General features: G+C 40.2%; 4 protein-coding genes across 20 annotated transcripts; 2 read left to right on the plus strand and 2 right to left on the minus strand.

Moving 5' to 3' along the window:
- Positions 1 to 7,374: 7,374 nt before the first annotated feature.
- ABCB7 (ATP binding cassette subfamily B member 7) lies at positions 7,375 to 50,422 on the minus strand. Of its 5 annotated transcripts, none has more exons than XM_074883075.1 (16): positions 50,255 to 50,422; positions 42,639 to 42,716; positions 40,947 to 41,033; positions 34,337 to 34,456; positions 26,538 to 26,670; positions 25,843 to 26,111; positions 24,685 to 24,773; positions 24,514 to 24,601; positions 23,368 to 23,542; positions 21,736 to 21,893; positions 21,031 to 21,194; positions 20,733 to 20,862; positions 20,064 to 20,235; positions 14,250 to 14,353; positions 12,520 to 12,627; positions 7,375 to 9,755 (listed from the first exon to the last, which is right to left on the minus strand). In XM_074883075.1, the coding sequence occupies exons 1-16, from the start codon at positions 50,420 to 50,422 to the stop codon at positions 9,537 to 9,539; spliced, it is 2,262 nt and encodes a 753-aa protein (XP_074739176.1). In that variant the 3' UTR covers positions 7,375 to 9,536. The 5 variants fall into 5 exon arrangements, with proteins under 5 accessions (XP_074739176.1, XP_074739178.1, XP_074739179.1 ...); XM_074883077.1 differs by lacking the exon at positions 50,255 to 50,422 and adding an exon at positions 48,484 to 48,593; XM_074883078.1 differs by lacking the exon at positions 50,255 to 50,422 and adding an exon at positions 46,607 to 46,626.
- A 6,383-nt stretch (positions 50,423 to 56,805) lies between these two features.
- On the plus strand, positions 56,806 to 63,008 carry LOC141949375 (palmitoyltransferase ZDHHC15-like). 9 transcript variants are annotated; one of them, XM_074882887.1, is made up of 8 exons: positions 56,806 to 57,188; positions 57,619 to 57,722; positions 57,987 to 58,056; positions 58,301 to 58,336; positions 59,014 to 59,083; positions 59,709 to 59,741; positions 60,715 to 60,835; positions 62,703 to 63,008. In XM_074882887.1, exons 1-5 carry the CDS (start codon positions 57,132 to 57,134, stop codon positions 59,041 to 59,043), a joined length of 297 nt encoding a protein of 98 aa, XP_074738988.1. In that variant the 5' UTR covers positions 56,806 to 57,131; the 3' UTR covers positions 59,044 to 59,083; positions 59,709 to 59,741; positions 60,715 to 60,835; positions 62,703 to 63,008. The 9 variants fall into 9 exon arrangements, 8 of the variants coding, with proteins under 8 accessions (XP_074738988.1, XP_074738983.1, XP_074738985.1 ...); XM_074882882.1 differs by having other exon boundaries at positions 57,946 to 58,336; XM_074882884.1 differs by having other exon boundaries at positions 57,987 to 58,336.
- A 4,907-nt stretch (positions 63,009 to 67,915) lies between these two features.
- UPRT (uracil phosphoribosyltransferase homolog) lies at positions 67,916 to 83,642 on the plus strand. 2 transcript variants are annotated; one of them, XM_074882742.1, is made up of 7 exons: positions 67,916 to 68,219; positions 75,116 to 75,158; positions 78,223 to 78,292; positions 80,520 to 80,582; positions 81,279 to 81,440; positions 82,242 to 82,340; positions 83,219 to 83,642. In XM_074882742.1, the coding sequence occupies exons 1-7, from the start codon at positions 67,933 to 67,935 to the stop codon at positions 83,323 to 83,325; spliced, it is 831 nt and encodes a 276-aa protein (XP_074738843.1). In that variant the 5' UTR covers positions 67,916 to 67,932; the 3' UTR covers positions 83,326 to 83,642. The 2 variants fall into 2 exon arrangements, with proteins under 2 accessions (XP_074738843.1, XP_074738844.1); XM_074882743.1 differs by lacking the exon at positions 80,520 to 80,582.
- Positions 83,643 to 84,536: 894 nt separating this feature from the next.
- Positions 84,537 to 114,611, minus strand: ZDHHC15 (zDHHC palmitoyltransferase 15). Of its 4 annotated transcripts, XR_012630669.1 has the most exons (13): positions 114,426 to 114,611; positions 110,678 to 110,704; positions 108,172 to 108,266; positions 106,495 to 106,615; positions 105,592 to 105,661; positions 104,932 to 104,964; positions 103,839 to 103,959; positions 102,386 to 102,518; positions 101,137 to 101,263; positions 99,538 to 99,647; positions 93,299 to 93,387; positions 86,573 to 92,082; positions 84,537 to 85,236 (listed from the first exon to the last, which is right to left on the minus strand). XR_012630669.1 is itself a non-coding variant. In XM_074882391.1 (12 exons), the coding sequence occupies exons 1-11, from the start codon at positions 114,541 to 114,543 to the stop codon at positions 93,344 to 93,346; spliced, it is 999 nt and encodes a 332-aa protein (XP_074738492.1). In that variant the 5' UTR covers positions 114,544 to 114,611; the 3' UTR covers positions 84,537 to 92,082; positions 93,299 to 93,343. The 4 variants fall into 4 exon arrangements, 1 of the variants encoding a protein (XP_074738492.1); XM_074882391.1 differs by having other exon boundaries at positions 84,537 to 92,082; XR_012630668.1 differs by lacking the exons at positions 84,537 to 85,236; positions 86,573 to 92,082 and adding an exon at positions 94,521 to 94,658 and having other exon boundaries at positions 93,329 to 93,387.
- Positions 114,612 to 144,179: the final 29,568 nt, after the last annotated feature.

Genomic DNA, 144,179 nt, shown 5'->3' on the forward strand with positions numbered 1-144,179 from the left:
GCTGTTGTTATCAGTTTCCTCATATTTCAGGCCACTTGCCTGCCCAAACTGGAAAAAGCAGATGCTGTGGCAGAGCTCCCCAAGCAGCATTTCATAAGCCAAACCTCTTCCTGCAAGACAGCCGCTACGTGAGAAGTCCAAAGGTAGAACAAGGGCCTTCATTGTGCAGCATCCCATCCCACAGAGCTCACCTGAGAGGGTCCTTTGAAAGGCAGCACTCCTCCATAGCACCCAAGGGAAAAAAGGCCAACCCTAAGACAGAAGCTGTTAATGTTTCCTCAAGTTTATAGACGGGAAGTATTTTAGGGAGAATTACAGCCCAGTTATGGGGAGAGGGAAGGAAGAAGGGGCAACAGAGCAAAGTAAGGTAATGTTTAAGGAGAAGTGATCAGCTTGCGTGCAAAGCTGCAGGGAAACACCGGCTGTTTGCAGGAGTTTATGTGAGGCCAAGATTAGCATTCAAAGTTTGCAGTTAAGGGACTGAATTTAGAAGATCCTTCTTCCCCCACTAACCCAAGTTCACGTCTCTGAATTTCCCTTCCTCTGGCATTTATATTTAAATACTGTAAAATATTGTTTTAAAAAAAAGTCACTGCATTGTACAACCTAAGGTCATAAATTTATTTTTTACCCTAGAACCTTAGGAAACACTGTTTTCTCAGGCAAATGACACTTTCAGTCATTTGCCCGTTACAGCCACTCTATGGTCTATACACATCCCACACCACTGAACATTGATCAGTTCCCTCCATACCCTCAAAGATAAACTTCAGCTGTTCCATGACACATTTTTTCAGGTTACTATCCTTTTCAAATTCCTCCCAGTCTCCACTTTAAACAATTCTCAGATACATACATGTACTTCATACATGAACAGAAGTCTGGATTCAACCATTAAAAAGTCCGTAGTCTGCCAAAAATCTTTCTCTTGTTAATGCTACAGATATTTGTGATGCCTGCTACACAACCTGTGGGAGAGCTGGCCAAATACACTAGACATTCATCTACTTCATACATCAGCTTCCCCATGTTAATGGCAGTATGTTACTACTTAGCATTTCAGTCATTTTGCTTAACATGCTAACATTTAATAAGCTGTTCCTCAGTTTCCCTCCAGCAGGGACTATAGGACTGTCATAAGACCTGACCTGGTGCGTCTTTTTTTGGTAAGGTTTTATGATCCCAGGTGCAAACACACAAAACCCACTACCGGCACAATCCTTATATAAGCTTTGAAATAAGCCAATGTGAAGTTTGCACAAGGCAGAAGTAACAAATCCAGCCTAAAATACTTTTTCCTTGTGCTCTTCCCCCTCCCTTTTATGCTGCCAAGTAGCCTGGATTACTTGAATCACAGAACAAGTAACAGTGTCAACGAGCCATGTCACTCATTACCTTTTACAAATTCTGCAGACACTATTTTTCCCAGAAAACATTCCCTGGTTTTAATTGTAAATAAGCTCAATCTTTTATCTGTGTTCCTCAGAAGCCAGGAAGTTCTTCAAATCACTAAAGATTTTTACACCCCAGTGTGAAAATACATGAACGTGTATTTCCATTTTTTAAAAGCTGCATGGCCCATTTCATAATTCATACATCAACTGTACTTGAAATGTTCACTCCCAGTTACAGACTGACCTTCACATTCCATTTTCTCTAACTAGCAGAAGATGGAAACTTTTCATCTCTTCAACCTCCACTGTTCTAAATATTTGTTGGTGTACACACAAGGCCAGAAAAATCTTCAGATGACACTTGCAGAGCACTTTACAATGCATTCAAGGGACACAACACAAGCTGATGTATCATGTTTCAGTCTGTTTCTTCCTCTCCATGATGGAGGGGGAGAAACTCTCCTTTTCCCCTCTCTCCTCTCCAGGATAAGGTTGATAGTTTTATAAGACATGTTTTAAGTTGGTGTGACATAAATGCTGTTCTTGACAATTTTATAAAGGGCTACAAAGCACTGAAAACTGGAAATGAAATGTGGGGGAGCTGTCACGTTTCAACTTTGGGGATGCTATTTTAATTCTGCCCTAAGACACTAGTAAAAGCACATTTTTCCTCTTTCTTTTGAATTAATAAATCAACTGTGCACCTTGGTACAATTGACGCTCCTCATCTGAGAGTGATCCTGCACTGAAACACTAAGGTGACTACAGTCATGACTACAATGCAGCTGTAGGAAACCTGCACAGCAGCCCTGGGAATTCATAGCTTTAATTATGCACACAAACCATATTCCATCAACCCCACTTTCACAAGTGCCCAGTGACTCAAAAGAAAGTTAATCGTAATTCAGTCTCAGGGGACACACCTTAAGTCTATTTAGGAAGCTACCTTTAGCCTAGCACACAGTTTGCCAGTCTAACGAGCAATAATTCATGTGAAGAGAATCGTAACGGGGCTGACTAAATGTCCATCTAGACAAGCGCTTTGATGGATACCATACACCAGTTTTTTAGACTCTTAAGCATTCACAGGACAACACACAGCAATACTTCCCCTCATAGATCATAGACTCATAGAATGGTTTGGGTTGGAAGGGACCTTAAAGATCGCCTAGTTCCACCCCCCCTGCCACGGGCAGGGACACCTTCCACTAGACCAGGTTGCTCAAAGCCCCGTCCAACCTGGCCTTGAACACTGCCAGGGAGGGGGCAGCCACAGCTTCTCTGGGCAACCTGTGAGGGCGGTGAGACACTGGCACAGGAAAGAATTTCTTCTTTATATCTAATCTAAATCTACCCTCTGTCAGTGTAAAACCATTACCCTCATCCTACCCCTACACCCCCTGATCAAGAGTCCCTCCCCAGCTTTCCTGTAGCCCCTCTAAGTACTGGAAGCATATATAGCAACATACAGCAATGCTTTTAGGCATCCGGCCGGTGCTTTACAGGGCTAACCAAGGCCTGGCTATAGAAGAGTGTTTCTTACTGTAGGTGCCACTGATGGGCTCTGGCAGGATCCCGGTGGGAGACAAGAGGGAGCTGGGGACTGGATCAACCTTAGTCTGCAGACCTTCCTCTGGAGGACTGATCTCTCAAGGTTTCTGTTGGTTTTCCAGGCTGCATAAAGCTCATGTCTTTTACCTAAGTTTAGTCACAACATCTGCAGAAACCGATCAGAATTTAATAATAGGAATTTAAAAGATATTTTTCAGGGACTAATCATTCAAGGATTTTCTTAAAAAGAAATCAGATTTATACACTGAAGTCAAGGAGTAGCTGAATTCTAGAGTATCCATTCTACAGGACGCTCAGATATCTACAATTTACCTCCCTCACCATTTCATCAGTGACATCACCATTTCATTAACAAGACAACTATACATCACAGTACTGCCACATCTCTTCACAACACTTTTTAAAAAATATAATTATTTTAGAAAAATGCCCTGGCTCTTTCCAAGAAACAAACTCTTCAGCATGCAGTTAAGAAAGCATCCAGCTGCCATCAAATCTCCCATCCTGTGCGCAGCCCAAAACTGGAAGTTTCCAGCAGATGCCAGGACTAAAGGTAGGGAAGACTTGTTTAGATGCTCAGCTAACCAAAATAAACATAATTGGAAATTTTTCACTGGGAAGCAGCAGATAATCGATAGAATACTAAATTGCCACTTCTGCAACCATTGTTTGAACACAGACGGGATGTTAAATGAGCATGGTAACCTCAAAATTATTCCTAATTTATGTGAAGATTAAAAAACGCTGGATTTGTAATTACCGTTTTCCTTGATGCACACACGAAACTCAAATTAGCACTAATAGAAGTTATATGTATACATGAAGAAAAAAACCCCAACATACTCCCGTTATAGCTCTTTCCCCTCAAAAATTAATGACTTTTTTGTCGGTAAACATTTATGGAGTACTCCTGCACAGGATTTAAAGATATTGCAAATGAAGCTTTAGAAACAACAGCTGGAAGTTCATCCAGTCATACTTGAAAAAACCCAGCCTGCTCCAGGATCTCACATTCATTCATTCCAGACATACGGTGCACGTTGCAAGACCATGCAGAGCTCAGTGACAACTGCTTTGAGAGAGCGACAGCAGGACCGGTGGCTACTGTAGCTCAGATCAATATGGTACATGTGCATTAGAAAAACTATGAAAGTTACATGTAAATAAAAAAAAAAATTCCTTTCTCACTTGATAATAAGAAACTAGAGTTACAGCTGCACAAAAAAGAAATCCAGTCAGTAATTACACACAATGTCATGAAAAGAGCTCAAGCAAATCCTTAAAAACAGACCTACTTCTAGTGTTCACAGGTTAAGGGTTTACATTTATAAAAATACAGTATTTTAAAGTAAGGAACAGTCAAGCTTTTAACAAGAATTTTCATTCTCATCAGCATGATACATTTAATATGAGTTCTCTTCACATGTTTTTGCAGCTCCGTACACTGAAAATTAAGGGGATATCCCACTCAGCTTTTATCAGAATTCAGGTGCAGTATATTAACTTACCTTTCTGATCGACCATCTGGAATTTGGTTGCCTTATGCTAACCCACACCCCCATAATTTGTTACCAGCTTCACTGTCACTACCAATCACTGCAAACAATTGCTTTTACTAAAAAGGCCAATTGAAAGCTTCCCTTTCTGAGTGGAAGAGACATACTTCCATAGATGTTCTTAAAATCACTGCTACTCATATTCCATACCACTGACTGATTTGTTTCCTCTGGAAATTGCTGTAAAGCTGGAAGAGCCATTTTGACAGAACACCCATTTCTATTCACAAAGATAAATCCTTTATTTAGTAATAATTATCTATACACAGATGAACAACAGGAGTCAGGGTAAAAAGTCTTCCAGCAGAATGTTTACACAATACGATCTTAAACTAGCTTTTTTTTGTTGTTCTTGAAAATCTATCATCTTACCGCACAATGTAAATTTTACATTTCCATTCTGAAAAGAAACTTGAACATAATTTAAAATCTTAATGTTAAGAGATGTAGGTAACTGCTAATCCATGTAACAGAAATGCTGAGAGTAAACTGAGGGATCATCTGCAAGTAGCAAATTATGAATTTCCATTTGTAAAAAGCAAAACAGTCTCCCCACCAACGACCAATTAAATTTTCTAACTTGGAGGTTAGAATAGCCAAAATTTTGTGTGTTGTGTCTTCCTATCCTGTGCCTAGTAAGTTTTTACATGGGAATTAAAATTAAATTCCGTAAGTTCACAGTTAATACATGACTATACACTGCAAGAAGCAGTCCCTTTTTAATGTCCATTTTTCACAAACACATTTCCTTTAAAAACAGAGAATGAAATGGGAAAAAAAAATTAAATGGCTTTTTCCACTCTAAAATTGCAGACAAAGATTTTATAATGGTAGTAGATGACTTGAATTTTGAAAAACAACCAGCTAAAAGTCCAGAATACAAAAAGCTGCTGTTTAGAAAAGTGATGTTCCAGATTACAGAAGAGCAGAATTACCAAGATCCACAAAGGCTGTGAAAGAGTTCCAAAATAAATCTGTTTCATGTAAGAAACTGTAAGGCTTTTTAAAGAGATGCCATATATACTGTCTTAAGAGTCAGTGCACTACAGCAAGAGTGTCTCCAAAGCCATGACTCCCCCACGTTCTAAATGTCTGCTTCAAATGGTGATGCTCTGGAGTCACAGTATATGAATAAAAAATAAAAAAATAAAACCAAAGAGAGCACAAGTTTTACTTTCGAGCTGACAAGAGAATCGCCAAGTATTGCTACTGCTTCTCTGAGATGCCTGCTCACAAGCAAAACCTAACGCTCAGCATTTTGTCCTTGCATCTGTTTGACAGAATTGTGTGAGGCTGTGGCAGCAGAGGATCCTGCTCATTTACAGCTCTTCAGCTATGCAACAACTTTTTCTGCTTTTATAGGAAGTTTTTCCCACTTAATCTGGGAAAGTAGTGAGGGGAGAAAAAACTTTTTCCTCTCATTAGTAGATATCTTTTTTTTTCCTTCATTTCTTGTGTGTAGCTGCTAAATCTACAATTGTAAAGTATATTTTTGCAACCCATGTCCAAGAAGCAGATAGACAAGCGTAGAGAGCATTCATTCAAATAAAGCCACAAACAAGTCAGGAAGGCTTATCTAGCAACTCCATGACACAGGAATTTTTCAGTCATCTCCAGAAACTCACTGCAATTCTTTAAAACAAATATTCTACTGTATGACTGGCCTCCTTTTTTAGGAAATGCCTTTGTTAAGAGTTACCTCCCGTCATTCAGTTTGCCTAACGTTGGACAAAGCTGCATCAAAAATGATGGCAGAGATAGGTAATGGCCTTACAGCTATATCAAACCCTTTACAGACTGAAACAAACAATGATCATTCCTGGTCCTTACCACCTGAAAATGGCCCTCATTCTAAACCTGTGATGCCCAAGAGTACTTGTCAGGCCCATCCCCAGTGATAAAATGCATCAGCTTTGTATAATCACTTGTTCATCTGAAAACTTCCCTTCACAATCAAATTTGGCATTATAATGGCTTTTGGTTTCAGACACTTAAAAGATAATGCTAGCTTCTGTGCTCTCTGTAGACAGTTACTGGGATGTCTAAACCCTGCAATATGGAAAACTGCTCACTGAGAAAAACCCTTTTCCTTCACCTTTCAGACTGGTGACATTTCCAATACTTGTGCCAAAGGAAAAAAAAAACTCTTCAGGATTGAAATACTACTATTTACAGCCTTTGCACATTATCTGCTGCATGCAACAGTAGACAAATTATTTAATTCCAAAAACTAGCTGTTGAGGGGTGGGGAGGGACAACACATTTTTGGGGGTTTTTATTAGCCACAATACAGGAAAGGGAAATGCCCCATAAAAAGACTTTTTAATAAACCTTTGCTAACTGCTTCTGGCAGTTCAGAGATAACTGTACCTTTATAGTCAACCTTACTGCTGTCAGAAACTAAAAAAGGAGACAATTCGTGAAAATAAAAGGAAGACCGTAAGCTAGAATTCTGAACTGCCACTACATTAACAAGACTTCACTTTGCTTCTGTACTCCAAGGATGAAAATAAAAGTCCTCGCATTCAATATACTTTTAAAATAATTTTTAACTGGAGATTGATGCCAGGATGGGGTTTTTTATCCATCAGTTTAATAGAGAGAAAATGAGTAACTAGCAGAAAAGACAGCAAAGGTTTCACTCCCTTTAAGTTACTGTTCCTATATTTAGTTGCAGGGGAGGGTATAACACAAAAAAATAAACACTATTTGCAACTAAATTTCCAGAAGCACCAAATCCAGTGCTTTGCTAGTGCCCACACTGAGAAATCTTGCATCTGATTTACAAATGTAATTATATCAGTGTAATTATACTGGTATAATTCCCCAGGAAAAAAAGTTACTTTTCAACATCCAAGAGAACGATCTTTATTTTTAAATTCAACACGAAAAATTATACCAGAGTAACTAGTGATAAACAGATACGGTAAATTTCCCTGAAGAGATAAGGCCTAAAAATACAATCCTGTTACACTGGGTTGACCCTGGCTAGACACCAGGTGCTCACCAAGCCACCCTATCACTCCCCTCCTAAACTATACAGGGGGAGAGAATATAACAAACGGCTCCTGGGTTGAGATACGGACAGTGAGAGATCACTCAGCAATTACCACCACAGGCAAAATGGTCTCAACTTGGGGAAATTAATTTATTATCAATCAAATCACAGTAGGGTAACGAGAACTAAAACAAAATCTTCCCTCCACCCCTCCCTTCTTCCCCAGCTCAGCTTTGCTCCCAATTTCTCTACCTCCTCCACCCACAGCGGCACAGGGGGATGAGGAATGGGGGTTGCAGTCAGTTCATCACACGTTGTCTCTGCTGCTCCTTCCTCCTCACACTCTCCCCCCGCTCCACTGTGGGTCCCCTCCCACAGGAGAGAGTCCTCCATGAACTTCTCCCACATGAGTCCTTCCCATGGGCTGCAGCTCTTCACAAACTGATCCAGTGTGGGTCTCCCACGGGGTCACAAGTGCTGCCAGCAAACCTGCTCCAGCCTGGGCTCCTCTCTCCACGGGGCCACAGGTCCTGCCAGGAGCCTGCTCCAGTGTGGGGTCTCCACAGGGTCACAGCCCCCTTTGGGCACATCCCCCTGCTCCAGCGTGGGGTCCCCCCGGGCTGCAGGTGGGTGTCTGCTCCCCCGTGGAGCTCCCTGGGTGCAGGGCACAGCTGCCTCACCACGGGCTGCACCACGGGCTGCAGGGGAACCTCTGCTCTGGCGCCTGGAGCACCTCCTCCCGCCTCCTTCACTCACCTTGGGCTCTGCAGGGCTGTTTCTCTCACATATTGTCACTCCTCTCTCCCAGCTGCTGTTCCACAGCTGGTTTTCCCCCTTCTTAAATACGTTGTCCCAGAGTTGCTACCACTGTTGCTGATGGGCTCGGCCTTGGCCAGCGGCGGGTCCGTCTTGGAGCCGGCTGGCATTGGCTCTGTCCGACATGGGGGAAGCTTCTGGCAGCTTCTCACAGAGGCGACCCCTGTAGCCCCTGGCTACCAAAACCTTGCCATGCAAACCCGATACACCTGTAGTGTTTTGCAAATTGCAAAGACTGAGGTTTCTTGACACTGAAGAAGTTTCAACTATTGAAGTGAGGAGAGTATTACAGCAATGCTTTCAACATTATCCAGGTCATTTTCTCATGCATTAATGACATAATAGAAATTTATGGAAGTTTTTATTGAATCTTAATTGCTCCCTAAGACCATGACTGAAATAGAAAAAGTGACTGCATTCTGCTTTGACTACTACAGCAGATGTTGAGGATACAGAATCCTGAACTCTGATTTTTTCATTTAAGGAAAACTTCCCATTCTTCATATTTACATACAACATTTTGTATGTTTTCTGTAAAGTCACACAATATTTTGTCAATTCCAGATTTTTGCCAGCTCTTAAAAATACTTAGCTTTCTTTTAAAATACCACCAATACATTTCCTGATAGTCCAATATAAAAGGTGTTTTTGAAGGGTCAGATGGGTAATTCCAATATTTAGTTTGTTATGGAAGTCTCTTAATATTTTGTTGAGGTTTTTCTTATTCTTTACAAGGTAGAACATTTTAAACCAGAACACCACTGATGAATTTAAATTGCATCTTCCTCACTAGCAAATGAGTTCAAATTAGCCCAATTACAATTAAAACATGACGTATTTATCAACCATTAATGATGAGAAAAAATGCAAATCAAAGACAGATCTGTTTACAATTTAATAATCCACCTCAAGTGACTACCAGGAGAATTTACCAATGCCTAAAAATGGCCATAAATTACACTCTTAGTTAAGAGGTTTAAAGTTTTTGAAAAAGCTCAGCTCTCGCAGATGCCACTGAATATTACAGATTTCTAAATATGTAAAAATAGAACTCCTTTGGTTGAAATTACGTCCCTCTGAGAAACTGTAAAACCCCAAAGCCCAGGAAGTTTTTGAACACTGACTTAAAAACAAGAGCTGCACTTCACTGTAATCTTGTGCATTTTTAACCTGTTATAGAAGATTAATCCAGGATCATACTTAGCATGAACAGTTTCCACAGCCTTTCACACTATTGATAATTTCTTCTTCTAGTTTCTTCCTTTCCTCCTCTTTGGACATCTGATTATTTCTCTCTTCCCAATTTGGATTGTTATGACTATTTAGTACTTTGCTGCTCTGTGTATGCCACATTTCATAATAGAGGTTGCTAGGACTTGCAAGAAGGTCTGCGTGTCTACCACGTTCCACGACTTTACCCTGTGAAAGAAGGGGAGTAAGTCAGTAATCATTATTATCAGATCTATAGGAATATAAATGCTGCCAACATATGGGCCACAGTTTTATAGTATATGTTACACCAACTATTAATGAGAAGGAGCTTGGGACAGCAATGAAAGACTGAATGTGTGGTGCACTGAATTGTGTGCTACACAGCAAGCTGAAAACAAGGAGCTGTGTTGTTCTCAAACTTACATAAATAGGAACATAGATGCCTTTTGACCATCTGGACAAAATGGAAAGCCCACCAACATGCAAAGTTTTACTATCTAAACTGGAAGAGCTATTTAAAGGAAACTTGGATCTCTATATGAGCAGCAAGGTGTTAAAACTACTAGTGCAAAGTTATGTACCAAAACAAACATGCATTTGTCTTTGCATGGTAAGAGACACGCTTACACTAAGAAGCTAAAAGAAAAGAGCATACAGAGAGGGATTTGTACTAAATAAGCTAAACATTTAAAATCAAATCCTAAAAACAATTACTGTAAATTGTGCTTTTAGATGGGTGCTCAGTAACTTGTGTCATTGCAATTGCCACCATGAAAATCAAGTGAGCAGTTCAGTTCATCTGTGCTATTCTCAAGAGCAAAGATGATTTATTGACTATCATTGTGGAAACAGGAAGAGTTGGAGAGGAGAACTCAAATTCTATGGACAGTGAAACAACACTACTCTTCAAAAAAACAGACTCATCTTTTTACTTTGAGATACACGTTTACATTCACTGACTTCAAATTAAAATAATGTATTCATTCTCCAGCTAGTCTTTCTTTTGGGAAAAGGCAGCATTATACAGACAACTACATGGGTTTTATATTAGTTCTAAATTCTGATCTACAATTAAATCTACTTCCTCGTGACAACTGCTGATGAACATGCTGGGAAAAAAATTGGGTCTTGTCACTTCTATTACTAGTTGTGCTAGTGGAATCTGAACAAATATACACTTGACCAACATAACCGCAGAATTTATTTAAAAACTCTAAGTGGTTAATTTAGAGAGTTCATTGTAGTAGAGACTAGGCTTTTGAATTACGGCCTTCTTTTTAATAACTTTTGAACAATCATCAAAAATGTAACTTCTCTGTTCAGCTTCAGAGAATTAAGATCAGTATCATTAATACAATGTTTGTTCACTCACTCAAGAATTATTCTGACTTCACCTAGGCAAAGGTGCTGAAATTGTGATGCCATATTTCCATTGCTAAGCAAAACCAGTCACAATCATCTTGTCTCATCTCCACTACTGAGCCTTATTTATCTGGTTGCTAACACAGTGCTCATCAATCAAGCTGGGATGACAAGAGGCAACTTTTTGCTGAGCAAACGTCAATGATGCCTCATGAAGCAGTCAGGCACTAGAAGTGATGCACCACGCTGCCTTACTCATTCACAATCTTTATTACACTAACATCATTCATGAAAGTGAGCACCCTAGCTGTTTTACAGTTTTAGGTTGTGCTTTTATTTTTATTTTAACAGTTACACTATAACACAAAACACACTCTTAGTAAGCTGTGAAAACTTGCATTGACAACAAAAAGTCGCAGATTGCCTTATAACATGTTAAAAAGCATTTGCAAGATGTTTTAACATGCAGTTACATAAAGGATACACCTTAAGAAATTATTTTTCAGCAAAAGCTGAAAAAACAAGTAGATCAAAACCAAATAAAAACTCCACAGTGACTTATTCCACTACTTCATTTTGAGATTCATATGAAGCTGAGATCTGTATAGCAAAGATAGTCAGGAATGCCACTATTTCATAAGATTTTGTTCTGATTCCCTGTTAAATCATTTAATGTACTGTAGGAATAACTTATTTTTTTAGATATGCATATTTTAGTCACTAAATACACCTATGATCACAAGCATATAAACAGCAACTGAGAAAAATGAATGCAGAGATAAATTTAACATCTATTATCAACAGATTAGAGCACTATATTTTCAGCATTATCAGTTAAATGAGTAAGTACGAAGTTATAATAAGGACATTTGTTTGTTTTAAATCTGTAGCCAGATATGGGTAATAGAGAAGAAAATGGACTTAGGACAGACAATATGAGATAACAGCTGAATAGTGATATTAGTAAATCAAATGGTGAAACTTTGGGTTTGTTTTTTTCTTATAAGAGAAGCATACAGAAAGGGAATAATCACACTTTTCTACAGGTAGAGAGAATGGTGTTCAGATTTATAACATAATTAGACTGAACAATCCTATAACAGTTTTATCTGCATGGAAACAGAACATGCTGTCCTCTCTCTTTCCAATGAAAGAAAAAAACAATGCATGTGAAAAACAGACACTCACTGAGTAGTAAGAATGAAGCATAAATTGGGGGAATACATTAGAAAACCTAATCTGACAGAAGTATGTAATAAATTAGATTAAAAACATGCAACATTAAGCTGGCCCCAGAAAACAGAAGTTAAATTTGTCATAATACATATAAAGAACATGTAATTAAATGAATTATGCAAACTAAGTAAAAATACAACATACGAGAGAGTCACACATACAAGTTTCTGCAGATGATAAAACTGTTCATTACAAAGAAGATGAATATATAAAAAGCAAAGCCTGGGCTACAATTTTCTAACATGGTTCATTTCCAAAGGAAGAACTTTCAGTAGCTTGGTAGGAATATAGTATTTCAAAATGGACACACAGACTCTCTAAAACAAACACTGACATTATGTGAAAATTACACATCACGGGGTGATCACCTCACCTGATCCAGCACAATGATTTCATCTGCATCAACTACTGTTGACAACCTGTGAGCGATGAACACTGATGTTCGGTGTTTTACTATGTCCCTCATGGCATTGAGAATATTCTGCAAGATTAAAATAGAGACAAACTCTTAGACACTTCTAGGTGGTATGACAGGCCAATGTCGACTTGCTTCTTTCCCACATCAAAATGCTGTCTGGAAATATGCAAGTTACTGTAAATAAGTTTTGAAAAACATCTCCAGTACTGCTATAGCTTCAAAATAAGAAACAGATACAAGTATCTGCAGAAGAAACAGAAGTTTCCCAAGCATGAATATCTGTGGCTCTGATAAAGTCCTCAAACTGCAGAGAAAGCTTATATTCATACAAAAATGCAGATATCCCATGGGACAAAGGAAGAGAAGTGTTACTTGATTTCAGGAAAAACCTCCCCATGCAACCATGCTCCAAAAGCAACATGAACAGCAGTAAAGGCACATGAAAATAATAAATCATCATTATCATAATAATACTTTTCAATCAATGAAAGTTAAAGAAAAAATCCCTCTCAGTATCATGCCAATGTGGAATATAAAGTTAAAGCAATCCTAGGAATTATTTATCTATCCACTGCTTCCTTTGTGAGCAGTTTTCCACCTTCCCAAACTGCATTCAGATGCAAGCAGCACTAATAGGGAATTTGTGCCCTCACTACAATAAGTGAAGTGTCTGCTTTTTCTTCCTGAAAAACACTTGCCTTTGTCAGAAAACATTTCAATTATCAGACATATTTCTGTGGAAAGGACCTATTTTCATTTGCTATCTTTAAAATGCAGTTCTGCTGTGAACCTTTCAGCTTTGCTTATGATTCTTGCAATAAATACAACAAAACAAAAGAGAAAGAATCAAAATAGTGTGCTGTAGAATATTGTGTGTTATAAACATTTCTGGTCCAATGAGGAAGCTGTACTATACAGATGTACAGTTTGTACTCTGATTTCTTTGTATCTGGAAAGTGAAAGTAATTTAGTGATTACAGGTCAATAAATTTGCTCAATAATCTGCATAAGTGAACACAAACATAGCTCTAGTTTATGACATTAGTTTGTGAAATTACTGCTGGTGCTGAGTTTTGTGTTTAAGCAAAGATGTAGTTATGAAGCCTGATGCAGTTACTGTGGTAGTGTCATGACATCTATGTCACAACACTCTGATGTTTCACAGCCCTTCCTGTGAAATGAATACAAATTAATACCAGCACTGCAGGTTACACCTACCTGATTTGCATCTCAGAAAGATGCTGCACAACAAACAAGAGGTTTTCTGTTCTGCATTATGTCACAATTATTTATAAGACATTTTTAATGAATGCTAGATGTCATCTAAACATCTTTTAAAGTGGATTGGAAAGCTTTGCACTTCATGGCCACGTGAGGTTTTTACAACAGTTTCAAGAGATGAAATATTTTATGGCGAATGGGACCTCAAGAGTGTAAAACAGAAAATATACCCAGAGACAGAGTTGATATTCTTCGCTACATCTCAAGGTAGACAGACTCAGTATCTCTACTTTGGCCTTTAGGAAACAGGCTAAGACATAGAATCTCTTAATACTAGGAAAACACATGATAGCAATCCAGCAAAAAGAACAGAATTCTTTCTGAGAGGAAAAGAACAAGGAAAAAGCATCAGAATCAGACATCATTACACCACTTAAGTTTTATATTTTTTCATCCCAATTTACCTCTTCTGTAATTGAATCTAAAGATGATGTGGCTTCATCATAGAGAAAAATAAGTGGCTCCTTTAACATTGCTCTAGCAATTGCAACTCTTTGCTTTTCTCCTCCTGAGAGGGGGGAAGAGGAAAAAAAAAAAAGATGAAGTTATAATCGTGATATTCTAAATTCAACAGCAGAGATAACTGGTTCTGGGGTGGTTGGTTTTTTTTTAATATACGTCATAGTTGCTACTGATAGAGGCCTGTACATGTTACATAAGTTATCACACAAGTTCCTGCTCCCTGATAAGTGCAGAGGAATTCAAGATTGCTTATCCTTTTAGAAGAGGACAGAGAACTATGAGAACAATCGGCCATTGGAACAATCTCCCCAAGGAAGTGGTGGATTCCCCAACATTGGACACTAAGAGTCAGCTGGACAGGGTGCTGGGCCATCTTGTCTAGACTGTGCTTTGCCAAGACAAGGCTGGACCAGATGATCCTTGAGGTCCCTTCTAACCTGGTATCCTATGATTCTATGAACTATTTCATATATGCTACAAGGCAAGAGCTTTGTACAGGTAACTCACGTCAACGTACAGTAACTCACTCTATACATCAGGGAGGATGAGCTCGTTTACCTGGTCTAAGCTATGCCCTGGACAGTAACTTTGCATACATACATCCTGTTTTCACTTGCAAATAAACAATGCTCTGTCCACGCCTGCTGTATTTGATTTCATGCATCTTGCACACACCTTTTTTCTTTCAGGTATCTCCCTGAAATTCATCTAACTTTCCACTCCATAAAGGCCCAGATTTAAAGTGTCCATACCTAACAGCCTTAACCAGCAAATTTCATCAAAAACCACAATTAATATAGTATTGAAAATCATCTTCATTATGCAATCTACTGCCTGTTGGTTTCTGATGTAACCAAGTTTCAGACTAGTTTCCTTTGCAATTCTTACAGCCAACATCTACTCAAGAATAACTTAGGACAACTTTTACAGACAGGAAAACAGGTGCATTTGAGAACTTAAAATCTGCTAAACATTTGGTATGCAATGCAAACATTTCACATTTGTGCACTTGTCCTCCTTTGTTTTATTCAAGACTTCAGAACATTCCAGTGAATATCATTTATTATTGTTAATGTTCCATTCCTATCATGAGAGAACATGCCTTAATAAACCATAATATAATATGTTACGATAATAATGCTGCAGTTCAAATTTTAAACTGTCTTTGGCAGAACTCAGTAGCAATTAGAATTGTACAATTTACTCAGTCTATTTTAATATACTCTCCCTCTCTCTCCTTTAAAGCATGTTCAAAACTCACAGCTTGACAATATCCATGTTTGAAAGACATACTACAATGACAAAACCCAAGGTCTTTCCTTACATTTGTAGCATACCAACTCATTTCATGTTCTTCTCCATTCATATTCAGGACACAGCGTGTTAACTGTTTCATTCAGAAAGTCAGGGGTTTGGAGTGTTATAGCTCTGTTTATTACACTTTATTAGAAAACACTGAAATGGATTCTACTTGAAAAAGCGAAAACAACTTGTTTTTCATTATTTACTTTTGATGAATCAATCACTGAGACAGTAAGAACTGCACTAAATGCTTACTTCACCATTTAAATTGATAAAGTTCTCATTGCAACAAAGACTTCCTTACGCCTATTTTTGTACCGCACAAGCAAGGAAAACCACAGTAGGAGAGAGAAATTCAGATACTGAGGCTTGTTATCTACACTACTGTACTGTCATTAGGAATTTTTGTTTGTATTAAGGTTCTTGACAATTATAAAAAAAATCCACCAGGTTTAAAGTATTAAGACAGCACTTCTAACATACAGTTTTCCAATGCCAGTCCTCAAAGTAGTAAACCGTTCATCTGCTGGAAGAAAGGAATCCATAATATGCATACAGGGAGAATCCAATTTACTTACTATTTTTTAAACTAATCATTTGCTGCACTCAACAAATTAACTATTCATAGAACCAGGGCCCCAAATTAAGATCGCAGCCTTTACTGGTCCCACACCTTACCACCACTGTTCACACAACCAGGACCCACGTTAACTGCCCCTGTGTCTTTCACAGTGATGAAGGTCTGGAAAACCTTGTTTTTTCCAGCATGCATATAAAACACCTGGATATCAGAGGACCGCTTAAACTCACAGAACCCTTCACTCACTGTATTTCTCCCAGAAAATATTTTAAAAAGACAAAACAAGTCAGGACTTTGTGTTTTTCTTAGACTAGAAATATAAGAAGCCTCACCCAACTTAAAAATAAACTAAAAAGATTCAGAAATGAATCTAATATATACCTTTATAATAATTTAGGGAGTAATTCTACTATTCAGAAAACTGCAGAGATTCAAAGTAACAGCTGCCCCATTTTTACAGAGCTACTGAAGGAACTCAAAGATACGCATTTGATACCTCCAATACATGAAACAACTAAACTATTTCTGGCCATTATGACTCTCATTATCAATGAAAATATTGATCTTAACAAAAGCATATGGGATACAGTGGTCATGTTAGCTCCACATTTCAACCTAATACCACCAACTGGCACCTGCAAGCAAAAGCACACAGAACCGAATTCCCCAAGAGCTGAGCACACAACTGCATTTAAGATCACTTCAATGCACAATTTGAGGAAGCCCAAGATGAGCCGACATTTCTGAGACTCCTGTAGCCTAAGACTCCTGTACTCTGACTGTAAACATTACTGAAGCTTGTTTATTACTATTGTTTGACAATTAAATTGTTGAAAGTAGGAAACTGAATCTGCTACTTCAATGGCAGATGCACACTCTGAACTCTTTTTCTATCCCCTCAGAAATCCAGTGTTTCTCCTGAGAAAGAGAAAGATTTTGCATAGTTTTTTTTTTTTTCTTTAAATAGAAACAAAACGGGAAAAGAACACATTGCCTTTCACTTTCTAAACACCACTTTAGCTAAAGCACTGTTAGATGGGTACTTGTGACCATCATAGTGGTAGCACAAAATGAAGGATTAAAGGCACAACTCATTTTCAGAAAGACTCCGTTAAAGGAGCCTTGAGGTCAGAAGAAAACTCCAAGATGCCCATACACACTTCTCCAGATTTAGAATGGGACAGAATCATTTAGGTTGGAAAAGACCCTTAAGATCATTGAGCCAACCATAAACCCAACACTGCCAAGTTGGCCACTAAACCATGTCCCGAAGTGCCACACCTACGCATCTTTTAAATATCTCCAGGGATGTTGACTCCACCACTTCCCTGGGCAGCCTGTTCCACTGCCTGACAACCCTTCTGGTGAAAAAAGTATTTCCTAAAATCCAACCTAAACCTCAACATAAGGCTAAAGCCTTGAGCAACCTGATCTAGTGAAATATGCTAGGGCACGGGGTTCATCTAGATGATCTTTAGAATGCCCCCTTCCAACCCAAACCATTCTATGCTTCTATAAACACCAAGACATTTCAAATCTAGCATTAGTCAAATCTTCTTTCTAGAAATTACTAGTACGGGGAGACAGGCAGCACAAGAGAAATCTTTCATCACTATCATAGTTCTCTACAGTTCTGCCAGTACTTGTTTTGTATCTTCTACTCACTCACCCAGATTTGTGCCTCACATATTTTATTTCCCTTCCAACCTTCTTTGTATTCCCCTTTTGCGAATGTGCATGCTTTCTCCTGCACATATATTCTGGATACAGATATAACCTCTGATCCTCTATTTCAAAGAGACCACGACTCCTGACTTCAGCAGCTGCATAGTAAGAAATACCACATATAGCTTGCTGTCTTTGCAACAGGCAGTCTCTCTGCCCGAACCCGCTGCATTCCTGCGCTCCTGCCTCTGGATCCCCACCAGCCCCACATCCCCCAAGATATACATCCCAGTACCATTCTCAAGCAACCTCAGTACCTTGAAGTTTCCAAATAAGTTTCTCTCTCCTGTAGGGCATACCTCATTCCCAACAGAGTCACATAGCCTGCACTCTACCACTCCACCCTACACGCAAATGAAAAAAGATGACCTGTTCTTTACCAATAAATGGTGTCTTGTACAGAGAGTCAGAATAGAAGAAAATAAAGCTCTGTCACACATATTAGGAGTTTGCCAAACAGTAAGGTCTTGTATTCAGGAGAAGTTGTTTAGAAAGACACGTCCTACATGTTACCAGCGATATGGCCTCTCCTCAGGCAGAGCAGTAGTTGTGTATGTACTGCAGTTTCTCTACCACTACTCTTTGCACGTAGTTCAGCATTACACTACCCACCTTGTCAGAATCCTTCCAAATATTTTCAATAACCTCACACTTATCTAAACACCTTTAAGATGGTATTAGAAAAAGATAACAAACCAATAGGAAAAACTGTGCCCCATCACTGCTCGTACTGGCTAGCAATTTTAAGCAAAACTATACAATGTTTTGCTTTTTCAAAACAACACAACAGGAGATGGGTTTAAAGAACTTTGCAAATGCACCTTCTACTTCTTGTAATACCCACCAAGGAGGGGAACCAAACCCATCAGTGAATTAAATGGAGAGCCTCATGAAACGAGTATCCCATTTTATCTTGCATCAAATATCTCTTAAAAAACTAAGAGCCATAAGAAAAGACTTACTTAAAATATAATAAAATAACCTAATATTAATAGTATATCCTTCAACCAAAACAGTCATTTTGGTTTTGTTTCATTCAATGCACATTTAGTAAATGTTACATTTATGTGACTGACATTATTAGCTTTGTCTCAATGCAACTTCAACCTAATAGATTTGAGGTTGAAAGCATTCCAGTAGAATCTAGCTACTACCTAAGAAGTTCCACTTAAACACTGTATTTTTAAAATCCTACAATCCACCAACAAAAACCAGAAAAAGGACATGGGAAATGATTTAGACATTTCCCAGTTTCCATGTGATCCCTCATCTTACATTATAACTTTGCCACAGGAACAATGTTTGCTTTCAAGCATTATCTTCCCTACGAACACATGTATGTCACTTTAATATTACAGACAGCTGTAGAGAAGGAGTAAAGTGAATTTTTTGTAAGAGTGGCCCTGAAAGGTTAGCATGACTAGCAAAGCCTGGCTAATGCCATGATATGATCTTTCTAGTCTAGAACAGTTCTGCTATTTTGTAGACTGCATACTCAAATACAGAGAGACTTTGAGAGCCTAAACTCATGCTTGTTTTAGTACTAAAGTTGTGTAATATAAATCCTTAGCTTGCAGATATGCAGACACCTTTTTCATGTTGTTTCTTACACAATTCATGGGTAAGAAACACTTAAGACATGAAGGCCCTTTTATTATGAACAGGGTCCAAAATGACTACGCTGCAACAAAATATCCCATTCATTACTTACTACCAACAGCAAAAGCAAAACACCACCTAACTTTCAGCTGTTACAAATTTAGATTTAAGAACTCAAATTTGGAAGGTCTATGCATATATATGTATATATATAAGCCTATCACATCCTACATGCAAAGCACACAAAGTTCCCAATTCTATTCACATGCATTCCACTACCCAAATAGATTACGAGAAAGATAATTTTTACTTCGATGCATCTACATGCTTACGCATCAACTCTTTTAATGCTCTCCCCTGAAAATACACTCCTTTAAATATCTTGTCGAGTACAGTCACCTTGAATTACAGATCTTCATATTAATATTTAGCCTTACAATTACGTTATAACGTAAATAAGCTAAAAGCAAGTCTGACTGAGGAATAAACTATGCATTGAACTCCGAGGTAGCAAAAGGGATACAAAGAACTTGTGCGCTTAAAAACCTACCTGAGAGCTTGAGTCCTCGTTCACCAACCTGAGTGTTGTAACCATTTGGCATTCGAAGAATAGCATCATGGATTCCTGCCAACTTTGCTACTGCATACACCTCTTCTGGGGTTGCACCGATATTGCCGTAGAGCAGATTGTAATAGATTGTATTATGAAAGAGAACAGCATCCTACATTTATGGAAAGAATATTTTAAACAAGAAACCATGAACAATAGTTTAAAAACTATTCCCAATCCATGAAAGAAATCAATGCAGAATAAATAGCTTATATTTTTCTACAAAGTATGAAGGTAAAAGTATTTGGGGAAATTTATTTTCCTAAAAATGGGATTAATACACGTTGTGTCCTAAAGATATATATATATATCATGCGTACTTTTACCACTTTGCTAACTCATTATGGGTGGTAGTCAACTATAAAGCTGAAGCACTTAAAGCTGGAGGCAGTTTCTCATGAAGAGGCTTAAGCACATTTCAGAAATTGGATCTATATGATGATGCAGATAAAAACATAGTATTTCCGGGAGCACGGGTGAATCATGGTGACTTTCAAAGGAGCTAGACAATACCACTGCATTAGGATTGGCTTTCATTGAACCACAGTGTCAGAATGCTGGTAATTACTATTACGATGGACTATTTGGGAAGAATGAAACATGGTATACCTGAGGTACAACTCCTATTGCCTTTCTTAGACTTTCCAAACTGACATCTTGTATGTTCTGTCCAGCAACATAAATATTTCCTTTCTGAGGTTCATAGAAACGAAATAATAATCTCACAATGGTGCTTTTCCTGAAATTGAAAAGAATTCAGATTAATGTTACATTCCTGATTTGCCATTTACAATCTCCAAACAGAACTGATGTCACAAACAAAAATAATAAAGAGTGAAACACAACAAGCACATTTAAGAAACAAAATTCTGCATCACTGATTGGCGTATTTAGTCCATTTACCCACCCTGACCCACTACCTCCTACAATGGCCACTTTCTTTCCTGCAGGGACTTCAAAAGACACTCCAGCAAGGACTTTCTGCCCCTCAAGGTATTCAAAATGCACATTATCAAAGACGATGGCAGCAGTCTGTTGTGTGATCTGCAGGGGTGGAGCCAGCTCTTTGTCCTATTAAAAAGAAGAGTGCTACTTTATATGCTGCCCGGAAAGAACCTCAAGCAGTTCAACAAGCTGAACAGTCCATTTCCTAGCTCAGAAAAAGGCAAATAGACACTCCAGCTTGGATGTGTTGAAAATAATTATAATCTGCCACATAAGTGAAATTGGTTTGTTCCTCCTCTTCCCCAAAGAAGGTAAAAATATCTGCTGTAAACACTCTGCTTCACAACTTCTTTTGCGGTAATAAATTCTGCATCATTAATTACAAATAAAAACTCGAGCACAGGGCATGAATACTTAAATTAAAAAAAATCTCAATACAAGCACAGCTTCCGTGAAGTAACTTTTACTGTCACTAAAACGTTCTGCAAGAAAAAAGCAGCTGCTATTGCCCTAACTGCACTTAAAGGAGGCAGAAAGCATCCTTGCACAACATCTTTCTTGAACAAAAATTAAACCTGGAAGGTAACAAAAAGGTGAAATGATGGCATTGCCAGAAAACAGCCCTATTAAATACCCAGATACTTTAGGAAAATAAGCTACTACTTACTTTAATTTTGGTATCTACACTGAGAAGTGTAAACAAGGTATTCATATCTATAAGTGCTTGTCTTGTCTCTCTGTATACTGTTCCCAGGAAGTTTAGGGGAAGAGAAAGCTGGAACAGCAATCCATTCACCATTACTAGATCTCCAACAGAAAGGCTGCCTTAAGACAAAATGGATGTGAGAGAATAAGGAGACTTGAAGGGTTGTCTTGTTAGGAAGCACCAAAAGATTTAAAAATAATAATCAAGTCAATCAAGTCTAGTTTCTTTTATCCCATGTCTAAAACCAGATGTTTAAATAGTAAACAAAATGCATTCCCAGATCAGATTTTATATAGGAAGGTGCCTGAAACGAATGGCTGTGTTTTTTTCACTTAAAAAAAAAAAAGATATAATTTCACTTAAAAATAAAAAGATATAATAGCACCTGGAAAATAAGACAAGCAGCATATCAGGAAATTCACGGAAAACGGATTGTAAAGCTGTAAATTCCACAGAGAGAAACATAAAGCAGCTTAAATAAGGTAGAAGGGGAGGAACTAATATATGAAAGCAAGAATCAGGAAAGACAATCTTAAGTACAGTTACAGACAAATCCAAATGATAGAATTTGTCATGATCAAGAGAGAGGACTTTCATACTATATACAACAGAGCTGCTGAAACACACAGTGAGGACCTCTGGGCAGCTTAATATCAAATACACTGATCAAGGGAAAACTCAGGATGACACACTAGCTAAAGGTATGTGCCAGGTCAGTTTAGCTGAAACAGGTCCAGAAAGATGACTTAAAGCTGAACTTCTACCATCCTGCTTAAAGGCTATTCTAAATTTTCTTAAGGACAGCCATAAACTGCACCTGCTGACTTATCCATTCACAGTGTAACTCTTCCCTGTCCTGGTATCTCTTAAAAAGAGCAAAGCAGATGCAAGAAAGACAACATGATATAAAGGTCTATGTTTCAAACACACCTGGATGCTAAGTATTTAAAGCATCATTATTTTTACTCTAAAACCACCTTGCTTTAGCTGAGCCTCATCCCAATATAGCACTCATCTATTGTATTTGAAGCTTGCACTGTGTCCTCCTAAACAAGCAGGCTTTACTTTATGTAGTAAATAAGACAAATATAGATGAAAAACTCTAACATATGGAAACAATGGTTTTAATAACATGCCATTATTAATCTAAGGAATGCAAAGGACACTGGTAATAAAACTACTGTAGACAAAGCACATGGGTATACACACGATGGGGAAAAGCTCTGAATCTTACCAACATGGGAAGGAAGAAGGGTAAAAAGAAAGGATCTTTGTAGAAGGTTCACAGAAGTATTTGTATTTATATAAGTGTCTTCCAGGACTTTTCAACAGAAAATTCCCAAAGTTACATTTTCTTAGGATCTTCCTTTAACTGCTAAACTTTTAAAATGTTTCTAATAAAATCATATTAGTTATTGCTATACAGATCATGGATTAATAATTCTCCAAGAAGCAGAAATACTCAAAACTCTCCAACAAAAACTCTCAAAATGAACTATCACATCCACCCTACGTTAATTTTAATTAACAGCTCTATTATGGATGAATGAAGGTAAAGGAGAGTAATTTTTAGCTTATAGACAGATGAGTTACCTGCAACAATGCCCTGGCTAGCAAGCACCATGATGGACGTTAAGCCAATGCTAAATATAGCACTCTGTCCAAAGTTCAGGAGAGCTAAAGTAGAGGTAGTCTTCAGGGAGGCGTTTTCATATGTCTTCAAGAATTCATCATACCGTTGGGCTTCGTATTTTTCATTATTGAAGTACTATGATGTACACAAAAATAATAAATGTCACATTCTCAAATATACTAGACTATGTAACTAGTTATAAGATTCAGTATGAACAGACTACATGCACAGCTACACACACAATCCCTCTCCAACAACTAAAGAGAAAAGAAGACAAAAGATCAGTGTGTGAAGACAAAAACCATGAGCAAACATCAGCACGTTCTGCACTGCAATAAGAGACATTATGGAGATCCCTACCATAGTCATATTCCAGTAACACTGGGTGTCTGTCTGGCAGAACTTCTACCTGATTAGTGTCAAAACCAAACACCAGCTGCCATTACATATTAAAAAGACGACAAGTTACTATCCTCTACATACTAGAACATTCTTGTTACTGTGATGATGGCAAATTCTCTACAACAGTACTTTTCACACAATGTCTACTTCTGGGTCCTTCTTCACAGATAGGTTTACCTTTTCAGTTCTAGCTCTCCAATTAAAAGAAGCATAAAATAAGCCTGAGCCTGGACAATTTCAAAGTTGTCCACAGGATTTTCTAATAGTAGCAGTAGAGGAAACAATAGAGACCTGTTCTTTTGTGTGGACACTGCAATAGAGTGCTACAAACCACAACAGGTAATGAAAACAGTACGCGTAGTCATTTGAGAAGACAGAATGTTGCAGGCTGACATTCAGAAGACAATTTTGCAAACAAGTGAAGAGAAGCTTCTTAAAGACTAAGTTTACATTTTGCAGAAACTGATGGTCGAGGTGATTCAGTCATGAAAGAAACTTCTCACCCTATTCGCAAATAGTTTTTTCAAGTCTCACTAACAACTTTCATGCTATTCTGTCAATATCATGTAGTACTTTTGAAATTAATAATGTTTTAAAAATATGTTATTGCTCTAAATATGTAGCCTCATAAAAGATGAATCTTATGACTCACTTTCCGTAGGCCAACAGAAGACAAAGAGCCTAGTAGTAAAGACTGGTCTTACCTTCACAGTCTCGTAATTTAGTAGTGAGTCAATTGCAGCATTACCCGCATCATTATCTGCTTTGTTCATTTCTATTCGAAACTTAGTCCTGTAAAATGAAGGCTTAATACAGTCAAGAGTTCAGGCTGAGGCAACAGCAAGTGCCCTGATGAATCTGAGGGTATGCCTTACCTCCACTGTGTAATTCCTATCGTGAACGCTGCATAGGCTCCTAGTGTCCCCAGAGTTACTAACGCAAACTCTGCACCGCATTTGTAATACTAGAATATTTAAAAGAAAAAAAAAGGTCATAATAATTTTCAAAATTTCACTGTTGTCTCAAAATTATGATGGCTTAGCCCAAGGCAAGAAGTCTGAAGGTCCCTCCCAACACACTCCCTGCTCTGAAGAGCTTAAGACTAAATACAGGCATAAACTCAAAAGGAAAGCAGCGAGGAGAAGGGTATAGATAAAAATGTTGAAAGAGGTAACAAAGAGCTAGGGTATAACATAATACTGAAAAGTTATTTTTGCCATTATAAAACATAAATGTTGCTGATGTTTGTGCTGTTATCACAAATAAGCATTTGTTTACATGCTTTTTGGGTGGATTTGGAAAGAAAGCTGAAGACTGCAGAAGAATAAATAAATGGCCATGCATAACAACTTATGAAGCGTTTTCTCTACTTCAGGGTATGTCAGGAGAGAAAAGCCATAAGGAGAAAAATTAAAGCTACATAATCAAGATTTAGATTTTAGCATACAAATATCCAGAGATCCTGATTTCAAAGACAGTAGGTGTGATTTATAAAAGTTTAAAATTGAGCATATTAAGCTTAAAACCTGCAAGAAGGAGATGCCTATTTTCCAAAAGGTAATTTTCACTTTATATTCTGTGTAAGAAAAGACCAGTATTCAGAAGAGAGCCAATAGTCACTCACTCCTATCACTATCCTCAACACACTAAGACACAACATTCCTGGACATTTATGTTTTGCTTCCTCAGTATTTACCCAGATATATACAACAATTCTGTGCACAGTTTACTTTTCTGTTTTCATTGTTTCAACAATTCTGAAGAAAACTATTAACAACTATCCACATAAATACCACTGGCTGTAGACAGGCATTAAACGTGAAAATAGTTTCAAGTAAGTTGATTTAAAGCAACTAATATTTAAAAATTATGGATTACTCTCTTTTACAGTAGTTGCTTTCACAACCACCTTGTAAATTCAATTACTATTATTTTTCAATACTTAATATAGTATTATTAACACTTTGGTAAAAGAAAATCAATGTATTATTCTTAAATGAGACAACACCAACTCATGAATAAACAACACTTACCAGAATTCCACTGACTAGGGCCACTTCAAACATTGTAGGTCCCAGATTGAATACTAAAGCGCTAAGAACAAAACTGATGCCTCTTGTTCCTCTGTCGATGGTTTTTGACAGAGCTCCGGTTTGCCTACTTAGATGGAATGCCAAATCCAGGTTATGAAGGTGCAGAAAAACATTCTTTGCTATCCTTCTGATTGAATTTTGAGCTACTTTCCCAAATACTGCATTTCTAGCTTCATTAAATAACGCTGCCCCAGCTCTTGAGACACCATCTAAAAAAAGATTAAAAAGTTTACAAAATTAAAATAATTATATTTCCCATTTCCCTTCATGCATGAAATCACATTAGACTCATTCTTTACATATTTTCAACATTTTTAGTTCAAAGGTAATTTATACTTAATTGGTCCAAAACTTTATGCTACTTCTCATTATCAAACCATTGTGCACACATTTTGAATCAGTTTCATTTGCATCTGGTTATAAGAAAGAAAGGGTAGAATTTATAATGAAGAATTGCATTATTTCATTTTTTAATTGGAATACCAGAAGCAAGATCACAGAACATTAGAAACAAATATCAACACAGAAGTAACTATGAAATAGCCATCCAAGATGCTCAGGTCAGGAGCTCTGCTATCCTACTCCCTTACCAAAGAATGTTAACACTCGTCAACAGATTTAGGAAGAGCACTTACAGCCAATGAGAACAGCAGTTGCCACAGTTGCCACTGTATTTGGTGCAGCACCAAGGTTGAGTATGTTTCCAGATACCTGGTTGAGGTTATCTACTGCATATTTAAACATGAAGGGAACCAATATATTCATGGCCTAAAAGCATAAGAACACCAATTAGTCCATATGCATTAAAACATGTATCTATGTAGCATGACTATTTTTTTCTGAGGTTGCTCTACTGTTATATTTAGTTCTTAACCACTTAATGTGGGTGAGATGGCTCTCTTGATTGCAAGCACAATATTCTCCATACTATTAAGTCTTTACCCCTGGGACTGCAGGGTTAGTTTGTCTCTATCACAGGCTCGTTTTAAACATCAATTTCTATCCTAAACAAATTGTACACCGCAAAGGCACTTAAACTGAGGCTGAGCATTCAGTACAGCAATGGCAAGACCAGGAAATCAATCAAGTAGCAGACACTGCATGACGCATACTCACAATGTTACTAAATTATGTCGTCATTGCAGGTTGTTTGCTCTTTGTGATACTGGCAACATTCAGGATGAAGAACTACTACAAAAGAAAAACCCACCCACACATTGCTAACACTGGGTCAATTCAGATGTATTAAAGCTCTAGTGAAGTCAAAGAAAAGAAGTTAACCTATCCTTTGTCTCTTCTGACTGTTACTATCACCTTAACATTAAAATAATGTTTTCCATTTGCTACATCACTATAAACATTTACTGAATACCTACATTAACCCTAGCGTTTGGCACAGCAGCACAAAAGACCTTCCATACAATCTACAAGACACTACAAATTACTTTAAAATATCAGCTTCCAAACAAATTACCGAGGTCATATCCACAACCTAACATATATCACTGAATATTTTGTGTACAAGTACCAAAACCCAAATGCATCTCCTCTAACTATAGTGTCTCCTCTACATGCAAAAAGACAGCTAGATATGTAAATAAACAACTTTAGGATTTTTATTTGCACAATTGTAGCATGAGAAAATACTGAAAATCTTAAAGAAAACACAAAATTCTTAAGTCTTGTTAACGTTCCATTGTTACATCACTCATTCATACTAACAAGAAAAAATATTACTGTCAAACTTCATATAATTAATACAAATCAGTAATTCAAACTGCTTCTAACGGAAGATTTGAAAATAAGATATACATGGTTTTCAGCAGCTGAACAAGTATGCTGGCAGATAATCTTACAGTCATGGCAGATGTTAAAATACTTTGCAGTGAGCAGACTTTGCTTAAAGTTGTTTTTTTTTTTTTTTTTTTCCCAATATTTGGAAAAAAATTGTGGGTAGACAACAGATTATTTCACATGAGAAGAAACAAAAAAACCAAAACAGATTGACAAAGATATTTCTGCTCTCTCCACCAAATGTTTTGTATACCCACATAGATCTCAATTGTATTTAGGGATGTCTGTCAGAGCTGAAAGATCAGTGAAAAAAACTGTAAATTAACTGGATAAAACTAGGTTTCAAGCAAAAAGGGTGGCAAAATCTTTCATAACTTTAGTCCAAGTCCAAGCAGGAAGGCAGGCTTTTAGTAACTTGTAACAACTATCCCAGTATCAAATATTCCCAGTGCTACAAATTTCTGTAAGTAGTGGAAGACAGATACTTCCCTAACAGGGTAAAATGGAGTTTTGAAGATACTTCTTGTAACTATAGGATTAAAGAAAAAAAACCAACCTTAAACATTTTTATCTGTTCTGTTTACTTTTTTAAAACACTATTTTAGGCAAAAGTTTTACATGCAAATAAGGAAGGAATCCATTGTCTCCTCTTCCCTTCTGTGCCACCCCTACGAAATACACTATGCAAGGAAACAAACAAAAAAACCCCTACCAAATTCACAATACAGCATAATCTAGACAACTCCTGAGAGGAGACAGACGAGATCTGAGAGCATCTAGGTGAGATTATTACTGGTTAGTTTGTGACTGAAAAAAGAAAACCGCTGAAAGATCAGGTCCTACTTCAAACACATTTCTTCTGAAATTTATCCAGCGCAAGTTGTTCAGCACAGCTCCCCTTTTAATAGATTGGAATTGTGGAAATCTCCATTAAAAAAAGACCCGAGGTTAGCATTATCTGCAGAAAGCCAACAAATACCATCAAAGCAGCAGTATACAATAACGTCTGATAACTTCAATTATACATAGCAAACAGGTTACTGCCATTACAGGCTCAAACCCTAGGCATATAGCCCCACAAAGAACTGAGGATGCATTAACAGAGAATCTGAATCTTTACAATACTGAAATTCAAATCCCCCCTCCCTTCCCCAGTATAATCAAAAACCCCTACTTTCCCTTCAGAGTTACCGAAACTCAATTTTTGGATGGCATTTTGTACTTAATAAAGACAAATATATTACCATATGTGTTACAGTGCTGACCAACATGACAAAGTGCAGGTTTTTTCGGGAGAGACTACTCAGTAGAAAATATGAGTATTGTAATGCAGATTGTCTTGATTTGCTGCAGAGTCTCACAAATCCCTCTGCAGGGATTTTACTCTTCAGTAGACTATGCTACACTACAGGTAGTTTAGAAACAGAACTATAGATATATTTTAAAGACCATTTAAAGAAAAGAGATGTATTCTTTAAACTGCAGTTCTCCACTCACAATTAATTTAACCGGTAACAGCCTACAATTTTGCAGAAATGTCTTCTTTTACATCAATATAATTCTACCCAGTAGAGTTTTAAATGAAATTTAAAGCCTGGTCTCAGGTTACAGTTGTTCTGACTCTTGGAGGGTAAAGCTTGAATAAGAACAAGGCAGCATGGTATTGCATTTCATTAGCAATCAAGACAGTCTGCTTTCCAGTGATTTAAAAAAAAAGTTAATCTTACAAAGTTTATAGCAAGAGAGATGAGAGGCCATTATTAGAAACAGGCCTTTCCTACTCAATTTGGTAAGTCAATGAGATCACATTCACATTAACGGAAACAAAATTTCAGCCTTCTACATAAACTCACAGCTATCTCTTTAGTAGCCTAGATTTGCTGGCACAGAACAAAAAGCTTTAAGCACACCTAGATACACTACAAAAAGCTACCATGCAAAACAACTGTCTAACACAATACATCTATATAGTTTTCCTTCCTCTTCCTAAAGCCTGAAAGCTTGATAACAATTCCCATTAAAAAGACCCTTTTAATATAAATTTGTACCTTTTCTATTTATGATTTTGAATTAATAGCTTAACCTTGTCTGAATTTATTGGAAAGCAAATACAGCACCCATGAAGTCATCCCAACTCAATTGCCCACATTTAATGGCACGTTATACTGTAATTTATCATGCTTAAATGAGTTTAAACATTTTTTTAAATGACTGCACTGTTTTAAGATGACAATGCATCATCATCTCTACTCCCTTGTGGGACTATACTACTTCTAAGGCAAACAGTCTTATCTTTCATTTTGCTCTTCCCAGTATTTCTTGTTTAATAAAGATGATGAATTAGTGACAGGCTAAGCCCCAACAAGATAAAACTGGTCTACAGTGAACTCTTCTTTTGCCAATAATTCAATGAGAAACATTGACATGAAGATGACTGAATTTATCTCTGGACCAATATAAATGTACACATCCAACAACTTCATTTGTGGAAATATAAACAGAAAACACCATCCCTTGCAGAGGTAAGACAGCTAAAGAAGCTACAAAATGTGATCCAAAAGAAGGAAGAAGCATCTGGCTTCATGCCTCCTTAAAGTTTAATGATGACCTGAAACACACTTTTTCCAGTAAGAAGAAAAAAAAAAGTAAAAAAAAATAAAAATACTTTTCACCTGAAACTTCTCAAAAACCTAACAGTTTGTAAAGGCTTATTTTAATCACCTAACTCCATCTGAGCTCACAAAAAGGGATCAAACACCAAGATCATACCTACATACTTAACTGATCAGATAGATAGCACTATCTTTGCATGCAGACAAAATTTACACTGCAGCACTTGTGTCTTGCCTCCTTCGCCAAACAGTTTCTTCTCCTGAAACTTACAGAATTAGCAGTCAGTAGAAATGCAGATAGTCTGAAAGATTCCTCTGACTCATTAATAACACATGGTTGGTCTGTGACCAAGAGGCCAAAAACCATTACAGGCTGACAGAGGTGACAAGCGATTTTGTCATATTCATGTGTTTAATCCAGCTTCTCAGAAGCCCGAGCAGTTTTTCTTCTTGTGCCACAGAAGAAAAAGGGAAGAAACAGAAAAGTAAAGAAGCATCTACTACACATACTCCAGTAGAGAAGACAAAAAATGGGGTCTTCTCCCATTCTAAAAAAGAAAAACTGGGTATGTAGAGCCTGAGCAGGCTAATCTGTGTCTGAAAACATAAAATAATGCCTTGCGTACTCTTCTCACCTATCTTCCCGTTACATCTTTCAGATCACACACATCTAGATAGGCTATAAATATTTAAGGTAAAAATTTAAAGCGTGTCATAATACAACAAATCTTCCCAGGAAAAAAAGACCTTAGTAGCCCTAGAGCAGACTCCATCCTGTCAGCTCCCAGTCATAAAAGGCCATACAAACAGCTCACTTTGAAGGCTAACAATACTACTTGTGGTTATGTGTAGACCAGAAGGAACCAAAAATCACAATAATTTCTTCAATGACAGGCAACTGAGCCTCACAAAAGGCGTCAAGACAGATTGTAACTGCAGGCTCTTCAGTAGCTGCACACAAATTGGCTTTTGTTTTGAAACTGAATTTTACTGAACCAGAAGATTTAAGGAGACAAATTATTTCTCAACCAGCAGGACAAGGAGGTACGATCTCGAGCATTTTTGTGGGTAAGTAAGCCCAATCAAACTGGGTGTGAATTCCTAATTTTCTTCCTGTGGCTGAAGATTCCTCGCCAAATTCTATTGTCAAACTCAGAAGAAATTGGCCACAAAGCTTACAAAAGTATTTCTGATTGGGGAAGGTGACTAGTTTCAGGCATCATGATCATATAGTTCTCTAAGCAAAACCCTTAAGAATGAGCAGCCTTTACACAAAATCTGTAATAATGTAAATCCTTCGGATGCAGACAAGTTCATCATAAACAAAGAAACTGGGCCAGGAATGCAGCAAGGAGAAAGATATGCTGACATTCTTGTGCTGACATAACTATACAGCAGAGAAACTTTAGCAAACTGCTTGTGTGGTCTATCAAGTATGTGGTAATTAACCTCACAAGCAACCAGAACAAAGGGCTCCCAAATGGGATAAAGAGGAAACTGCACAGGATTATACATGGTCCAGGAAAGCTGCAGGTAAACTAATTTCTATTTAATTTTTTCTAGGACAAAGTGACCTTTAGTTTGCTCTGGAAGAAAAGCAGATGTTCAGTGCTCAAAGATATGACAGACTAACTATAGCTCTGTAACAAACTACTGCATGTCAGTTATGCCACAATAACTACATGCATGGTTAGCACCTGTAAAGTATGAAGCAATTTAAGAAAATTTACCCCATAAAGGAAGAGTGGGCATAGCTCAGGTGACAAGGGGTAACCTGTTAAATTGCAGTTATTCAAAACTGTTTGCGTTCTAACACAGCTCAGTTATGACAGAAACAGAACAAGCGAAGGATAGCTAGAAGACATCCATGAAATTTTTCACCCCAGCCAGTTATAATATATATTCTGTAGAAAGCTTGCTGTGTGTTTTCCCAATGAAATCCTTGTTTGACAAAACAAACGTTCTCACAAAACACTTCTGGTCTAACACACATCTCTTGAAACCCAGGCAAAGCTCAACAGGTTTTCTGCTCTGCTTCTGGGAATCTGCTCTGGACATTGGGGCTTCCAGGCTGCCTTGTACAGAATCTGAAGTAGGAAATTTAAAAGAACACTTAAGAGGGATCCAAACATACAGTTACTTCCCCAAAGTGTCTGATTTTCTGACAGAGGGAAACATCTCTCTCCCCCAGTAGAAATATAATAGCTCTATATTACACCAAATAAAGGGCCATTTGCAAGAGCCAGGCATCCCGGCCATCAATTTTGCTTCCATTATGCCCCAGAAAGCTGCTTGAAACATTAATAGATTTCCTAAAAGCAAGGTACAATGCTGCCACATGCAGGATTAGATTCTGGATTCACATTCTTCATCATATTCACATAACCCTACAAATTAGGAAAGTGGGTGGAAGAGCAAAAGAGAAAAAGAAAAGAATACTTCAAGCTTCTTTCAAAATTGTCTTCAGATTATTATTAACATTACTAATAAGAAGCTTTAAAAAGAAAGTGATTTAGAAGAATTTTCATATCCATCTGATAAATGGGATATTCTTAAATATACATCACAAAACCTCAACAAACCAAGCATATAATGAGTTAAATATTGTAAAGGTAACTGCACAGTTTACAAGGCAAAATGCTCCTAGCATCTGCATTTTGAGCAAATCGTTTTCAAGTGTAATTGAAAGCATTGCTGTATATTTCATACAGGCATACAAAAAGGGTGGAAGTTTACTTGTACAGACATGACATATTCTGCATGTCATCACCTGCATTATCAGCAACATCCTGAACAGCAGCACAAACCAAAATATCTACTGTCGACAGTACCAGCTAGCACCTGATAGAGTGCTCACCAGAAAGAGCTGTAGACCAAAAGATTGGCCTTTCCTCTTCAGCTCAAATGAGCACATTCCTCTTCCAAGTACTCTCTTCTAACACCCGCATAGCTGAAACTTGTTTCTTCTCTTTTCATAACATGGCAATGTTGCTGAATGCTAATAAGTTGCTAGTGCAACTAGCTTAAGTGCTAAAACTCATTGTTAAGTACTACCTACTTTAGCTTATCCCAGCAAGATACTAATATTAGCTTTATGTTTGGTAAAAATTCCATACTTAGAAGCAACCCAGTTCATGTCTCAAAGAAATTTACAAAATTTACTCCCAGTATTTTGCAATCAAATATTTTTTTTTTTCAAAAGCAAAAGATTTTTTGCACAAAGTTAACATTTGCTCTTCTGAACTATTCCTACAAGGTTTGCACAAAATTTGAATGATATCCTCCATTAATCTGCAGAAACCTTTTGCATGCCTATTTCTTTCTAAGAACAAATAAACACTAATTTTGTTGCAGGCAAGAGTATAAGAGATCCTTTCACACAACGAAATAAAGGTAAGAGCAACCCTCCATTTCATAATCAAAAAACTACAAGAAAAATCATTTGAATGAAAGAAAGCATAGTTCAATATAAAAAAAATAAGTTATACAGCTTCTTTCATATTAGGATGCCAGAGGAGGCCCTGAAACAATAGAAATTCTGGTGTCATCTCCCAGAGAAATACAAGAAAAGACTGGAGCTCAAATCCCCTTTTCCATAGCACAGTAAGAACTGTGAGTAGATACCACCACATGCTCAAGTTCAGAGTTGAGAATGGGCACAGAGCCTTGAAGAAATCCTGTTTGACAGATACAGCACCACACAAGAAGAGAAGATCTGTAAGCAACCTTTAACTCACATTTCCCATAATTTATGATGTAAATGATTAATCAGCAATGGAAAATCCTGGACTAAAGTAATGTGAGCAAGGGAAATAAAGATTCTGGTCACCATCATCATCTATGCATATCATATGCATACATACCCCATTAAAAACATCCAAGCTATTATTTCTAACACTACATGCTCCTCATATAGGAAATAGACATCTTAAGATTGTAAAAGCCCTTTAATAAAAAAGAAAATTATTCCTTTTATGAACTCTAGATGAATAGTAATTATCACAGTACAATGAAGCATCTATTCTTACCTTTGCACTTGCCAAAAACCCCAGAGATATGGCTACTCTGGCTCGCAGGTCTGGTCTGTCTTTGGGCCACACATAAGACAACATGGCTCTGATAATCTTTTTGGCATCTATCTCTTTCAGCTATCAGAAAGAACAAAGAAAGTTATCGTATTACAAAGAGACCCCAGGAAGCAAAATAACAGTATAAATAAGAGTGAATTTTATACATTTGGATCACTTCTGTATTTTATTTGATAGGCAACAGACACAACGTTTGAGACTAGGACTGCATATTAAAATTTCAAGTTGTAAGTTTTTAGATTTATATCCATGACATGCTGTTAAAACAGATGAATTGCTCTTAATTCACATGTCCTCAAGAGTGCAAGTATAGCTAGCTATAAACGGAATACAGAGAAAGCCACAATTCACCATAGTTGAAATACTTCACAGAACAAATAAACCAACCCTTCTTTTTTATCTTCTCAAGACTTCTGTACAAAATGCAAGGCTTGTTATTTCTTCTTTGGAAGCTGTTTTAACATAGCATATAAAGAATGGGAAGAAAAATGCAAAAAAAATAAAAAAACCTAATGAAATAACGAAAAACTAAGGCAAGAAGGAGGACTGAAAGGTCCACAATAAACATCAGTAGTTTGGACAACATTCAGTGAGTCACAATAGAATACAGTAACTAAAAAAGAAAAAAATCACTAGCATTATAGCAACTCATGAATCTCTGAAACTGAACACTTACACTGATATATAAATTGAACTGAATATAAATTTCTGGTCTGGTTGCACTACTACAAATTTAAGCATTTCCAACAATCACTTTCAAGGTTTTTTGGTCATCTTATAACCTTTGCAGAGAAGTGAGAAATACTCTTATCCTGCCCATGACTTTTAGGGCATGTTTTCAGGAATCCAAAGGGTAGTCCTTCAGTGGGTGCCCAGTGAATTTATGACTACCAGCAACAAAACTATTGCAGTGGCCTTAACTCAGCTTTCAATGTCACCACTTCCTTTAACAGAACGGCCCCTGAAGTTGGGTAATCAGGCTTCACGAGACAAAGATGTGCATGGCCACACATTAGCTTAACTAATTATGTCAAATTTTAATGAATTCTTCAAATAGGCTCTCCTTCTCCAAACCTCAAATTTTTTTTTGCCCTAAACAAGACCACAATTCAGTTAACAAGTCTTCCTCTGAAATATTACTTTCTTTGGTTTGGGGTTTTGGAGGGGTTTTGTTTTGGGATTGTTTTTGGTGGTGGTGGTTTTGGTTTTATTTTTTACAGAAATACAGGTTATTTTACAAATGGATAGATGTCTGTATCACCTACACTTGAGATATATTCCACTAAATTACAAACCTAAATACATTAACTAAAGCCTAACCCACACTATGCAATTGAGAGTAACAGCACATGCAGTAACATACAGCATAAGTATCAACGACCCATTTTTCTGTGTTAGCTACCCTGGGACTAACTTGAAAGACAGGAAGGTTATCTAAAGCTGAAGGAAGGGCAGCAAGTAGAAGCTAATCTCTCCATTTCAGGCAATATTTTGTAGTCATGAAGAGGGGGGAAACAAAAACTTAGTCCACACGTTTTAAAGATGACTTTTCATTACAGAAGTCAGTGGAAAGGGGGAGTTTTAAAATATGTTGTAGTGTTTCCTTCACTAGATTGTGTACTTTAAATGCTCCCCTTTGACTTTGAGAATAAAACAAATTACAATAGAAATTATCTGTTTAGGTCCAGTGTGAATGAGCAAGAAAGGAGAGTTCTTTTAAAAGATAAGATTGCTGAGGCAACCAGGGAAGCCAATCCCATAAATGTAAGCTTTTAAAAGCACCAGAAAATTCAACTCAGTGTTTCAAGTCATAGCTTCAAAGAAAACCAAAGGGTAAGAGATATTGCATTTTGTCAACAATTGCAAATGTATTGGAGCATTACATAGTATAAGCACATTTCAAACGACATTTAAAAAATGGATATATGGAAGATTTGTAAGTGAAGAGAGGAAGCAAAACTGTTTCCCTTGTGTCCTACCCATTCAGGAGATGGAGGTATCTGCTGCAGCATATACATGAATCTTTCCATTTGAGCCAAGTATATGCATAAATAGCAGTTCAAGCATTTGGCAAATATCTTTGATCACCACTTACAGGTTAAAAGGAAGTTAAAAAAAAAGGAGGTATCACATTAACACAAGATATAGTGCAACCAGAGCAGTTCTAATTATATGCTCCTATTGGCTAGTCAGACTTTGCACAGAAAAGCTATTAAAAAGAACAAAATATACACTTGGCTGCAAAAAAGGAATCTATTTACGTTTCTTCATGGCTCTGAACAGTGACAGAAGTAAATCCGTTCAGAAAAAAAAGTGAGAAGGCAGCCAGACATTTGCTAAAGGCCTTGCAAAGGAACAAGAAGAAATATCAAAGGAGATGAAAAATGCACATATATTACATCAAAGTTTACCATGAAATAAATGTTACTGTTGTATAGAAACACGAGTTGAAAATGGCTTAAATATGCAAGTGGCAACATTAAGAATTAAAATGAGCAATCTGTTTAATGGACTCAGGCCCTTTTTTGATTCTCTGTGGTATATAAAAAGGTTAAGAGATGCATTTATTTTACCTCCTTTTAAGTGGCAATAATGTTTTATATTTTCTTCCAAGACCTATTTCTACAGAAATGGAAGAAATGAAAAGTATTATAAATCTAATATAGCAGGGAGCAAAGAAGAAAAGCCTTTTCTTCTTTTTGAATGCAGCATATTTTTAAAACACACTACCAAATACTGAAGACTGTTCGCAAAGGAATGAGCATGGATCATCTTCCTGTCCCCCCTACCCATCCCATCCAGGTTCTAGACCTTTTGAAATACCTAAAGAGGGGAAAAAAAGGAAGTCATCATTCCTCTTCACAATCTCTAAGATTACTGAGTACTGCAAAGCATTCACTGGGCTGATCCTGAGACTTTATGGATAAAGCCTATGCCAGGATGATGAGCTATCAGAACCATCATGGAAGAAAATGGCAGTTTGACTCACATTTAAGCTGCCACTGCTGACGAAGAAAAGAAGACCCAGTTCTGGCTCCCTGTGTACTCACTCACGAAGCTGTATCATCCTCTTTACTGTACTTGAACATACTCTCTTACATCTGCACGAGGTTATTCTCCAAACCACTAACAGCTTGCTTCCCCTCCTCCTTTTTCCTCTCTGCAGCACTCAATTGTACAGTCCCAGCCCATTTCTCACACCACCTCTGGAGCTCATGAAACATCTTGATGAACTGATTCAGTTTATGAAATGAGCAGAAAACTCTTCAGTATTTGTTGCAGGGTCTCATCTCAGTAAAGAGAGTCAGATAAACCTACAAATTCAGTAGCAGGAGAAAAAGCATGGCTGAGAACAGAACTTATTTAATAGCATGAAGTATTTAGATTGCTTCAGCCCATGCTACGCAGCTTGCTGTGAATGAAGCAGCAGTAGTTGTTTGGGAAGGGATGGGGTGTTCCCACCATTTGGGCACATTATTTTTCAGGTAGATCATACCACACTAGCTCGCTATCTGACCATACAGTGACTTATGTAGCAAAACACCAAGGTGAGGAAGGAGGTAAGATTCTTTTTTCAGTTGTCTTATATTAAATAAATGTCAACTAGGGCCTGAATTTTCCTTCCAAACTTTGGGAAAAAAAGTACTTATGTGTTCTGGATTCATACTATCCATCCCTCCACAGAAGGCAAGCAATGACTAGCAAACTAAATAGCAAATGGTGGTAGGGGAAGGCTAATTAACAGGGCTCCATTGTGACTATCAGTCTTTCCATAAGAAAGAAATATATGTCTGCTTAGCAACAAGTCAGACACCAGTTTTTATTTGTCTGTTCTGTGTACAAAAGACTAACATAAAAAAAGAACAATACTGTTTTCAGTTTCAGTATTCAGCACATCAGCCACTGCTTCAAGTAAAAATTATTTTGTAAAAAATCAGCTATGTAAGCTTCTCTTCTAGTTACTGTGGGATGAAGGTAATGTGCCCTTCATACTCTGTGTTTATCCTTAGTACTCAGTTCTGTATCCCCTGAAGCTGCTATAAAAGGAGCAATTTAAAACATCAGTCCCAAAGTCGGTTTCCAGAGTGAACACACACCGGTTTATCAAAAAAAATTTTGGAAGAAAGAAAGGTGTCATGTAGCTGATGTGTATCACCTGCAGTTTTCCTAAAAGCATAATCCTAAGGTAGAAAAATTCTTATGTGGTAAATTGGGTGCCACTACTTTTACGCACTGAATGCAAGTGCGTGTATACAAGTGCAAGAATTCCACTTGTAACATCAGATTTTCTTCATTTTTTATGAGAACCTCTTGGCTTTTACACCCAGTGTTACCCTTTGTTATTTCCACTCTACATGCATTTCACCTCTTCTACAGCTAGTTCTTGCTGCTTCCTCCTGGACAATCCTTAACAGGTGGTATTTGTTTAGTTAGACAACAGCCTTAACTGACAATGTCCTATATTAACTACATTATAGCTCCATTTATTGGAATAAAAAAGTCAGGGGATTAGCTTATACAGGAACAGATGCAAGTAATGGGTGAACAGAGAATGTCACTGGAACATTTACACTGCCTAGCAGACTAAAAAAATATCAGCTGGCATCAAAATTTCTGGCTAACATATTCCTAGTGAAACATCCACTGTTCCTTAACATTACTAGTGTTTTGGTAAACAGAACCTTCCATTTCCTTTCTGACCAGAGAAAACGCTGAAATTTAAATTTCTGAGTGATGCCAAACTGTAGACCTTTGAAAAGCAGTAACTCCAAAGAAAATACATGATGATTAAATATGTAATACCTATAACAATTAAACAGATTTGTCCTGGAAGTTGCCCATCACATGCAAAGGAGTTCAGTTGAAAAATGTCTGCATTTCAGGAAATAGCTTTTTAAAGAAAGAATAAACATCCCTTTGTGGTGTTTTTGAAGATAGGTCAGTTGTGAAGCTGAGTCTGTGAAATGGATTTGCAACTGAACCATAGGAAGGTGAGTTTGTTCTATATATATATACAAAAAAAGTCTTTTCCATGGAGTTGTGAAAAATGAAATTATGACAGCAAGCAGGAAGCATTCAGCTGAACATACCCAGATGAACAGAAATTTTGGTAGGAAAACATCCCCAAGAACAAATACTTAGGCCCAACAGACGCACGATCACCAAAGTGACAACACAGGATAATATCCTCCTCCCATTTACAGGAGAAATAAAATCCATAATAATTATATTTCATAACATATAATTAAGGTAAATATGGAGAAGGATAGCCTGCTAACTTTAAAGTCTGTTTTGCCTAGGAAATCTTTGAAAGAGCCTGTATTGTTGCAAGAAGGGTCTTAAAAATAGTCTAAAATTAAAGTTACATGCAGAGCCAGTAGTACTACTGACTGAAGATGTCCGATTATTCTGTTTCGCCCTGTGCCTTATGCAGAAAAGATCACAGATGTTTGCTAACACAAGCTGGTTTTACTTTACGTTATGAAATTCCCTCTTACTACCAAAGCATAAATTTTGGTAGCATCTCCTGACTTCTGCCTGTAGCACAAACAGGTTTGGATTCAATGAAGGGACAATTCCCAGATCAAAATTTAAGAGGAAATCCTACGGTTAACTCTTCAGTTTCTTTACAAATGAGGCTGGAGGAAAGCTATCATCAGAACAGTTAAGCATAAGCAAACCAGCCCTGAAAGACCTGCACTGAAATTTCATTTTGTCGTCAACATGGTCTTCACCAGTTCTAGGAAGATCCCACCCAAGTTTGAAGAAGTTATAATCATCACACAGAATCATTCTGCAAACACACAAAGCATCAGAAGTAAGTTTGCACAGGAAGTGAGAAAATGAAAGTTATGTAAACCCAAGAGCTTTGATTTTGCAAATTTAATCATGCAAAGTTTATATTGTTTTAACCAAAAGCTTGCACCGTTTCCCAACTGTAATCATTTAGTCTAATAAAAGATACTGCTTCCCCTTACATACCTATCATAATTATTTTAACATGTGCTTCCTGAATATAAATACAGTCAAAATATATCAGATGCATTAACATTAAATCCAAGCAGAAATACATGCAGTTTAATTACTTCTTTCCCCCAACACTTCCAAGTGCAATTTTACCAACTGATGTACTAACTGGTATCCACAAGTTGACTTCTACTATCTTGAATGTCAAGTCACAAAGAGGTATCAGTTACGAGCGAGAATAATAAACCACAATAAATTACAATGGAACATACTTTCCATGAAAAAGATCTAACATAATGCAGGGCAATTTCAAAGGAGTGTGTAACACTAAGATTGCATTTTTAGTAGAACAACTGAAGCACTTGAACACAGTTATTACAAACATTTGGTGATTTAAGAGCTAGTAAGCCTACATCAACAATTAAATAGTACCTACTCTGCTACAGTATTCACATATCTACCAGTGCAGTTCTTCACAAATTGTTGCTTGGGGTCTTCAGCTTTTTTAATTTTGGACAGGTGGTAGGGGGAGGAAGCTGAACACATTTATTTAAAAAGCAATACTAATTAAGCAATTTTTTACCCCTTCCTTTGGATCTGTGTGAAGCCCTCCACCTGCATGACCATGCCAACACATTCTCTTTTCTATCAGTCGCCACCTTGGGAAGATCTGTGTGAAAATGAAAAGTCAATTTGCAAGAACCTCAGGAAATATGCATGTAAAAGCCAACAGAAAGAAGAACTACTGGTCTGTTTTCCCTCCCTCATCCTCCAACTGTATTGGCTTGCTTTAAATAAAAGATATTACCTCTCTCTAAAACCCTTGCCTGGCTTAAGGAAACAAAAGTAAGAAAGGGACTATAAATCTAGCAGTACAGTAAAGAGCATGTTCCAAAGAGCCAGGAGGTAAAGATAACAGAGCCTTAAATATTTCAGTTAAACGGACACCTAAAAACTGAAAAGTAGCCTAAAGAACACAGAAAAGAAATTGAAGTTTTGGAGGATAACCGTACTTGGCCACATTAAAATATAAAGTGAAACACACTCAAGCAATAATACTCTTTCCATGTACCTAAACAGTAACTTTACTTGGGGACAAAATAAACAGATAAATCTGCTTCACACTTCTCTTTCCTATCAGGATGAGAACGGCCTACTGGTACCATACGACAGGTAGAAGGTTAACCAGATCCTGAGCCCCTGCTGGAATCCATATACAGCATGTACAGGTGCAGTTAGGAAAAGAACCTGCTTTTTAAAAACAAATGCTCACTTCTCTTAGCATGTGGCCAAGATTCCCTGCTACATAAATATGGAGAAAATTTCTGAATCTATTAATGCTTGTACATGTACTAAAAAGTAGTAACTCACTACCCCATGACATTTCTCTAAGTTCAATTTCAAAGTGCCTGACACAAACAATGGATGTGTTAAAGATTTTCAAGAAGAGTCTACATGTTGACAGTTTCCAGGTTCAAGTTATATAAAAGCTCTTTAGGAATCTCATTTTATGTATATGGTACGATAGCAGACCACAGGGTTTCCCAAATCAAAATTTCACTTTTCATATTTTAAAGAAAAACATTATAAAAAGCAATCTAAGTAGATTTCATGCTTTGAAGTTGACCCTCAAAAGAGTTTAGCTGCTTAAGTCAGTTCTATGAGGGATTATTTTTTTATAATAAAAAATAAAAGACAAATAATTTTCTAGCTTCATTCAAGCAAAGTGAGTTACTTAGAAGTGTGTCATAATTATTCCACGAACAGAAAAAATTGCATCTTCCTTATTTTTACCTTGGTGTTAAGGTAAGCAGACCTCATAGGAATAGGAGCCTGACATCCTGGCACTCAGGATAAGAATAAATTTCGATGGTTTCTTGATATTCCACAATCTAAGCAGAATTTTGAAGTAGTAAAACCCTACATACTCAAGGAAAACTCACAACTTTCTATGCATTGCTATTTTCTATGCCTGACAACATGAATCTAAGTATCAATTCAAAACCTACATTTTTAAGAACTCTTCTGTATAAGTTACTGTATTATCATTCATTTCTAGAGATTCATAAAGACCTCTTGAGTGCAGTCTGAAGCTGCTAAGTAAAGTTATCTCCTTTTCTAGATGCAGAAACGTAACTTGCCATTTACCTTGCTACACTTCAAAACTGTAAATAGTGAAATTAAAAAAAAACCAAACCAGACTAAACTGAAGGATGCTCCAAGAGCTTGAGTTTCCTCTGACGTGCAAGTAGGAAGAAAAATAATTTATACCTACCTCTGAAGCCTCTAATAATGGCCTTGAATAGTCTCCCCCCAGACTGTGCCATGATCTTTGCCTGCAGATTGGTGGAATCTACAGAACAGAAAGGGGGGGGGGGGGAGTAAAAATGGAATCATTCAGAACATGCACTTCACATTCAGAGAATGTTAATCTAGCTTATGTAAACAAACATAACATGAAAACAAGGCAGATGGCTTTGTTTTTCAACAGCTGACCACAGAAAAAGAAAACTGGTTGGGAGCAGCTGTAAAATAAATTACATTCAACCATTAAAAATGCTAAGTGACAATGAACCTTTCTCTTCCCTGAATCCCCACTCCCATCAGACTTTGTTTCTTTTGTAGCATTAAAGCTCAAAGTTTTCCCTTTCCTCTCATTTTAATTTTCTCCCACATTGTCTTCTGACTTCTTCCAAATATTCTTTTATACTGTTTTTCATTATGAAATGTTATTCTTACCCTTACAGGTTCTGCCATTTCTAATTCCAGTTAGCGCAGCTCATGCCATGCTTGTCACATTGACCACAAGGCTAATCAAAGCTACAGCTCCTGACTGGGAAGCACTGGGACTATCAGAAATTAGAGCATGGCTGACTACAAGTTTTAGGCAGGCAGGACACAAGATACCCAGTATTCACATATCTGTCAATGGATCTTTAATAGATCTACAGCTAGGTACCAACTGTAGCATGCTTTACATCTTATGTTGAAAGCAATTAATTTTCCATAAGAGTTTCAAAGGACCATTTATCTTCCTTAGACTGACTAGCCGGCAGTGCTTCCCCTGGAGCAAAACAGGGACCCCTCTTTTGGTTAGCAATGATGGTGTCACATCATCTTTGACACATTCAATATTAAATCTTTTATTGCTCTGTTGCAATATTAGCCATACACCTCACACTATATAAAAACCACAGAGCAAAATAGCAGAACTACTGCTCATCAGCCCAAGGCAAAGGACACATGTCAAAGAAGAAAAAAAAGAACTTGATCATAAAAAAGGGTATTTTTAACCTTGACAAACAGCAGCACCATCATGTATTTTATACCTTGCCTTAAACATTCCTTTGCCCTTGTCCCAAGACACATACCATAAGTTGTAACTTAGTCATTTTTAAGAAAATGAAGATAATTCCCCCACAAGTCACCACACCGGACTTGTTTATTTCAGACATTTCCATTATATGACATTACATACAGAGAAAGAGTAAACATTACAATTATACATTTTGTACTTAGTAGAAGCTAACTGGCCTGGGTGAACTGCCCTGATGCTTCCAAGACCTGGGTTAAATGAAGGAGTTGCATTTATAAAGCACTTTGTTGTAGATACACTCATAACTTTACAGTTTCATGCCAGCACAGAGGATTCCATCTAAACTAATACACTCTCCATATGAACAGTGACAATTTCATAAACAAAAAATGTAATGGAAAAAGAGAAGAACTTCAAGATGCCTCAGCATATCCCAGGTTACTGCAAATTAATGTAATCATTACAAAGGCACGGTTACTTTGGATAAGAGTTCCCACCAACATGCAAGAGGAGGAGGAGGAAGCATTCCTAGCAGTGACCACTATAGTACCTAGAAGAGGAAGTACCTAAAATCCAACACCAAATTAAGTTGTACAACCAATACAAAATGCAGGTGTTCTCTAATTCAGCAAAGACAGTTACATCAATACAACTCCATCTGCTTCACCAGTCAGAGGCCATTCAGAAGCATGGATTAAACTATGACAATTTAGAATTTAGTGGAGACATGATCCAGGGTGAGAGGCTTAACACCAACAAGTCCTACATTCACACCAATGAGACTGAGCTCCTGTCTCCTACAGCCTAGAGTGCAGTCAGTATGTTGAAACCCTGAGCATCTTTATGCCAGCATTTATACTTCTTTAAAAACACATGATGCTGATAAGAGTCTGTTAAGACACCATGCCAAAGAAGTTCGGGGGCTGATGAACCACTACTCACAACTATGCTTTGGCTTCTCTGAACACAGCTGGAACCTCTCCTGAGCATTCTCTCCTGCTTGGCCTTGCAAGAAAAAACCTTGAGTACTGTAAGAACTAAAATTCAGGTATTTAACTCTGAATGCATTTTATGTTGTTGTATATTCCTAGGACATGGAAGTACACAACTGATGCTCCAAAAGCTATTAGAAAGAAGGTAATTACTGTTCTTCTAAAGTGTACTCATAGGACATCATAAAAATATTTTACTAATAATTCATACCCTTTGACCCCAAAGTTTGCAAAGTTATCTTCTGACTGATGTATGAGACAACATCACAGAAACAACTTCTACTGAAACACCAGCAGATCTGGTCTCAATTCCTGCATTAGATAGCCTACTTACTTGACTGAAGCTATAAACTGTCATGGGGTTAAAAGACAACTACAGCAAAAGCATGAAAAGATTTGCACTAGGTATGCACGAAAACTTGTTCTAATTTTCGGTCTTGACCCTGGAAGACTGTGGGTGTCAATCCTCTCTCAAGTTCCTGCTAAAAACAATTCTCAGCAAAGAATTAAACAAGATGAACAACTTCACTGGTAAGTCCTCCAGCCATCATAGTATTATTAGCAAAACTGCCCAAATGAGTGGGACTGAAGCTTACTCTGTCACTCTCTGCACATCCTGCAAGCAGACTTGGGACTCGCGTTCCCCTCACTACAACTCCTTCCTCATAGATTCAAGACTACAAAGGAAAGACATACTTGAACCTCACTGCAACAGTAAAAGTAGCAGGTTATTGCTTTAAAGGAGCAGAAGCATGTCCTGCTTATTTCTGAATTTAAGAAATTATGCAGGGAACTTTAATTCTGGCAGTTCCTAACTTTTGAATGCCTGACTCTGCACCATTATGTTCTTTTAATGTATATTTGGATATGATTCTATATACTCTGAAGGATGAAACAGATGTCTACTACTGATTGCACATAAAAGTCATATTGCTAAAGTGTCATGACTGTTGGTAGTTGTTTAAATACTATAAATGCAAACAAACAACAGGGATTAAACACATTTGCGCAAGGTCAAATCCACACTTAAAAGCTTCTCTCTGGAGTATGTTACGTACCATTCCAGATGCACTGCACTAATCTAATGGGGTGGGTTTTTTTAAACTAACTGTAATAGAAAACTGAAGGTAGGATTCAAGTACCTGCGCAGTATTCAGGTCCCACTGTTAATTTTGTTGAGTTTGCAAGAAAAAAAAAGAAAAGATCAATAGGAAAGAGCAGAGGAAGATGAGAGAAAAGGTGAAAATATTCCGGTAGAAATGTAGACTAAACTGTCACCAATATGAACAACATGAACTAAACTGGAGTTACGCTTAACAATGGCCAATGTGCAATTGCTCTGTGCACATACCCAGAGCAAATGAAACCAAGGTTAACAAAAAGATACCTCAAGGAGTTTCCCCTGTAACGTCTTACTAATACACCCTCACATCTGCCTCGTTATGGCAAAACACATCTCAATGGCAGAACAGAAAACCCTGTTGCTTACCCTGTGCCCCCTCTGTATTCCCCAAATGACTTTCAGATCAATTTCTCTATTTCCATCTGTTCTACTTCATTATCTACCCTTCATTGCAACAATTTTCAGTATTACTAGATGTCCATTTTTATAGACAGACATATGGGATTGCTGATCTGCTCAGCAGCAATACTTCCTCTATAAAGGGATTCTGAAAATTCAAGGAATTTCAAATACTCCGTTACAAAGCATATACCTGTCAGTAAGAACCGCTGACTAATGGACACTGTTAATTAATAGTTCCCATGCATCAAGTTGTTCAACTGCACCATCAAAGTCTAGAGAAGAGAATTCAGCAATGCACACGGACATGTGAAATGACATCTGAACAATAAACATCAGTATAATTTTACAGAACAGAGCAGGCTTCACGTAAAAAAAAAGGGGCAAAATATAAATAAATTTAACAAAAATACCTGAAACTTCTCTTACAACCACTTCCAGAGCAAGGGATATTACTAAATTATGCAGAAAAACACATTCTTACCACGTCATGTGGCAGCTGGAAGGGCAAGATAATGCAAGGAAAAAAAAAAAGCCTCTTCTGTTTTTTACCGTTACACTTACAATAACTTACAAAGCCCCACTCTATACAACTGCCAAAGTCTTCTCTGAAAGAAACCCCTCAGTGTATTTCTTGACTTATACAGATTCCTAGTAAAATAATCCTTAGTTAAAGGCTGTTGGACCTTTTCAGTCAAATGCTATTTTTCTTCCATTTAAGTTTTAGATCAAATAGAATTTGCCATTGGTTTTATTTTGGATGCAGGCAAACGGTTCTACAAAAAAAACCCCTAAGCTTCCTAGAAAAAAACCCCAAACAACAGTCTTTGGTTACTTTTCAAAGTTTACCAAGCAGGCCACATCCAACATCCCCATTCTCTCTTACTACTCAGCAGAGATACTAAATTCAAAATGCAAGTTTTGACACGATGAAGCCCTGCCTGCTCCAACCACAGAAGCATGAACTGAAGGAGCTACGTTTATGGAAATACAAATTGATCTCAGTATCAGGAAATGGAGTCTGATCACTGTTTCACTGCATTTAAGATACCTCTTTTCCCACCCTCCATAAATTTAGCTATTCCCTCTCCAGGATACAAATGTTACATGTCTTATTACTCAGAAAAGCAAGACTCCAATCAAAACTACTGAAAAATGTAAGTGTGAGGGAAGAAAGACATGGATCTGTAATGCAACAGCACCAAACAACTGTACTATATTTGAATCTCATTGTACTAAATGCCATAGAAAAATACATATATTGTATTATAAACCAAATAAGCTTACAATTAATTGTAATCTTAAAAAAAAGCTCACAACTGACATGAAACAATAAAGACTGGGGGATCAAGTACTGCACAGATGCAGAGTAGAGTAGAAGGATGACAAGCAAGTGTCTGAAATCATCTTTCTGAAAAAGAATGGTTAGTAACTTTGCTTTTGTGGTCTGTCTCACCAGAGCTTTTTCCTTCCTTCAGTGACATTTTTTCTCACGAGTTAAGCTATATATATATTTTTATATATATATATATACACTGTTTACCAGTCTGAGCTGTAAAAGGCACAACTCTTGACCGACACAGCTACGTTGTCACAAACCACTGTTATTTGTGGAGTTTTATCAATAAAAGCACTACTGTGGTTGCACAGCTGATTTTACTACAGCAGTGAGAAGCACTGTGTTACTGGTATACCCATGTCACATTAGGTGTCCCCTCCTGGGAAGGCCCTTACTACTTAGGAACACTTTGGGGAAGACAGGCCATTGAAGTCAACTATCTGCATTTCTCAAGTGGTTGGGTCCTGCCAGTCTTCCATCCCATGTGAGATTAAGAGGCTGGATCACAGGCATTTATTTCACATTTACTGCTCTTCATTATACTCAACAAGCTAGTGCAAAAATCTAACCCATATTTGATACCTAGAATATAGCAATAAAGGTAATAGAAGAGCTTTCCCACACACTAAAGTATATATACTAAGATGTCATCACACAGTAGCCTGAAGGCTTTCACAAGAACATATGCTATAAAACACTACTTTCATTAAACCTTACTCCCAGATGACTGTGAAGCATGCAGCTTAGGACCACAGCAAACAAATTTCAGTTGTTTTAAATGCAAAACCAGGTGTGTTTCTTCAATTTTTTCATATATAGAAAAGCTTTCAGAATAAGCCCATTTAAAATATTTACAGTCCTCATTAGTGTACAAACATAGCAAAATAATTAACTGAAACTAAAAAGGATGCACATACTTGCTCCCAGAAGATTTTTTAAATGCCAAATTACCTAATTTATAAAATCAATGGCTAATCATTCTGAAGTACAACCTGCTGAAGTGCCTAGCCAACTTCTGACAGTCACTTCTGTTGGTGCAGGCACAATATTTCTTGAACTAGCTGAAAAATGAGAAGAAGAAAACCAGGAAACTGAAATCACAGGACAGTGCATTTTCCTCTGTCAGCAAATTTAACTAAATGTTAAAAAAATCTATGTCAACTAGTCCCAAAATTTTGAAGGACATTATAATCAAAAACTCCAGAACATTAAGTTTGAGCCTCCTGCTAGATAATAATCAAATAAATTTTCACAACACACATAAAATGTGTTGCCTATTTGTCAGTGTGGCACAAAGTTTTTATTTAAAAAAATGTAAGATTTTGCTTGTGCATTTAATGAATTATAATCTTCATCCAAACAGAGCTTGATGTAGAAGTGAAGTAAAAATTAATCACCAGACTGTAAAAGAAGAAATGCATAATTGAGCATCTTCTAACACAGAAATGCCTAGAAACTAAAAGGCCAAAGAGATGAATACATATATATACTACAGCATAGCCTTAGCTTTCTAGTTCAGAAAATTTAGTGCAAATCAACATTTAGCAACATGCGGCAACTAAAACTTATCAGCAAGGACTGGTATTTCTCACATGAAAATAAAAACATTGAAAAGGAAAACAGGATTATAATTAATACTTTTATACATGACAACATCGTTGTTTATTCACTAACATCTGAAATAAGCTTCCAGGAACACTGGACAATATTGAGTACCCAGACATATTTTAATGTATCCAAATACATGGGAAAAATATTTGGTCTGCATTAACTTCAACTCTCAGCTTTTTGTCTCGCCCAAGTTTCAAAACTAAAACCCCCTAAAATTTACTACTTCAGTCCTGCTCATCTTACTACTAAGTAATACGAACTGGACTATAGTGCATGACAGAATTCTGCCTGTCAGAGGCAACTGATCAAGGCAGATGATAATGAAAAGCTAGTCAGAAACAGCGGTACTCTGGGATGGAAGAAATTTTAAAAAAAAAGGTTATTATCAAACAGAAATAACAGCTGAGAGTTTATGGGAAGTTCATTCACTCAATCTTTGAGATACACTTCCTTCACTCACTTTGAAAAAGGCACACGAATTACTGAAAGCTGGACTTAGTCAATTTGAGATACACACTAAATTCTTACAACAAAAAAAATAATTCACTGGAACACATTACAGCCTTCCACTGCTGACAGAAAGAATTCAATTTCCTTTCCCTAAATAACAGCAAAATTAGCTGTCAGCCTAAGTTATTCTCTATACAAATGTTTAGCATCCGTTCAAAGGCATTGCTTTTTAATGCTTGTCCACAAAAAGGTGATCAAATGCTCGAACGCACCGTAAATACACGGAAGGGTCACCTAAACACGACAGCAAGGGGGGGAGAGGTTCAGCATGAACTTGTCTGGGCCCAAACTTGCCCAAGAGTTTATCAGGCACGACCAAACCACCCTCCACGCGAGCTGCAAAGAAAGCGCCACGCCATGCCCCCCCCGCCGCGCTGCGAGGGGCTCCCCCGCCGGGGCTGACCGCAGGGGCGGCCTCCAGGAGCGAGGCGGCGGCACCGGCCCCCCTCCACAGCCCCACCGGGCCCCCAGCGCTGACAACCGGGCAAGGCAAGGCGGAAACAGGCCGTCCTCGCAGAGCTGGCGGCGGCAGCACCGCGGGGCCCGGCGCCCCTCCTCAGCCCCTCCCCGCCCTCCGCCCTCGGCCGGCGCCCCCACGCACCTGGCCGCTCCCCGGGGCCGCGCGGGCCCGCTGCCGCCCGCTCCCCGTAAACCAGCCGTGCGCGCAGGCGGCGGCGGCCGCCGGAGGCCGCAGCAGGGCGAGGGCGAGCAACCGCCGCTTGCAGGAGGCGCCTGCCGCCAGGCTCCGCGGAGCCCCCGGCAGCGCCATCTTGCGAGGGCAGGACAAGAGAGGATTGTGGGACGGCGGCGGACTCGCTGGGAGGAGCGGCGGGGAGGAGCGCCGCTCCCGGCCCGGCCGCCCTGAGGGGAGGGCGGGGCGCGTCACCATGGCAGCGCCCAGCTCCGCGCCCGGGGCCGCTGCGGCCGCGCTCCCGCCCTGCAGCGGCCTCGCCCTGCCGCCGCCCCTCGCCCTCTGCGGCCGCGGCAACGCGGCTTGCCCGCCCGCCTGGGCTGTGTGGTCTGGCCGGTGGGCAGCGGCGAGGCGGGAGCGCGCGGAGGCTGCCCTCAGCCCTGCCATGGCGCCCCGAGGGGTACGGACGCTTCCCTGCCGAGCTGGGGAGCAGCCAAGCCCTTCCCCAGCTGTCACCTCCTCAAGAGGATTTTTTGTTCTGACTGTACAAATAAAGGCATCCTTTTTGAGAAATTGGACTGTTGAAATACGGGGGTCCTCAAGCCCGAACCACGCAACTGCAAGCATCGCTCGTGTCAGCAGCCCCATTAATATGGCGGCACTTTATCACGTTTCTCTTGTTCTGTAGGGCACTTCTTCCAAACTGCCGGCTAGCACTCTCACACTTTCTCCAGACACAGCCAGACACCGGTATCGTTGCCAGACGAGAAGAGGGGCCCAAGCTGGCACAGGTCCCTCTCAGCAGATGTCGGGGAACCCCCAGAGCAGCTGCCCCGGGGGTTTCCTCAGCTGGGGCGCAGACAGGCCTTGGCCCGCAGTGCCATGAGGGGAGCGCCGGCCGGAGGGGAAGGTGTAATCCAGACAGTATGTGGCACGGCAGGTCTCTGCAGAGACTGATATCTGCATTCTACACCCTTCCGGGGGTTAAGATGTGAGCTACCTCGGAAAAGTCCTTCAGCTAACACAGCTCACAGCTCAGCCATAGTTCCTCTGCGACCAGAATAACGCAGCAATAGTATGGTTCCTAATTAAAAACCAATTTAGGAATATAGAGATATGCCATGGATTACATTTACAACGGCCTATACACTCCCATCTGATTGGCATGCAGAGCCATGAGGAAGCTGTAACTGTGTGGCATTTTTAATCACATAAAGATTTCTTCAAAGCTACCAGAGCTTGACTACTGACAGTCTTGCCTTGAGAGAGAGTTGTAAGCTCATTTGTGGGGCAGAAAGACAGACAGACAGAAAGGAAGGAAGAGGACAATTGGCTTAAAGCTGATTTTTAATGAGGTAGGCTTTCTCTAGCTTGCGCTTTGACACGCAACTTTGCTTCTGACCAGGATTCACTTTAAACGACAGGCGACATTTCTCTGTCACTAATCTAATTCTTCATCATAATTGCATCTGGCAGAGCTTGGTCTGAACAGTGCCGCCCAGTGGCATCATCCACGAAGAAAAACAGGAATTCTAGGCTTATATGGCTTCCATATATCCACTTCCTTTGGTATGCCCTTTTCAACATGGAACTTTGGCCAGGCAAAATATGATAATTGTGACTCCTTGTCTGGGATAGCCTGGACAGACAGACTGGCCAACACTGCAGTATCTTTCAAGGGATTTCAAACGTTTCTGCAATGCTTCCGCATGCATTGCTGAGATAGCCTTCATACGTACAGTCTATGAATCAAATCGAGCCAAGCTGCAGCACAGGCTCTCAGCCATACCATACATGTCCAAGATTTCCACCGTATCAGGATCTTGGGACATGTGCTACGTGGCACATCCCGCGTGTGGGTAAGGGAACCCTGAATTGTGGTATCACAGCATTGATGGAGCTCCAATGCCTCTCTGAGGGAGATCTACAAAATCACTTGATGAACATGTATCGCTAAACCTCACAATACCATCCTGAGACGACTGATTTACTACAGTCTTGTCTTCGTTAAATAGGGAGCAAAGAGCAGGTTCCATATGCCTGTACACTGCGTCAGCGATAGAACCTCTTACGTGCCGCCAATAAGGCCCTAAAATTGAAGATGGAAAACATGCATTTGGTCGTTCCGTTCATACTGCCTTTAGTACAGGCTAGCACTAATTCTTTGTCTAACACAGTTTTAAAGTTCTGAAGCAAGCCCCAGCTGCCTAAGAAATAAATCTATTCCCCTCATGAAACACAAAGAGGAATGTTTAGTGTCCTGACGGAATGTTGGAAATGACATTCTGTCCTTCATCTCACACTGAAAAACTCACCAGCAGACTGGTGGAGAGGAGGCAGTTAATTCTGAAAAAGGGATTAAAAGTGGGAAAGGCTAGCGGCTTAGTTTACAGATAACTAAGGGGTGACTATACCCTGTGCTGTGAACATGTAAGAAGGGAGAGGAATTATTAATGATGAAAGAAGGAAGGAGTACTGGAAGTAATGGGATCAAATTATATAGAGGAAAGCTGAAGATAAGTATCTGGCAAGTAATTGTCATCATGGAACTGTGATAGGATACTTGGTATCCCCTCGTTGAGGATGTTTAGACTGAAAATGGCTAAGGCATGAGAATATTATCTGCACTGAAAAATCTGGCATCACATAGCTGTGTACAGACGTACAACATCAAGTGGCTATGTGGTATTTGAGGGATAATTTTATAATTAATAATTTTAATATTCCATTATCATGAACTAAGACAAAAATCAGCCTTAGAATTTCTATTTTCTGTGCTAATGCGCAGCATTTTATTTTTTCCACACTTTTAAGGCTAATAAGGTACTTAATATATTTGACATTAAAATTTTCCCTGCAAATTTTGCCTTTACCTGCTGTTCCTTCTTCAGTAACTCTCCCATGCTGCTGCTTTCATTTCCTCCCCCTACTAGTTCAGCCTTTTTTCCAGTTCGATCTTCTCTTTCTCCTTTGATACCAGTTTATTTACAGGATACCAGATGTACCTGTACAAGGCACTGCACAAACCTCGAGTGAGACGCGGAAAGAAAAAGAGCCCATATACCTACCGTGGTCAGAAACACGGCAACCCCTTCTCTCACAGTGACCTAACCAGGAGAACAAAGCTCGTGCTGTAGACACAGAAAGCTAACAGATGAGTTTTATAAACTTACACAGTTTAAAGTAGCTTGCCAGAAAAACAAAAAAATCTGTTTCTCTGCAGATTTAGTGTAGAAGTGGAGGATCTCCTTGGAGACAGACAGAAATCAATGCATGCTCCAGAGCTGTCAGCGAGAAAAGTTTACAGAGGCAGCTCTGCAGAGGAAATATAAGCCCCGGCACATGGAGGCAAAATAACACCTTATTTAGAGTTTATTAAAGTTTTTAAGTTCTTTCTCATTAAAGATGTTCAATATGGTAACATTGTAATGAACTTCACTTATAGTGACAAGTACTTGTTTCTTCGAACTGTAAGAAAGCAGAATCCCATTTCATAAAGACTATTTATAGCACTAAGATCTATAACTGTTAAACATTCTTATAAAATGGGAAGAATCAACACTGAATGCCAGATAATCAGTATGCCAAGGGGAGACTGAAACCTGTATTTTGTATGGTAATGTTGACAATTCCAGTTATGGCAGGCATCAGACTAAATGAAACTGCTGCCAGAGCTGTGGAAATCAAAAGGAATTCAAGAGTCAGGCTAGAGGATAAAGAAAAGTGACAATGCTCAATCACCATTTAGAATCAACAGTACTGGAAGGGTATGACCACAAGGAGGTGAATGTTTCACCAAAGTATATGAAAAAAGAGGGAAAATTAACGGGAAGAAATTAATGGGAAGAAAATTAAAAATGGGAAAACGGGACGAGTTGGCGGGGGGTGTAGAATCTCTCACTCAGAGATATAAAATTAGTTTTGACAGGTGGAATATGTGCCGAAAGGCACAGTACTGATTTGGAGATAGGGACTCTTGTACTTATTTCTAGAAACATGTGAACTATTAATCCTCAGACCTTACATTTAAGAACAGAGCAGCTACATGTACATTTGAAGAGCAGTGTGAATTATGTTTTGTAGTCAATTAAATAGGTAGCATAAATGAGCTGTCTTTTAAAATATTTCATACATTACAAAAATGGCATTTTGATTTTCTTAAAAAAATTACTTTATTCACCTTAACACTAAGCAAGACTTGACCTATATTTTATTACAGCAAACAGGTTAAATGTTGTATAGCTATTAGCTGGTTTACAAATTATTTAAAATTTATGATGTCAGTTAGTTCCATTACAGATAACACAAGGCTACAAAACTATCTCAAATCCTAACCAGAATGCCAGCCACTGAAAAAGCCCGTTTAGCCTCTCACATTACAGCCACAAGACACCGTAATTACCAGTGACTAATGTGTTGGAGTGTTTCCATTTTTATTACTTCAAACACTTTAAAAGAGCTGGATTTTCACACTATGCTAAGCATACATCTTTTGAAAAATTACACCCATTACAAGGTCTGAAGACCACCAAGGACAAAGTCCCCTGTACCCAAGCAAAGACCCTGGTTTTCACTCTGACCATTGTTAGGCAGGGCTGGCACAGCACTGGGATCCTAGAAGATGCTTCCTCAGCCAGCCATGGTACAGGAACACGGCATGAAAAACTCAACTGAGAGTAGCCTTCATGCAGAATGTGTATGCGGTGTTTTCCCTGGAGCCCCACGAGCCCCCGTCAGCTGCAGGGCCCACTTGACAAGGGGCTGAATGCCACCCTGCTGGGCCCCTTGCCTGTCACAAAAGCTCTACTTCAATTTCAAGTGGTTTTTGTTTATTATTTGGGGGGGTGGGGGGTGGGCGGGGGGGGTGGTGTTTATGGGTTTTTTCTGTTATTTTTTCTTGTGTGATCTGTTGTACATTTTGGTTATTGCATCTCAGTCTGCTCTAGCACTTTGCATTTTTGTTCAATGTTGTATTGGTTGTAGAATACATGCTGTTACATTCTCGTTGAGTCTTTCTAAGATTGGCCTTGCATTATTTTTATTCTGAATATTAGCCATCTGGCACTGTGTGCTGCAGTATTTAGTGCTACAAATAATAATGAAAAATATGGTAATAGCTCATGATACTTTACCGTAAAAATATAAGACAGAGGGTATAAAGCTTTGGGCGTATAATCTTAAAACTGCCAAAGCATGTTGTTCCCTCTGCCCTTGCTTTCCATAAACGACTCTTTGATTGGAGACAGCAGTGGTAGTATAGGAAAGTCATTGGTTAATGCACATTAATGAATCTGCGTTTCTTGTAGTTAATGAACTACAGTCCTGAAGAAAAATGGGTAGGGGAAACTCCAAGATTTATACCTTTCTGTTCAGGTAGATGTGGGCACACCCAAGACACACACAAAAAAGGGATTTGACTTCAGAGGTTCTGGAGAGGGCTCTGGCTTTTCCATATCAGTCAATCCTCGTAGAAATGCGTGACCTTTAAACAACATTTCCTTCTGTCTCCCCACATCAAAATATGGTGACGAGACTGTTGCACATTCAGCAAAACTGCTGTTCTCGTTGCAGTTAAGTTGCATAATTAGATGGAGCTTAAAAGCTAAAATTAGATGGAGCTTAACTCACAGAACTCCCCAAGCTTTGAGGGCTTCAGGAAAATAGTTTCAGGATGTTTAGGTTGGAAGGAAGCAAGCATTTTAATGAACATTCACTTTAGAGAGCACTTTTGCTGGCAAGATGAATTTACCTTTACGTATTTCTCTAAGGTTGGATTTATTTTTGAAGATTGGGCGAGCAGCAATTGGGATGGCACGACCTGTGTGGCCGTGGCACATTGCTGCCCTGTCTGTGTTAAACCCAACCATTTGCATCAGCTCTGCTCTCGGTAACCTCTGTGCACTACTGGAGCATCCTCTGTACTTGAAGCAAGAGCGTAAGGCATAAGGTGCCTCCAGGCCCAAGGAGCTCAATGTTTCCTAAAGAAATGAAATGATTTATGAGGACACTACAAGCAACAACTCCCCCTGTTAACAAAGAGTGCTCACCAGCTCTTTTGACTCTGCCGTCTTCATCCAGGGGTTTTAGATCCAGCCAGCCTGGCCAAAGCAGCCACTGGGTTTGGCCTGTGGGATACCCAGGAACATCTACTGCATCTCTGCCGTTCACTAGCGTAGCGCACATAGCAGAGGCGTCCAACCTCATCCGGGTCACTGGAGTTACTGCCGTGAGCAGACTCTAACGAGCCCACAGCAGTGCTGATTTTTTCCATGCATGTGCTGGGCCAAGGATCAATGCCTGAGCAGTAAATTAGGTGTGCACCGGCTGCGTGGGGCTCACTGCACACACGCTGAAATTCTGTGCAGAAAAGCAGAAAAGCAGGAGCCTTCACCCAAGGGAGTGAACACCATCCACCCGCTCGATTTCACGTTCGTCTGTCTGACTGTGTCCCCTCCCTGGGCTGAAGGACACAGGAGCGCGGAAGGGGCTCGGGGACCCCGATGGTTGTTGGCATCGGGAGGTTCAGCTCGGGGGCTGGCGGGAGCCAAACGGCTCAACAGCTCCGCTGCTGCAGTTGGTCGTGCTGTCTCAGAAGCTGTTGTTCAGCGTATCGGTCCCTCCTTCCTTTGGCTCAGCTTTCTACCTTGACATATCCTGATCCTTTTGCCTTCTCCAGGTTTTGTTCTAACCTGTGCTCTGGCTTACTGCAAACACACCAGACCATTCTTGAGCCTTTTTTGTTGTTGCTGGTTGGTTTTTTTCTCCCTTCTTTTTTTTTTTTTTTTTCTCCCCTGCTAATCCAGTAGCCTCCCCTCAAGTGGCCAAGGCTGTTAGTCCTGCCAAGGAAATGAGAGAACACAGAGCCTTCTGTCCACAGAGCATTCGTCTTGGCCAAGGCACAAAGGTAAGCTTTTATTTCCTCCTGTTCAGAAGCCACCAATAATGAGGTGTTTGGCCACGGAAACACGGTAGGACAAATGCACAGTTTAGACAAAGATTTACAATTTGAACTGTTGGGAGGAAGGTGGGGGGAAACGGAGAAATAGATATGGACTAATTTGGGGGATCAGAGCCTATTAGCAGCACAGTTTTAATGTTGTATTGGGCCATGGGAGCCTCAGAGGCTGTTAACTGGCTGGAACTTTCTGACGTGAATAAGGAGTTTTTTAGCATTGTGAAGGAGTTGCAAAGGAGGGTAGGGGTTTTGGGGGGGGGGGGGGGGGGGAGAAGGGGGGCAGGTAGGGGGATTGACCGTTGGAGCAAGGAGCGTATCAAGGAGTGAAGAAGCCTGGAAAACTAATCTGGGACCCTCCTCACCTTCTGTCCTTCTACAGCTCGGCCAGGCAGATTGGAAATGTGTCTCGCCCGAAGAGGTCACCAACAGCCTTGAGTTTCTGCTGAGTGTTTCTGAAACATCACCCGTCAGGGCAAAGAGAAGGTACAGACTAAATAGCAGCACTGTTTCTCCAGCTCTTCTTAGTCAGCACACTGGAAAGGGGATGCAAAATGCCAGGAACCAGTGGGGTTCATAAGGAACAACTGTTTTGGGTAGAGTTTTGATGTTTTCTTGACAAAGCTCTTCTAAGGCTTGCCAGGTGTGACAGATAGGAAAGGAGAAATTCCGTATGTGGCAGTTCATGATTCCAGCTTTGTTTCTTCAGGAATTGCTTCAGCCTCAGTAAGAATGAATCCCTGTTTGCAGGCTCAGCATTATTTCCCTCAGAACACAGTCTGTTCTGAATTGTGTATCAGGACCTAGGAGGAAGAAGGAGGTACTGTGAGACCCCATCTTTCATTTCTCCTACATTTTTTGTCATTGTTGTGAAACATTGGAATGAGCATGAATGAAAATTTCACTTAAGAAGTCATTGTTCTGCTTCTGTTCTTTTTCTGGTTTTGTTTTTTTTGGTTTGTGGTTTGTTTGGGTTTTTTGGGGGGGTTTTTTGGTTTTTTTTAGTGGCCTACCTTATAATATTCCATATTCTCTTTGTGCTCTTTGTGTGGACATATTGGAAGTCTATTTTTACTCTCCCGGTGCAGCCAGGCAAAAAGGTAAGAGTCCAAGCACTTTCCATTCATTGCAGAATGAAAGCAGGGATGCTAAAGAGAACTCAAAAATCCTTCAATCTGGTTGATCTGGACAACTGATCGGATTTCCTAAAAGAATGGAAAGTGACCTAGAGTTGTCCACACACAGAGTCATTTACTGTTCTGAGAATCCTTTAACTCCCCACAGAGCATGGTTTAAATCAGAGACGGTGTTAACTTTTAAAGTTACCTTTTCAGATGGTCCAGGAGCCGACAGGATTTTCATGTTGAGAATAATAAGATTGATGATTATTAACGTGGAGGCTCTGACCTGTTTCTGCCAGAGAAGCCAGAGAATTCTGAAGTAAAGAGCTGCTATAGAGGCAATTATCAAAATGGAATGTATGTAAAGTCTGAGTAAATGTGGAAGCCAGAGGGAAATGTACAATTTTGTTTTATCACTTTTAAGCTGGTTGCATGCTTTGCAGTGAGGATTGCTCCCCACATCTGCAGGTCTCCAGAAGAATTATGAGCATTGCTTATCTGATTATGTCCTGGCAGCAAAAATCAGCAGCAAATGCACTCATCTTTTGAAGTGGTAGAGGAATGAACATGAATAGTTAGGAAATGAGCAGAATATTAACTAACATGTGAAAAGAACACTTTTCTATTCTTTGCTATTAATGTGCCTTTAATTTCAGGTATTCGATTCTGTGATAGGTGCCAGCTAATAAAACCTGATCGTTGTCACCATTGTTCCGTTTGTGCTATGTAAGTTCCTGGATTGTTTTTCACTGAAGTGAATATCGTCACCGCTGAGTTATGTGAACGGGCTGGTCCTTCACGTGTCTTTTTACACAGAAAGGTGCCCGAGTACCTCTGGTCCAGCTGCAGTCAGCAGTGCGTGTTGGTGTGTGACAGCGGTAGCATGGGCATCGCTGCTGTTTGTGGCCCTGAAGTGTTTGCAGTTCCCACACCTACAAGGGTATCAGCGTTAAGTCGCTAGAAAGCATGTGCCATCTGTGAAAATTAACTGATTAACCTAGGCAGGTTAAACTGAAGTATGATTTTGACCATTTTTAAATTATTATTTTTTTTTAAATATTCCAGGCCTTTACTCGTGGTGTTTTACAAAAGTTTTAAGCCCTCTAGGGCAGAAATTATTTTCATGTCTTTTTATCTGGCAGGATACCAAGAACACTGGTTGCTGTTGAAAGAGTAATAAATGTTCCATCGTAAAATGATACCTACCTTAAAAAATTGGAAGAGACATTATCATCTTGAGTTTGTGTTGTGTAGAAATCTCACAAAAAACAGAGGCTTTTGCTATTGATCTGCAGTTGGCAATTAAGAACCAAATATAAATCTTTGATTTTTCTTTTTTGTCCCTTTGCAGATGCGTGCTAAAAATGGATCATCACTGTCCGTGGTATGTTCTAGATATTGGTTTGTACTTTTCTGCAGAGAGAGGTTGTTTAAATACATTTCTGCCACAGAATAGTGTCTGTATGCCTCTCTCATTTTAGACCATTATGCTGGGAAATTTATAAAATAATTACACTTTGAAATTGCCCGAGATATTTGGTATTTTGAAAGGCAGATCACTCGTGTTCGTTCCATAAACTATGTGTAAAAGAGCTGCTATATCAATACAATTTAAACCCCAACTGCTAATTGACTCCCTGACCATTATTCAGATTTTAAAGGGACTTCAACTTAGCCTTTAATTTTGGGTATATAATCGTTTCAGCATGCAGTTGGTGGTTGTTTTCAATAAAAATATTTGCATGCAGAATGTTTCTGAAATGAAACCTGTGCAGGCTTCGGAAGTCGGAAGCAACACAAACATTTCCCCACCTGCACCTCCCTGCTAATCCTAAATTGTAGAGGACATTTCAAACAGGAGTTTTGAGGCAAACACCTACTATTTTTGTTGCACTCCCTTGTTCCTTTTTAGAGTTGTCCTGTTGTCCTGTGCATGGAGAATTATAATCAAATTTGGGTTTATTGGGTTTGTATGTCAACAAACAATCAGCGGTGAATCTGGCTGCTGAGTTTTGCAAATGAATCAAGTAACACAGAAATCCCAGATCTCATTACCTTTGCAGACAAGAAACGGACACGAGTCATTAGAGCCTGCCTCTGTGACAAGTTGTGGTACCAACTCTAAAGCAGATTCCAAAATTGTGAACTGTGCTTTTACTTGGCATAGCAAGAAGTGGTCAAGTGAAAAGCAGAGACTTCAGTTATTTTTCATTTTGACCACTAAGGGGAGCTATTTATTGAAGAAACCGCGTTGTAGAATCAAGAGGCTTAATAGAACCCCCCAAACTGTAGAATTCATTGTTGTTGCAACCGTGTGCTGTACATACCCTGATTTCAACTTTGCTTTTGTTCTCTAGGGTGAATAACTGCATTGGATTTTCTAACTACAAATTCTTTCTACTGTTCTTAGCCTATGCTTTGTTGTATTGCTTGTATATTGCTGCAACAGTCTTCAAGTATTTCATTAAGTATTGGACAGTAAGTTGTGAAACCTGGTTACTTTTTCATATCCTATGAGCCTGGTGGGATTTAGTCACTCTTGGTACTTTTTTTGCTTTCAGTCTCCACTGAGAGACGGGTCTGCATTTCTTCTGTAAGGTATTTCCTTGTGCCCTTTTTTGAGTATAACTCCCATTATATGTCTGAAATGCACAAAGCAAGAAGCACACAAGCTTCTGAAATTTCAGATTGTAGGGTTAGCTTCTGGCAGAGAAGTTATATTCTTTTCCTGGTCTTGTGTTTGCATGTATGCATCTCAGAATCTTTGGAAACTTACCACAAGTTTCTTTCTTTGGAAAACTCTAATATCATTCAAAAGAAGATACACTTCACTGAAAGAGAGCCCAGGATTGCTCTTTGGAAAAATGTTCTGGTGCTTTTTCAGTACACGTTAGGCTATATCATGACTCATACCACTGAAATCAGAGGTGTTACAGAGGGATAAACACCATATGAGTTACGTTAGACTCTTGGATATAAATGTGGTTAATCTTACCAACTCCAAATACAGCTGCTGTTGTCTGGCCATATCTCTGTGCTTAAAATGAACCCCCAAACTTCTACTGATTATGGAAATAATTGTCTTCTAAATAGAAATTTTTAGTTGTCAACATTTGATGTTTTTAAAGTGGTTGCAAGAATACCTCCTACATATTTGTCATATTACAGGAAACCATTAATTGTTGGTGGGTGGTTTTCATTTATGTTGCTTCCTGACCTGCAGATCCTGGGGTTGCTATCGTGCTGTTTACTGTAACTGATGGTTTCCAAAATCTTAATTTCTTGAACAGTATCTGCTCCCTTCTCGCGTCTGGCATCCACGTATAACACCTGGCACTGATCTGTACATATTTACTGAACAATATCAAAAAGCCTTGTTCACTTCCTAATCCCCACACGACACTTTTCTCAATTGAAAAGTTGACTGAAACAAAGTGCGCTTCTTATTCATTTACCGACTATCATTCATCTGCAAGCAATGCCACTGACAGCTCCTGTAAGAGTCTGGCCTTTTGTCTCTAGTTTTTTACATCCCCTCTGCTGCTAACTTTGTATGAGTGTTTAAGTAACTTAACTTTGCTGTGCATTAATTTATTGAATTTCTGTTGTTTTAATGGCTACTCAGTTACCTAAGATGCCTCGGGGGGATGCTGATGGGACAGTAGCAGGAATAGTTTCTTATGCTCATAAGAAAGGCACACAGACTTGAGCTCTGTGCCTGCACAGATGGCATGAGCAAAGGCTGAGAAGTAATTTTTAGCTTCGAGCTCCCCACAGCCTCTCTGTAGATGTATGCTTATGAGGACCTCTGGCACTTGACTCTTCCCCTGTAGAGGAAAGAAGTGTTTCCTCTGCTTGTAAGATCCCGCTTGGCTTTTAAACCTTTCCAAACCATCTCTGCTCAGTTCTAACACTACCTGATTGCTGTAGCTATGAAGGCCGGGTTTTCTTGGCGTGCCTTCTATTGCAAAAGGGGCAGAATTTTAATACGTGCACAGGAAACCCAGGAGAACACAAACAGGGCTTCAAGAGCTCGTGCCTGCTTCTTTCCCTGCAGGGCATGTTTCTTGTGCCCAGGTGGGAAGCTGTGATTGGGCTGGGCTCTGTTACATTGGACAAGTCAGTAGCAAAGCCCCACTCTTCCTGCTTTGGTTACAGGAGGGGAAACGAACCAGAGCACTTCTTTGTCTCTTTTGGCTTTTCATAGTAGGGTGTGACTTTTGTGTATACAAGTTTGGGAACTCCAAATATGTGTTTTGGAGGCTATCTTTCTTCTCTCTAGAAGCAAAGAATTTCCAGCTTTTATTTGTTCCTATCACTTGTTTTATGTTGCTTTTCTCTCCAGGGTGAACTGACTAATGGACGTTCGAAATTTCATGTTCTTTTCCTTCTCTTTGTGGCGGTCACGTTCTTTGTAACATGGTGGCAACGGGCAGCACGATGCCCTGCCAGAACCAGTGTCTTGGCCTGTGGCTGCAGGAAGAGCAACCGCCAGTGGTAGCTCCCAGATGAGCCGCTTCATGGAGCCCAGTGTTCTCTGAATGCTTATTTTCTATGAATTCTTACTTTTAACCAAGTACTGAAAAATCTACAATTTGAACTGTTAATTAGCTGACACTACATGCCTGGTAATAAACATCAATATATCAGACTTTAGCTGTCTGCTTCGTATTTAAAGTTAATACTTCTAGTCCTCTGTGGACAAGAAAATATATTAAAGAGAAGGGAAGCAGGATAACACAGAGATGGGGACAGTTAAGATGGGAAGAGAAATCCATTTGTGCAGATAAAACAACAAAAAAACTTCTAAACATTTTCTTCAGTATTGCCCTTCATCTCTGAAAGTAATTTCTTATTACAGTACCGAAAGACTAAGTGCATAGTGTCAACAAAGTCTACTCATTATTAGTGCGGTAATTCCTTATATACACGTACTAAAATAGTCTAGTTGTAAATAGAATTACACCCTCTGCAGTTTCACTAGTTGTCAGTTGTTCCAAACTTGCTGTGATCCCTCAGCGTGCAGGCACCTTCTCCACTGCCTTGCTGAATACTAATGAGCTTCTACCTAATTTAACCACAGGAAGACATCTTGTCCACATCAACACCTATTACCAGCTCCAAAATGGGGTTGTAAATCTTAGTAGAGATATGCCCATTGATTTTTTTCGCTGCTTGTAAAAACTGGAAGTCACACAAGACACTGTAAAATAGAGCAATAAGACAGTCTTAAGGACCATTATATCATGCATGTACCAGTGTTTACCAAATAACTCAAAACCATTCCTAATGCAAGATAGAGAAGGTAGAAGTGAAGGAAGAAACTATATATGGAAGTCCATATATTAACAACACAATTACTATATTTAGAGGCAGACATGAAGCATTATATTAAGGGCACACATATCTGGCTATGCTTTAGGCCAGCTCTGAGATTTTTCTCCCCTTCCTCCAGCTATCCAGCTGACAGATGGTGGTATAGTTTTGTGGCCAAGATCCAGAAGTCAAACTCTTGTCTAGGATTTAGCTTTCATCAAAGGGCATCCTGAATTAGGACATGTATATATATATATATATATATATATGTATATAATATGTGGCAACTGAGGCACGGACTCTCCACTGAAGTGCAGAAGGAAAGTCCTTTATTATTACAATGGTACATACTTATGCTCTCACTACCTTAGCTCTTATTTCATGATAAGCAAATCAACAGCTAGACAGTCATCAACCCTCTCTCCCAGAAACAGTTCTATACTTTTTCCAAGCTGACTTACTTTCTTCCAAGGCCTGTTTCTCCTCAAAACCTTGATGCTTCTCCAGGCCAGTGCAGAATAGAGCTGGCACTTCTCCAAGCCAGCGCAGGACAGAGCTCCTACCTGGCTCGCCAAGCAGAGTTCTTGTGGGCCAAGCTCCCCAAACAGAGCTCTCTAGCTGAGCCACCCAACCAATGTCCATTTGGCTCTTAAGTATTGAATCTCCCACAGCTGTGCAGGGCTGACAGGCCAATGCCGACTTGCCTCTTAATCATTGACCAGTAACACATGATTTGACTCTTAACATATTGAATCTCCCACAGCTGCGCAGAGCTGACACTCCCACAATAATATATATATTAGGACAAGCTGTCCCCAACTTCTTATTCAGACCTTTCTCTTCCAAGAATTTCCTGGGATTTGTAATTCATTTTAACATTCTCCTTGAAGGGTTTAATATGCCCCAACCCTATGTAAAAATTCTTTAACACCCTATCTTTAGAAATGCTTTTTTCCTTGGATGGAGTGAGTTGAAATCATCTACTGTCCATACAATGGGATTGCTTAATATTTCTTCTGGTACATCAACAGAAAGTGTTCACAAACCTATTAACAATATACCTATTAGCAATGCTCCCTCCACTTGGATACATTCCTTGAACAGTGAAGCCGGTTTCATATAAGCATGTAAGCTGCCAGCTCTGCTTCTTACCAGACTACAAATAAGCATGTGGCTTGTTACTGTTTCTTGATCAGAATTGAATGTGGTCATAATCAAACATATTCAGGATGGGAATGGGTTTATAAGGAACGATATCAACCCTGGCTTTGAGGATTCTGTGATAAAAACTGATGCTTCAAAAGGCCTGAATTAATATACCTATGGGAATAATCTGAACCAATTTTTACAGCTTTTTATAAAACCTCATATTTTATTGCAGTTCATTCTTTCATTCTGCCCTGTATTTCACACTTCACATCCATCCGCAAATGTAATTTTTTTTCTTCATTCTGACTACATTTTCCCCCATTGATCTATTTTGAAATAAATTGCATAAATTAATTCCAGTTTATTGTCTCTGAAATGCCTTGATTTTATGAGGTATGTAGTAACTACACAATGGAATTTCTGTGCTTCTGCATTACACCCTGATGTATAGTTTTTACAGGAAAAAACTATCTAAGTACCCACTTCCAGTAGTTTTTATTAGGCAGATGATGCTTTCAAAGTATTGAGAAAACATGAGTAAATTAGTCTTCATGCCAACACCCTGTATGTCAGGGGTGTCTTCATTTTTTGTCTTCATTTTGCTGTTGGGGATACTGAGACATCCCTGACATAGTGGTACAGCATGTCAAGGCATAACACGCCCTTGTTCAGCACCCTGACCTTGTTCTCAAGCCCTGGTTTGCTGTCTGCACAGCTCTTGGAAGGACTGCTGGCCGTACTCCAGAGTATACCCAAGTGCACCCCTCCAATTAGTACAATATTAGTTTGCCACAGTTTTTTTAGCATTTAATATTTTAGTATTTTAGTATGAGCAGCATAATATTTGGTGGTGCTTGGAGAGGTGGTGTGGAAAGGCCCCGATTAGATATAGTTTAGGATTCTATTCCCATATCTCCTCTGTGCTATTTCCATTCCCAGAGTTTCTATTCCTTCTACTGAGCTGCTTCCATTATCTTTTCTGAGGGTCAACTCTGGAGCATGCATTGATTTCTGTCTGTCTCCAAGGAGATCCTCCACTTCTACACTAAATCTGCAGAGAAACAGATTTTTTTGTTTTTCTGGCAAGCTACTTTAAACTGTGTAAGTTTATAAAACTCATCTGTTAGCTTTCTGTGTCTACAGCACGAGCTTTGTTCTCCTGGTTAGGTCACTGTGAGAGAAGGGGTTGCCGTGTTTCTGACCACGGTAGGTATATGGGCTCTTTTTCTTTCCGCGTCTCACTCGAGGTTTGTGCAGTGCCTTGTACAGGTACATCTGGTATCCTGTAAATAAACTGGTATCAAAGGAGAAAGAGAAGATCGAACTGGAAAAAAGGCTGAACTAGTAGGGGGAGGAAATGAAAGCAGCAGCATGGGAGAGTTACTGAAGAAGGAACAGCAGGTAAAGGCAAAATTTGCAGGGAAAATTTTAATGTCAAATATATTAAGTACCTTATTAGCCTTAAAAGTGTGGAAAAAATAAAATGCTGCGCATTAGCACAGAAAATAGAAATTCTAAGGCTGATTTTTGTCTTAGTTCATGATAATGGAATATTAAAATTATTAATTATAAAATTATCCCTCAAATACCACATAGCCACTTGATGTTGTACGTCTGTACACAGCTATGTGATGCCAGATTTTTCAGTGCAGATAATATTCTCATGCCTTAGCCATTTTCAGTCTAAACATCCTCAACGAGGGGATACCAAGTATCCTATCACAGTTCCATGATGACAATTACTTGCCAGATACTTATCTTCAGCTTTCCTCTATATAATTTGATCCCATTACTTCCAGTACTCCTTCCTTCTTTCATCATTAATAATTCCTCTCCCTTCTTACATGTTCACAGCACAGGGTATAGTCACCCCTTAGTTATCTGTAAACTAAGCCGCTAGCCTTTCCCACTTTTAATCCCTTTTTCAGAATTAACTGCCTCCTCTCCACCAGTCTGCTGGTGAGTTTTTCAGTGTGAGATGAAGGACAGAATGTCATTTCCAACATTCCGTCAGGACACTAAACATTCCTCTTTGTGTTTCATGAGGGGAATAGATTTATTTCTTAGGCAGCTGGGGCTTGCTTCAGAACTTTAAAACTGTGTTAGACAAAGAATTAGTGCTAGCCTGTACTAAAGGCAGTATGAACGGAACGACCAAATGCATGTTTTCCATCTTCAATTTTAGGGCCTTATTGGCGGCACGTAAGAGGTTCTATCGCTGACGCAGTGTACAGGCATATGGAACCTGCTCTTTGCTCCCTATTTAACGAAGACAAGACTGTAGTAAATCAGTCGTCTCAGGATGGTATTGTGAGGTTTAGCGATACATGTTCGTCAAGTGATTTTGTAGATCTCCCTCAGAGAGGCATTGGAGCTCCATCAATGCTGTGATACCACAATTCAGGGTTCCCTTACCCACACGCGGGATGTGCCACGTAGCACATGTCCCAAGATCCTGATACGGTGGAAATCCTGGACACGTATGGTATGGCTGAGAGCCTGTGCTGCAGCTCGGATCGATCAGAACACCTCTGCAGACATACACGTAAATCTGGCAATTGGGCATTTGTATTCAGGAGAAATTCACAATTACATATTCAGAACTTCCTGGAATCCTACCTGTTCTCCTCTGACCCTGCACTAATCTTACGTCTATTACAGTTTGCATTGTCTTGAAATTCCCCAAAAACCAACCAAAGAGAAAACCCTTGAGGCAGAACTTCCGTGCCATGCGGCGGGCCCACTGGCCCGGCGTTCGGCCCCTCGCCGAATGGGCCCTGCGGCTGAAACGGGATCTCCGGGAGAAAGCTGCCGGAAAGCCGGGGGACGCCGCAGAGAGCGCAGCTCCCGCCGGGCCCCGCTGGCTGGCGGCGGACCCCGACCGGCCCTCACCGCCCCCCGGCCCCGGCTGCCACGCAGCGCCCCGCCCCGCCTGCCGTGCCTCCGCTCCCGCCGCGGCCTTGAGTGGCGGCGCCGCCAGCCAATAGAGCGAGGGCGGGCCGGCGCGCTCCCCCCGCCCCCCCCGCGGCGGCGCAAGCGGGGCCGGCGCAGCGCGTGGCGGCAACGATCGGCGGGGGGGGGGGGGGGGGGGCGGGGGCGCGCCCCGGCGCATGGAGGCGATGCCCTGCCAGAACCAGCGGCTCGGCCCGCGGCCGCAGGACGAGCAGCCGCCACCGACGGCGACAGCGACAACGGGCGGCGGCTCCCGGCTGATCCGCTTCGCGGAGCCCGGCGAGGACAGCGGTTGCCCCAGCCCGGACAGCAGCAGCAGCAGCAACGGGGTGGCGGCGGCGGCGATCCCCGCCGGGGAGGGCGGCGCGACGCCGATCGGGCCGCAGCTGAAGCTGCTGCCCATGAACGACCAGCTCCGGGAGCTACAGACGATCATCAGGGACAAGTGAGCGGGCGGCGGCGGGGCGGGGGGGCAGCGCCCGGGGAGGCCGCGCGGTGCCGGGAAGCGTGGCCTGAGGAGGGGCCGGGCCGGGGCGGGGCGGGGCGGGGGGGGGAGGCCGAGGGGGCATGGCCGCCCGCCGGCCCCCCGCCCCGTTCCCTCGGGAGCCGCAGTCCCGCCGAGCCCGCTCTCGGCCGACCGCCTGTGCCGGCTCCCGTGCTGGGCGCAGCCTCCTGAGGGATGCGGCGGCGGCCGCCGCCCGTGGGCTCCCGGCGCGGCTGCCCCGTGAGCCAGGTGACCCCCGTCGGGGCCGGTGGCCGAGCCCGGGGGCGGCGGACGGGCCTCTGGGCGGGGCGTGCTCCCGCGCCGGGCTTGGCGCCAGCGCCTCCGCCGTGCGGCCATTGCTGCTGACGTGCGGCCCGAGGGGCGGGGCGGGGCGGGGCAGGTGGGCGCCGCCGGTGGGCGCCAGCGCTGCGCCCGGCCCCGCCCCGGCCCCGCCCCGCCGCCTCGCCTCGCCTCGCCTCAGCGGCCCTCGCGGGGGCTTCGGTAGCTCCGCCTGGGGGCCGTCGGTGACAAACACATTAATTCGGCGCCTTTTAAAACCTCGTACAGGTTTTTGCGTACCTCCACGCCGTGGGCGGCTCACAGCTTGCTTCCCGCATCACCATCGCCGTGCAAAAGGGCATAAAACCCTTGAGAAAGCGAGCTGTAGCTTACTGCCGCCGCGGCGTGGCCCGGCGGGAGCCGGCTCTCATTACCACTGTCTCGGTATCGTACGCTGACGGCGGGACGGGGTGGGGAGACTTGCCCGGTGGCGGTGGCTGCAGGTAGTTGTGAGCGCTGTGTCTCGCATCACATTGGCAGGAAAACTTGCCTCACGGGATGCCCCACCACCGCCTGCTCGCGGTGCCAGGCTGGCCTGTGCAGGTTTCTGAATTCTACATCAAATAAGCACATGCAGATTTCACACAATATTCAGTGCTGGCTAGATGGCCGTTGCACTGCCTTACCAGTCCTCAGAGTATGTTAATAACCCTGTGCCCCTCTCCCCTCACACATTCTGTGAGCTACTGACAGAATAGCAACTCCATCTGTAGTGTTCTTGTGAAGTGGGTTAAGACAACGCAGGTGTAGGAGCACAGACTGGATTGAAGGTTGGCAAAGGACAGGAGCTAGGTTTGGGAATAAGTGGCAAGAAAATCACACAAGTTTGCTGAAGATTGGGACTACCGTGTCAAAGAAAATGTAAGGGCCAAGTCTTTGCAGTCTGTATTTGGGGGGGGGGTGGGGGGGTGTATTAAGGATTTTGAAACAAGGATGGCCACAAGAAAACATCACAAGGGCAGCCTGCGAGAGCTAGAAATAAGAAAAAGATTGGAGAAAAGTGGGACTAGCTGAAATGAAAGTAAACTGGAATCAGATGTTTGAGGAGCACGGACTGGAACAAATTAGGCAAAAATAATGGTTTTGGAACAGTATGTTGTGGATAGCATAGAGACTAGACCATGGTGGGCTGGGAGGAATGTGAGAGAGACAGTATTGGAGGGAGGCAGACAAGGAGAGAACAGTTTGTTTGCTTAGGGCATATTACCTGCAAAAGAGACTGCCTTTTTTGAAGGCAGTGTTGTCAGTTTGTGTCAGCAAGAGTCCTTGCTGCCACCATACCTTGTGAGACATGAAGGTGTTTTACAAGTCTTAAGCTGAAGTGCAGAAGTCCATGCCCCACTGCTGAACATCCAATGTGAGATACTTATGACTGAATGTTTTATTATGCCTTACATAGCATCTCAGATGTTGAAAGGATACCTTCCACTGATCACATTTGTAGCTTTGATTGTTCAGCACCTGAAAGGTGATATTATAAGGTATTAAATTTAGCATGGAACGTATGACAAACATGAGTAGTGGCCATCTATTAAAAGCACGATTTGCCTGCTGTGATGCAAGAACCATCAGCAGGCACAGAGGTGTGAAATCAAGCTTATCCATAGAGTGCTCAGGCTCTGCATAAAACCTTCTCTTCCTGCAACGCACTGGCTTTCTAACATCTGCAGTAACAGACAGGGTTCTCCCCCTTGTTTCCTATCTGTCCATCTGCGTAGTCTATGTTTTGGTATTTCCTGGTTCTTGAGTGCTTAACTTTGTAGCTAATAACACTACTACATTTTAATGCAAAGCTAATAATCATCTCTCAAAGACAATATCTAATTTTATTAGCTTACATGAGCCTTGTTTCCTTAAACTAGTGGTTTTTTTAATCTTCAAAGCATTGTGGAAAAACATAATCTCATTGTAGGCAGGAGCACACAGAGGTAGCGCAGTCTGGATCTAAGGAGGGCGATTGTGGCAAGCCCGTACAAAAGATCTCTGCAGGTGAGAATGTCTGCCTGGCAGCTTCCCTGCAGAGCAGAAAGGGAAGTTGTGAGTGTGCTAAGCAGAGAGAGAGAGGGGAAATTCAAACTAGGCTTGGTGATGGCCTGTGAAAGGTTTTGAGCTTAGCAAAAAGAAAATAGCTTGTAGTTTTGATATCTAGGCAAATACTAGCACTGTGGTGACTGTACCCAGCTAGGCTTTTTATTTTGTTGTGTAAGTTTTGAACTCTTGCAAATATGTTTAATAAAGTTTCTGGTTATAGTGAGCTTATCCAGAAACTAGCAGCTGATATTTTAACTCTGAAGAGTTTTTTTTAGAGTTGCATCAGCTTCATTGCACAAGACTTTGGTAAGGGGAAGTATAGAATAAGACTTGTAAATAATGAATTAAATGTACTTTATTCTGAGTGTGGCACTTCCCTGGCAGTGGAGATGTTAACTGTCACTTCCAAGCTCCCTTCCCAGGCAGTGAGAAAAACTGGTCAACATCCTGCTCAGAAAGGCAGGTGTAGGCTTTGTATGTAAGGACAGTAGGGAAACTTTTATTTTCACATTCTGTCCAGAAAGTCAGCTGCATCTCAATAAATAAGAGACCTCGGACTGGCCTCTTTTAGTACCTGTCATTCAGAAAGATGCTAAAACATGCTCAGCTGCAAGGCTGAGAGGATTTCTTATGCACTGGTTAGAAACTGTTGCAGTAACCTTTTTCTGGGCAGGTGTAATCTGCCTTAAGATGACTCTATGACCACTGTAGCATTCAAACCAAGTGCTAAAAGAAACTCCTCAGAAGAAGTATTGTATTTGTGAATAAGCAGCTTTATAGCTAAGAGGAGCTACTGTTCAAAAAATCCCATTTAAACTGACAAAAGGGTATGTTCACATACACTGCTTGGGGAAGGGGGAAGAGCTGTGTCATCTACAGGGCAATTAGGTATCTATCACTTACTCTTTCTTTCTGGATTAAAAAAAGAGCAGGTAACACCAGAACTGCCTTAACTTGAGGAGGATATTTGGATTACTTAATTCTGCAGAAGATGCATGTTCCAGCTACAGCAATCACCTGAAAAGGACAGAAATTAAAAGGCAAACTACTGGGAGGAGAGAAACAGAACAAAAGTAGGGAAAAACCAGTCAGTTTAGGACTTAGTGTGAAGTAAAGAAGGGATAGATACTCCCAGTACAATGCAAGTTAGAATCAGGCATGCTTATGTGGAGCTAAGGATGGTCAGGCCAGAGGCAGAAGACCTCAGGGACTCTGTCCATAGTGTTAGCTGCTCAGAAAAGTGGAAAGCTCTTTCCTTGTTCCTGAGAGGATTAAAAGAAATCATGGCCTTTCAATGGAGTGACTGTCCAGTTTATAAAGAAAAGCCCACCTTCATGTGGCTGGTCATCATGTCCTGTGGTGGGTTCAGAACAGCTGGCTGAATCAGTAGTGGCTGTCTGATAGACTAAAATGTCCATGTATTTATTTTGCTTCATTAAAGTTAACAAGAACTAGGTCTGTGTGCCAGAATCGGGGAGATGGATAGATCACCTCAACTTGAGTGTGCATGGGTTTGCTCGTTTTTTCCTCAGGCTTGTTCACTTTTCCTTCTAGTGAATGCTTCATGGGTGGGCAGATGCCTTTTACACTGTGTGTTGGATATGAATTTTGAGATGTGAACTGATGCATTTAAGTATTGAACATTTGGGAACAAACAGTTACAGCCTCTTTCTAAGGGAGGGTATGATCTCAGAATCATTTCTGGCCTGCAGAGATTGGAACCAGGGATCTGGAAGCTGAAATGAGTAGTGAAGCAGTTTGTAATGTAGAGCTGTGGTTTCTGTAGAAGCAAATTCATTAGCTCAGATCGGTAGTGTCATTTTAACTCTGATTTAACAGTAGACATGATGTAAATGTAGGTATTTGAAGGTTATTGTGTCTGTTATGTGAGATCATTCTGTTGTGTTCTGCTAAGACTTCTTCTTCCCTAGGGAACTGAGTGAACAATATAGAAATGAAGACAGAAAAGCAGTAGGGCACGCAGTCCTAACTGCTGTACAGAGTAGGATGATTCAGGAGTGTGTAACTTGCCTGTGATGAGTAAAGATGACTACTGTAGGCAGGAAGGGTGAGATCCCTTTCACATACCACCCCCCCAGCCCACGCACTGAAGAAAATTAAGTACTGAAGTGCTGCAGGTAGAACATGGTCCTGTTTCCCAGTTACATCATCTCCACTTAATGGCAACAGTTCATCCAGTGTCTTAAGCTTTCTTGTAAAGGCCTTTTACAAATTCTGTTTAGGGAAGCGGCTTTTTTTCAGTCTTGCCTTCACAGTGCCCTGGGTGTCTCTCAAGAAGTTCTGTAAGGTAAGTAGAGAAACAGGAATTACTAAGGTGTCAGAGCATGACCTGCATAGCCTACAGCCATAGCAGTGGTTATAACTAGTACCAAGTGTTAAAGCAGGAAGAAACCCTGCAGTTTGTATTATTGTACATTCCCTAAAAATCTTCTCAACTCTTTAAGACACACAATGTGACTTAATTGTACATCAGCCATACTTCCATACCTTCAGAAACAAAATGAAACTAATTTCTATTGCTTAACACAATCTTCGTGTTGTTAGCCCTGTGCTACAAGTCAGGGTTTAATGCCTCATTTTTTTAAGCTGTTATCTTGTTACTTGATTAAGAAGCTGAAGAAGTTTCTAGTCTGCCATGGCTCATTACTTTCTACACTTCTATCTGGTATTTAAGGTGAACAGTACAGTGTTTTCACATAAGCCTTTTTTGTCTGGCTCCTAGCAGTTCTCATATGATGTGGGGCTTGAAATCTGGTCACAGCTTTCCAGCTGCTGGTGTGCAAGAGGTCTGTCATTTTTTCAGTATTACTGTTATTTTTCTCTCATTTTTGTGCACCAATGCTTTCTGTTCTCCCCCCCTCAAAAACCAGGCATAACTGCCTAAGGGTCTTCAGTGAACTGTGCATAAAAACATCTGTGTCTCTTTGCAAAAACAGATTAGTTAATTTAAAGCCTAGTAATCTGTATTAATAACTCATAGTATTCGCTCTAAACATGTATTGTTTTGCAGTCAAAACCACAGTCTTGACATTGTTGGGTTTGTCTTACCACCCATTCACAAAACATGGCCAAATTTTCTGAAATGCCACAGCCTGGAATAACCTGGATGCACCACCTACACATTTTGCTACTTCAATTTTTAAAAAATATTTATACACACCACAGGTGGAAATATGAATCCCTTCAAAAATCTTAATAAAATCAATTTGTATAATTGTAGCAGTTTGGGGATTGGGGTTTTTTTTGAGCATTGCCTTTCTGGTTAATGTTGAAGTAGCAAAAAGTTATGAATATCCTGTCATTACCAGAAAGAAGGAAAAAAAAATCCCAACAAAACACTGTTAATAGTGTATTAGCACAAGGAAAGAAATTGGCTTAGGCTGACACTCTTTTTAAAACTTTTTTTAGCGTGGCTGAGTTACCAGCTGCCTAGGAAATAAGCAGACAAACCTCTTGACTTTCACTCATGTAAACGTAAGATGTTGCAGAATCTTGGGGATTAAATGCAAGACTCTATGGTATTTAAGGAGATATCCAGAGTATCATGGTTTGAATGTAAGAGGGGTATGCCTGCTGTGATTAATAGAAAATTTCATTTAAAAGTACCTGCTTATGATGTTGATGCTTCGTCTGAGTGTTTTCAAGGCTAGCATAGTGTAAGTGTTGGCTCCTTAATTGGAAATTTGTCCTACTCTTGTGTAGTGAGAGTTGGTCTTGACGTGGGAAGCAAGGTGTTAAAAACTGCTTTTAAAATTCAAGCTTTTAACATGGCGTTCATAGGCACTATGTAGCAGGAGGAAGTGAGCTTGTTCTGTCTTCTGAATGGGCCCAAAGCTGCGCAGTCACACCAGCGAAAGGTTGCACCTAAGCTAATACAACAGCAGAGAGGTGTTCTCATGGGAATACTCGTTAATCCTTGCTCATTTTAGTCTCAGATTCAATAATCTAGTCACACTATGAATGAATTCCAGATAAGATGCGGTATATATCCTGCTTATCAGGTGTGTTGGTCTCAGGGCTAGGGATCTGTGTTATCATTGTCCCCTGGTTTCTGATTGACTTAAGAACAGGCGGAGCAAAGCTCTCTTGCTCAGAGCTGTAGGGAATGTACCAGGTTGGTGCACATCTGAGCTTGTGAGGTGTTTTGGAACTGAACTGGAACAGTAGTACAATGGAAAACCTACAGAATATAATCCTTATGTTTCCATGCTTTAATTGCTACTGGTACAGTGCAGCAATGTTGCCAGTAGTAAGAGGCAAACCCCTGCGTTAGCTCAGTGCATCTCAGTCTTTGCCACCAAGCACAAAGCCCGTGAGGCAGGATGTCTGTGGGATAAATTTTGTGTATGGTAGGAGACTCTTCTCTGAACTGCCTTTAGTATATATTGCCCTTGAATTAATATTATATTAAGCAATGTCCTTAAAATTATTCCCCAATTTAAAATATAAATTACTACCTTTTTCAGGAAATCCAGTAGAGGAGACTTCGTATTTTCTGCCGATCGTCTGGTAGGTGAAGAATTTCTTCTTCTTTGTATCATACTTTGTAACTCTTCTGTAAAATGGATCTTTCAGGACAGAATAATGGTGGTGCGAGAGCAACTTTTCTACACAAAGGAAATTGCTGCTTGACAGCAACTTTCTGTGTAGGGACTGCTGTTCTCTGTTATGGACTGCTTTCATCTCAAAGGGTTCCAGAAGCCATGTTATTATCAAACACAACTACTTCAGGACAGAGAGCAGTAGTAAGAAGAGAATACTGTTTAAAAACAGATGCACAGAGGCTAGAGATAATTCAGTTTTACTTTGAAACGCTACTTTTGATCTTGTGAACAAAGCTGTACAATTTCTTCCAGTCTAGATATTAACAATCGCTTGCATGCAGGAGTGCCTCCTGGCACATGTTGTGTATTAGATTAGTAGCTCTGGGTGCATCCACACGGGGAATTTGGTTTTGGCCATATGGTACTTGCTAGCAGGGACAAAGCAGTTTCAAGTTTTCACACATTTTAGTAAGTCAGAACAAAGACTGCTGGGAACGCAACCTTTACCTCATCTAAATTACATGCTTACAGAAAACCACAGCACGCCCACACATATACTTCCTTGTATTCATGAGGGTGTTTGCTGTTTGCAAGTCCATGTTTGTTAACAAGGAAAGTCTTTTCTTTCCCCCTCTAGCAAAGATGAGGCCAGAGACCATTCAATTAGACCATTTGCTGCAGCAGGCAGGTTTCCTGTGATGAGTCCAATCTTAATCCATGCCTGATCCAGGCTTGCTCAGGGCTTTAGATATGGCCACAACCTAAGATTGTGACTGCAGTGGGTTTTATTTTGCAGCTTTTTCACTTTCCCCCCTGCTTTTTCCTTCTTGAGGATGTTTCTTGCATTCACCAAGAACAGTAAAGGCCCAAGCCAACAAGTCCCATCACTCATAACGTGTGGATCAAGTGACTGACTGGAGTGCCTTCCTTGCCAGGAGTACTTCATAAGGGACAGGCAGAAAGTCGCAGCCCCAGCTTGGTTCTGTGCCAGCAGTTCTCAGCAGATACCATTTAAATAGACACGTGTCCTTTACAGTTCATTGGATGAGTGAGAACAGCCCAGGAAACATCCACCACCTGTGAAAGACTAGCTCAGCTACGTGTCATTCTTCCTGGGTTTTGTGGTTTCAGGTTCTTCATGAGATTCAGGAAGCCAGTGAAGGTCAACACCACCAATCCCACACATTTACAGGGTACAGGTCTCCAGTGCAGGGGTCAGGCCCCTTCCCCACTAGTACTCCTTTCACAGGAAGGGTTTCTGGTTAACATTCTTATTTTACGTTGTATTAGGTTCCCATCATGCTGCACCATTTAAGGAGCATTCATTCCTGCCAGCTGCTTTGAATTAAAGAGAAGCACTATATTGCTAATGTGTATTTTAAAAAAGAGATAAACAATGACTATTCTAATACTGACAGGAAAACCCTTAACAGTCTCGACTGTACCTTATTGTCATTAATTAGTGTGAAGGATCTGTCCCACCTACCTTCTCACTTGTTTATGTGAGAAGATGTGTCTTTCAGTAGAAGAACACTGGTGCCTTCAGTCTCAGGATTAAAGTGACTGAGTCAAAAGACTAGTCAAAAACTCTACTTGCAGAGAGACAGGAGGAAGAGGAGGAGGAGGAGGAGGGTAACAGAGCTGGCTTCTGTGCATATGCTTCTTAGAGCCACCAAATATGCAATGAGTCAAGCGGAAAGGGGGCTGACAATTCTGAAGGATGTGTTTCCCATATGCAGTTTTGCTACAGTGGAAATATTACTCCGTGGATTTCTTTTTCAGTCTTTTCTCCCGTTATATGTCCGTTGTACCCTTTGACCCCTTCACTGATTTAGTCTGACCACCACCCCTGAATATGGCTGCCACAAACCCAACTCTAGGAAAAAATTGTGGTACTGAAATGACTAAAAATATCTTCAAAGAGAGTTTGTAAATTTAAGGGACTGTTTCCATTTCCTAGCAGAGGCTGCCTGTGTGCTAGGAACTAGGGCAGAACGGAAGAACAGAAAAATCTTCCAGTCTGCTCTGCCCTGTTTCCGAAATAAGAAGTGTCTGAAGTGAGCAGTATACTTGCTCAGTCCCAGGAGCAATCACCTCATTTCTGCCATCATATGGTGACTTTTGCTTAACAGGTTTCATCTTTGGCTTGGCAGTAGCTTTCCTTGAGCAGTTCTGGTCTGTGAATCTTTATCTCACTAGCAGAGAGAATTTTGACATCTTTAATACTCAGAGCATCTTTGCTGGGCAATCATTCTGGGTTCAGATGAACGTGTTTCAATAACTTTGCCTGGGATACAGCTGCAGGGCCAGCACCAGGGGAGAGCTGGAGTTCTTCTGGCCACTCGAAGCTGGAGGGGTGCGTGGCTTACTCGCTGCACCTCCAGTAGAGATGTCCCTGCTGAACTGGGCCGTCTGTGCTGTGGGAAAGCGCAGGTGCTTGGCAGAGCGTCCTGTAGTAACCACAGCTGGCAGGTGCCAGAAGAAGAAGGTGATAAAGAGATTTCTAGATCTGCTGACTTGTCTTTGGGCACTCGCTGGTGCATATACATTGCTGCAGCTTCTGTGGCTGTTCTGGCAGCCTGACTGCAGTTTAGTCATAGAAATACGGATGTGACAATAAGCCTCAGAGCCTAGCTGATGGGAACTGAGAGACGGTGAATTTTCCCTTTTTCTCACTAGTAGTTTCTGTCAGCAAAATGAAGATGCATTGGTGCTTCACTCATTTGCTCAGAAAAATTTGCGATGCCTATGCCTGCCAGATACAAATAAAGTCAGTTTTATGATTGCAAATGAATCCCCCCATCCCCCCAATCTTGTTTTGTAATGCCTCCATTTGATCTGTGGACAAAACATAGGCATCACCCCCAAAAGGTCTCTAAATTCAGTCCCTAACTACTACTAAAGAGACCCTTTAGACCCTTCAGGCTGTTAGGTGTTCACCTAGTACTTGTAAAAACTACTAACATCTAGTATCTTATCTCCATAGATAACAAATCCCTTTAAGCTGACTGATCTCTTTGGTTCTGCAGATCAGACTTGTGGTTGAAGAGGGACTGAATCAACTGCCATACACAGAATGTACCGTGACCACTCCAACAGGTATATGGGAAATTACTCCTCCCCTAGATAGGACTGGAAGTGGAAGCTTAACTAACATAACTGTTACAAGAATCATAGAATGTCTCGAGTTGGAAGGGACCTATAAGGACTGTCAAGTCCAGGTCCCCACTTCTCGCAGGACTGCCTAAAACTGAACCACGTGATGAAGAGCATCATCCAGACGGTCCTTGAACTCCAGCAGGCTTGGTGCCAAGACCACTTCTCTGGGGAGCCTGATGCTGAAACAGTTAAACATTCAGGGTAGAGTACAGAGTTAAGGTCCCTTCTGGTATTGAAAAAATAGAAGGTGCATAATGACACAACTGAGCAAAACATACAGTCATATAGTTGTCATTTTACTGAGGTTTTAAATTGGCCTTGCAAAACCATGATGAAGATTTACAAGTGTATGTGCGAGATCAGTTTACTTGCCTATACTGCAACGTTGAGTTAAAACTGATGACATTTCACATGCCCATTAAAGAAAAAGTACTTGGCTCAAGCAGTTTTGCCGTGCCAGCCTAAATCCATCTCTGTTTGCAACTGGGGGCCAGCTGGGAATGATAATAAGCAGGAAATAAAAACTGGCTGTCTGACACTAGAGGAAACCCATTGCAGTAATTTTGGTTTGCTCCTGTTAACTGTAACTCAGAGGCAGCTGCTTAGTGCATCGGCAACTTGTTGCAAACCCACAGCACACCCGTAAGACATACACCAGGTAAATCCTCTTCACCCTGAGAATTCCATTTGCATTTCTGCAGGGTGAGAGTGGCTCTGTACATTCACACCCTCTTCCTCTCTGCCCTTTTCAGTAAATCATTTGTACAACTTTACTTTTAGTTAAAGATGTACTGAAAACACTCAATTCTGAAACTAGACAGGGTTTAGGAAGACACTCAGGAGGCACAATCACTTACCTTTGCTCCTCTTCAAATGAACAGCAGCTGCTTTACTTCTTGAGCATTGGCATCACATCTGTTCCAGGTCAGTCAGTGATGGATAGATTGATGACCATCTCCTCTCTGCATTACACAGTTTGATTGGCAGGTCCCCTGCAAGTAACATCACTTGGAAGCTCTACAGTGCTTCTTGAGTGGACTGCTGCCCTGGCCGTGGGCCAAGACTCTCGGACTTTGCCCTCTGGGCACACGTTGCCATGGTGAAAAAAGACTTGGATTCCTGCCCCTGCTCCCAGCCACACTGTGGGTAGAGTCTTACTGTCTGAACCCATCTTAGCTCTGCAGGCAGGGTGGTTGCCCATTCACGCCAACACCTATGCCCAGTGAAGGAGCTAAGATGGCCTTAGGTGAGCTCTTCAAGTAGGAAGTGTCCCTTGAGAACTCGGATGCCTCTGCATGAATTCCTGCTTACCTATACTCAGCTCTTCCCCTCCAAGCATTTGTAAGAATCCAAAGCAGAGCTGATTTCTGCTCTTCCGGGCTCAGAAACAGAACACCCCTCAAGGACATCAGTGAAGCACCCTATTTTTTCTCCTTTAAGGGCCTTGGGACTTTTTTCAGTCAGGCAGGGGAATATGCAACACCTGTAAGGAACCACATGTTCCTCCCAGCAGTGGTGCTGGGCAAGCTCACTACCAGCTTCTGGGGTTAGATCTGAAGAATGATGACTGTGACAATCTTGCTTTGCTGTCTTTATTTTTGAATTAATAAGAGACCTGAGCTCGCAGTACTGATGATGGTTATCTCTCTCATATGCATACCATTGCCCACTTTTTTCTTTCAGTGATTAAGAGCACAATGACTGTAGCATTGTAGCATCATATTTCAGTTCCAACTCTGTCACCTGCAGCACTGGACTGCATTTACCTGACTTCTTAGGGGACTTACTGTCTACCTTTATTTTGCATAACATCTTTCACTTAAAATAATCACAGAATACCTGAGTTATAAAACACATACTTGGAAAGAATCACTTCTGTGCCCATTTTCTGACATGACTTTTAAAGGTAAAAAAAGCACAAGTTCTTTACCAGTTACGTTGTGGCCCCGTTCCCGTGGCTTGTTGGAGGGCCACAGGGTACGGTGTGCAGATGGGTTCATGCCACCTGCTGAGAGATGGGGACCTGCTGTTGTCCCCTGGGTATTCAGGGGAATCTCGGCTCCATTCACACCAAGGTCATTTAAAACAGCATCCCCCAAAGGGGCATTAAGATGGGGCAGAAGGGAGCAACCGCTGCCACTGACATCTGGTTTCTTTCCTCTCACAGGACACAAGTATGAAGGAGTCAGATTTGAAAAGGGGAACTGCGGAGTCAGCATAATGAGAAGTGGTAGGCAGTTTCTAGTTGTTGGATGAGCACTGATTAATGATTTGGAAACCTGTAAGCAAGTTCCTTTCAAAAATGGGCAACAACACTTCTCTACAGCTAAGTTGTACCCAAACCTGCCAGTTTTTACTCTTTCTTAGGTTTCCTCAATCACAGAATGTCAAGTAATATGTTTATTAACTTCTTGGGAGACAACTGTCCTTCCTTGCTTGCCGCCAACTACTTCTGCTCAGAGACAGGTCTCCAAATAAACTGCTCAGTGGTGGCAGAGTCACTGTTATTTAGCCCAAAGCTGCAGAAACCTTTGTATCTATGATGTAAAGTCCAGTGGCTCCACAGCTTCCTGCACTACATTTTGCACCGTGGTGTCTCTGGGCAGAGCTCACAGATGTTCTTCAAACCCCACATGGTAGTTTTGATGTTTCCAGCTCTCGCCTTTGAGAGCTTACACTGCTGTGTGGGAACACTAATACCCAGGAGCTAAGTAACACCAAGTAGACTCATTTTTCTGTCTGAACAGAGAAAAAAAGGAAAATACCTTCAAGTGTTTTCAACACTTGGAACCAAGAAAAAAAATCTCCTTTTCAGAACTCTTCACCAATACAATATTTGGACTGTCTATTTAATTGTAGCATCTTGCAACTGTGCCATTTCTTAGCGTGTAACAACTTGTTGGGTTTTTTTGCTGCTCATTTTGAGGAGAGGCAATGGAACAAGGTTTACGAGACTGCTGCAGATCAATCCGCATAGGAAAAATCCTGATACAGAGCGACGAGGAGACGCAAAGAGCAAAAGTGTACTATGCTAAGTTTCCACCAGACATTTACAGGAGAAAAGTTCTACTCATGTACCCAATACTAAGTAAGTGTCTTCCATCATTATGTACAGTTTGACTCATCTGAACAGTCAGTGTGCTGAACTTAAAGGAAAATTTCCAAATTTCAGGGGCTTTGATTAGGTTTATTGCTTGGTTTAGGTGACTTAGTAGGGAATTTATCAGGCTGCGCCAGAATACGTATTAGTCAGCCTGCACCAGCATGAAAGCAGAGCAAATCATCTGGGCATGCCTGCGTTTGTGAGAGAAGTTGAAGCATTAAGACTTGATAGAAATTTAATTTTTTAAATTTTGCCAGGAGAAAAGTCTCCAACAGCCTTTTTCTCATGCTGTTAAAAGACATTTTTGGATTAATGTCATAATCCTAGGAGTAAATTATTTTAAAATTAAATACAGTTAATACTACAAAAAAAAAAAAAAAACCCAAAAAAACCAAACCAACTGGTAAGCATGGTAAGGAGTTTGTCAGGATGAAGTAACTTTTCCAGTCTAAGATTTCATTCTGGTTCTACACATGGAGCTCTTAATTGCCATTTTACTATTTTAGATGAGCTTTCTTGCCTGAGGGCTTTAATAAAATCCACCAGCTTCAGTGCTTAAAACCTGGCAGAGTTGGCTGTTTCAGAGTAGAGATTAAGTTCCTTCATCAGGAGACAGAAGTTTTCTACAATTAATACATGCAGAGGTGACAGTTTTCCAGTGGGAAAGGACAGTATCATCATTCAGTCACACACCAACATTAACACAGATAGTCTTGGATGGCCAGGGACAAGTTCTTCAACCAAGGTCGAGGGGAAAGAAAAAAATCTCACTTTTTCCCCTTTTAGGTACTGGTAACACTGTCATTGAGGCTGTCAAAGTTCTTGTAGAACATGGTGTACAACCCAGCGTCATTATCCTGCTAAGCCTGTTCTCCACACCTCATGGTAAGTTGGGGGGGCATGAGGGGGACAGAGAAGTGGCCCCAAGCACACTTAATGGGGAAGAGTTACGTTAGTCACGTGCTTTGGGTAGCGGTGAAGAGCTGTTCCTTTGCAAATAACGATAGCAGCATCACTGTGCTCAGAAGAGGGGGGGGTTTGGTTTTTGTTGTTTTTGGCTGAATTGTAAATGTTTGGTGTGAGCAGTGAAGTGGGCTAGCAGAAAGGAAAAGGCCTGTTATACCTAATGACAACACTGCAACTGGTAAAGTATTCCTAAAAGCAGGAATCTGCAGCACTGCCAGGTACAGAAGATGCTTCAGTGGCTCACAAAGCAATGCCCATCCTGCTGTTGCTCTGGGCCGTAGCAGCCCACGGATGGTGTTGTGGTGTTCTGCCACCAACAGAACACCAGTTCTGTAAGGGGCATGAGGTGAATGAAGCTATAGAACTGTTCCTGTCTGCATGTTAAAGGTCTTAACTTGTAAAAGGGGATCTAAAAAAGAAACATCAGTTTCTGCAAGGTAGGAAAATGGATCTTCTGCATTGTTCTAAAAATTAGCCATGGCAGAAATCATTATCAAAATAGTCAACTGAACTGCAGAGCATTATCCCTGGCAGTCTGTAACCACTCTGATGATTAGACTGGGACTACCATGTACAGTAAAGAAAAGAAAAATCCACAATAGAAAACCCAGAAAAGCAATCCACTAAATTCAGGAAGTTTTTCCTCACAGACAGTCAGCTAAGGCAGAAACATGAAGTGGAGATAGAAGAACAGAGACTGACTTACCTGTGGATTTTTGCTAATTGTGATTTAACACATAGTGCTGAAATTCAGCTGCAGCGTTGTAGTCATTATTGCCTTTGTCCTCTCTCAAAAGGTGCCAAATCTATCATCCAAGAATTCCCAGAAATCACCATTTTAACTACAGAAGTCCATCCTGTTGCACCAACACACTTCGGACAGAAGTATTTTGGAACAGACTGACACACTTGGAACAAATGGATATGACTGTATGATTTTACAAGAGGCTTTTTTCTACGTTTCATTATTGTTGAGTTGGTTGAGGGCATGCTTAAAAATCTTTTTGGCCAAAGGCGGAAATACTTGATTTAGATCAGTTCTGGTCAGTTGCTGCCTGAACTCTGAGTCGGGTGCAGCAACAAAGCCCTCTCTCATTACAAAGTCAAGCATCTCAATGTTGGGGTTGTATAAATTGCTAAAATCTCTGCTTTAACTTATTTATTCTTCTATAGCCGGTCTTGTGGCTGCTTGCAAAAGCAAAATAAAACAACTAAATCACAGAGATGTGCGCTTTATTTCTCATGGTAATGTTTACATCACTCCAGGTCAGCTGCTACAGCCACTCTGAGCCCTTCCAAAATGACGGGTGCACTTAGAACTCGACTGAGTTCTTAGCAATCACCTTGAATTTCTGGCAGAATTTTTAGTCTTTGGATGGTGGCCAAGAACTAAAGATACAATTCTGAATTTTGCTCTGTATAGATTATTTTCAAATAGGAAAACGTCCATGGTTGTTTTGCTCAAAGGTGCTGCATAAAGCAGCTTCCTGTTGCAGTGCACATGCCCTGGCCAACCGGGTGGGAGCAGCGCTGCCTGCAGAAATTCTACACACACACCGTACTTCAGTTTTGCCTCTTAAAACGTTTGTGGTTGACTGGGTATCACCAGCCCTTCTAAAGAAAGGAAAGGTGTGGCCAAAAGCTGGACTTAATTTCTCGCTCTGCAGAGCAACAGGGCTTAAAGTCAAAAGGCAAATATGGTCCCTGTGGCTTAGCGCCCTTTCAGAATACTCAGTGCAGTAGTTCTATTGATCAGATTAAACATAAATCTGCAGCCAAATACTTTCTTTGGCTTTAAATCCCCTGGCACCAAGTAGACAATAGCCAACACTTAAACTAGCTAGATCTTACCTTACTGTAACTTCATGAAAATTTATATATAAAGAAAATATACTCCATTATTACTCTTTAAATACATCAATATTCTAACAAGTGCAGGATTACAGAATGCCATCACAAGCAGCGTGCTTCACACCTCTCGTCAACAGAATGCAAAGGCCCTTCCCCACTCCCAGCGGTCATTTCAATTAACTGAAGTTGTGTAAGGCTTCCAGAGAGACAATGTTTTGCCTGAACATACGCTAACTCGTAGGAAATAACCATTCACAAGTATAGTTAGCCAAAAATGGTTTTAATGCAGTCCTTGCCTGCAGTACAGTATAAACCATAATATAAAATGACAAAGCAGACCATACAGGATATTCAGCTGTAGAAACCATACAAACACTTGGAAAATGCTAGTGAAACGTACACAAAGCATTCGGAATAAAGTCAGAATGTTTGTTGGACAGTAAAAACGAGTATTCAAAGCTTTTGTAAAAACCCATTTGATAGCAAAAGTCTCAATGCCGGCAGCAGCATTAAACTCCTAAACCCGACTAAACATCCCAAATGTTGTCAGCAGACCAGTTGTGACATCCACTGGAAAATATCTACTTCCTATTAAGTAAGGGGTGAGGAATTGGAATTGAACAACATAGCTCTGAGTGGCACGTCCTCGGCTGAGCAGAACAGTTGATTGTCCACAAGATACTTACAAATGCCACCACCAGCCCGTACTGGTTATCTAAAGAGCAGCTGAATGCAATAACCAGTCGATACAGTGAAATTCATGTTCCTTTTCCAGTGGTGCAGCAGTTCTTGGCACGGAGCGCACTGAGCCAGCCTTCCTTGCCATGAGAAGGGCGCTGCACTACGGCCGTTGCCAGTGCAGGGAGTCTGACCCAGCGGGCGAGGTAGTACACTGCTTCCCGAACGGAGCCTGCTCATCCCAAAACAGCTCCTGCAGCTGGTGCTTTACTCCACCCAGGTTTTCCTGCCAAAACACCAGGGAGCGAAACCGGCTCGCTTTACCTTGAAGCAAGGTAAAAATCAACTTCTGATGCTGAACTCTAACATACAGATAGGTCTGCGATGATCTGAGCCTGAGATTTAATTAATTTTTATCTTTGAGGGACCCATTTTCACAACAAACATAAATGAGTCACTTTCAGATGAAAACCAGCCGGACAGAATAATTTATAAAATAACATGACCTTTTCTATGTTATAAATTACTAGCAAAAGAGAAGCTGTTAGAATTCCCTGCTCGAAGAACGCAATTAGGAATTCCTCTGGAAGAGCTCCTGCTTAGAGAGCCGGCGAGCACAGCAGGAGGTCATACCTTAACCTAGTTACTGCAGAAGAGAACCCCCACACACGGAGTTAATTCCGAACAGCACAACAGGTTCCACCTACCTCCTCACACAAGCTCTTCGCCATGAAACCCGTACCTCCTCCTCGGGGAGGCCCCTCTGCACCAGCCCAGACAGTTCATTACATCATCCTGATACCAGATGCTGATACCGGGAATTTCTCTCCCCCACACATCCTAGAGGCTCCTGGATCCTCCAGAAAAAGGCAGGGGAAAAAAATACCCCACCACTTTCAAGAATCCACTGGATTTTCATTTCTCTTTACAAAAGGAAGTGCTGATCTGAGACCTTGCCCAGTTCAGAAAGGAGAGAGGACAATTTTTTTGCTGGTTTCCAGGCTTCCCATGGGATTTAGCCCAGGTTTAGCTCAAGAAAAATTCAAGTCTAATAAGTACTGGAAGAGCAGGAATGCCTCCAGGTAAAATACCTGCATGCCATACAAGCTGTTTGATACCAGCATTTGATGCAAGCAGGCATTTCTTTTTAAGCACAATTGGAGTAAGAAGCAAAGATGATCCCTTTGTCCTTTTTGTTGGATTTTTTTGGTTGGGGTTGTTTGTTTTTTTTCCTCCTTAACATAACTTTTCTACTTTTTTTTTTTTTTTAACAGTGGCTGTTACGCACTAAAGTTTTACAAATGCTGCTGTAAATCTTAAAACCTCATACAGAAAAAAAGAATTATTTTAAGCAGCATGAAAGCATAACCAACTAGCAGGCTCATAATTGAAATGTAAACTTACATTTTATTTCACAAGGTTTACATTCCAAACTGAAGCTAGAAAATGAAGAAACAAGATTTTTAGGAAAGAGAAAAGCAATGCAGGCAGTTGGATTCCACTGCTCTGAGCAAAGCAAGCTGAGCCTGAACAATGAGAATCACAAACCGATACCTGACAAACATTAAGATTAGTTACAAATAAAATACATGGCACAACTGCTTAAAATGACACCTACTCACCTTCTTCATAGTGTCCAAAAAACCAGCACAAACAGCTGAAAACTGATAATATTTTAACTACACAGTCAGGAGGAAGAGGAAAGACTCTCAAAGGGAGATGGAAAAAGGACAAGAAGAATAAAACTGCGTAACAGTGGGTATGACCTCAGCGTTAATTACCAGAAAAGGAAATAAAGCATTAGGCTGGAAGAGCACACGGTAATGCCACAGCCATGCAATGCTTGCTGCCAAGCTGTTTGACAGACCATTACTTTTAATGAAAAAAGCCACTCTACCATGCAAATGCTTTAACTGATGGTTTCAGAATGAGTTTAATTTTGCAAGTGTTCCGTAGCAAAACAGAAGCTGATAGAATTGGAAAAATATCAATAAAATTAAGGTATTTTCAAGTACTATGGATCAATTTCAAAAATTTGTACCACAGGAGTCACTGAAATGAAAACGTGACCCTTTGAGTTAATTAATTCTGGCTTAATAAACGAGGTCAGCAGTGCCTCCTTCACCTGCACATGCAACTCTTCCGTGAGTGAGCCAGCTATGCAAACAGAAATCTGTTCTGCTGGCGTAACAACTACGTGGGAGGCAGCCGGTCCCTGAATACATCTTAGCACATCCTTCTTTATATCAAACTTTGAGGAAGAAAAGGTAAATTATTCTTTTTTTCCCCTGACACTTTACATTCGTATTATTTACAGACTTTATGCATCAGGTTTGGTAACTAAGTTGTGCTTTCAGTCCACACCAGCATACAGAACTAAAAAACTACAGCTAGTATAGATTTTTCTGAATCACATTTCTGCTTTGTTCCAGGAAGTAAACATTCATTGCTAGAGTGCTATTGGGAGGCTTCCCGGTTCTTGTCAAGGACAGCACACAACATGCACTAGGTACAGCCTACTAAAACCATACAGTATTGCTTCCTGTTTAAAGCAATACAATCTTATTCTACTCCAAAAATTCAGCAAGAGGCAAAACAAAATTGCAGTGCAGTGAGGCTCACAGAAGTCCTAATTCCTTGGACAGGACTCACTGGCCAAGGAGAGGATTTACCACATTATCCATAGAAACATCAATATGATGTTTTCTCTCTTTTTTTTTGTTTTTGTTTTTGTTTTTAAGAGTACAGTGTACCTGAATGTAAATGGGAGAGAAGGGGGAGAGGGGAGGAGGTGGTTGTTAGAGGTCAGTTATTCCAGAGCATTAACCTAGAAGTGCAGGGATGAGACTGAGTGGCAGGTAGCCCAGTAAAACCCAGCAAGAGTGTTCTTTCTTTCACACAACAACATCCACTTGGAAGAGTTGCTTATAACACAGAAAGTCCTCACTCACATGAAGGACGTGAAACGCATTTGTAAAATGCTGAAACACAGACAACAAACAGGCCAAAGGCAAGGTAGAACATGCTGTACCTGGATTGAACTCTCACACTTCTGTGCCCTGACTAAAGCCAATCAAACCATGGTTGTGTCCAACACTTTCAGAGACACTCCTGGTGAGTCTCCGACACCTGCAACGCTGTCTGTCACTCAAGCCATAATTATTACTACCTGATGACTGTTGGTAGAATTACAGACACCATCTGGTGGTCCAATTCCAGTTTCCACGGTCTCACTGAAATAACCCTGACAGCAGCAGGCACCACAGCTGCCAGTTGGAGGCCTGGGCAGCCTTGTGGCTGTGTCAGGGGCACTCGCTCTCCCACCAAAGCCACCACCCTTGGCTACATTAAGCTAAGACAACATTCTTCTCTGAATACAGATGCTTCTCCACCTCAAGCTCTACTGGCAGTGAGATCCACTAAGGACAAAAGCCGTTCTGACCCTCAGCTGAAAACCCCTTCCTTATGCTTTATTCTGTAGCAGAGATCTGATGCTAAGCCAGAGAAAACAGCCCCCTGGATGGGGTTGAGACAGTTGTGCTGCTTCCACACTGCACCAGGCTGTGGTTCAACAGCTGAATGAGCACTACGGTCACACGACTTAAATCAGCATCAGAACCGAGATTCAAACCTTAGGAGTTTACCAAATTTTTTGGGTGCAACTGGATTTATAGCACCTAACTAGGTAGAGACTGACAGTAAACATCATGAGAGAAATCCTTTGGGCCTTTTCCACAATGCATCATACAGACCTGTCCTACAGACTGCACCAGAGACAGTGGAAATGGGTTTCACCACTTAAAGAGCTATTTGCATGTTCAAAAAACTACCATGCCCTCGGCTGAATACTTTCTCTCTTTTGTGACCTGCAGCAGTGACTACAGCCAGCCTGAGGAATTTCTGTTTTCCAGTGCATCTACCCAGTGTATTCAACAGAACTTTACACATTTTGCATTTATCACATTCTTTGTATGCAACTTTTTTTCAGAAGCTAAGGAAAAAAAGTCCATTTAAAAAGTAACTAGCAGCCCAGCTTTAAAACCACAGGTAGCAGGGGGTGCAGTCAAAATTACTGCTTTTACGCCGCCCAGATTTCTAGTTAACAGCCTTTTTAAAGGCCAAAAATACTAATTGGAAAAACTGTATGCTCCTTAGTAGGCCATCTGCAATTACGTTTGCAGCATCAGCTGCGATAATGCACCAAGGAAAAAGATCTCAACATCAGTACTTTGAGAAACACTAAGTTTCCCCACAGGGATCTGACTGTTCATTTACATGCTGCCTTGAAGATCACAGACACGTAATGTCTCCAGCAAACGCCACACTGACGCTGTATTCCAGGACACCCACCTTTCACTGCAGCTTTCTGCACTCAGCTTTAATCCCGGGACGCAGAGGAACCTGCCCGACTATTCTGTGGCACTGGAAAGCAGCATAAACAGTACAAATGCCGGGTGTAGTGTAAGGATATCTCCTCTAAGTAAGCAGAAGAGAACAAAATGGAGCTTGTTCAGCCACTCAGACACGCGTTTTTTTCCACGTTTTGCTCTGCCTCATTTTTACACAACTTTTGTATTTGCTTCACGTTTCATTCTGAAGCTTTCAAAAATACGATGTGTGAATATTGATTGGAAGTGGTTCAGAAGCTCTCAAACTATTTATTGTTTCTACCTGGACAAGAGCTTGTTATAACCAAGTGAGGCTGAGCTGCTTTTAAGGAAAGGATAAAATCAGCAGTAACTAATTCCCAGAAAAGTTACTGAGGAAGTTACTTGGAAACCTTTAAAGCTGTTTCTACATCTGAGCTGGATAGCTGCGTTATCATAAAGACATCTGTTTTAATTAGAAGACAAAATCTGATTTTCTATACTACCTAATGAACAGTGCTGCAGCTAGCCAGTAGCCAGGGATACTGCCTGCAGACCTTGTAGTGCTGCTGCTGCTTGGCAGGGAAAGGACACTGACAGAATGACACGGCTGTAAACAGAACCAAATCCAGAAGGGAGACAAGAACCTGCTCAGAAAGCCCCTGTAAATCCTCATGGCTTCAGACAAGCTCTGATACTCCTATCTTAAAAATACACTTCAGTCGACTGACACAGAAAGTCACCGAATCATCTTCCTGTTTATACAAGGAATTTAAGAGTTTTAAAAGGCACAAATAGCACCTCTGTTGGTGCTAGATTCCTATACATTTCCTCTTGTGTTTAGCTGCCATCTTCCTCTCAAGCTCCTGCTCCAGAACATATTTTGTCAGAAATGAGGCGATTAATTCTGCTGCCACCTTTCATCAAGCGCAGGTCAAGGTCCACCACGAGATTTACATTAGAAGTGCAGGTTTAGATTGATAGGAAAAATAGTTTCAGCACTCAACAGCTGCTTGATGACAGAACCACCCAACAGATCGTTAAAGTGTTAAAAGTGGCTGAAGCAGGAACATTCAGCATGTTCAGTACCACTTTGAGGAGAAGAGAGAGTAACCTATGCTGAGCCTGGGAGAGCCCACCCGGACTCCTAACCACTAAATTTCAGCAACGAGACATTCTGCAGAGGTTGCTGCTTGCTGTACACCCAGCTCTAGAGGTTGATGTATAAAATATCTGTCCACAGGGCACGGTTTATACCAGGTAGTTAGATGTCTGCTCTTACGGACAGAAAATCTCTGCAAGGCTCTTTGGTTTCACGAACACGTTTCCACTGGTAGCAGCGGCAGAATAAACACAGGAAAAAAGGATTTAGTATGTAGGCAAGGCCTTTGTCACCAAAGAGATACTTATCAGATAATTTCTCATGACATGCACAACTGCTTCCGTAGTCACTGTCAACACAAATGGGCTGATAAACAAACACAAGAATGGGAGAGAAAATGGTAACAAATGATCTTAAAAGGCAGTATACTAATACTTTAAGCATGCACCAAATTCAAACATGAGTGATGGAGTTGCCAGGTCAGAATCATGCAGATAAAAAAAGACTCAGGTCTAGAAAAATGCATATAATCCTGCCAGCAAATTCTCAGTTCCATTTCACAGAATAAAAACAGCGATGCATTCATTTGACTGCAAATAGCGGAAAATGAAGAAAAAAATCTGATCACCTCTTAGTGCTGAAAAACCTTTAAACCACCAGTCAATACATTTACTTAGGAAGAAGTTTGAAAAAATTCAATACATCAATTTTCTTGTCAGCATTATGGGACTAAAACCACCTTCGTGGAGCGTAAACTCCAAACACTGCTGTTGGAGCTAAACTTTCAGTGCACATTTCCAACTCATGTGTTTGGAATTTACGTCTTCCCTTCCGACTCCATAAACACTCAAATTTCCATCAAACACTGATCCAGGAATGAGCTGATATTTTAGCCCTAGGAATTTATGCAAACTGTACTGTCTCAAGTTCCCTTTTGCATTTTAGGTGCCTGCAAGTAGGATTGGGCTTAAAGGGCACTATAACTCAAACTCTAAGACAATTACACCCTCCTAAAAAATTAAAAAAAAAAAAAAATCTATGGCCACAATATTCTTGAATCTTAATACTGGCAATGTGAATATTTTGATTTCATACACAGCTGCACATGTATATATGCATGTTCAGCACTTTTTCAACACACATCCAGCTATCGGTTTAGTGCCAAATTTAAGTGGGTCTGTCTCTCACTGAGTCGAACTGACTCAGACAGAACTTTAAACGCATTAGAAAATGCCACTTGTCAGAGAAGGTTGGAGAATCAGTCTCAAAATAAATACCATCCCAAAGAATATTATGGCTTGGAAGAATTTCAAGAACTTGAGTCCCTGATGTTTGCAAAATGAAAAGGCCTTTGGAAATGCACTCACATCAATATTTTTACCTATTTTGAATAAAAAATATATATTATTTATAAAATAAAGAGAGCAGGCCAAAGAAGATTGGCCAGAATCACTCTATAAAACTGTTCTGTTCACTCCATAACTTAAACTTATAAAGCCTTGAAACATCTGGATAGCAGGATTTCTGGAGAAGCACTCTAGAATGCAGGTTCCAATCAGACGATACTTCATGATGTTTTCTCATCTTGAAGTTCCACTTGTTTTCTGCCCCTCAAAACTGAAGTCCATGCCAAGAGAAGGGATGTTGACTCCTGAGAGGGAAGCTGAAATTCAAATAAAGAAAAATGTGCAACTATAAGCACTGATCCAACAAGCAATAGATGACTGTCTAATCTTGACTTCAGCATCATTTTAAAGCCATGCGGAACAACAGGGAGAATGCTGTCTTTTCATGCGGAATGGCAGTATGTGGTCCTCACTGACCATCGACAGAAATAGTACTTTGTGGTTTTTCTTCTCAGTGGAAGAAAATGGAATCGCGTCTATAATATGCAAGGAGCCCATTTATAAAAATCTTGAGTTGCCCTATTTGTGTGCAGGACTCAGCAGTGGATTACAGTGCTTTGCCATACAATATAGTTATTCAATGCCCACAGAAAATAGAGGGGCAAATTCTATCTGATTGTTCCACCTTCTGCAAGCCAGACAGCAGAGGATACTTCTTGAATCTTGCTCACTTACACTCCACGGTGAAAATGTTTTGTGGAGACTGAAAAGGACACAGCCTGCAGCTTGCTGCAACAGTATGTGTGTGGGATATCTCCCCACTGTTATGTCACACAGATTACAGAGCAGTGAACATTCAGATTGCACCATCTTCCCCAAACTGTTGTTGTACCTAAGTTTCTCCAGGGTGAAAAAAAAACAGATAAGAGTAGCAGCTGATGCGGGCATTACAAGTTACTTCCATTTATTCCAAACTGCAACTTGGCTGTTCTCAACTTCAGTTCTTTTTAAGACTGTATCTGCACCTTCCTACACCTTTTATGAATCACTGAACAGACTTCCAATCCTGGAATTGTACAGGCTAGTGCAAGAGTCGTTCCTGCCACATTTACCAGGGGAGCTGCAGGGTTTACATCCTCCCCTACCAACAGGGCTTTCGGCTCTTGTGTTAACTCCATCAACATCCAGCCCGGGGCTATCGGATAGCCACTGCTTTCTTTCAGGTTCTCTTAAACAATATATTGCTGGGTAAGATGGAGAAATATTGGTGAAATACTACCACGCATAGATGCATCAACACAAGACTGTGGTGAGAGGTTCTGTGCTGTTCCGTGGGCTCAGAGGCCTGCTGCTGTCACAGCTGCACCGCTCCAATGCCAGCGTGCAGGTCTGCACTCCGCAGCCTCTGCACCTTAGGGGACTCTCCCCGAGCACTGAGGGGTGCCACTGTTAAAGTCAAAATCTGCCCAACGTTACCTACCAATGTCCCTGCAGAGTGGCTGTTTTGAAGATAATGAAGAAAGAAATACTGACCTTGACCATTCTGAACAAGCTTTATACTGCTGCATTTTCAAACTGCTATGTCTCCTTTTCTATGGCAAGGGATGAAGCTTCACCAGACTCTATACAATGAAAAACAAAGTAGTTAAAGGTAAGTAAATCTGTTTTTCCTCACTGAGAATATATTTTCCACTAAGTAAGGGAGGGTGTTTTTAAGAATTATTCCAAATAAAAATAGACAACCACTTGCCAGAGATAACTGAACAGCAGTTTTTAAACTGAGATTACTCTATTATTGGCTTTATCTATTTCATAAGTGTGTCACCAGCATTAAAGCCACAAAGACAAATAAAGATCTTTCCATTTTAATGGCACATTTCAGGTCTTTCTGCTTAGAAAATTATACTGGTTTACTTCTATTGTGTAAAAGGGAATCTGAAAACACTAAGCTTAGATCACTTCATTTGCTGATGCCTTACAAAAAAGAAAAGCAGTGGTGAGAAAACAAAGAAGAATAAAACATCATTTGTGTCTACAGCGCAGTCTCCTAAAACCCTTTGTCAGATGGGAGTGAGGGTACCAAAGCTTAATGAACCAGGAAATCATGTTCTCTGAATACTGTTGGGTTAATACAGCTGTGGTAGAAATACATGGTAATACATTTCATGCACTCATGGTAAGTTTATTATTAAACATTTTCACTTGCAAAATAAAAACGTCATTTTTCTATGAAGACACACAGTTTCAGCCCAAATCTTGGAAAACTGAAAGCTGTGGAGGTCAGACTTAAGCCATATATAAGCAGCACAGAAATTTCTAGTTTAAACCTATGTAGAGAGGTTTCGAGGTAGTTGAGCATGTTTCATCTGATGAAGAGGAAGCTCAAGGTCAACCTAACAGCAGTCACTAAGTGTGGAGACTGTTTAAAATGACAACTGGCCTGAAAGCAGGTCATACCTCATATTCAACGGAAACAGCATCCTGCAACATTTTTCTCTATCGTAGAACCGTATTATTACAGTAACTAATACCCAGAAACTCAAAGCAATTTATATGCCTGAGAAATAGGAAAGTTATCATGCTGCATTTCTCCCACCTGCAAAACATGGTTAAGTGAAACACACTGTCCTATTAAAAAATAAACCTGCAGCAGCTATAGGAATAAGATCCAGTTCCCAAATTCATACTTCCAGAGTTGTTCCCATGCCTGCCATAAACAGGATTTCAAAACTGTGTTGCTCTGTAGACTTCTTACACTGATCTTGTGCTGTTCAGTTTTAAGATCCAGAACTCATTGTAAGACATGATGGTCAAAATGCAAGAACGGCATCAAGCAGTGTCAAATATCAATTTGCCACAGAACTTTCTTTAATTTTCTCCAAATGAATTTTCTCTGTGAAGGTAAAGAAAGACAAACAAAAAGCAAACACTTCCCCCTTACTGCTCAATGATACATACACAATAAATAAATTTGCCTAGGCCTCTTGTTTCCTTACTATGTATAAAAAGAATCAGTGCTATTGTCATTATCAGGTTATTTTCCTATTTATTAGCATAGACATCTATTTTACCATGGAAAATCTAATATGTTTATTCAGATGGGAGGTTCCAGGGAGCAGCCCTTTGTTCTGCATACCTTTAGGAAAGCATCCGATCTGAACGTCAAAGGGAACTGATAAAAGGATATATAAGACCTGCTGGCTCTGGGACATTAGTCCCATTGAAATTTCACTATCAACTTTTTATGGAATATCTTTTTTTCATCTAATTGATTTAGCAGCTGCAGGTCTGACCCACATACAAAACCATACTGGTTTTACTAAATATGTTCACTAATTAATTTAGTTGAAGTGATGCAGATTCCTGTGCAGGTACCTCTCCATCATTTCAAAACTGATTACAAGGCAGTCATTGATGCAGGGTTTCACACTGCTTTGACTTAATCTTTTTCTGTCAGACACAATTTAACCATTTATATCACGCCTAAAATCCAGAGATGCAAACCTCATCTTTTGTCCCAGTTTACTCATTGGCCGATACACCATTGTACTGTCTGAGCAATCTCTGCTCACTTCTGATATCCAAGCAGCTTTTTAAATTTCTCGATGGATAGAAATTCAATCCCTACGGTCACAACAGGTGAGTTCTCTACTTAAAGGACTGCTATGCCAAATTAGCTGGTATCTCAGGACATGAAGCTCCTTTAATTAGACTCCTACCGATTTGAATTTAAATTCAAATCACATGCCTTCAGACACCTGAAGCTTCATCACATCAAGAGGTATCAACTTCCGCCTGTTACTCAGGATATGCTGGTTTCTGCTGGAAAGATGTTACTTAGTACAGATGACAAATTTTTGAAGGTGAGAACAATTTGGGAAAGATCTGATTCATACTGAAGCCTTTTGTACAAGTTTGAATAAAATTTATGATTAAATTAATAAATCAGTCCAAGAGACGAGATGTTGCTATAAATGTACAGAAGGGGCTGTCCTGTCCCAGGCTCCACAAGACAAAGTGTGCAAGCATTCACAGTACTGACACACCCACAACCAACATATCAAAGACATTCTAGATGAGTTCTTTGAAAAAAATTATAACCTTATAAGCTGCCAGCTTGTGAATTGGGGTAGCTCTCTGGCTAGACAGATTAAACAGATGCCTGTGAATAAGGGATGAACATTAATAAATCTGAAAAAAATTCAAATTACCATGAATTTTGAAGCAAGTGTTTTCACCTTTGGCTAAGAAATGAAACAAAAGGTTTTCCACAATAGTTTTCTCCCTACATGAAACAGTAAAAGTCTTAGCAAGGCCAGGATTAACTAAAAAAATAATCCAACCAGGAAGGGCACATTCAAACATCCATATCACAGAAAAAAGGACAACCCTGTGGATAAGATGATTGAGATGAACGCCTGTACACTCCTGGGACCTGGATGAAGCTACCTCATCTCCTTGCTTTCAGTTGGGCTTGTCCTCTCCTCATGAATCTCCCAGTCCCCTTAATGCTCATCTCCCCCACTATCCACATGTGAGCTGACTTTGCAATTGTGGGAGCTTAAAAATGCCTTGCTTTATGCAGACACAGAATAACCAGAGTGGAAGCGAAAGGCTGCAATAATGCAGTTAGACACAATACCATTACATGAAGAAATGTTTCATCAAGCTCCTCATTTTTTCATTATTTCTGTGGTGTTTCTCTCTCTTCTGCACAAGCCTGGAGTGAGGGACTCAACTGATGAGGAGACCCCTCACTACTCCTGCTACCTAACACAAGTACACGAGCAATTACAGATGAAACTCCAGGAGGTGAGAGACCCCACTTAAATACAAGAAGGCAGTTATTATTCTGATCTTGGTGCAGCTGGCAGTGCCATCTCCTAAGACTGCAGAACTTAAAAATCTGAACTCTCATGTCCTCAATTCCTGTTTTGCCTAATGTCCAGGTAATACAAAAAAACCCAAACCTGGTACCTTTTCTTATACAACTCCCTCTCCCCCAACAAATCTTAAGAGATACACAGACATTTCATATCTGTGCTAGCAGAATGGTATAGTCAAGAGCTTAGAGAAAATGCTCCATGAGATGGATTTATGCTGTATCACAAAAGTACTTACTCAAAAATATTCTACATACATTATACAGTTGGACTCAATGATCATCAAAGTCTTTTCCAATCTAAACGATTCTATGATTACTGAATCAATCATGACCCTACCTGGTGGTCATGGAGGGCCACAGAACTTGTCAAGTGCAAGATTCAGGCAACCCTGCCCGTTGTGGAGCTTTTTGATGACAGCTCTATGCATCACACTCTGCTCCTGAAACCGGATCAGCAGCAGGGCTGAAAGCTGCATTACCAGCGTCAGCTACTCCCAGTCCTACAGCACCGGCCACAGAAGTATCCAGGGAGGGGCGTCTGCTTCCTCCCCTCCCAACCACACACACTGCTCCCAGTCTCCATGCAGGATTTCTTCTTGCAAAATTCAGATGTGCAGACTGAGAGCTGAGAGGAGGATTTGCTTCTTTTTAAGAAAAATAAAGGGAAGTGGATTTCCCTCAATGTTTGGTCTAGGAGCTGAATTACAGTTCCACATCACCAATTTGTAGACACACAAAGGACAATCTCCTTATCTAGGGTATTATTTTATTTGTAACTCCCACATTTACCTCACGGCCACTGCAAAAAAATTAAAACTTCACCAATCACAGACCAAGATCCACATACTAACAGCTAGCCATCTACTCACAGTGTGTGTTCAGCCTGTTTTATCACTTTTGTCTGTAACTTTGTATAGGCTCAGTTTGGCATTTAAATTACAGTAAGAAGTTCCATTTTACCAATATTACAGTTCTACATCTTCTTGAAATAAGATTACAAACTATTTTTTCACTGAGAAAGACTAGTTAGAATAGGATAGAATATTTCAGTTGGAAGGGACCTACAACGATCATCTAGTCCAACTGCCTGCAAATGTAATTTATTTTATAAGCACTATAAATTGTGGGACTTCATATAAGCTCTAGATTCAGATTCTAGGGTCTGATGTGGCCAAAAATCATCTCAGTGTCAAATGTTTTCATACTTAAGAATTAATTTTTTATTCAGAGAATTTATACTTTGTAAAAGTTGGAAGAAGTTCTGACTCATTCCTAAAGGAGTTATTTTAAGCATCATAAACATTACACAGAGATGCCATATTTTGTTATCTTTAAAGCCAATTTGTGTTATCTTATAACTGCCAAAATGTATAGAACAAAACAGGAAGAACAGGTAGTTTGTAACACACAAATACAAACTAATTAAAGTAGTTAATCTGAAGAAAAGCTGAAATGAGCCTTTTAAGTCTTATTGACAAAATCCTGGAGAGCATATTTTCCCAGGAGTCTATGGAGTGTGCCTTGGAAAAAACACAGACTGATTATTTTGCAGTGGAACAACTTGAACAAACAGCTGCAGGTAAGACCTAACCAGAGCCTGAACAGCAAACACCATGCTGTTAGGATTAAAGGGCTCATTGCACAGTACATTGCACATGTATAAAAATGCTCATGTGAAAAGGCTGTGTTACCCCCTTAACCAAGACTAGAGTCTTCCTCACAGGTTCCCAAACATACATTGTGCACATGACTACAATGTATACCCTGAAAGGGAACATTATCAGCAAAGTTTCTGAAAACTTCTGAGGCAATAAAGAACGTGACTCTGGAAATCATGTTTCTGAACAATAAGCAGTGGTATTTGATTCTCCAAGTATACTTGCTTGATTCACTAATTACAGTAACCTGAGAATTAATTAACACTTTCACCATTCCTTAAAGGGAAAAGAAGAGTGAGATTAGTGTATTTCTTTTAAAGGGAACCTGTGGATGGCATCCTTGCTCCACAGGAAAAAATATGAGCCCTTGCTTACTTTACTGACAGAATTTCTGAACCCTCAAACATGGTAACTGGGGTCTCTTGACACGGACCCTGATACTCTGATACATAATGTATTCTCCAAAGACCAAAGCTTGGAGGTAAATATACAAGGAAAAAAAAAAAATCAAGTTCAAACAGAGAAATGTAACAGTAAAGAATCATTAAACTAATTTTGGATCCATCTAACAAAAATATTCAAAAAATGAATATACATATAAAGTGTTTTTTCTAATAGGACATCCACAGCACAAAAGGTATGCTTACATTTCAGAAACTGATCAAATCTATTGTTCAAACACACCAGTTCACCTAGAATTGCTCTCAGCACATATATTCCTTCTATGGAGATCAGCACATAGCTAGGCAAGCATCAAAACCAAACCAACTTCTTTACTCTTGTAATAAAGCTGAACAAACAAGTCTAAGTAGCTTCCTAAATGTATCACTGCATTCAGGTGTTTGCATGCATGTTTTCACAAGCTCTCAGAGGATACATGCACTTTAAAAAAAAAAAAAAAATCTTAGTATTTTCATTTTTACAGGCACAACTTTATGTCTCCAATATCTGTGCAGCATGCAGCAACATTTACATATAAATACACTCAGTTTGTGGAAATTTCAATTGCTCTCTGTAACTTGTAACAACCTCACAGTTCATTTACTTCCAAGTAGAAAGTTACTAAAAAAAGAGAAGAGTTGACTCCAAAGTAGGGCTTATTTTTAGTCTGTGTATATTAGTCAAGTCAGAGCTGATCAGTGAATTAGCCAACACAATTTTTTTTTTTGATTAGTTCTTATAATTCATCCATTAATCACTGTAGGCCAAGACACAACTAATTTCCTTACCATGAGGCTCTTCATCTATTCCATCATCTTCCCACTGCTCTTCATTTGCTAGGAGAGGATTCTGAGCTTCACACAAAGCTCTCATTGGGAAAAAATGTCCATCGCCCTGGCTGCATGGAAAAAGTCAGAGAAAGAGACCGTAAAAAGCAGTAAGTGACTCTGAAGGACGACAATTTCTACACGTTTTATCTGCAAACAAAGTTTTCTGTTGCCTGTATTTCCAATGTTTACTTAAAATTATCTTTAAGTTTTGGAAAATACTATGTTTATTTTTTGCGGCACCTCAGATACTAAGCTTTATTTGTGAGTAATTTTGGTCCTCAATTCCTTCAAACTCTTTGGAGAATAAAAGTTCAAACCTATAGCCTGGAATTAAGTAATTTTTAACAGAACTTAAATGTGCCTAACTTGATCAAGTCATTTGGATACAGAAAAAAAAAAAAAACAGGAAAAAAAAAAACCAACAACTTATGGACAGCTAGAAGTGAGGGGGAAACCAAGGAAAACATTTATGTAGAAGGAGCAATTTATACCACAGGTACAAATTTTCTCAATTTATACCATAGATTCTTCAGGGCAGAAATTACACTTCTGTGTTTGAATGACACCCAATAGAAAATTGCCCCAATTTTAGATGTTACCAAAAAACAAAAGACCCACTTTCCTGTGACCTAAACCTGGACACAAAATGAAAAAAAATAAAATTAAATAAATACTCTCTGCAAAGATCTAAATTTGCAAAAGCTGTTTTTTGCTTTACTACTAACCAAATAGAAATGCATATCTGGGTATCAAACAAGAGTTTGAGAGTATGTTCAAATTCATGTCATGGAAACTAACAAAGTTAAAACCTAGATGTTCTAGCTTGGTCTGCAGCACACTGCATTCCCTAACAGCCAGCAGCAGAGACAGAGGAACTGTAAACTACCTGGAGTGCCTTTTTCCTCTGATGATTTATCTTCATGCAAGGAAAATGACCTGAGCGTTCCCCCTGCGATGACTCTACGCACTGGTAACATGTCTCTGGCTGGCACTTCAGTGCTGCCTTTCATTGCATTTGCATTCTGGGCTGAGCTTTCCTCTTTCACTATACTTAGGAGTGGAAAACAGATGTGGTGGGGATGCAACTGGGCCTTAGACTTACACATTGTTACTTGAAAAAGTTGTGAACTGCTGTGCCAGGAAGTTATTTTAAATTGTGCCCAATTACTAAACGAATTAAATTCCAGTGTACTTTACTACTGGTCTACTAAGTGCCAGAACAACATTTTCCCCTACATTAAGAAACACGAACTCAGTTTCAGGCAGAGCCGTCTGACAGATGAAGAGAACAGCATCTTTGAAGTGAACACCCATCCTCACATGGGCTACAGGAGTCCAGGAAGAGTGCAGCACATTTAACCTTCAAAAACCTTTCCCTTCCAGACTTCTGGTGAATAGGATTAACACCGATGTTTGATGGTGCATTTATGATGCGCAACAGCAGTCGGCCAAGCCACACAATAACAGGTGTCACACATGAGGGTGTAGCAGGCATTTAGAAGTCAGTCCCTTCAGTTAATTGTATCAGCTTTTAGCACTGACTTGATTATTACTTACCTAGAGGCAATAGGTAGTAACCAGAGCTTTTTTTCTTCTCCAAACACTTGCTGAAGATTCTTTACAAAGCCAAGATTGAATCCATTTTTATCTGGGCCATTTTGAAACACTGGAGCTGAGAAAGCCTCTACATACAGATGCAATTTCAGTGAAAAAAATGAAAATCAATGCCATATACTCTGAAACAGGATTGTGCATGTTGTAGCCATCTAAAGACAACATGATTTAACAGATTATGAACTAGCATTACAAAGATACAAAGTCTGAAAATAATACATTTTTAATTTTGCAAGCCTGTAAAGACTTTCAAACTGAAGGTAGGAATTTGGTTTTGCAACTGAACCATATGGAACAGTCAAACCAAACTACAAGCGGTTGTTTAATCTACAGAATAGAGTTAAAAAATCTTCACGTGAGACTTGTTGAAATTCAGTGGGTAGAAATTTCTAAGTAAAAGCTCTGCAGAATTAAGTAGGTTGGTCTTTAATGCATATTCCAGAAGTGTCACTGGACATTTAAATTGCCTCATTCATTAATGATATAATGAACAAGCGTTAGGAACAAACATACGTCAATAGACCCCCTGTTGTGGTGAGACATAAAATTAAGAAAAGAGAGTGTAGAAGAACCTGGAATGCACTAGGAACAATTTTATCTATCTTCTAAGCTGCTTAGGGACAGATGAACTTTAGTGCCCCATGAAATGAATTTTAAAGTTAATAACTATACAAAATCTGAATACTTGCTCAAACTCTTGATAGTGTGTGTTTTATATAAAACTTTATCCAAAAACCTTTAAAAATTGAACATTTATCTGAGGAAAGACAAAGAAATCACTCGATAAAATGATACTGTTTCAGATTTTCATTTCATTGGTTTTACAGTCATAACTTCTTTGCCTTTGTCAGAGAAGATGGACACTCTTTTTGCCAACCCTACTAAACTGTTTTAGGATGCACTCCAGGATATGAGCATAAAGAACCATTATTCCCGAAAAGCTGCACTCATTTCACAGCAAATGTAGTTATACATATGCATAACATTTTTATAATTGGACTTTTACACTTTAAGGCTCTCATTTCCCTAACAAAGCTTTTGTCACACCAGCTAATAAATGCAGCTCATTTGAAGTGACAAATTTCTGCAGGATTGTGCCAAGATCTTAAAACTTCCTCCCCTCATAAGCCAGCAGGAATGTACAGAAGTAGAACAAAAATGCCATTTTTTTTTCTTCTTCTACAGCACTTACCTAAAGTAGATCTGTTTCTACTAACGAGCCAACAATGGTAGCCAAATAGAAACATAAGGCTTACAAAGAACATGACCGCCACAAAGAGAAGGAAAAGGACATGAAATTTTGAACGTCCATTAGTCAGCTCACCCTGGAGAGAAAAGCAACATAAAACAAGTGATAGGAACAAATAAAAGCTGGAAATTCTTTGCTTCTAGAGAGAAGAAAGATAGCCTCCAAAACGCATATTTGGAGTTCCCAAACTTGTATACACAAAAGTCACACCCTACTATGAAAAGCCAGAAGAGACAAAGAAATGCTCTGGTTCGTTTCCCCTCCTGTAACCAAAGCAGGAAGAGTGGGGCTTTGCTACTGACTTGTCCAATGTAACAGAGCCCAGCCCAATCACAGCTTCCCACCTGGGCACAAGAAACATGCCCTGCAGGGAAAGAAGCAGGCACGAGCTCTTGAAGCCCTGTTTGTGTTCTCCTGGGTTTCCTGTGCACGTATTAAAATTCTGCCCTTTTGCAATAGAAGGCACGCCAAGAAAACCCGGCCTTCATAGCTACAGCAATCAGGTAGTGTTAGAACTGAGCAGAGATGGTTTGGAAAGGTTTAAAAGCCAAGCGGGATCTTACAAGCAGAAGAAACACTTCTTTCCTTCTACAGGGGAAGAGTCAAGTGCCAGAGGTCCTCATAAGCATACATCTACAGAGAGGCTGTGGGGAGCTCGAAGCTAAAAATTACTTCTCAGCCTTTGCTCATGCCATCTGTGCAGGCACAGAGCTCAAGTCTGTGTGCCTTTCTTATGAGCATAAGAAACTATTCCTGCTACTGTCCCATCAGCATCCCCCCGAGGCATCTTAGGTAACTGAGTAGCCATTAAAACAACAGAAATTCAATAAATTAATGCACAGCAAAGTTAAGTTACTTAAACACTCATACAAAGTTAGCAGCAGAGGGGATGTAAAAAACTAGAGACAAAAGGCCAGACTCTTACAGGAGCTGTCAGTGGCATTGCTTGCAGATGAATGATAGTCGGTAAATGAATAAGAAGCGCACTTTGTTTCAGTCAACTTTTCAATTGAGAAAAGTGTCGTGTGGGGATTAGGAAATGAACAAGGCTTTTTGATATTGTTCAGTAAATATGTACAGATCAGTGCCAGGTGTTATACGTTGATACCAAAGATTCTGAGATGCATACATGCAAACACAAGACCAGGAAAAGAATATAACTTCTCTGCCAGAAGCTAACCCTACAATCTGAAATTTCAGAAGCTTGTGTGCTTCTTGCTTTGTGCATTTCAGACATATAATGGGAGTTATACTCAAAAAAGGGCACAAGGAAATACCTTACAGAAGAAATGCAGACCCGTCTCTCAGTGGAGACTGAAAGCAAAAAAGTACCAAGAGTGACTAAATCCCACCAGGCTCATAGGATATGAAAAAGTAACCAGGTTTCACAACTTACTGTCCAATACTTAATGAAATACTTGAAGACTGTTGCAGCAATATACAAGCAATACAACAAAGCATAGGCTAAGAACAGTAGAAAGAATTTGTAGTTAGAAAATCCAATGCAGTTATTCACCCTAGAGAACAAAAGCAAAGTTGAAATCAGGGTATGTACAGCACACGGTTGCAACACAATGAATTCTACAGTTTGGGGGGTTCTATTAAGCCTCTTGATTCTACAACGCGGTTTCTTCAATAAATAGCTCCCCTTAGTGGTCAAAATGAAAAATAACTGAAGTCTCTGCTTTTCACTTGACCACTTCTTGCTATGCCAAGTAAAAGCACAGTTCACAATTTTGGAATCTGCTTTAGAGTTGGTACCACAACTTGTCACAGAGGCAGGCTCTAATGACTCGTGTCCGTTTCTTGTCTGCAAAGGTAATGAGATCTGGGATTTCTGTGTTACTTGATTCATTTGCAAAACTCAGCAGCCAGATTCACCGCTGATTGTTTGTTGACATACAAACCCAATAAACCCAAATTTGATTATAATTCTCCATGCACAGGACAACAGGACAACTCTAAAAAGGAACAAGGGAGTGCAACAAAAATAGTAGGTGTTTGCCTCAAAACTCCTGTTTGAAATGTCCTCTACAATTTAGGATTAGCAGGGAGGTGCAGGTGGGGAAATGTTTGTGTTGCTTCCGACTTCCGAAGCCTGCACAGGTTTCATTTCAGAAACATTCTGCATGCAAATATTTTTATTGAAAACAACCACCAACTGCATGCTGAAACGATTATATACCCAAAATTAAAGGCTAAGTTGAAGTCCCTTTAAAATCTGAATAATGGTCAGGGAGTCAATTAGCAGTTGGGGTTTAAATTGTATTGATATAGCAGCTCTTTTACACATAGTTTATGGAACGAACACGAGTGATCTGCCTTTCAAAATACCAAATATCTCGGGCAATTTCAAAGTGTAATTATTTTATAAATTTCCCAGCATAATGGTCTAAAATGAGAGAGGCATACAGACACTATTCTGTGGCAGAAATGTATTTAAACAACCTCTCTTTGCAGAAAAGTACAAACCAATATCTAGAACATACCACGGACAGTGATGATCCATTTTTAGCACGCATCTGCAAAGGGACAAAAAAGAAAAATCAAAGATTTATATTTGGTTCTTAATTGCCAACTGCAGATCAATAGCAAAAGCCTCTGTTTTTTGTGAGATTTCTACACAACACAAACTCAAGATGATAATGTCTCTTCCAATTTTTTAAGGTAGGTATCATTTTACGATGGAACATTTATTACTCTTTCAACAGCAACCAGTGTTCTTGGTATCCTGCCAGATAAAAAGACATGAAAATAATTTCTGCCCTAGAGGGCTTAAAACTTTTGTAAAACACCACGAGTAGAGGCCTGGAATATTTAAAAAAAAAAATAATAATTTAAAAACGGTCAAAATCATACTTCAGTTTAACCTGCCTAGGTTAATCAGTTAATTTTCACAGATGGCACATGCTTTCTAGCGACTTAACGCTGATACCCTTGTAGGTGTGGGAACTGCAAACACTTCAGGGCCACAAACAGCAGCGATGCCCATGCTACCGCTGTCACACACCAACACGCACTGCTGACTGCAGCTGGACCAGAGGTACTCGGGCACCTTTCTGTGTAAAAAGACACGTGAAGGACCAGCCCGTTCACATAACTCAGCGGTGACGATATTCACTTCAGTGAAAAACAATCCAGGAACTTACATAGCACAAACGGAACAATGGTGACAACGATCAGGTTTTATTAGCTGGCACCTATCACAGAATCGAATACCTGAAATTAAAGGCACATTAATAGCAAAGAATAGAAAAGTGTTCTTTTCACATGTTAGTTAATATTCTGCTCATTTCCTAACTATTCATGTTCATTCCTCTACCACTTCAAAAGATGAGTGCATTTGCTGCTGATTTTTGCTGCCAGGACATAATCAGATAAGCAATGCTCATAATTCTTCTGGAGACCTGCAGATGTGGGGAGCAATCCTCACTGCAAAGCATGCAACCAGCTTAAAAGTGATAAAACAAAATTGTACATTTCCCTCTGGCTTCCACATTTACTCAGACTTTACATACATTCCATTTTGATAATTGCCTCTATAGCAGCTCTTTACTTCAGAATTCTCTGGCTTCTCTGACAGGAATTAACACATCAGAGCCTCCAATATGAACATGGATTTCTTTTAATCTTTGAAATGAGTGCAGTATGCATTCAGTCACAGAACAAGGTCCAGAAATCTGTTCAAAGAATTATGTCCTGAATCTCTAAGCTAGACTCCTTTTTAAGTAAAAACAACTACAGATTTTGTCACTCTATCACTATTTCTAAACACAGACAATATAAGTAGGGTTTTGAACTGTAAATATATATTCCTTCTCAAAGGCAGCACTTGGTACTCCACTTGAATGGAAGTGTTCAAGGCTCTTTTGTTTTCCCAAACATAAAACCTGAGAGAAAATGCATTAAAATTATTTGCACAAGAGTTACACGGTGCATGCAGTGGCATTAGGAATACCCTGTTAGTCAGCAGTATCATCCGGATTGCCAGCATATGCTACTTTACCATGCTTGATTAGTTTTAGAGAAACAAAACTCTCTGCTTAGCTGACCTCCATTCCCCGTTCTGGTGTAGACCGGCAACTTCCTTGCAATTTCGGCGAGAATTTGCCTTTGCACCTCTGGCCTTTCTTCATTTTCATAGCGTTCTTGGTCAGCATAGGACATATGATACTAGAAGCAGAAGTCATGAGAGGAGCAATTACTCCTGGGTAGCAGAGGTAATATTTCAAATACAGGGGAGTTTGGACACTTTTCTACCTTTCGCTCCTTCTGATGAGAATACTCTAATGTGAAAATGTATTAAGGAGACAGAGATAGTAAGTGCTGGACAGCCAGAATACTATGTGACACATCAATAAGAAATGCAAAAGTGAAATTAAGGGTCACGAAACAACATACTAGAATTGCTACTACTGCTGCCTTAGATTACTATTTTTCATGAATAACATTACTAGCCATGAAGCACTTCCCTTGTGAGCAAGAACCTGTCCCCAGCCACAGTTTTATGCTAAAACTGGGATTAGTTGTTATTTATAAATTTACAATTCTTGTAATTAGGATCAGATTATGGCCATGTATATTTGGAGTGCCACACAAGCATCATCCTCATTCAATTGCTCCAAACACAGTGTTCTATTAGTATCTCATAAAGAGGTAGAACAGAACGCCCAAAAAAAAAAAAAATCCACCAATTTGAGCAACATGAAAAAGTAAATGTTTGGTAGAAAAATAATTAAAACAAGTATCTGCCACAGACTGTTCTGTGCTCAAACCACTAAATCATATTCTTGTCCTAAAATGAGCCCCCTATGTTAAAAAAAACATGTCAAACCCTTAACTAAATTATTATTTGTGAAACAATCTGGTTTTGTCACAGTGAACCCCAGTTTCTCTTTACCATAGCATATTGTTACATTTCTCTTTCATGATTCTGCTGACCAGAGAAGTACAAGGAGTGGAGCTACTGGTGCTCCGTGCATACCTGGAACCAAATCAAAAGCCATATGCTATGCACACAGCCACAGTCCCCAATGCCACAGACATGCAACATCAGAATCTCAGCATGTTTAAAAGGAAAATGATTCTTCTAACCCTCACTATCGCAGGAAAGAGTCTGGCAAAGGAAGCAAACCACCATTACAAAGAGGCCTGCTCCAGCCAGCAAAGGGCTCCCAGCAACACAGGCAATGCTGGACCTTGGTGGGACACAGAATGTTCACACATGCACCACAACCATCTGGCTCAAAAGATCAAGAAACCCCACTACCATTGCAAATGGACCTGTTTCCACCTGCACTGTAACATCTTCCATGAAGAGTGAAAACCAAAACTGAAGGTCCTTACTCAGGAGACTCCAGTAAGGCTAGGTTAAGGAAGGTCCTCAGGATTTGGCTTGTAACTTGTTAAATGCTTAGAGATCAATGACACTATAAATATGGAAGTTAATAAGCATCAATCTTCTTATTCTGAACATGAAAAATCCTATCAGCTCCTGGAACACCTGAAAAGGCAGCTTTAAGTTAACACTGTCTCCGATTTAAACCATGCTCTGTGGGGAGTTAAAGGATTCTCAGAACAGTAAATGACTCGCTTTTTATGGACAACTCTTTCCATCCCTTTAGTAAATCCGATCAGTTGTCCAGATCAACCAGATTGAAGGATTTTTGAGTTCTCTTTAGCATCCCTGCTTTCATTCTGCAATGAATGAAAAGTGCTTGGACTCTTACCTTTTTGCCTGGCTGCACCGGGAGAGTAAAAATAGACTTCCAATATGTCCACACAAAGAGCACAAAGAGAATATGGAATATTATAAGATAGGCCACTAAAAAAAAACACAAACAAACAAAACAAAGAACAGAAGCAGAACAACGACTTAAGTAAAATTTTCATTCATGATAGGCATAATTCCAATCTTTCACAACAATGACCAAAGGAAAAAAAAGAATGATTTACAGTACCAACCAGTATTACAATACAGCTAAACCTTATGGTCACAGAGGCAGTAGAGTTTCAGAGATCTGTGGCTGCAGTTAGGGGTTACCCATCTCACAAGCCTCTCCTTCTCTACCTGATCCAATTCGTGGGTGAGGAAGAACAAAGCTGTAAGAGACTTCAGCCACAGGGCAGGGGCCAACCTTGTATCACTGGGAATGACAGGATTCCTGTCTCTTCCCCATATCCTAGGCACAGGCTAGTTCTGTTTTGAACTGGCTGGTGCTGGGCAGCAAAAAGGTTATACAGCAACACTCCAGCATGTCCAACTTTTGTGTTCAGCTGCTACTAAATGCACTTAGAATCACAGCACCATATTACCAGTGTACTGTCCACCCATACAATGCATTCTTCACCACTTGTGAGAGTTGAGACAAATAACATGCTCTAGCAGAGCTTTACATCACCAGAAAAATCATATCTCTCTTATGAAACATCTTTTAGATTTGCCACAGTTGATAGAACAAAACAAATCAGGAAAACATCCCTCAAATTGAGCAAAACAGGTCTTGTGATTACTGAGAAAGAATTGTAATCTACTAGACACAACATTATCATGTGAAATCCAGCATGCATCAGAGTAATCTTATTTCAATATGGAAAATTTATTTCAAAGCCTTTGAGTGTAAGCAAGCACACTGTGGTTCAGAAAGCCAAAGGACAGCTGTCCTTTAGCTACACAAACTATTTGTTATTTTTTTAATACTCAGCTCACTAACACATTATCAAACAGTTACAAGACAGTTTTGTTTAAACACACCATTTCATCATAACCACCACCTCATTTCCCCATGTAATCTAAGCTTCAAATTCTAGCAAACTAAGATTAAAGTAACTACTACTAGTGGAAAGAAGTCTAAAGTCCAGACACTTCCTAATCTCTCAGGCAAGACTGTGTGAAAACGTAATTGGTAAAAAGGCCAAACACAGCTTTGAGACTTTCTAATGAGACAGCAAATGATCTGATATGCCTCACAAGGATGTGATGGATTGTGTGACTGATCTGTGAATCAATGATAATTCATTATTATGCTCTCATGTTTGAGATGTTATCCTTATACTACGTGCAGGTGGAGCTCAGTCATTTTTAAATTAATATCTAAGGAGATAAATCTTGCAACAGGTTTAATTTTGTTGATAAAGCAATACAGCAGCATGTTAGAGGAAGCTGACCTGGAGATGCACTAATAGATTAGGCAACCAATCTTCTTCTGAATAATCATTAAGATCCTGCTTTCTACAGTTTCTCTGTAACAGTTTCAAGTATTAGGACAGGTCTCCAATGGAAAGAGAATTTACTTGATGCAGCAATCTAAAGGGTCTTTAAAGTATCAGCTGGCATGGAACAATTTGCCAGCTGAAAATCCCTACACCCATTTCTATCCCAGAAGAAGAAATGAAGGGAAGCGGCCATCTGTATCAGCCAAATGCCTCCAAAGCACCTCCAGGAAAGAAGAGGAGGAATACTAAAATGGCCACTGACCCCCTATCCTTAGAACATGACTGTAGCCTCCAACAATGCTCCAGTGGAAACAGTCTCATCCTGTGATCCTACTGCTCTGCCTGACTCGTTCAGCAACCTCACCGTACTGCGCCTGGGACCTCGGAACAATGTCAGACTGTACTACCACATGAATCTGAAAAGTGTTCAAGAGAAACAATAATGAGACAGAAACCTTTGCTGTAACTCATCTATGGTAGTAACTGAAAGTTACTGTGCTACCACACTCAATATATGGTTAGTGGTCAACAGAATCAAGCAAAAAATCTTTTGCAAAAGCCTCCCTACAAAAAATATTAAAAATAGCTTTCACTGAAAGATCAGATAAAATAGTGAAAAAAACCCCAGGCAGGTCACAGAACAGAACTAGTCTTTTCTGTTTAGCTTGTAAAATCAGCTCTGAAAACATAAAACAGAAAGGGAGAAAGGGTATGTGGGTATATACAAAGAGCCTTACTCTTTCAGAAAAAACTATGTATAAGGGATCAAAGCTTTTTCAGGTTCTTCTGCTTATATTGTGACTAAACAGAGGCATTTCTCAATACATCCAAAAGTTATAGCATGTCTAACAATGCATACTGTATACTTCTTGATGTATAATTACAGGAAGAAAACACTGAAATCAGAGTATATAAGTTTAAAAAAAACTGATGGGAAGTATTTTTAATATTTTAACTGGAACATCTGTGAATCTTTTTACACAAGTACTGAATGACAAATAGTAAACTGAATGCACATACCTTTTTCCACAGGGTTGCTCAGAGTCACTGAAAAAGAAAAAACATGTGTCTACAGAGCAAATAGGATTCCCAGTGAAGTTTGTGATAAATGATGTTTTTACTTGAAATACAGCCATTTTAGGGAAAAAAGTTCAACAGACAAGCAGAGAGCCCACAGTTTATCATCAAATCAAAAGCATCCATAACAATTCCTTGTTTACTCGTGCAAATGACACCCACAACAAGTTGTTCAATAACTGTTACTTGTGCTGTATTTTCCCCTGTTATAAAATATATGCTGTATGTTTTACATTAGAAATATGACAAAAATAATCCACTGGTGACAGTGATGTGACAAGATTACTAGGGCTCCTCTAGCAACCACCCAAGCAGCATCTCTATGCATGTACTTATAAGTATGTACTTGTAGCCTGCTTTGTATTAGTCTCTAGGTGGTCTTGATCCTCCACAGTAAGCCATGCCCCAATGCATTTCTGCATCAGTATACATAAAAAATTACAAATTGTCTCAACTTTGACCTAGTCAGCAACAAAGGATACACTGTAATGACTCAACTATTTTTACACTTCCTACTAGCAGAGTTTTTACAACCCCTCCTTACTTTACCATAATCACAGGAACAGTCCCTACTAACAGAACCACTTAGAGCAACCAGCAAACGGTACCCTGCTCAATATCTACTTCTACTGATTATTTTAAAATCCATCTATTATTCTAAAAGCCATCATCCAAGTTTAAGAGAAAAGATAAAGACATATTTCTTTAACTGAAAATGGAGCAGTTCTGTGATATCTTGAGAGAATACTGCTTGGAAGACAAAGATCATTCATGGGATGGGAGCCCCTTAGATTGAGTCCATAGCCTTGAATCTAATGGTTACAACCGAAATGTGTTCCTCCTTGGAGGAACTGAGGAATGAAAGGAAACCAGTGGCCACAGATCATCTCCCAGAGGCACAGTACTCTTACACAAATAAGATCACATTGTTGAAAGACTCAAAGATTTGAGAGATTGCACATACCAGCGGTGACCCCTTCAGTAACTCTGTTAGACTCTACATAAAAAGAAGTGATTGAGGGATTGGAGCCTTTTACTTCTAGCCTACAGCCAGTGCCTGGAAAGAGACTCTGCTCTTCAAGACTCACTCTATCATCTTACTTGAATAACAAACTTAGAAAATGTAAATCAGAGTAGGAACCAAGAGGTCCTGCTTTTACTAATGAAAGTAGCTTTTCTTAAAACCATGTGAACAAAGAATTTTGATCTGCAAGCTCTATGATACACAACAAGGTAGATGAAAAAAAGAGATGAAATATTTGCTGTGTCTCTGCACACTCAGTTTCAGATGAACAAGACTATTAGGAAACCTTTAGTTTTTCCTTTGGTTTGCTGCAAAATGAACTATGAAGAATACATCAGCTTTTCACAAACACTGCTGGGTTCCCCCCTGAAGTACATGTCACACTTGCAGCATGGCCTTTCTCAGGATTTTACTTGAGAAAAGAGCAAACTCCTAAATAAAGATTATATAAAAGGTTTTATCGCAGGACATTGGATCATTGTTCAACCACAAACCAGACATGAAATCAAGGCCTCCTCTGGAATGTGACTTGTTGGCCATAACAGTCACTGAAAGTTTAAAACCCAGTATCATGAGATACCTCTAGGACATCACCCCCACAGTAGTTTCAATCCTCAGCAGTCTGCACAACTAAAGACGAAAATCAAGAATCCAAACAGAACATCTACTATTTACATGCTTGCAACAGCTGAAATGGCAATACGCAATGGAAACCTGAAAAAAAAGAAGCCAACACTTAAAGCCTTGCTATGTTAGAAATCTGGAAGAGAGATAATGTCTTGAGAGCTGGTTTTCAAGTAACTGCATATGCCAACAGTTAATGTTCAAATCCTAAAATAATTAATTTAGTCATTTCGATTTCTGTATAGATAACCTCCTCCACACACAAATAAAATGCATGACAGAGAAAGATGGGGCAAAAAAATAGACGGGTGTGGGCACAGAAGTGATTTTAAGCTGTGATTCTAGGCAGTGAGATGAGCTCCTGCCAGCTTAACCAGCATTTGCAGAATAACACAGGCCCAATCTAAACCCCACATAAATCAGCCAAGTCTTTCCTAATATCTGCACTGAGACTTGGAATTAACCAGTGTTCAATATTACTGAATTTGCACACCACTACAAACAAAGCATATTTCAAAAGACTGACAACATTTCAGGAAAACACTCTAAATTTTCTGTCACATGGTCTAATCGACAGTTATGTGCACCTTGGAGATATCATTCCACATGAATTCTTGAAAGAAACAGCCCACAATCTCAGAGATGGAATAAAACGTCATGAAGTATTTGGGGGTTTTGCCTGGCTGCCAATTAAAGCAGATCAAAGAAGCTGCATTTCATTTTAGTCCCCATCGAGAAAAAACAATAGGATTTACTGCATTGGCAACCCTAACAAAAATACCTGATTTAAATTTGCTGTGCAGTACCAGAAGGCAGCTCTTTTCACAGAAATGTCCCAAACCACTGTTCTGAGAACTTTGGCTTCATTTATCTGGTTTACCCTGTCCTGAAGAGAAAATGCCACATGCTCCTCCTCACAATTTCAAAAGTCCAAGCTACCAGCTTTTCTCTCCACCTCAACCAGACCTAGAAACCCTTTCTTCTAGTAGTAGGTTTTTGCACACACACTAAATCAGAACATAATAAACACAAGAAAGTTTGCAACTTACTATATAAATTGTTACATTAAACTATACACTTACTAACTAGTACCAAAAATGTGTTTTCCATGCTACTGTAACAAGTTACTTGACTCATGAGCATGGTTTAATGTAACCTATTTTTTTCGTTTTCAGAATATAAAAAAATTACTGCAACGCAGGGCATATATTGATTTTTGTTACTGCTTAAACCAGAAATCACATCTGAACATTATCATATGGCAACAATATGGACTTTCGCTGTGGGTATAACTCTGCCAGTCTTCACGAACGTCACTTCCCCTGGCTGACATGAGCACATCCAATACACGGACTCATGACTAAGTAAAGGAAACCGCAACACCTAGCCAGCTCAGCCAGGATACAAATCTTATGGAAAAACAGGGCAGCACGCCATAAAGATCCCACTAATTAACCCCATCATAGACTTGACTAGTAATAAAGTGTTTCTTCATATCCAGCCGGTCGCTTTTGGGTGTGTCTACTGCAGTTCCAGGCGTGACTCGAGCATGTGAAACACCTGCCAGCTGCCAGCCTTGCTCGGGCCGCCAGGTTCAGGTACCGGCCGCACCTGAGCGAGCCCGCCGGGCGCCAGCTGGGTGCGACTGCAGGAGCTGGCAGGGACACCGCTTCCTCCAGCCCACACAGGGAGGAGAAGAAAGAAAAAGGGGAAGAAAAAGAGGAAGAAAAAGGAGAGACCCTCCCGCTGCCGGAGATGTGCTCAGGGCTGTGCGTCCTGCGGGCACTGGAGCCGCCTGCATCGCCGGGCCGAGCGGGACTCCCGCCCTGGGGGCCCTTACAGACCAACACCGGGGGGGCAACGCTGCCCCCAGGAAACGCGGGCTCCTGCGGGGAGCCCCGGCCCGCAGAGCTCGGGACCCTGCCAGTGCCGAGCCGCGGCCCGGGGGCAGGACCGGGCCCCCTTCCCCCCCCCCGCCGCCGGCCCGGCCCCGCCTCACGCCCCCTCCGGCCCCGCCGCCCCCCGCCCGGCCCGGGCGCTCACCCAGGCACAGTTCGCAGACGTAGGCGTAGTAGGACCAGAGGACGACGAGGGCGATGATGAGGACGGGCAGCCAGGCGAACGCCCGCTGACAGCACCGCAGCCCCCGCGACAGAGCCATCTTTCACCTCAGCCCGGCCCCATCGGCCATCGGCTGCGCGGGGCTGAGCGGCGCGGGGCGGGGGGGAGGCGCTCGGCGCTCGGCTGAGCCGCCTGGCGGGCGGCGGCGGGGCCGGGCGCGGTGCTGCGGCGCCCCCTGGCGGGGCGGTCGAGGAGCGCGGGCTGCGTGCCCGCCCGCCACCGCCCCAGGGAGGGGCCAGCGCGGCCACCGGCCCTTCCGCAAGCTCGCCAACCCCCGGCCTGACCCACGGCGGGGACAGGTTGCGTTCTGCTGGTGGTTAGGCGCTTCCCAACCTATTAACGACCCACCCAGGCGTAGCCCCGCGGTGCGGCACTGCCGTGATCCCACCAAACCCGCTCCCAGGAGGCGATGGCAAAGGCCCCTTGCCCCGTCCGGTGAGGCAGGCCTGCTGTCATGAAACAGATTTAAGATGCTCCTGGAATTCCCAGTGATGTAGGCACAAGCCATGATACCTCGTTACTTGCCCTAATTTAAACTCATCTGTGCTGTTCAGGCTGGGGTGCCCATCCCTGGCACGGTGGTTTGTGCTCTCTCTGCCAGAAATACCCCTCAGAGAGCCCACATCAGCCTTTTCTTCCATAGTAGCATCCCTGTGCCAGTTTACATGTCTAATGTACTGTGGGGTCTTTCCTCTGCATTCCCTGTGACTGATGAATCCTTATACCAAAAGCTGTTTTTATCGGTAATCATACAATTTCGTACTCTGTTCTATTAAGTTTATCTTGTTTTTCTTGTAGGACAATCCTCTCCTCTGCACTGACAGCACCACATTTGTATTGCTCTCAAATTTCCTAAGCACAAACCTGGGTTACTAGTGAATATTCATGGGAAGATCAGATTCAAGACAACCTGTGGAACAAAATGAGTATCCCCTCCAACAACCTGATAACATGGCATTTAATGTAAAAAAAAAAAAAAAAAAAAGGAAAAGGAAAAGACCACCCCACTTCACCAGTCTACTCCACAACCTCCTTTGAATTCCTGTAGGAATCCCCCTCATTTCAACATTCACTAATGTGTTCTGAGTTAAGGCTTCAATTAATTAAATCTACTACATTGCCTCTGTTGAGAAAATTAGTTTTCTCATCAAGAGAGCAATTTATCTAACAGAATGTACTTCTGATAAAACCCTGGGGTAATTTACTCCACTTTCCAGTCACCTCTTTGTTCATCAGTTTTGTCCCTCAGAATTTGTTCTAAAACTTTCCTTGTTGTTGGTATCAAACTTGCAGGCTGTACTGCCTCTAGCAACTCTTCTCTCTTTTTGAGTACAGGTACCGCATTTGCCATTCTCCTGCCCAAATCTCTGAATTTAAGACATCACCTACAAATCTTTAGACCACACTTGCAATGCCACATTCAGTTCTTTCAATATTTTAAGATGGAGATGATCTACAACCTCTGATTTTCTCAAAAAAATTGTTCAGTAATGAGGCAACTGATGTCTTAACCTCTTCTCTACCCTGCTCACAGTCTATATGGTCACTATTCTCTTCTTCATGCTACTAAACTCTTTCTTTAATACAAAACCTGAATGTTTGGCACCAGTTTCAGTTTTCTGTGTGTGGTCCAGCTTATCCAAGCTTTTGGATAGTCTCTGCTGTAGCAAAAGTGCTTTGCAGATACCATAATATATGTTGCCTGAGCTGCACGTAACCCTAAACATGAAATCTCAGACATTTGACTTAGATTGTGAAATCCACAGTCTATGCTTTGTTTTTATACATATATATAATTTTTTTTTTTTTTTTTCAATGGAAAGGGAAATGCCCACTTCTGGGGCATTCAGAGGGGGGATTCAGGACAAATACACTTGATGTTTTGAGGATTTGGAAAGGAAGATGTGAATGCCCGCCTGCTTTCTCCTCCTTCCCCACACTGCATAGAGCTAAGAAGCCAGTATTTTTGCCAGCAATATGTTTTACAAACAGTAAGATTTGAAAATTATTCTTGTGAGGTAAATCACTACCTGAAGCGACTCACAGAATCTCCTCTCCTAAAATCTCAAAACTGCTAATCATATAGATGGGAGGCACAGTGCATCCACGATATGTTTTCCCTGCATGTGTGTATATAAAAGAGGAAGGCAACCTCTCCGACAGACAGCAATGGAAAAGTGAGCAGACATTTTCAGATAATGCCTCTGTAAATAAAATTAAGACTATTTTTTTTTATTCAACAGCCAGTTTTTCTATGTGTTCTAAGATCCACATGGATTATCTTCAAAATTCTTTTGTTTCATGGGCTTCCAGGGGAGATTTAGTCATATAAACATGAACTCATCTGAGGTAAGAGATTCTCAAATCCAGCTCTTTAAAACAAAAATAATCATGCAACCTTGAAATCTTCTTATAATGTATTTTTTACACTTGTGGTTCAAATGGTAGCTCCCCATTTGAAATTGCCAGCTGGAGTTAGATATAACTGGTATAAGGTACCTTGTGCTCTTTTCAGAAATCAACACTATGGATGTTAGTCAAAATAAATGTTGACTCTAAAGTTGAGCTTCAGCCAATTTTACAAAGTAAAGGAAGTCCTCTCTGGATGTGCAGCCTCACTGGGCTCCACAGCAACTACAACAGTTGCAAGTAGGCAGACTTATGAGAGTGGTTTAGAAAGACGTGGGATTATCCTGTGTAATATCTATATCTTTAAGTTTCATTCTGACCATGAGCAGTTTCCTGCTAATACACATCACACACACAATAAAGAAGCAAACTCTGCAGAGTTCAGAAAACTCTGATTTCATCCCCATGTGTAACTAGGCTGTAAAACTACTGTCAAAGACTGCAGCACTAAAGAAAGCAGATGAGAAAATCAAGTGACAGCAGCTTTAGGGTAATTTAAATAAGGCTCATCATCATCGGCTTTTTCTTGAACATTTTGGGTGCTCATTGGTCCAAAAAATAGCTAAAATACATCAGGAAACAATATAAACTCAGGAAACAAATGCCAGTTTTTACAACAATTTACCTATTGCAGAAAATCCCAAAGGACCACATGTATCTATTTCACCAAAACGCTGTCTTTCATATGAAAAAAGCTCTTAAAAAATTACACATGGTAGAAAATGCTTATTGTATTGTCCTGTAAAAAAACACAACTGGAAAATGCAGTTGTATTTCCAGTATTGAATGTGAAACTGTGCACAGACTACAGTATGCATTTTGAAATTATATTCTAATCCAGAAAATCAAAGTTGCACGAGTTACTTTTCCCACTGTTCCTTTCAAAGTCTTGCTTAAGCTTGTAATATATGCAAGCCCTGAATATATGTGGAAATATAGCTACAAAGCAGTCGTAAACAGTAATGAGCTAAACCTTGTCAAGATCTAACTTTTTAAACTACTTTTAATCTAGTGTGTGTAAAATAAAGGTGTAACCTTTTTTTTAATTGTCAGACATATTTATATCTGGCTAGGTTACACATGGTTTTGCTCATCAGTGACAGAGATATCCGAGAAGATGTGACAATCCATGACCTAAAAAGGGAACCAAAACCAACCCCAACTGGCAGCTGAGAGCCCTGGCTTCTGACCTCCCTGCTGATCTGAAAAAGGCTCATGGGCCTAAAGGCTGGGCTGTTTTGTCATTTTTTGTAGGAAAACACAGCAACCCTCCCTACCTTGATCATATCTTGGACTATTGCGTACCATACTTGTAGGTAAGTAGATAAATTTTACAACACATGTTAATCTAATCATAACAGATTTGGGCTTTGTATCAAAAATGCTGCACCCCAGCTCCTGCAGAAGAGTTAGACTTTTTCAGAAAAATGGAAATTAAACAGCTGATTGCAGAGGCAAAAAAAGAGAACTGGTCCAGAGGCTGGCCATGCAGAGCTCTGTAACCACTGATTAATATCTTGGCTGTCATCCAGATTGTTGCATGTAGTTATTGCAGCATGAACCACAGCTTACACAGTTTTCAACAGCAGTGGCAGTTTTTGTCATAGCTGGAGTTTTTCAGTAGCCTTCACATTGGTTTCAGGCAGGCCAGAATTCAGAAATTTTGTTTGATTGCTGTTGTATCAGAAAGTTCAAAGGTCTAATGGGCCAAAGAATCAGGATTAGGGAATACTTTTAAAAGGAAAAAGTAGATGCTACCAATCATCTTCAGACTTCAGAAGAGATCCTATTTTTTTACTGGTGACTTCTCAGAGAGAGTCATATTTTATAAAAGCTTTCCCTTCTCTTCCTCATTTATCCAGCTAAGTACCGGCCGATGGTGAAAGTGTAATGAGGACTGACTGGTAGTAACCTGTGACCAAGCTGTATTTTTGTTATATTCACTAAGAACTCTGCACTATGTGTGATAAGCTGCCACATTTACACATTAATGCCTGCCCAGAAACCCCAGGAAAACCTATTTTTTGTTACTTTTGGCAGGACTTCACAGCTCTATATTGGGACTCCTGTATTTTACATGAGTTTGTGCACACATACAATAATCCTATCATACATTTATCCACATACAACATCATGATATTATCTTGCATGGATAAAGTAAATTAAGGAAACCGCTAGAACACACTCACTTGATGTAAATCAGCAGAGCTCTCACAAAGTGAATAGAGTTGTGTTGGTATGTACCAGTTTTAAGATCTCTCTCTACCGCTCTGGGACAAAAGTTAGATTTAGACAATTATCCTACCACTAATACTGAAAACAAAGTGGATTGACTTTTCCCCCCATTGGTTTCCCAGCTTTCTTTGTCCTATACAGTAGTACCTGCCTTGCCTTTGACTGTAAGATGCACGCATTGCTCTTAGTCATCACCCGCTTCCTGCTCTCTCAGATTTCTCAGTTGTCCCATCCCCCACTTTAAAATTTTATTATAACTTAATGTGGAAATATGGGCAGGGTATATGGAGTATGTAGCAAGGTCTGTCAGCACAGATTGCAAGTAAAGGTGTTTAAAATATTACAAAACTTTTAATTGCCACCAAATGAAAAAGCGGCCATTTGCAGCAAAATTTGTCTCGTTATTACAAATGCAGTCATTTGTTTGTAAGTATAGAGGAACATATGGTGAGCAAGTGCTTGCACCATCAGAGGGTGCTGGAGTCCACGCAATACTCATCTGCATTCAAGTCCCTCCAGCTCAAGAGCTGCTCATTCTCCATAGGGACAGCAGACTGACCTATACGAGTCTCAGTGCTGGTACATACAGAAGGGATAGATCACTGGGGATGAAAAATCATAACCTTGTTTTGTCACATTTACAGCCTAGCCCAAATATTGTTCAAAATACTTCCCCACAACTATTGCCTTCATATACTCTAGAAAGATTGGAAATCTGATCAAATGTACTTACATATTTAGGTGAAAAGTCACATGAAATACCATAAATATGACATTTTCTATTTTCTGAGTTCTTCATTTTGCACCCTAAATAACATCCTTTTAATTAGACAGTTGATATATATCTTTCCATATCTTTTAAAGGCAAAACATTAAACCAAATTTCATTCTATATACCTACAGCAAACCTGTCTTCCCCATTCCTCTTCCTCTCCTGCAATTACCAAGTGAATCCTGAACTTTTGTCACAGGCGTTTGCTATTTGACACTGGACTGACTACATTAGTTGACAGTAACTAAGTCTACTAACCTAACGGATGGGCCTTGTTCTCTTGCCTCTGCAAAGCAGAGGTGGGCCTTCCTCATATAGCGCCCTTAGAGAAGAACAGATAGGGAGAGAAATATGCTACATCCAGGGAGACACTTCTGTGATGTCTTAAATCTCTGTGTCTTTTCAGCACATGGAGGCCTTGTCCCATGTGACACCCTCAGAAGAGGGGATGGGATGCTGGCAAGAAACCCTGGGTAAGAACCTGTTGCTACAGTGGTTAAAGCAATCCCACACGCAGTGTGTGCTGCTGCTTCTTTGGTGCTACACAAACCTAATGGGCATGCACATAATAGTTACAGCACAGAAAAATTCCCGAGGGGAATACAAATAAGAGAAAATGTTGATTTTCAGTGGTTTAAATCAGCTGTCAGTGCAGTTCTCTAAAACAAAACAGAAGCATTTCCCAAGCCAGAAGGTTCCACCAACCTAGAGCCCTGCTGCAAAGAGGGAATATGCTCAGAAAGTTTCAAAAGAGCATCCCATGGCCTCTTCTGATGGATTGGCCCACATGGTCCTGGCTAGCAGCCCTATGTGTCCAAGCCCAGTTCCGTCCTCTGACATGCAGACAGAAGTGGGAACAATGTCTGATAAAACAGATCTCTGATAGAAGTATGGTCTTTTTGATCCCTGATTCTTATGTGGATCCGGTTCTTACGCTTGTGTGAGTACTGTAGCAGGATACACAGTTTCTGGTTTCCAAAAGAGCTGTATTCTGTGATTGCTTTTTTAAAAAATCTGTGGGTTTTTTCAATCACTCCCCAGTATTTTTTTTCCTTCACACTACTGAACTTTGAAGCCAGATAAACACAATCCTAGCCAGTTCATTGTTTCCTTATCTTTTACAACAACATATTGTGGAGCTTTGAGTCTTCTGACCATGGTGAAGCTTCAGCAAAACTCAGTTTTTTAAAAATTAAGTCTATGCCATCTTTCAAGAATGAGATATACACAGTTGTGTGACTCTTTTGAGTTTTGTTTTAAACCATAAAAATAAGTATGTAGTCTCAGAGATGCACAGAAGGGAATGACGCTTTTGTAATCTCACCAGATTTTGCAAATTGATTTTTTGCAAATCAGTTTACTTGATTTTCTTTGTACCTGGTGGACATGATTTCAGAGCTGAACAGCAGTGCTGAGTGTAGGCAGGCAGCATATGCCATGTGTAATTTTTAAATTTCCTGGTAGCAGCAATTCTTATAGGCACAATAGCCGGTTTGTTTATTTTTTGTTCTTCATCAGACCTTTTATTAACGTTCTGTTAGATCTCTTGACTGCACCTGGTTTGTTAGTGACTGAGTAAAATGGCATCTTTGCCCTGGGCTCTTGGAGACGGTGCATATGGATGGGGAAGGCAACAGATAATATGGATGCAAATTTCAAATTACTGGTTTCATCCCCGAGGCACTTAAAGAGGACAAATCTCAAGGAAATAGGGAGAACAGCATGACTGTGCTTTTAGTTCCTACTGAAGGTAGAGACTTGAAAACACTGTTCATGGGCCTTGCAGTATTTTCCTTTGCAAAATAACAGAACATAAATTTATTTCAGTCAGGAGTGCCTGTACTCTCTTGATGAAAGCTTAGTCCAGTGGCAGATCAAGAGCACTATATTTACCAGCCAGTGCTTGAAGAAGATCCTGCCACTTGCACAGGATCAAGATACCAGAAATCCAACATGATGGTCTCTCTGATGAGCACCTATTAGTGATCACTGGCACAGAATACAGACTGACTTGGACTAATCACTGCAAGGAGTGGTCTTTAATGAACTGAGAGGCATTTTCAACATTCAAGTCAATGTTCTCTTGCCTACAGAACCACTCCTATGGAAAAAGCAAATGTCTTTTTCTATTTATGAAATTTTGTCTATCTGACTGGAGTTTTTTTGTGGGATTTTTTTTTTTTCTTTTAAATGGTTTCATATTTATAAAAAACCTACACATCCCACAGAACAGGTCTGGTGTGACCCCAGCAGCACACTGGTATTCCACCTCTGCAAGTAAAACACGAACTGAACCTTCTGAGCTGGAAAGATTTATCAGGTTTTGCACTTCCTAAGACAGAGAGTCCTCTGGAGCAGTAGTGTATGTACTTCGTTAGCTAACTGCCTCAAATCTTCCACTGCATTCAAATACATGATAAATACCAGTGATGAAGAAGTCTCTCAAACATACTGTTACCTCCTCCACAAATTACCAAGAGGGTCTTTGTAAGAAAGATCAGCTTCATTTTTAGGTATTTTCTTAAAATCAGTGGCATTATTACCAACTTGATGTATTTTCTTACTTTTTTCTCCACTGATGCATACCCATCTTCTGGAGGATGCTCTGGTCTCATTTATATCTGATGTTTCTTCCAAACTTCAGAAACTTCAGTCTGGTAATTAGTTTGAAGACACAATTAATTAAATTGGATTGCTAGAATGAATTCCATAATACCCTGGGAAGTCTGATACTTGTAAACAGCTATGCAACCGTTGCTAGGATACTGGAATTGTTTATTTTTTGGAAAAAAAAGATCTATTGAAATATTTCCCTTTCTAAAACTACAAGTTCAAGATATACAAAAGTTTATTTGGTCCTATGAACTATTTTTTGGTGCTTTCACATATAAGTAATATATTAACTCTTGACTCAGAAAATGTATGGAAAACCCCACAAGAATCTACTAATATATCTGTCAGATATATTCCTAAAAAGAAACGTTATACCTGATGAATGTTTACTTTCATGATCTTTTTCCTCTGTTAGCCTGAGCTGCACATACACAGAAGCACTGCACACACAGAAGACAAGAAACATCTATTAAGTATCTTAGATTTGGTTTGTACATCTGACAGTAACAGATTATCCTCCACAACATAAAAAATATATAACATTGAAATATAAAGGACTCAGTGATGAAGCTTGTACCACCTTAACTAGAACGACTGGACCAAATTTCAGTTTTTACCCTCAGGTTCTTTTTCTCAGTTTCCTACCTGTGGGAAAACACTGAATCCTACCTTAGAAAGTACTACTTCAGAAAATACCGAATAGTTCTACTTCCTCTCCAGAGCTCAACTTCAATTACTTTTAGAAGGTTTTCTCATCCTTAATTGTCATCTATCCAAGTTATAATTATTTAATCCTTTAATCTCTTTTCAAAAGTCAGTCATGAGCTCTTCCCTACTGTTTTTCTTTTCACAGTGTTCAACCATCTCAGCAGTGACAGACTCCATCATAATTGTGATACATGCAGGGAATAATTTTCTAGAGGCAATCATCTAGAGATGTGTCTTCTCAGCTGTCCTTAACAGACTCCTTCAGTTCACTGCATTGCTCTTTACATAGCATTCTAAAGGACAAAATTGTTAATTTTACTATGTTTTAGAGATAATGTCCATTTTCTTCATTATTATTTTGCCTTCAATTCCAACATACATTTCCTCTGCTTTCATTATCTGATAGAGACTTTGGGGTAGAGAAGCTGGGGGTATAGAGAAGTCTATAACTGATGAGATGTAATTAAAGCCATCAAAAGAAAAGACCATGTTATCCACATGGCTTTATTCCTAAACTGATTTTCAACTGCCAAAAGGTTGGTGAAGGTCTGGTTGTACTGAAATTGATTTCCAGAATCATGATTTAATTCTTCACCTCTGTTTCTCCATCATTTTTTTTTCCTGTTGATATTCCATTAATCAGATAGGAAAGAAGATTTGGTGGGTTTTGTGTAATTCAAATTGTTCTCTATTCCTAGCAGAGAGTATTTCTCTCTTCTAATCTGACACATAATCTATTTTACCTTCAGCTCTTAGTAACAGCAAATTCTATTCACTGGGATAAAACTGACCCCATCAGTGATGAATGTTCTGTTCACATTGTTATGAATCTCCAATAAATCCATTTCATATAAAACTAGAACACTTTAAAATACCTGCAATTGTCACTTTTAATCTTCAACATACAAAAAAAAACCCAAAATAGTGCAGTGACTGCTGCTGCTTAAATCCGCCTTTGAAAGTCCATGTCCCTTTTCTCTTGCCTTATACAAGCTTCAGCTAGTCTAGATTCTGACTGCTAAGGATGTAATGGGTGTTGTGAATTATAGCTGATGACCCTGAGAAATATGCAATTTATTGTCAATTGTCCATTATAATCTGTGGGAAAAACAAAATACTTTTCTTGAAAGGCTGTGTGAAAAACAAGTTTTGGCCCAAAATTTTCAGAACATAATATAACCACTAGATTCACTCTTCTCTTGTAATGCCGATGAGCCCCAAGAGTGCTCATAAATATTGGCAGACTGAAGTAGGTAGTATTTTGCCAGTTTTTTTCCTGCTGAATTGTAGTTAGTGTTTTTAACATAGTGATACATAACAACGCCCTTAATGCTATTCCTTGGAACTTTGTCCTGAAATTCTGTTTCAACTCACTTAGGTCCTAGAACATGTAGATCAGCTAGCGATATTGCTGCCAAAAAATAGTTAATGAATTTGCTGATAGACCCCAAGAAGGGGGGGGGGGGGGGGGGGCTGCATTTCAAACAGCTGCATTTCAACTGTAGCAGGAGGAAGAAAACTTCCAAGTTTTTTTCACTTTTGTTCCACGTATATCAGTGAGACTTTCATTTAAATGGTTCAAGGTATCCTATTTCTAAAATTCTTATAAAACCAGTTTTTGTGCCTGTGCCAAGCTCTATTCATACTGGGATGTATGTGGAAGAAGACAGCTGAAACACACTGTAGACATATCCTCCTAAGATTTCACATGGGGCTAGGAGCCCATTGCTTTTCTTTCAATAATTAGTTCATAGCCAGTTTATTATTATGTTGAGATCTAAAATGTCATTTCAATTCAACTGGTATTTGCCTCTTTATCTGGACACTCTAGATTAACACTGTCACATTATTTCAACAGAAGTCTTGTGAATGAAGGAATGACATGAAAGTGGGGATGTATAATTCATTTATCACCATGGCTAGTTACTTCCCACTTCTGGTCTGCTGTTTTCCCAGTAATGCAGTTTTATTTGTCAAGTCTGTTCCTGGCATTTGTATCAGTGGACCGTCTGCTTCTTTACAGTTTCTGCTATGATACCAACATATTTTGGAATACTTGTAGAGAACTGTATACAGTCAGTGGCTATACTGCATCAGGGATGACATATATTATTAGCACGTTGAGCGTAATTAAGTTTGTGAGATGCTAGCTACTGCTGAAATGGCACAGTATCACAGCGGAGACATGGGCACCAAGCACAGACCTGCCTGAATCCTTAGCACGTTGAATCAGAAGTTGTATGTTTAAAGTATCTGACTTCTCATGGTTGCTGTTTTGTTCAGGACAACAGCCCACACATGGAATATTATCCTGTTTTTCAACCTTCTAGTTTGGTTGAAGTTCTTTCTCCTAACAAAACCTTTTCATCCCAAATTCAAACCATGGCTAGTGCAGCCTTCTGAACCACTAATGAGATGTGGCTGTGGGAATCCTCAAGACCAGTAAGTTTGAATTTTAAAAGATATTTGTGTTTATGTAGTGGAAATATGAGAAAGCATATTTTGACTAATGGTATCACCCCAGAGAGAAACATACTTGTTAAAAATATGTTCCATTGCAATTGCTGGAAATCTAACAAAATTGCCATAAACAGGACTTACATCAATGTTTCTGCTTGACCTTTCTGGGAGAATAGAAGTACCTTCTGGGAATGCAAAACAAATGAATTTTTTGGAAACAAAATGAGTAACAGCCCTTCCTCTTTATAAAATGGAGCTTCGATATAGCTGCTGCTGCTTAGTAACAGTTTCTCAAAATGATTCATAAAAGCACCAGATGTAAAGGTGTGCACGTGTGTTTCTTAACTCCAGGCTCTGATGCAAAACTCAAAAACACTCATGCTGTGGGTATGAGAATTTGAGATTTTAGATGAATAGCATTTTCAAAATGAAAACCATATCCTTCTAGACATGGATAAGCTGTGCAATCAACTCCCCTGACATTCTTGTTTCTGCCAGTTGATGTGTTGTTGGAACTGCGATAGCTGTGGCATACCATTTCCTGGTGGTTCCCAACAACAGCTAGCTCTCTTCTACATTTTACCCTTAGGAGAAAGATATCCTGTCTAGCACAGAAAAGCTGCTAGAAATAGTGTGATAAAACCTGCCATTTTTGAGAACGTGGTTAACCTACAAAAATACTATCAGCACCACTGAAGTTGAGTATATTTAATAGGACCAGAAGGGTACCAAGACACAACGCACATAATAGTGTTTCTGCCCATAATCAAATATTATAGATAAATGTAAGTGTAGAAATGAACTAACACTAAGAAAATTGCAATTTTTTTCCTTCAGACATTATTCCAAATGACCCATTAATTTGGATTAATTATCACAATCCAAATTAAAGCAATTTGTAATATTTTATATAAATAGCTAAAAAGACTATTTAGTACTGCTACTAAACCCCATTTTTTTCTACATTCCTAGTAGCAGATGCAGTATGTTCACACAAGGAATACTGTTAGCCTAAAAGTAAAGTGTAACAAAACTCCTAGAAGCATTCTCATCTCTCGCAGCCAGTGACTGGTGAAGCTGTTTGATACCTTACCCAGCTCCTCAAGTTAGTGAAGTAAGAAACATGAATCCCTCATTGCAACATACAGTTCCCTCATACAGTTTCTTTTAAAGACAGGAAATCATTTAAAGGCAATTAGCATTTATGATGCATTTATTACCAAACAATCACCAAAAAAAAAAAAAAAAATTAAAATCACCATGTTTGTCTTGCAGAGCCTGATAAAGTGAAGTGAGTGACTCCCCACCCCATTCCCGAACCATCCTGAGCAGAACTCTGCTTTGGCAAGGCAGGTTTAAAACCAGCCAGGAGCCTTGCCAGCAAAAGTAGAGAACCAGTGCATTTCTAGATTGGCTCTTCTTCTGTGACCTCTGCCAACTGGCTCCCATAACCACGGCAGAGCAGAGACTGAGCTTCTTTGCTTAACCCTCTGCTACAACCAGGCAGAGTCAAAAGGCTGACTCTCGCCATCTTGATACGAAAATCTCATTTTTGTAAGAAGTCATGGACTGGAGACTGTGGGTTGCACAACAGTATTTGTGCAATCACTAGCAAATACACGCTGTTCAGATTTTTGAAAGACATCAGTAGATAGAGTTATTCCTGCTCACCCCATCCTACAGCTCTCCTCTCCTTCCTCTTTCTCCACACATCCACATGTTAAAATTAAGTGGGTCTTAACAGATCCATAAGTGGGATATACCCAAGTGTTTCCAATTTACCCTTAGCGAACTTGAATGAAAAACATTTGAAAATGAAATTCTGGGTGAAATCTTACAACATTGCTACAGCATATGGAGCTAATTTCAAATAGCACTTTGATAATGTCATGATCTGTTAGAAAGTGTTCACCTTATACCGAAGATATTATAAACTCAGTTGCCTCACTCAGTATAAGTTCATCTTACGATCCATAAGAAAGCTATTTAGTGGATTGTGAAATACGAACTTTGGCCAGAGCTAATTTAGAAAGATCATTATACTATGGATGGTGCAGCTTGTTTCTTCTGTGAGTTTCATATTATTCAACTGTTCACAGCTAGTAAATTCACATCTAATAAGCTGCAAAAGTTATCAGATGAAACACAGCCCATTGTAATCCCCACATGAAGTAAATAACTGATGAAAAATTAGTTCCAGCATGTGTAACAAATATTTTTGCAAACAACATCTGATAAAAGAACTGGCTTTATTAACAACTAACTTATTCACACAATGGAGAAAATGCAATAATCTGTTCTATCTCTACAGGCCACAGCATTTCTCAAGTGCTTACCAGGAAAGAAAAAGACTTAACTGGAAACAAAAGCACATATAGACCACATCTCCTGGCAGGCACGTAACTTGGCACTGGGAATGCAGTGGCAGAAGTATGTTGAAGTGGAAGGGATTTGCAGGATGTGAAACACAGGCGAAAAGGCACTTGTGGTAATGAAAGCCTTGTTGTAGGGCTGCTGTAAGATGCACTGGCAACACTGAGGAGGCTGTATTCGTAAGTTCAGACAAACTATTCATTGCTCTGCATTTAAGGTTGAAGAAAGTAGTAAATTTACCCCCCTACTTCTTGAGACAAAACAAGGGCCAGTGACTCCTACCATGAATCCAACTAACTTCTGGTTCTTCTAAACCCAAACAGGCAGTAGTATCACCCAAAGGGCTGGTCCAGCAACCAGGGCAAATGTAAACGCAAGCACAAATTTGTGTTCATGTTGGGCCTTCCCCTCTGCAAAGGCAGGAAGACGGGCGGTGTGAAGCTGGCTACCACAGATTCATGCTTCTCAGAAGATCCCCAATTTGTAGGCAGCTCTTAAGAGCCTCTTGATACCATATGCAATACAGGGTGCAGGAGTCTGAAAATCCTCAGGTTCTCACTAGAACAGTAAGTTTTCAGGCACTATAAATTGTGTTTTCAGAAGCACTGCTTCAAATCTGGAGCAGACTCAGAAATCTACTTCTTTGCAACGCACCAAAAGGAAGTCCGTTGCTGAATTTGGTTTAGAAGTATGTTTGCTGCGTCATACTCGAGACATCACCTGAGGTCCCAAATGTAACAGCAAGCCTACTGCAGTTTCCCTTCAGCAAATTTCCAATAAACAATACATGAGCAAACAGTAACAACCAGGAGCTTACACAATGGCTCTGGTATGATGCACCAGAAAGGATGCTCAAGAGTAGATCTGATAAAAATCAAACAAACTATTCAGAAGAGAAGAAAGCTCACACAGTTGTTTGGGGCTAAAGGTGTTATAGAAACATCCACGGTACGTAATGATTCCTTCAAGCACTGAGGAGTCCACTGAGTGGTTTAAGTGAAAGGCACCAGGTACACATAGAACCAGGTAAATGTGCTGACATGAGAATGAGTACTAAACTAAACAGAAATCTCATTTCACTAAGTACTGAATCCTGGGAACTTCACTCCATTTTTCTCTTGCTTTCACAAAATTCTACTATTGTTAGAGACAGCTGGAAAAGGAATTAAGAAAGGTCTTTCAAGATTTAACCCTTAGAAAATCAGTGTTCAGCCTTGTACTAGGGACAACCTCATATATCAGAGATGGTAGAAATTTTGTTCAGTTGTGACAGATTTTCCTTCCCCTTCTTTCAGTCAGTCCCTTAGCCTGCAGCAATACTTCTCCCTAACAGGCCAGAGGTTTCTCAGGTACTATCAGGAATAGCCCCTTTCCTCTGCCTCATTTCTCCTTTACTCCAGCAGCAATTCCTCTGCCTCTGAAGTCTGTCATCTTTTCTTGCCAAAGAGAATGACAAAAGTATTCAAAGAAAAAGAAAAACAGAGAAATCCCAAGCCTCATGTGTGACATAAAGAAAACAATTCACATGATCTTTATTTTTGTAACCCTCGTCCTCTTCTCACCCCCATGCCTGTTGTTATCACTCAGCATGTTATTGCTATTACTTGAAATTTGTTTTTAAAAGTGCCTATCCAGTGCTGGAGGTGCTTGAATACACATTGAAAATATACAAAACATATGTCTAACTTAGACCCTGTGTTCCCTGAGGAAGGGCTGGTATCCTCTGTAGTGCACTCAGCACACTTATGGCATGAACAAATTATGAACAATAATAATAAAGAATAACTTGTGCCTATTTATCTGTTTGGTCTATGAAACTGATCTGTGAATGACCCTGAAAACTCTCGGTGACGCACTGTGGTTGAGTTAAAACCAAGCTGCTCTTTCCATTATTTTTTTCCGAATAGCCTGAGTCAAAATCCCAGGGTAGGTGACACAGAGCGACCCTCCTGCTTTTGATGTGAATGGGAAAGGATTTGTCTTTTTATATCAAAGCTAGCTGGGAAGAGGAGGTGGGTGGCCATGAAAGGGAAAAGCCATGAAATTATCTCCATTGGTTTATAAGAAACAGCCATTCGATGGGATTTTGGGAGGGGGAAACCTTCTGAAAAATGTGCTCGTGTGATTCCTCTAGAGGCCAGCACATCTGAGCCAAGTGCTCGTATCAAGCGAGGGGGGGCAGGAGAAGTCCTTCATTTAATTGAGAACACACTTGTTTGCAGAGTTCAATGTCGGGAACTCCAACATTGTTTTCAAAAGACAGAGTATTGTGTAGGTGTCGGAATTCAGAAGAGGCAAAACAAAAACGGATGGAAAAAGGCAGCTGTGATGATTTAACTCTCCGAACACCTTTAGCTGTTTCCCTTCCTATGCCCCACCAACTGGATCTTGCTCTTCTCTCTTGGCTGCTGCTAAGAGAAGCAAGCCCGTCTCCTTGACCCTCTCCCTGCTCGCCTCTCTAGCATGTTCTTCCTCCAGCAGCCTCCTCCTGCCTACACCCAGTTCACTGCACCTAGCCCTTCTTCCCTGCTGCCTCCCACAGCCACTTCCCTGGCTGCTGCTGCCAAGCCGAAGCAAAGCTACCTCCTTGTGCTGGTCCCAGCTTGAGAGAGGAGGCAAGGATTGGCAGCACCAAAAGGGCTTGAGCGGAACTGACAGTCAGAAAAGGCGACAAGTTTCTGGTGGGTGACATTCAGGTCAACAGTGGCACACTACCTTAGCAGGCAGGAGTCAGCCTTCCCCAGACAGCAGTCTTTGGCAGCACAAGATACTTAAAATTTATATAGTCCTCATGAGTCAATTTAGGAATTAGGTACGCTTCACACAAACCCAAATGGTGCCTTCTTGCTGCATAGAGCCTATAGCCTACATCTCTGACGTTCTACCTTAGGGGTCTTCTGAACGCAGAAGTAAAAGGGCACACTTCCATTGACTATCTTATCTGCCAGTTCTAATAGAATACAAAACCAAAAGAGACATCACTAAAAACCAAAAAATCCTATATAAATCCTGGTTGTTTTTCATTACTAGGACAAAGCTTCTGTACATTAGTGGGAGTCCTGTCAAAATACAGACAATCTGTAGAAAGAGGCTGAAGGTAATTAGCATCCTCACATGTTTCAGAATTCAATTGCTGCTGGCCTGATGCAATAACAGTTTTGTATTCCTGCTTTTGAGATTGACAGATGAAGACAAAGTAGTTCTGCATAACTCAAATCAGGTTAAATGTATCTAGATATCACTCTTATCTGCTAGATGATGCCTTGGTCCTTTTAAATGCATTGCAAAACTGCAACAGAGCAAAACCATTGTAAAGTATAAGTCTTTTTCTTAGAGGTTATAATATTCCTAGTCCTAATCAATAAACTAATTGACCTATGTCAAGGTCAGCCTCACCTCTCTGCCCAGCAAGATCATGGAGCGGGTCCTCCTGGAAACCATGTTAGGGCACATGGAGAATAAGGAGGTGATTGGTGACAGCCAGAATGGCTTCACTAAGGGCAAATTGTGCCTGATATATTTGGTGGCCTTCTATGACAGGGTTACAGCATTGGTAGATAAGGGAAGAACAACTGACATCATCTACCTGGACATGTGCAAAGCTTTTGACACTGTCCCGCATGACACTCTTGTCTCTAAACTGGAGAGACATGGATTTGATGGATGGACCTCTGGGTGGATAAGGAATTGGCTAGATGGTCTCAATGAGAGTTGTGATCAACGGCTTGATGTCCAAGTGCCGTTCCTCAGGGGTTGGTGTTGGGACTGGCGCTGTTTAACATCTTTCTTGGCAACATGGACAGTGGGATCGAGGCACCCTCAGCAAGTTCACCAACAACACCAAGCTGTGTGGTGCGGTCACACGCTGGAGGGAAGGGATGTATCATCCAGAGGGACCTGGACAGGCTGGAGAGGTGTGCCTGTGTGAACCTCATGAAGTTCAACAAGGCCAAGGGCAAGGTCCTGCACATGGGTCGGGGCAATCCCAAGCACAAATCCAGGCTGGGAGAGGAGTGGATTGAGAGCAGCCCTGCGGAGAAGGACTTGGGGGTATTGGTGTATGGAAAACTGACTGTGAGCCAGCAATGTGCGCTCACAGCCCAGAAAGCCAACCGTGTCCTGGGCTGCATCAAGAGAAGTGTGGCCAGCAGGTCGAGGGAGGGGATTCTCCCCTTCTGCTCTGCTCTCGTGAGACCCCCCGTGCAGTGCTGTGTCCAGTTCTGGGGCCCCCAACATCAGAAGGACATGGACCTGCTCGAGTGAGTCCAGAGGAGGCCACGAAGATGATCAGGGGGCTGGAGCACCTCCCCTGTGAGGACAGGCTGAGAGAGTTGGGGGTGCTCAGCCTGGAGAAGAGAAGGCTCCAGGGAGACCTTAGAGCGGCCTCCCAGTGCTTAAAGGGGCTACAGGAAAGATGGGGAGGGACTCTTAATCAGGGGGTGTAGGGATAGGACTAAGGGTAATGGCTTTAAACTGACAGAGGGTAGATTTAGATTAGATATAAGGAAGAAATTCTTTCCTCTGAGGGTGGTGAGGCACTGGCACAGGTTGCGCAGAGAAGCTGTGGCTGCCCCCTCCCTGGCAGTGTTCAAGGCCAGGTTGGATGGGGCTTTGAGCAACCCGGTCTAGTGGAAGGTGTCCCTGCCCATGGCAGGGGGGTGGAACTGGATGATCTTTAAGGTCCCTTCCCACCCAAACCATTCTATGTGTCTATGAAGGTGATGAACTAGGATTCATTTTAGTTGGAAAAAATTGTTATCAAAAGCCAGTTGTAATGCGTAGGTATGGTCAGTTATAATGACTAGGTATGGTTGAAGCATCTACCATATAATTCTCATCAAAATATTCTCTATAATCTTTATTTTTCTAAAATATGTAATTTTGTCTGTTCAGCAGTTACTTTCTCTTTACACAAAGAAAGCTACTTTTCATCACAGCTGACCGGGAAGCAGAACAGTGATATACTACTTCTGACTTAAAAAACATAAGGATAGCCAAGCAGGTACCAATGTGGTAAAGGAGCGAGAATAAAACACACAAGGCAGAAAGCCAGGTTCAGGTTGATGTAATGTATTCTTCTGCGTGAATCTTTTTATCTCACCCTTTATGTCTTGGCTGCCTTTACAGTAACAAATGTGGGTCCTCCCCACTGTCATATAGTTTAAATTGATGTACCACTTTATCTTATCAGAGGAATTTTGCCAGGAGAGAGAAAACAGGAAGGAGAACATTCTGAATTTGAAGATAATTATCACAGTTTTACATAATAAATTAAATGACTAAAGCTTTCAAAAGTCTCAGATAAAAGGTGACCCAGCAGAATACTAAGTTCTCAGTGGCTGACAAGTTTGCTTACAATAATACTGAAGGACAAGAATGTGTAAATCTCTCTGTGTTTTAATCACACTACTTAAATCACAAGTTAACTGGAGTTGCATCATGAGCGAATACCTCTGGCATAAATACATTTTCTTATATAGTGCATATACTTCTTGCCAACTCAAGACAGACAGGATGTATTGCCACCAAAACCCACTTTCCTTTAATTATTACAACAATACTAATGGGAATCTTACAATTTACAGGAAGAATTATTTTTTTATCTTAAATGTTGATGTGCAGGTAGGGGAAATACTGTGGTGCCCCAAAGAGATATGTTACAACTTGCTCTCACCTAATGTCATCATGATATTTAGAAATAAAAAGCAGTATTATGAGTTTCTCACATAAATATTAATTGTTATGGAAATCCAAATAGCGGGGATAAAGTGTTGGATTATTTAGTTGAAAGCAGCTTCTGGTATTATCTTGTGGTTGTCTTGGTTTGGAATCAAATTAGTTTTTTAAACTAAAAAAACTCTAAGTTTCAGTCCAAAAGTTGACATGTTTGCCCATCTCTTGCAATCAGTAATTTATTTTTTATCAGTTTAAGGACCAGAGTGGAAACAAGTTCTACGATTTTCTTAGATTTCATTTAAAAGCAGGAAACATCTCACAGTGTTTTTGTAAGCAGCTCAGTAATGCTCAGCAGAACTGCCAGTTTTAAACAATGCATTAACATAATGGAAAAAAATAGGAAGAAATTGCATTTATGTGTAGTCTGTTACAAATGCTATTGTTATGTTCAGGCATAGCAATCAGAAATAGGTATTGCTCATATTAACATTTATTAAGAGATTATCAGTGTAACCAGACTATGGAGAGATGGTTTGAAATAAAAAAACTTAATCCAAAATTGTGGTATTTCAGTTCTGAATTTTTCATCCCCTTAGGGGTGAGGCTGAAGGATACGGAATCTGGATCTAGTTCTTAATTTTGTGGCTTGGTCTCTTTTCCAGTTCCCGCAGAAACATGTTCATCAAGATCTCCTGACATTTCTCTGCAATTTTTATTTCTTTCAATGATAATTTGAAGCAAGCCCTGCCCTTTTCCTCATAACATTATGCTTTTTACATGACTGCAGCATGTAAACACTAAAAAATGCAAGCATAGCAACTCTGTGAAATACATAGAAACAAATGTTAACAGAACAGCCTTTTCCATATTTTTATAGGGGTTCCACAGACCTGGAATTGCACACGCAAACCGAAGCAGAGTTACATGTAAACCAGAGTGTTCCTGTCCTGGGTGAACAGACTGTAACTCTATGGACTAAGATTAAGGAATATGAGATTTCAGTCCTGGTCTGACAATGAATCATTTTGCAACAGTGGGTCTGTGTGTAATACTAAGTATTATGATTATAGAAGCCAATGCCTTGGGAACGTAGGTAAAAGCTTCATAGAAATGGGTAGTTTGAATCTCTTAAAAGATTACCAGTGCTTTAAAAATTGTTCCAATAAATGGAAAATATGGACTAAAAAATAGGCTCACTTCCAAAAGATGAAATCAAAGCCCTGATACCTTTTATCATTATTTCATCGTAGCTAATAAAACTTCCGTAATTATCTGAGGACACTGAAGCCTTTTATCTGTGATGAGTGACACAGCATTGTGTGTCTTGAGTTAGTAAGGTGAATACAATACATGCCTGTGACAGCATCTCAAGAAACAAAACAGAGATCCAATTACAGATGAATACTAGCATAATCCTGAAATTGTTATTTCCCCTTCCATTCTATGCACCTTCCCAACCTCCAAAATGACTACTGACCTGCTTGCTTTTTTGTGTGCTTTAATAGCTGTGTACTTTAGTCCAAGCTTCTGCAGAAAGTGGCCCCCCAAATACCTTTTTTTTTGTTTAATCACTGAAAGTAGCTTCATCATTTAACCAAAAGCCTCTGCTTTAATCAGTGATCTCCTTCCACTCGAGGCTTACAAGGAACAGAGAGCATTCTTCTGTAACAAGCCTCTGCTCCTGAAAAATGAGGGATTGTGTAGACACTGAAGGCTGAAATTCTCCCAATTTGCCCCAAGGGATGCCAAGTGTAGCTCAGAGAAGTACAAAGGGAACCTGTTCTTGCTGCTTTTCAACTGTGGCCCTACTTAAATTGCCACGGGGGTTTCACATTTCATTCTCCTAAGGTTACTGTCTCAGGCTTTTCTGTAGAAAACATTAAGGACGTAGGCCTTGCTTTAAACTGACTTCCCTGGGAATAAGATTGGGCTCATAATCTTAGAGTAACTAACGACTCACATGTTTGGTATTGTCTGTTTTTCATGCATGAATCTACCAGCCAGATATTTAGAAAGAGCTCCTAATTTAATGTGTTGATATATATAAACACACATGTGCACATACACATGGAATAGAAAGAAGGTAAAATCAAATAAAACCAGAACTTTATACTATACAAAAGCTTATAACCCAAAAACTTCACGTTCCTTTTAGACATTCAATTAAAATTCTCACTACAATCTTAGAAGGTATATGCCAGTAATGGATAGTATACAGGAGGATCACTTGATCTACCGTTGAAATGCTGCCACTTCAGTGTGGAACAGAGCATCTGTTTTACACATTATAATAGTTTGGGACATGAAATGAAGGGTCTTATAACCACCTGAAGCTGTAAAGGAAAATGTAGGCAAAAGGAATTTTAATTAGCTGACTCACTACAGCAAGAGTCCTGGGAATGCCGATGAATAAAGCAGGTAAGATTCTATTGCTAATGTTTTTATTCTGTTCTGACAAGGCCCAAAATAATTTTATCTTGCCTCTAAAAGATATTCTCATTTACCTTAGCTTAAATTAAGACCAAGTCTACTAAAGCTGTAGAATCATGCCAGATTTAAACAGGAGCAAATGACAGCAGTTCTGTATCTGGCAACTGCAACATTTACTATAGCTATTAGCTGCGTCCCAGCTGCAGTTGAGGGACACCACGGGCACACTCTCTGGCAGCTGGCATGGTACTGAGTCAAACCAGAAAGACAATTCCTGTCCAGAGGAGCAGCAGTAATTTCAGAGTACGTCTACACAGACAGGTGCAGACAGACGAGAGCTCCTCTGTCCGCTCTCCAGGCTGGCTGTAGTCAAGCCCACTTCAGCCTCAAAACTGAGGAGCCATGCTGGCACGTTGCCATGTTATCGGGCTGGGAGTGGGCTTGCGTCTCGCCAAGTCAAAGCATGGAGAGAAGAGCTCGTGTCTGCACCTACCAACACAGACCTGTCTTCAGCGCTGGTGCCCCTGGTTGTTGACAATGGTTAAGAACTGAAAAGGAAGGGTACTATTTACTGAATTACATTAATTGTGTCACTGAAGGAAGAGTGACTGAATGAAGCAGGCCTTTTCTATACTGTCTCTTTTTAGAAAAAAATTAAGCATTTGTGAGACAGAAAAAAAAGAGAAAACTGATTTTCAAGGGTAGGCAAAGTGCAGATACTCTGGTCTTCCCTTTCCTCCCTCCTTGACTTTTGACAGACCTAATCTTTCTCCCCCTGAACATAATGATCCTATAACGGACCCCGTAACTCCAATTGGAAAAGGCTGTTGTTTACAGCATGTGAGAAGATGAGAAAAAAATTACACCACAGCCTGTTCTGTCATAGCGCAGACAGTAAATCGTGGATGGGGTGATCTGAGACATTTAATATGGTTTCCAACAAATTCAACTAGATCCCTGGGTTCTCATTGGCACTAGCAATGTGTAATAGCCAAATAAACAGAATATTGCCAACACGTCCTCTCACCCAACAGATGTGCAGTTCTTGTTCTTATTGCTAGTGAAGATACAATATAATACATGTGCAGAAGATGACTACAATTTAATTTACACCAGTTGTAGTATAGAAATACAAGCCACCACACAGAGCTGAAATCACGGGGATGGTGCCATCTGTGTGTAATTTTTAGGGTTACGTTTTCCATTACATTTTCTTCTGGAGGAATGGGAGGATATACAACTGGGTAGCAATCATAACAATCAGGCCTTACAAAATACCAGTCAGAAATCACACTTTTGTTTGCTAAAGGGGTGATTTGCATTTTATTCTGACACATAAGAATGGTCTATTTCTAAACAATGTCACAGAAAATTATATGAAATTAAATTTTTATTCCAAATATTGTAAAGCAATAGGCCAAACAGATGGACAGGTATGGCATTACTTCATCTGTGGCATGCTAAGCTTGGCTAAGGGCCTATGGAGTACAAATGTTTCAGCAGTCCTTAGGGGTTAACAGGCATTACATTCAGTGAGGCCCAGAAATTAAAAGATCTCGTAATTGTTGCTTTTTCTTTTAACCCTGGAAGAGGCTGCTAGACTGGGCAAATAGCTAGCTGGACTAATCAATTTGTCATTTTTAAAGGGAAACTTAAGAAAATTTAACTGCAACAACTGAAAACCAACCCAAAATACGTTAAGTCTGAATTTATTTGTTGTGTTGCATATATTTTCTTGGACAGTGAATACTTAAAAAGACCCTGAATACTCCTTATAGATCTATGAATATCATATAAAGACTCTGCCAAATCTTTAATCTGTTTGCATCTTCCTAAAGAATTCACCAGTATCTTAGAACTAGAAACTGAGGGTGCAGTTCCATGAATATTTTCTGTGGCAACAAAGCCGAAAGCAAAGCTTTTTTCAAAGCTCCTGATGCCCTCCACACCACCTTTCCCCTTACACCCTGTGCGTGCCCTTGTTCTGCAGTTCACCTCCGTCTCAGCAGTGCTGACATAACTGTCTGCAGGACTGATCCATGAGCTCAAGCAGCGATCTGAGGGGATGGAAGCCTGGCACTATATAGGCTGTTTGAGTGGAGATTATGTTTGCAGAATGATACTCTGAAGCACCAAGTTTCCCAAGTCTCTGTTAAAGACTAACCTGGAACAGAGTATTTTCCATCCAGAATCCCTGATGGCATCAGCTCCTGCAAGGGAGTCCTACAAAGGGCTCTGCAGCAGGAGAGAGAAATAATTTTTATTTTAAATGTACTTTTGCTGTATATATTTATCTAACAGATTTGAGTTATGCCAATGGAGCAAATATTTTCCAGTCCCCTCTAAAGTTTGCCCAGGTTTTGTGAGGACAATTTTTTTCCTGTGAGCACTTTTCTGTAAAACCTCAGATTTGCATATGCTATTTGCATTTGTAGCCAGGAAAGGGGAAAAAGGGATAACTACCCAACTGCACAAACCGTGCACTACAAAATGTCTGCGCTGTTTCACATAAAGACTCTTGGATAGGCCAAAACAGGGATTAATTTCTTTGAAACGCTGACCTCTGGCAATCCCCTATAGGTCTGGAAATACAAACACTCTAGGAGAGAAAAGTTCTGCAAAGCATTCACACCTCCAAAACGACAATATACCTGTCGGTATGTGGCCATTCTCCGACATCTTTCAAGATGAGTGTTGCAGCCAACATGCTCTTTTAGTTAGAAAAATCTACATTAAACAGTTATACCAACATTTGCCTATCCATCATTCTTCAGAACAAAATCTTTGGCAAAACTGCTGCAGACCAAGACGTTGATGGATAGGGACTGGATGCCCTTCCAGTGAAATCCAAGAACTTCAGCTTAATTGTTTTAACTGGTTAAAGTGGCTTTTTTAGCAAGTGATGCTTGTGAGATAGTACAGTAGAATAAGTTTTGGTATTCTAAGTTAAAAAATTCTTAAAAACCCTTCTAGACCTGTATACACATGTTAAAAAAGATCAGACCTGCAGAATGTAAGGGTTAAGCTTCTGTACCCTTAATGTTAAAGTGTTAAACATTTCCAGAGAGCCTCGAACTACAACTGGGCAGTGCACACTTCAAGCTAACTGGCAAAGAAGTGTTGCTTTAGGCTTAGAAGCACTGTCTTTTCACTTCTGGGCCCTGGGTTTATTCCAGCTTAATCCAACTACAAATTGTTGTCTTGAAAAGCCTGCAGCTTCTTTTAAATGCTTCCCTCCTCCATGTAGCATATAATTACCCAGCAATTAGTTTACCAGTGGTGATTTCTGAGTTGTGTCAGTACGTGTGTGTTTATGTAAGAGATGGAGTCTTTATTAAAAACTACATGAACTGACCTAATGCTCTTGGGAAGGATAAGACAAATTGGTGTGGAAAACTGAAAGATCTTAATGATCCAAAGGGGAGTTGAGTATTAAGACAAAGCACAAAAATAATATCTAATTTGGTTTTGCTTCATTTCTTTGAAAGACCTACCACAGAGTTGTTTCCCCTACCTGATGTAAATAATTGCAACATTCAGTCATTCAGAGGCTCTTGTGTTAGAACAGTTGCAGGATGATAAAGTGCTTTGGAGATAAGTTTATATAAAGAGAAATCAGACCTATCCTGCCAGAAAAGTGACTCAGCCCAATGTGCTAGTTTATAGGCTGCCCTGGTCTTGAAAATCATGGTTCAAGTCTTGGCAACAAGGACCAGGTGAACATTGTGTTCTTCACATGAAGCATCAAGTTTCTGGGGCTTTAGCTGTCTGGCACATGTGCTCGGAAAGAGGTGCTACTACATGGTCAATTAAATGGTCTCACTGCCTTAAGCAGCAAAACCCATCTGCTGAGTTTCTGTGCAATTAGGTGCATTCAGCAGCAGAAAAGATCCTTCAGAAGTAACCACAGACTTTAATGAGATGAAGTATTTTCTAGGAGTATTGTGCTCTAGTCTGTAAGAGGACTTGAGAGCGTATAGGACCATTGCTGGATGGGATTCAGTATAGAATGAAGTTGGCTCTAACACATACCAAGCAAGATTAAAAGAAGTGGGCTGGCTGCATGAGTCACAGCTCCAGAGAGAGCAAAGGAGAACGTGATGAGGGCACTGGTGTGAATCTGAGAGGATCTGACTGGCAGCTGATTCGCATCACAAGCGCGCCGGGGAAGCCTGCTCATAACCTCTTCTGTGAACCAGTGAAACGTTAGCACAGATGGTGCAAGACCAGATGCTGCAGTGCGCAAAGCAGTTCTGCTGATGCTTGTGACATGCTCACAAGCCTGTTTTCTTAGTGTGAATGCCGGTTCATAGATTTTGTGTTGTCTAAGACATTAATATTTGCCCTCTGCTCATACCTCAGCATCTACTGCACACTGATAGGGTCACTTTTATGGCAAGAAGGAAAACAGGCAGGGACAGAAGGGAATTCTCAAACAAATGAGTAGAAGGTGGTGAAGAAGGAACATATATTCTTTTCTGCCTTGTGACTTTGTATCTGCCACATATTTATAATACATTCTATATCTTTCAAATAGCAAACCAGAGACTGATGAAACCATTTTAGGAACATGGCACTAAACTGCTTTCTATAAGTTTCTATGTTGAGTTTTTCCTTTCGGTAGAATCTCAGTACCTGAGACCCCAGAACTCTGTGGTGAGTGAGAAAAGAGGGAATAAATCCAGTAACATGTAACTGAAGACAGCATACATAGTACATGAAATTAGTGCCCAAACAGCTCCCCACAGTCCACTAATGTTCTTGGTACCTGGGAAAGATTCTGCAGCTCTCCCATGGAGTGGTATTACCCTTCTTGCATTTTCATTATGTAGCGTAACACTAAGGGTGTGTCAGTGTAAAAGAAATGTTGAGGTTTGACAACAGTCCACTCTTGCAAGAAAAAGGTATCCCTAGTAAGAGCAAAGTAGAAAGAGCAGTGATGGAAGAACTATTGCAGCTTGTTAGCCAATTCAAAGGATTTGTTTAACTCTGATGAGTGCTAGCTGGGTTCAGTCAAATAAAAACAAACTGGTATTAACCTGCATTCTTCCACTCAGTTCCTCCCTTCTGTGCAGTTGACTTCACAAGTGTTGTTGCAAATGAAATCTATGAGAGTTCTTATCAGAATAATATTTTCTTTGCTTAACTCCTGCTATATGCATGGGCTCACTGACATTAACTTGTATCTTCCTATGCCTAGCATCTCGTAGCTACTTTGACTCTTTCTTCTAAAAACATATGCAGTGGGCCTATAAATTGCAGTCAGTGTGACCTCACCTGTGCATCATAACCAGCTACTGACAACTGCAGAACACCACAGTTACACTGCAGTGCATGAAGAACATGAAAGTTATTTTAGCTGTTTTATTTAAAAAATAAATACAGGTGGCATACTATGGGAAGCCACATTTAACAACTGTTCCTGTGTGTGTTTGGAAACTGCCCCAGATGGAGGTGAGACCTCAGTTTCATCCATCTCTCCATCTTCCACCAGCCACTGCTACTCCCTTCCTTGCTTTGTGCTCCCAGCTGTGTTCTTCCCACCTGCGAAATTGTTGGTGGCAGCACTGTGATGCTCAGACCCATCTGCAGCCACTGGCACCTTGCTGGCCTCAATCTACTCTTTTTTTCTTTTCTTTAATTCCCTTCTTCCTAAAGGCCTAGGAACACCTCTCCAGTGCTGCTCTACCCCCCCTTCTCCTGGAAAAGAAAAAAATAAATTGGACTTCAGTGAATTGAAGAAATACTTTCCTTAGAAACCCGATGAGAAACTTGTAATTACTCTAATGTGTTCATTCATGCTCTTTTCCTTCCCTTTCTCCTTGCCTATCAGCTATGCATGGACCTGCCAATGTCAGTTATTTAAACTCATCTGATCAAACTTCCATAAGCTGTAGAAAGGCAGCAGTAGTACAGTGACTGCTCAAACTAATCATCTTCTGCTGGAAGATCACAAGTCAAATCAGCAGGTGCTAAACCTCCACTCTGATAATTATTAACACGCACACTGAGAACCAGTGAGCTATTTTACAACCTTAGTGCATATTACCAGTAACATTTATTTTTCTGGAATACTGTAGATTTAAAAAACAAGACCTCACATCACTTTAACATGCATGACAAAATAAAAATATCCAAAATGAGAGACAGAAAAGTAGTATTTTAGAGCCTGCTTCAACACCCTTTGCTCACATTAGATAAGGCTCATTTGCAAGAACAGTTTACATGTTTAAGCAGTCAGATTGTAAATCCTTTTGAAAAATCTGAATCTTTGCAAAAGTTTTTTTGGGTTTGCTACAAATTTTGAATTAAGCTGTGCATTATGCCCACACCAAAGACTTAGACTTACCACGGATTTACAAGTCCATGAGAATTCCTTTGTCCATTATTATTTCTATTTGTCTTAAAGCACTATCAAAGCTGAGTTCTAGATGATGATAAAATGTTTATCTGAAGCTTGGTTTGGGATTTGAGGCATAAGAGCATTTGTTTTCAGGCATGGAGGTATAAAGAAGGCTCTGAAGAAAATACTTTGCTCAAGTCATAAGATGAGATAATGTAATGGGCTTACAAATTTTGTGCTGCAATTTAAAGCTTAGAAGAATTTATCTGCAAGGCATTCACTGAAATAATAACAATAATAAAAAATAATATAATAATGACAATGAGAGAGACTTGCATTTCTCCATATTTGAATGCAAGTTTGCATGTAGGAAAACATTACCAAGTCAGGGAGTAGCAAACAAAAAATTTGAAACAGAAGAAGAAAAAAGCTCTAGATCTGTAGCAATATTTGGCAAGTAGAATTTGGCACTTTGGAATCAACATGCTTTTCTAGTTAAGAGTGCAAACTATACTATTTGTACCAGAGAAGGATGAATCTTCTGGATGCAGCTGGAGGGAGTAAGAATTTCTTGAACAGCTGTATGGGTTTTCAAGTCTGCCTTGAAGAAAACTTTTTCCTGTAACTTTAATCATCTCATCTCCCTTGTCTCCCACCCCTGCCCCTAGTTAATTAATCTGGCCTACTCTTGTTTTTCTCTTGACTAAAGGAAAAACACTGGTGTACATTATGGGTAACAGCTTATCCCAGTTGTCACCAAGAGCACAGCCATGCATAGAGCAGCAGTGCCTTTCAGACACTCCCGTTTCAAAATCACAGGTTGATATTACCTCAGTTAATGGAGGATCGTTATTAGCAGCATAGCACCTTTCTCACCCAGACTTCATCAGCTCCTGTCCATCTTTCAGAGGGCAGTATCAGATACATACACAAAAACATCCCATGTTCCAGTTCTTAAGTACCCCAGAACTATGTTGTTGGGTTTTGAGCTTAAGCATATTAAGGGTTGTAAAGAGCTTTTTCAGCTGTGGGTGGAAGACGCAATAGAAGGTGAAATTGTTATATCTTTCAAGTGTGGGGTGCAGGTGAATCCAATTACAAAGCAGAAAATTCAGCTGTGATATAGTCATTATGAAACTCTGTTGCAAATGCAGATGAGGGTACTCGTCAGTGTTGTGGTGAAAGCATGAAACACCCCAAGAAACAAACTGGGGAACCGCTCCAATCATATGAAGGAAAAACCTAACTAGAATTTAATAAAATAACATAATCTCAGCAGCAAAATGACTGAGGTGTTTCATAGGCAAATGTAATGCTAAAACCACCCTTCCACAGCCTCAAGAAAAATTGTGCACTACAGCAATGATGAGAGCTCGATGCAGTGTATTTTCCAAAGCACAAAGTGCCAAGAATAATATAACATCACCAAGCAGACTTCAAAGCCCAGTTCCTCCACTCACTCCTTGCTCCTGTGCATCCCTCCGATGCCAAAGCACACAGGGATCGGAGGGCTCTGCTCAGCAGCTGCTCAGGATGTTTGACAGATTTCCAAAACTCTTACAGCACTTGTAAAAGAAGTTTCCAATAGAGGCAGTGCTTTGACTGTAGCATTTACAAGAACCAAAGATAAAACAAAAAAGAGGTTTGTTTATTGATT

This window comes from Strix uralensis, chromosome 13 (assembly GCF_047716275.1).
Source record: "Strix uralensis isolate ZFMK-TIS-50842 chromosome 13, bStrUra1, whole genome shotgun sequence".
Lineage (NCBI taxonomy): Eukaryota > Metazoa > Chordata > Aves > Strigiformes > Strigidae > Strix > Strix uralensis.

Bases quoted from the DNA above. Each gene is read 5' to 3' on its own strand.
- ABCB7 (XM_074883075.1), bottom strand. From the start codon at position 50,422: ATGGCGCTGCCGGGGGCTCCGCGGAGCCTGGCGGCAGGCGCCTCCTGC. The intron at 21,894-23,367 runs GTAACTCATCTG...TTTTGTCTTAAG, and splicing joins TAGCCAGGGCATTGTTGCAG to GCAGCCTTTCTGTTGGAGAT. The intron at 21,195-21,735 runs GTAAGTAGTAGC...TCTTTTTAATAG, and splicing joins GTGTAGATACCAAAATTAAA to GACAAAGAGCTGGCTCCACC.
- LOC141949375 (XM_074882882.1), top strand. From the start codon at position 58,129: ATGAAAATTTCACTTAAGAAGTCATTGTTCTGCTTCTGTTCTTTTTCT. The intron at 58,337-59,013 runs GTAAGAGTCCAA...CTTTAATTTCAG, and splicing joins CGGTGCAGCCAGGCAAAAAG to GTATTCGATTCTGTGATAGG. The intron at 60,836-62,702 runs GTAAGTTGTGAA...TTTTCTCTCCAG, and splicing joins ATTTCATTAAGTATTGGACA to GGTGAACTGACTAATGGACG.
- UPRT (XM_074882742.1), top strand. From the start codon at position 67,933: ATGGAGGCGATGCCCTGCCAGAACCAGCGGCTCGGCCCGCGGCCGCAG. The intron at 75,159-78,222 runs GTAGGTGAAGAA...TTGGTTCTGCAG, and splicing joins TATTTTCTGCCGATCGTCTG to ATCAGACTTGTGGTTGAAGA. The intron at 78,293-80,519 runs GTATATGGGAAA...TTCCTCTCACAG, and splicing joins TACCGTGACCACTCCAACAG to GACACAAGTATGAAGGAGTC.
- ZDHHC15 (XM_074882391.1), bottom strand. From the start codon at position 114,543: ATGGCTCTGTCGCGGGGGCTGCGGTGCTGTCAGCGGGCGTTCGCCTGG. The intron at 104,965-105,591 runs GTAAGTTCCTGG...GTCCCTTTGCAG, and splicing joins CATTGTTCCGTTTGTGCTAT to ATGCGTGCTAAAAATGGATC. The intron at 101,264-102,385 runs GTAAGTGCTGTA...ATCTGTATGTAG, and splicing joins TAGAAACAGATCTACTTTAG to AGGCTTTCTCAGCTCCAGTG.